Source organism: Bombina bombina, chromosome 5, assembly GCF_027579735.1.
Source record: "Bombina bombina isolate aBomBom1 chromosome 5, aBomBom1.pri, whole genome shotgun sequence".
NCBI lineage: Eukaryota > Metazoa > Chordata > Amphibia > Anura > Bombinatoridae > Bombina > Bombina bombina.
Genome location: NC_069503.1, coordinates 337,616,681 through 337,760,859, shown reverse-complemented (window position 1 = coordinate 337,760,859; position 144,179 = coordinate 337,616,681). Strand labels below are relative to the sequence as shown.

The 144,179-nt window shown below is 38.1% G+C and overlaps 1 protein-coding gene across 2 annotated transcripts; it reads left to right on the top strand.

Annotated features, from left to right (window-relative positions):
• Positions 1–27,620: 27,620 nt before the first annotated feature.
• Positions 27,621–132,453, top strand: MACC1 (MET transcriptional regulator MACC1). 2 transcript variants are annotated; one of them, XM_053714131.1, is made up of 5 exons: positions 27,621–27,729; positions 81,627–81,737; positions 115,588–117,632; positions 117,899–118,087; positions 131,116–132,453. In XM_053714131.1, the coding sequence occupies exons 2-5, from the start codon at positions 81,632–81,634 to the stop codon at positions 131,323–131,325; spliced, it is 2,550 nt and encodes an 849-aa protein (XP_053570106.1). In that variant the 5' UTR covers positions 27,621–27,729; positions 81,627–81,631; the 3' UTR covers positions 131,326–132,453. The 2 variants fall into 2 exon arrangements, with proteins under 2 accessions (XP_053570106.1, XP_053570107.1); XM_053714132.1 differs by lacking the exon at positions 27,621–27,729 and adding an exon at positions 54,554–54,679.
• The last annotated feature ends 11,726 nt before the right edge of the window (positions 132,454–144,179 follow it).

Here is a 144,179-nt window from a genome sequence, read left to right as displayed (position 1 = left end):
TGCTTGAAACTGTAGTGAGAGTGATCAAGGGCATGAGTTTGGCAAGTCAGATCAAATCTCAGTGTGGCTTCCGAACTGGGCGAAGAGCTAGGTACAGTGGTGCAATTCTGCCTGCTGAGATTTGATCTGACTTGCCAAACTCATGCCCTTGATCACTCTCACTACAGTTTCAAGCACTTTCCTCTCTACGCATCTGCTCACAGCACTGCGTTAAACACATCAAAAAGAACTGTGAGCAGAAGCACATAGATGAAAGTGCTTGAAACTGTAGTGAGAGTGATCAAGGGCATGAGTTTGGCAAGTCAGATCAAATCTCAGCAGGCAGAATTGCACCACTGTACCTAGCTCTTCGCCCAGTTCGGAAGCCACACTGAGTTAATCACCTGCATTTATGTGCTTGTAATCTGGCCAACCATCATTTTAGAGAAAGAGGGAGTTGGAGCAGTGGTCACATGATCAGTAGCCTTAAAGGGACAATGAACCCAAATATTTTCTATTGTGATTCAGATAGTTGTTTAAAATTGCATGCTTTATCTGAATCACAAAAGAAAAAAATTGGGTTCAGTGTCCCTTTAAATCAACTAAGATTTTCCAGCCAAAACTATGTCGAAAGTTCTGGAGATACATTTTGTTTAAATGTATTAAAGGGACAGTCTAGGCCAAAAAAAACTTTCATGATTCAGATAGAGCATGTAATTTTAAACAATTTTTACTTTTATCACCAATTTTGCTTTGTTCTCTTGGTATTCTTAGTTGAAAGCTTAACCTAGGAGGTTCATATGCTAATTTCATAGACCTTGAAGGCCACCTCTTTTCAGAATGCATTTTAACAGTTTTTCACCACTAGAGGGTGTTAGTTCATGTATGTCATATAGATAACACTGTGCTCGTGCACGTGAAGTTATCTGGGAGCAGGCACTGATTGGCTAAACTGCAAGTCTGTCAAAAGAACTGAAATAAAGGGGCAGTTTGCAGAGGCTTAGATACAAGATAATCACAGAGGTTAAAAGTATATTAATATAACTGTGTTGGTTATGAAAAACTGGGGAATGGGTAATAAAGGGATTATCTATCTTTTAAAACAATAAAAATTCTGGTGTAGACTGTCCCTTTAAAGTTTTTCCTTTATATCTTTTTTAATTATTTATTTATTCATTTTTTTTTTTTTTGCAAGCAGCCAATAGAATCTGTTATGTTTGGAAGTGTTTAACATGTTTTGAAATGTAGTGTGATTATATTGTTTTGTGGATAAGTATGTTTTAGAGAACGTTTCACCCGAAAGGGTGAGCTGTATTTTATTGAGAACATGAGGCCCATTTATCAAGCTCTGAATGGAGCTTGAGGGCCCGAGTTTCTAGCGAGTCTTCAGACTCGCCAGAAACGCAAGTTATGGAGCATCGGTCTAAAGACCGCTGCTCCATAACCTGTCCGCCTGCTCTGATGATGCCGACAGAGATCACAACAATTCAACCCGATCGAGTACGATCGGGTTGATTGACACCCCCTGCTGGTGGCCAATTAGCTGCGAATCTGCAGGGGGCGGCGTTGCACCAGCAGCTCACAAAAGCTGCTGGTGCAATGCTGAATACGGAGAGCGTATTGCTCTCCGCCGCATTCAGTGAGGTCTGTCGGACCTGATCCGCACTGTCGGATCAGTTCCGACAGACCTTTGATAAATAGGCCTCCGTGGCTTTATTGGCATATGTATCTGTTGATAGTGTAAAAAGAAACAGTATGAGACTGTGAGACTGTGAGACTGTGTGAGAGAATGTGTGCATGATAGTGAGTGTGTGTCTATAGGTAAGATTAAAAAAGACTCATTTGAAAGGATATCACCCTCTCCATTTTGCTCTGCAATAACCACAAGGTGGCATTGGCGCTTCCTTTTCATTTCAGTGGGAAACACTAAGCAACCATTAACATGCAATTTACAAGTGGATGTTTAGTCATTGTGCAGGAGTGGAAAAGGATTCAAGGAAGTTTGTATTGAATGGTTTAACATTTAAACCACACAATAGAAACAATGTCCATTCTGAGAAATCAGCCAAAGAAAACAGGGCCCCTTAAGGGATAAACCTCCTATTACGTCTTTTCTTGTACCCACACATGACTTATAATAATAATAAACACACAACAACTGTTTTTGGGCTAAAGACCGGTCACGGTCATGTTTATTTATAACAATAAACCTTTGAAACTAGGCTATGTAAATATGCCAACCTAGGCAACTTTAAATACTAATATAAGAACTGTACTAGTTCTTAGCTGGTGGCGGCAATGAATTAGCTAAATGTAACCCCTACTAACAGACGGCCAGGGCCCTACACGGTGTTTGCAGCGTGGCAAGGATTGCCACTCCCAATAGGCAGAGAGAGCTGTAAGCTGTTAGAGGTATTTGCCTAAGATTCGTAGGGGGGAGTAACCCCTAGTTCGGCACCTAGTGGGCGTCACCTCCCCCATCCCATGACATCACTCATCTCTATCCCTACCCGCTCTCTGGGCCCTGACCGCCCACTAGCTAGGGCATATACGACCAGCCCAGTAAGGCGACCCCCCGAACAAGTCGTAAAAACACGTTCGAAGAGGTGGAAGACTAAACTACCCCCTGGGCTTAAAGGGCTAATTCAAATAAACCTACCCCCGCCAGGGTGAGCCCTAACCATTATACTAACAAGCCGCCACATCTTCCTCCAGGGCCGGGTGGGTGGGGAAATCTTGTTTGAAGTCTGGAACCAGGAACAAAAGAGGGCCGGATCCACTACAGTCAGGACCTATAAAGGTAAGCAGAAACACCCGCCCCTCCACTTGCAACAATGTAACACCTAGTACCTTCCAGACTTCAACTCAGTTATCCCTTAATTTTGTTACAGGCCCACTAGAGGGCCCTCCACTTCCATAAGGGATAAACCTCCTATTATGTCTTTTCTTGTACCCACACATGACTTATAATAATAATAAACACACAACAACTGTTTTTGGGCTAAAGACCGGTCACGGTCACATTTATTTATAACAATAAACCTTTAAAACTAGGCTATGTAAATATGCCAACCTAGGCAACTTTAAATACTAATATAAGAACTGTACTAGTTCTTAGCTGGTGGCGGCAATGAATTAGCTAAATGTAACCCCTACTAACAGACGGCCAGGGCCCTACACGGTATTTGCCGCGCGGCAAGGATTGCCACGCCCAATTGGCAGAGAGAGAGAGCTGTAAGCTGTTAGAGGTATTTGCCTAAGATTCGTAGGGGGGAGTAACCCCTAGGTTGGCACCTAGTGGGCGTCACCTCCCCCATCCCATGACATCACTCTTCTCTCTCCCTACCCGCTCTCTGGGCTCTGACCGCCCGCCACAAGAGTCAACCGCCTCTTGCCACCACAAACCAACTGGCTCCTTAAATATATATATAAACTCTAGTAATCATAAAAAAAAAATTTTTTTGAACTTTCAATTTTAAACAACTAATTGCAATGCTTTACAAAGATCCCCAATGAAAATGTCCAATCCCACATCCGTAAATTTGGACGCCATCAGGGCGATAGAGAGCCTTGTTGTCAGCCGTTATTGCATCGTGCCTAATGGCAAATCCGCCTAACGCCGTGACCGTTCTCCCCATCTCCCTATTCAGCTTCTTTCTAACATTATACGCTGCCCTCTGATTCACAATGTATCTCCAACGCAGTCGTGCAACCACATTAGACCAACCGATCTTGACATCCTTAAGCCAAGCGCATACCCAGCGTACATCAGAAGCCATCCTCCTAATAAGGTCCAAAACAGGAACGGACCCCATGTCGTTCCCACCCAAATGAAGTACAATAATGTGAGGCTGCCCCCACCTCCTGTGTGCATCATGAAGCAGGGCGGGCAACTCTTCCCATGTTAACCCCCTGCGCCCCAGCCACCGCACGCTAGCTCTGGATGTTGAAAGGCCCAATTGCTGCCCTTCCGGCCGCTGCGATGCCCTGATGGATGCCCAATGCACGAAGGAATGCCCCACTATCCATACACGCTTTGAGGGGGAATTCTTGCCTGAAATCACATGATACAAAGCTGAGCCAACATGACCTCAAGTAGCAGGTAATACACACCACCTACTCCCACAAAATGTCCAATCCCACATCCGTAAATTTGGACGCCATCAGGGCGATAGAGAGCCTTGTTGTCAGCCGTTATTGCATCGTGCCTAATGGCAAATCCGCCTAACGCCGTGACCGTTCTCCCCATCTCCCTATTCAGCTTCTTTCTAACATTATACGCTGCCCTCTGATTCACAATGTATCTCCAACGCAGTCGTGCAACCACATTAGACTAACCGATCTTGACATCCTTAAGCCAAGCGCATACCCAGCGTACATCAGAAGCCATCCTCCTAATAAGGTCCAAAACAGGAACGGACCCAATGTCATTCCCACCCAAATGAAGTACAATAATGTGAGGCTGCCCCCACCTCCTGTGTGCATCATGAATCAGGGCGGGCAACTCTTCCCATGTTAACCCCCTGCGCCCCAGCCACCGCACGCTAGCTCTGGATGTTGAAAGGCCTAATTGCTGCCCTTCCGGCCGCTGCGATGCCCTGATGGATGCCCAATGCACGAAGGAATGCCCCACTATCCATACACGCTTTGAGGGGGAATTCTTGCCTGAAATCACATGATACAAAGCTGAGCCAACACGACCTCAAGTAGCAGGTAATACACACCACCTACTCCCACAAAATACTTATAAACTGTGGCCCCCTTCTCCCGTGATTTGTGCGCACAGCCCTAAAAGAGGCTCGCCCCCCAAAGGACGTATATATGACTTGAATCTGCTTGACTTCCAACACCCTAGCCTCTTAATACCGGTTTCGGAGACCCCACTGGCAGCCGCGCTAGTAGCCGCCCCGATCCTGAATGAATGGGACGCAATTTTCGAAGGGTCCAGCCCCGCCGTAGCCGCAGCTTTGGCCAAAACCTTCTTAAATTGATATAAATATAGACCCGTCCTCGTGAATAAACAATTCTCGGAAACCCTGCGGCCTCACCCGACAATATTCCTCGAAACTCCTCACTGGGCAGCATTCCGGGAATTCGTGTTCCCGCAGTGGGAGCCATGCTCCCTTCCCTTCTGGATCTGATTTTGAGCTAGGGACTAAGAGCAACAGACCATTCTCGGATGGTCGAACGTGCTCCCATTGTATTCCACCATCTGCATCCGCCCTGGATGCAGCAACTAATTCCCCAACCCTCAACGCCCCAGCCACGGCAAATGAAAAAGCTGCCTTAAATAGCGCAGCCTCGAACTGTGACGAGCACACTGACTGCAGCGTACCTACCAGTTCCCTCAACCGTGACGGTGTGATAGGCTCTCTATGGTCCCTCTCACGTGGGGACATCCGCCCCCACCCCTTCATTACCTGCTTCACTAGGAATGACCGCATATAGTCCGCAATGCCAAATGTCTTGTTAAAGAATGAAACGGCCAACAACCGACTCTGCACAGACAACTTGGATACACCCTGCCTATGCAGCCCCACTAGCCAATTCAGCACCTGTACCTGCATAGCTGGTTGTATGGAGAACCCATGTTGTCCAGCGAAGCAGACCCACGATCTCCAGATCTCATATGCACACCACGTCTTGGGAGCCAAAGATGCCCCGCCATCTGCCGAAAGAAAAGGAGGGCAAGTTAGACCGATTTTATCAGCCAAGGGTGCTTCCCTCTTAAACTGATCCCATTGAAATCTGGAGAGAGCATCTGCCACAACATTACTAACCCCAGGCACATGCAGCGCCGTAAAACGCACGTTCAGCTGCAAGCAACGCAACACCAGGTACCTCAAGTATGTAACCACCCTTGGTGACGAAGCCGACAGCCAGTTTATGGCGTAGACAACACTCATGTTGTCCGACCAAAAAACCACCGCCCGATTGGCTAACTTCTGACCCCAGAGTTCAATCGCTACAATGATTGGGAAAAGTTCTAACAATGTTAGATTTCTGGTTAAGCCGGCTGAAACCCAATCCTCCGGCCATGGAGCCGCGCTCCACTCACCATTTAAATACGCCCCATACCCGAAACCCCCCGCTGCATCTGTAAAGAGATGAAGCGATTGATTGGAAATAGGGCTTTCCTGCCAAATACAGACACAGTTGAATTTCTTTAGAAATTCCTTCCATACCCCGAGGTCCTCCCTCATTTCAGAGGACACCTTGATCCTAGAGCCCTTTCCTCTTGGGCCTTGCAGCTGGCTCTCCAACCTCCTGTTGAATATCCTTCCCATAGGTATTGCCCTACCCTCGAAATTCAGCTACCCCAGCAAGGACTGCAATTCCCTAATGGAAATAGAGTCAACCCTGGTCACAAACAAAACCACCTTTGACAGGCGGTCGACTTTGTCCTGAGGCAACCTACAAACCGCAGCCCGAGTATCTATTTCGATACCTAGGAAAGTAAGACAGGTACAGGGGCCTTGCGTTTTGTCATCCGCCAACAGCACCCCGAATCTACCCATCATGTCCTGCATGATAACCATCATGCACGAGCACTCGTCCGATTCCGCCTCACCTACCAGCAGGAAGTCGTCCAGGTAACGGGCCACGGCCCCACCCCCGGACGCCTTCTGGACTACCCAATGTAGAAAGGAACTAAAACATTCGAACAGACACAGGATAGTGAGCATCACATGGGCAGACATTTATCCACGTAGAATGCCCCATCTGCCTTCATGCCCATAAGTCTGAAGGCAGACGGGTGTAGGGGCAGCAAGCGAAAAGCGGACTCAATGTCCAGTTTTGCCATTAACGCCCCCGCCCTTTTACCCCTGACGATCGCCAATGCATCGTCAAAGGACTGGTAGTGAACCGAGCTCATGTCCGGGTCAATGGCGTCGTTCACCGACCCCCCTTTTGGAAAGGAAAGGTGATGGATAAGGCGAAACTTGCCTGTATCCTTCTTAAGGACAACCCCAAGTGGGGATACCACCAACTCAGGCAGAGGCTTCTCCCAAAATGGGCCAGCCACCCTGCCCAGGGACAACTCCTTATTCAATTTGCCCCGTACTACTTCCGGAAATTCGTACGCCGATTTAAGGTTCCGGTGGACCACAGATCCAACCACTGGACCCTCCACCGTAATCCTAAACCCATCCCTTAACCCCGAACTGAGCAGCTGGACCGCCCCCTGGTCGGGGTAGTGAGCCAGCCATGGCAGATAATTTAAGTGGGGTTGAGGCCCTTGTACCTAGGGCCCCCTTTGGAAGCTGGCTTGTCTGCGCCAGGATCCTTTTGCCTGCTGCAGTCCGCCCCGGAATGTGGCCCACTGCAGAATTTACAGATGTGATGAAAGGAGCACCTTGCCCCCCGTCACAAAGTTTATCTTGGAATTTCCAACATACTCTTCCGCAACGTTTCTGCCTTGGTGCCGCCCTGTTGGCCCCTGGATGAGGTGTGGGGGCGCTAATTGCCCCCCCCCTTCCAAGCCCAATTTGGACCACAGGTGAATATCCTTTGTACCGAAATGCAGGAGAGGGTTACCCACAATCTTCCTGTGGAAGGCCATGTCATATTCACGCCATGCGCCTTCCTTAAACCTGGAGCGGATATCATCAATGGTATCCTCATATTTAAACAGGTTATGACCCTGGGAGGGCCACTTATCTACATAACATGTCGCCAGTACTCTAAAGCACCTCTGCCACTCCTCATAGGTCTCCGGCCACTGGACCTTCTTAGGCCCAGTGCCGTCCGCCGCGCGTTCCCTGGCCCTACACGCCTCAGGGGAGAGTTCAAAGATATTGACATAACGTCCATCTTGAATCTTTTTCACGACTTTAGATTTTAAATGTACTAAGGGTGTGTGTGGTGATACTGATATCAGACCCAACTGTGCTTCCCCAAATCTGATATGCTCCCAAAATCAGAAAAAGAGTCAACAAAGAGAGGTATGGGTGGGGAGCGCCCTCAAAGGAGCTGTGAGTTGGACTATCTAAATAGAGTGCAAAGTGAATAAATTCCGTTCACTAATAAAAAGTGTCCGTGACTAATGTTGTGTCTATATATTATAACGTTGAGAGTGAATCCTCAATGGTTTTATTATAACGTTGAGAATGAATCCTCAGTGATGATATTAATGTAAGATGATTACATGAAATAAATGTGCATATAAGAGAGAAAAGTATTCACTACTAAAATAGTGCTATAGATATGTGTCCCAAAGAGTGTCTTGTATCTGGTGTATCCCAAAGAGTGTCATGTATAAATTTGCGTATGTTACATCTGCAAGAGTTAATGTAATATCAAAAATCGTGTTCTTAAGTTAGTGAGCTCTTGATGGGTGTACTATATAGTACACGTGTATAGCATATATAGCTAATATACCTAATATGTTGCTGCAGTTAAACATAAACTGAGGCAATATAGTATTAAAAATACATTTTACTATCTAAAAATATCAATTCCCTGTTCAAGAAATGTACAATAAATTTACAATAAAAAATTGTTACGATATATATTGTGATATTCCAGCTGGTTACAATATTAGAGTTGTTACAATATAAGTGGTTAATACATATAAAGAAAGTAGCAACAAATAGCGGCTGTATGTATTATTAATGAAGCATATAGGTGTATCCCAATTGAAGCATACGGATGTAGCGTAAAAAGTTCTTGTGCAGGAATACAAGTTATATCAATATTAAAAAAGATCGATCTGTGACGATCTGGAAATAAAAGGTAGTAAGTTGTAGCCACAACTATAAAACACTGTATCCACAAGGATTGTAGAAAAGCTCTCTGTGTTTCAGAGCAAATAAAATATCAAGCTTGAAAGAAAGACTGTAGTGGTGCTCCCCCTACCCAGGCTATCTATATCCCTTACCTCCTCTGACGTGGTTTTGGGGTTATGGGAAGGTTGCCTCTGTGTTTAAAGATGTTTAAAAGTGGTGAGGTTTAAACTCAATCTCCAGTCGACGTCTTACCATTCAAACTTCCCGGCAAACACTTCCTACCCGAGCCTGTGTGTGGTCAGTGACACGTGGTTCACGGAGGTCCAATCGGATAGTCGGGTCGTGGGGGGAGTGTTCCTATCGCGGTCCTGTGATTCTTTGCTAGAGCCGATGTTGTTCACACTTGAAAGTCAATATCTATGCGTTTCAGCGCTGGATGTGCGCCTTTATCAAGACTGTATCTTGAAATTAAATGACCATACAAGGAGTGCACCAGGCACAGGTACGTGTCCCTGTGAGACGCCACTTTCCTAGACACTTGAACTGCCCCTAAACCCACCAAACCTGTGCTGAAATCATGCGATAAGGGAACCCCCTGGCTAACCCCCACTGAGGAGCCCTTCCCTTTCACCTGCGCAGCTACCAACTTCTTTATCATTTTAAACATCTCCTTCTGCCCTTTTCCCACTAGGCCTAGGTCACCCTCACTTTCAGATCCTGACCCACTAGAGGATGAACCTAACTCTATGTGTGCAGATGTGTGTAGTAGGAACTCACCACTGGGGGCCAAGGGTGGCGCAGCTCCTGATGCCAGATGTTGATGTCTGTCCTCCGTGACAGCTGGTGTTGATGCCGCCATAGGTGTTGCGACTTGACAGGATGTGGACGCCATAGCCGGTCCAGCTTGCTCCATTGGAAAGCCCTGGGGAAACAAGACATTTTGGGGAGTACTCCGTGCTGATGCTGAAACCCTTGAGGTGTTCCGGACCTGATCCCTAGGCAAACACACACCTAGCGCAGCTGCAACGGCCTTCCTTATCATTTCTTCAGTCACACTGGGAACCGGGTCCTGAGGCCCATTCACACTTTCTCTGATAGCATCGCGCCTTAGGCCTTGTGCCACATGCATATTAACATCCCTTGAAACTGTTCCCCCAGAAGCAGTGCCTGACACATCCAGAAACTCTGTATCAACAGTTATGTCCCCCTGTCTAGCCACAGTTATCCCCCTGTGGACCCCGGTATTTGTTCTGCCCTGATTAGCCAGGCCGGATATAGCACCTCTCCCCCTCTGCAAAGTAGATCTCCAGCCTCTAGCCGTTTTCCCCTGTGCCTTTCTAGCCAGCCCCACACCGTGCTCTCTCTCAACAACTCCCGCCACCCCAGGAGCCCGACCATCTGCACGGAGCCTCCCCAACTCACTAGTGTGTGCTCCGTGCGGCGACCTGCTCCTCTCAACTCCTCTGCCCACTCTGCCATGCCCGTGCTCCTCCCCGTCTGAAACGTCACTCGGGGAGGAGGCGCGTGACGCGACGCCGGAAGGGGCAGGGCTACGGCCCGATGCAGGCCCAGGAACATGAAGAGCCTGAACCTTGTGGGCGCCCTGCCCCCCGGCCTGACCCGCTCCCGTGCCCCCCAAGCCATCCGGGGATATGTTCCCCAAGAGGGGCTGAGCAAGCGACAGGACCAAGGACAAGGCCGCTGGTGGAAGGGCCTGAAGCTGCTGCCATGACGCCTGCCTGGCAGCAGCTTGGTCCGTTTGCAGCCTATCCCCCTGTGGGGACACGTGTAGGTTACTGGTGGGTTCCTGGTGCGGGTAAAGGGATGGGGATAAATCCAGTGCTGGCACATAGGAACTTCTAGGTGGCGTATGCGCCGTACTTACTGAGGGCCCCATAACCCCCACCTGGCCAGCCCCTCCAACTATCTCAGGCACAATAACCCCTAGAGCACTTGGGGCATCAGTATGCTGTGGGTGGTGGCCTGAAGGGGAGCCCTGTGATCCGGAGCCCACAGTAGTGGCCCTGTCTCCCAGCCTCCCCCTCGTGTTAGGCCTATTCTGAATCATGGGGGCTGCCATGGGCCTAGCTGCCGGGGAAGGGGGTACCACATCCTCTGAGCCTGATCCACAGCTTTCTCTTGCAGCTCCCCTCATGCCTGGAACCTCCTTCACCACTTCTCTATAACGCTTTGGCGGCACAGACTTTCTCTTGGCACGCTCCATCTCCACAGAAGAAATCTTGCTTGAAGTCTGGAACCAGGAACAAAAGAGGGCCAGATCCACTGCAGTCAGGACCTATAAAGGTAAGCAAAAACACCCGCCCCTCCACTTGCAACAATGTAACACCTAGTACCTTCCAGACTTCAACTCAGTTATACCTTAATTTTGTTACAGGCCCACTAGAGGGCCCTCCACTTCCAATATAAGAGGACCCCTCATTTATATGTACACTCCATCACAAAATGATAAAAACTTTACAAATAAATTGTCTTAAATAAATGTAATAAATGAAAGTGCCCCTGTTTTTAAGGCTAATTGTATATACTGTGGATTGCATTTAGAAACTTTACAATCACTTTTTAACACTTTAAAACATTTTAATTAAGATTAATATGATGTATGTTTATTAAAAAGTGTATATGTGTGTGTAATACTTTATTTTAATGTTTTACATGGGTTTGAGCAACTTTTTTTAACCCTTACAATTTACTTCAAGTCTGAAGTTGCGCTAAATATTCTAGAGCATTTTCGGCTTTTGCTCAATTGCAAACTATAACTCTCAATTTGTAATACCAGCGCAAATTAGAGTGATCGCTATATTCATTAAAAGTAATGGTTTTACTCAAGCAAAGTTGGCCGCGCTTTTGACCAAAACCACTCTCAATATTAAAATGAATTTACCCAGGGTGAGATAAGGCCCCCCTGGTGACAGGACCTGTGAAATGATCTCACTTGCACACATGCGTGTTTCTCCCTAGGGGCAAATGTGGCTGCTGGGGAGCATGCCATGAGATAGTTTATTTTCCTTTCCTCAGATAGTTATGTGCATAGTTGTGCTGAGCTGCCTGGAAGGGTCTCCTATTAACTCCTAGGCCTGCCTCAGTAAAGCAGATGCTCAGAGAGGGTTTGAAGGCAGAGCTGAGTGAGGAAAGTCCCATGTACAGAAAGAACAAAGGCCTGATATCACTGGTATTGTGATGTCATTGTCATCTTGCTGCCTCAAAGGTGAAACATTATTTGTTTACTTTCTGTACATAAACCATCTCCAAAGAAGTGCAGCTTTGCAAAAAAATAAAAAATAAAAAAACAATAAAAAATATGTAAGGGTTAAAAAAAGCTGCTCAAAACCCATGTAAAACATAAAAATAAAGTATTATACACACACATATACATTTTTTAATAAAAATACATCATATTAATCTTAATAAAAATGTTTTAAGGGGTTAAAGTGATTGCAAAGTTTCTAAATGCAATCCACAGTATATACAATTAGCCTTCAAAACAGGGGTACTTTCATTTATTACATTTTTTAAGACGATTGATCTCTGGGTTAGGGGCCCTGCACCTTTCCGCTGTGCCACTCTGCTTTGCTCACAGCCACTTACGTGTTGGATGCAGCAGTAAATATTGGTCCGCGGGATCCGTTCTAAGGTTAACTTAATGTTTGTCTGGCGTAGGGACACCTATGAACGTCCTTTAAGGCTTTTCTCTCATCAAAATCAGAGCTTTAACCCTAGCAAGTTATATACTGTCAGTTTGTTGGCAAAGCTGTTCTAACCAAAACCATTTCTATTATTAATATTAATTTACTCAGGGTGCATGTGGTAGTGCTTGGCTGTTGCAGTTAAGCAGTTGTAGCAAGGAATGGAAGGTCCCCAAGCTTGATTCATTGTGTTACTGACGGAAATATGGCTGACCTAGTAGCACTTGCGCATGTGAACATAGCTTCCTAAGGGCAAATGTGGCTTCTGGGAAGCATGCAATGAGAGAGTTTATTTCTGCAGGGTGCTTCCGTGTACGCATTTACAGCGCTGCTGCCAGCACTGAGCTAAGGCATTTTCCTCTCTCCGCATCTGCTCACAGCACTGCGTTAAACACATCAAAAAGAAGCACATAGATGAAAATGCTTGAAACTGGAGTAAGAACGATCAAGGGCATGAGTTTGGCAAGTTAGATCAAATCTCAGCAGGCAGAATTGCACCACTGTACCTAGCTCTTCCCCAGTTCAGAATCCACATTGAGCTTAGATGCCTTTTTTTTTTCTCAAATAAATAAAGAAAGAAAGAGAATGAAGAAAAATTGATAATAGGAGTAAATTAGAAAGTTGTTTAAAATTGCATGCTGTATCTGAATCACAAAAGAAAAAAATTGGGTTCAGTGTTAGGCTTACCATAATTTTTAGAGGTGAAACTGGGACCACCTGGCATGGTGCCAATCTGGGTGTGGTCAGGGGCATGGTCCAGGGGGCGTGGCAATTACCGGTCCTTTTAAAGTAGTAGCTTTTATGTGCATAATATTTTGTGGGTACTCTACCCTTCCTCAGTCACACAACAAGTGAATCACACAGTTTAAATAGACCATAACACCAACCCCTAGTGAAAAAAGCACCATTACGTTGTCATAGCAACCCATACACAACATGAGCAAATAAATCATTCATCTAAATCTCAGATTCTAAATAATGCCAAACATCAAGCATAATTATCAATTTCATAAAATAATGAAAAGCATATACATCACACAATTTAATATCTTCAGTGTAATATGTGTTTTATGTGTCTAATTAAGGAACAGAATTGGCATAATTGTATATACTGTGGATTGCATTTAGAAACTTTACAATCACTTTAACCCTTTAAAACATTTTTTTTTTTTTTTTATTTTTTTTATTTTTATTTATAACCAAAAGAGGGTACAAGGTTACAAGATGTATTTTCAGCCCAACACACAGGGTGAGCCAATAAGGCAGATAAAACAGTACAAACAGCATATTATAACAGACATATATCTTGGAGACCTTTCAATAAAGCATCCATTGTCCAGATAGAGAAGAGTTTGTACCACTCCATTGGGGTTTTTTACATTATTAACAAATGAACCAACAAACATAAAACAGGGGGGCAAGAGGGGAAGGGGGAAAAAACAGGGGAGAGGGAAGGGCAGAACGATAAGGGTAGGGGGGAGCACAACAAGTGTATGCAATCCTATGTTACTTTTCTGCTTGTCTCTCAGGATAATCCATGCTATGACACATCAACAGTAGTGCAATAATAGGTCAGTGAAGATCTTCTTGTGATATATCAATTTTTTGCATATGAAAAATGTTAAAAGAGAAGAGTATGAACTACAGGAGGGTAGACGCTGACAGAGATAGATAACATTCCCAGACACTTGAAAAAACAAACAGAAAACAGGGGGAGCATGAGGGGGAGGGGGGGGGGGACCGGGGAAGGGAAGGACAGAGCGATAAGGGTAGGGGGGAACACAGCGGGTATATGCAATCTTATGAGTTACTTTTCTGCTTGTCTCTCAGGGTGTTACATGCTATGACATATTAACACTAGTGTAACAGTAGATCAGTGATGGTGTTTGTATGATACATCAACTTTTTGCACATGATAGATGTAAAAAGAGAAGAGTATGTACTACAGGAGGGTAGATGATGACAGAATGAAATAAAATTCCCAAATTTTACATAAGCACACAACTTAAGGAAATATATCTCCTGCAATATAACATGTATTTGTGTCGTTCTCAGACGACGACATAGGATTCATTGATAAACTATGATAAACTATGATAAACTATGTGGGGTCTATGAGAGTAAGGGGGTCTGTAATAAAAACTACTGAGGAGACTGCCAGCACATAACAAAGAAACTGAATAAGTATGTCGATATTTTGGGCAGAGTATAGGCTTGGCTCTTATATTTAGTACAAGGGCAGGGGCTAAGCTCCTATTTGTGGCAGTAGCAGAATGAAGGTTAGGCCTGGTGCTTATCTTACAGGGGAGACATGAGCTGCATGTCGAGATATGTGAGCATATTGTGAGCTGAAAAATAACCCAGGCCGAGACAGGAATAAGGGTTCTAAGTAGGATGCGAGACATGTCACATCGCCATGCTGGGCTAGAAGTTATAAACGAACATTTGACCACACCTTAACACAAGTTATGCTCTTTTAGGGAGGGCTATATACAATTTGGTGTATTACACGAATACTGAATACCGCTGTTAATCAATGTCTTGCAGCCCGATACCACTCAAAGGTGTCTTTACAGTAAAGTGGCTCTCAGTATACAATCCCCTTCACAGCAAGATGACAAGGTAAATAAATTATTGAATTATAGCCCCCACCTAATCTTGAGTCTCCTAGTCAATGTAATCAGAACAGAGTTTGGGATAGCTACAACCCCCACAAGATTGTGGGGGAGATGTCAGAGAGCAAGCAAAGCCTGATGTTAATAATGAGAGGTAGCTTCAGTTCTAATGTGCTGGTATTTGCAGTGTTTTCTAGAAGGCATTCTCAGGCTTTGCTGAGTAAATAGCATGTTTATATTTTCAGAAACAAGCTGCTTATGTGACAGGCTGTAACGTCTTAGGTTACCTAAAATACCACCTAGCTAGATGCCAAGTATAAAATGTCAGGTTATGAATCTCTTACTATTGTACCTGCAGTGTCCCCAGGAGGTTAAAAAAAAACAAAAACAAAAAAAAACACAATAACAATAGGGATATTAAAAGTAAATATAACACTAATACACACACCTCTAACATAGTCAGGCTTAAAGACAAGTCATAGGAGCTGTTAATCAACAATTTAACATGTTTTGTGAAGTGGAGCGACTATATGTAAACGTTAAAAGTTGCTGGGTATATTACTATGGCATAGAGGCGAGAAAAAGCTTCCAAAGTTATTTTGGTATACAGTTAGTTAGGACAGATGGCTGTAGATAAAAGAGCAAATTACCCAACTCCAGCCCGAGCTGGAGCCTGATATCTCTGTCCCAGAAGAGAGCAGCTTTTTTGCAGCGGAAAGAGGGGCTGCTTCACATCGGCAGTCGAGGCCAGCAGCTCATTTAAAAGCCAATTGCCCCTTCTCGAGATCATCCTTGAAGTGTGCAGGGAGGCAGGTTCTTGCGGTGGGTCAAATGTAGATGCGGCTTGCTTGTGACACTGTGCAGCAATGTTCCCGATGTCGCCGCCTTTTCCGTGTAAATGTGATTCTTCGTCTTGAGTATAGGGAGTTCCACGAGATGCAGCACCTCTTATTTCAGATGCAAACTGCAGCTGGGCTTGATAGAATCGGATCTCCAATGGCTGGTAGGAAGAGTAATTGCTGAAGTCGCGCTGCGGCTCAGTATCAGGCCTTGCAGTGTACATTTCTCCCACTTTAAATACCGAGGGACTCGCTTCCCTGCTAATCTTGGGTGAGTGAGCTGCACCTGGTGACAGTAGTGGTTGTTCCTTCGCTCCCTCCTTGTGTCTCGGATGAGCCTCAGAAGACCTGCAGGCATGGTTACCAAAGGATTCTGTGGGGAGGCGGCGCCATTTTGGACCCGCATGCAGAAGATCCACAATCCGAGTGTCTGTTAGTAAGATTTGCAGAGTAGTTTCCAGCTTATTCAATGCAGGTAGAAGCAAGCCCTGTATGGCAGCTAAGATGTCTTTATTTTGAGAATCTGCTGTGGCAGGGTAGATTCCCATGCTTGTTCCTTCTCTTTCTGCTGTGCTATACACAATGCGTAGCACAGCTTTCTCCTCTTCAATGCTTTCCTGTCGTTCCGGGGGCCAAGAGTTGTAATGCTTGATCCTTATAAATGCCCAAACAGCTGAGACTGCTAAGGGCTAGCAGGATGGCAGAATGGCAAAGATTTACTCCTAGAATAGGAAGAAATAACTTGGTCTCAAGCGGAGCCTTTCCTACTTGCGACCATCTTGCTAAGCCTCCCACCGTAAGTCCCTCCCTTTTAAACATTTTTATTAAGATTAATATGATGTATTTTTATTAAAAAGTGTATATGTGTGTGTGTAATAATTTATTTTTATGTTTTACATGTGTTTTGAGCAACTTTTTTTAACCCTTACAATTTACTTCAGGTCTGAAGTTGCGCTAAATATTCTAGAGCATTTTCGGCTTTTGCTAAATTGCAAACTATATAACTCTCAATTTGTAATACCAGCGCAAATTAGAGTGATCGCTATATTCATTAAAAGTAATGGTTTTACTCAAGCAAAGTTGGCCGCGCTTTTGACCAAAACCACTCTCAATATTAAAATGAATTTACCCAGGGTGAGATAAGGCCCCCCTGGTGACAGGACCTGTGAAATGATCTCACTTGCACACATGCGTGTTTCTCCCTAGGGGCAAATGTGGCTGCTGGGGAGCATGCAATGAGATAGTTTATTTTCCTTTCCTCAGATAGTTATGTGCATAGTTGTGCTGAGCTGCCTGGAAGGGTCTCCTATTAACTCCTGGGCCTGCCTCAGTAAAGCAGATGCTCAGAGAGGGTTTGAAGGCAGAGCTGAGTGAGGAAAGTCCCATGTACAGAAAGAACAAAGGCCTGATATCACTGGTATGATGTCATTGTCATCATTGGTATAATGATGGTATAATCATTGGTATAATTATGATGGTATCATTGTCATCATTGGTATAATGATGGTATAATGTCATCACTGGTATAATGATGTCATTGTCATTGGCTGAAAAATTGTAATCAGCCAATAGGAATTAGGGCTGTTAAAATCCTATTGGCTGTTCAAATCAGTCAAAAGGATTTATGCAGCTCTCATTCCTATTGGCTGAGAATTTTAATTTTAATGTAAAGTTAGGGGTTGTTAGGTTTAGGGGTTAATAGTTTAATTTAGTGGCAGCGATGTTGGGGAGCGGCAGAATAGGGGTTAATATTGTTAATATAGTGTGGGCAATGTTGGGGTGTGGGGGAATAGGTGTTAATAACTTTAGCATAGTGGTGACGATGTCGGGGAGCGGCGGAATAGGGGTTAATAAATTTTATTAGTGGCGGCGATGTCGGGAGTGGCAGATTAGGGGTTAATAACTTTAAAATAGTGTTTGTGATGAAGGGGGTCTCAGTTTAGGGGTTAATAGGTAGTTTATGGGTGTTATTGTACTTTGTAACACTTTAGTTATAAGTTTTGTGTAACAGTTTTGTTACGTAAAACTCATAACTACTGGTCTCAGATGGCGGTACGGATCTTGTCATTATAGGAGGTAATGCAAGCTTTTTAGCCTCACCGCAAAACTCAGAATGGCAGCGCTATAAGAATCCCATGAAAAAACGTAATTTTTTCGAGTGCGGGACTGACACTGCGTTACAGGCTAAAAGGCTTGCGGTACAGCTATACCAACAAGACTCGTAATGGCTGCGCTGCTGTTTTAACGCTGAAATGGCCATTTTTTGAGCGTTAAAACACGAACGCACAACTCGTAATCTAACTGAGTGTGAGATTGTGAGACTGTGTGAGAGAATGTGTGCATAATAGTGAATGTGGGTCTATAGCCTAGATTCATAAAGACTCATTTGAAAGGATATCACCCTCTCCATTTTGCTCTGCAATAACCACAAGGTGGCATTGGCGCTTCCTATTAATTTCAGTGGGAAACACTAAGCAACCATTAACATGCATTTTACAAGTGGATGTTTAGTCATTGTGCAGGAGTGGAAAACGATTCAAGGAAGTTTGCGTTGAATGGTTTGAAATTTAAACCACACAATAGAAACAATGTCCATTCTGAGGAATCAGCCAAAGAAAAAAGGGCCCCTATATAAGAGGACCCCTCATTTATATGTACACTTTGGAGACCTTCCCAGTCACTTTGCCATTTACCATATCCTATTTAAAGCCATAGTAAAAATACAATTAGCCTTCAAAACAGGGGCATTTTAATTGATTACATTTTTATAAGATGCTTTATTTGTAAAATATTTACCATTTTGTGATGGTAAACATTCTGCCATTCCTCCGTCTGCATCTCATAGTTCATCCAGCTTCATCCCAATTGTTGCGTGCCCCACATGGCTTCCAGCTTGTGGGGCATGCAATGATTGGATGAAGCCAGATTCTTCATTGCTCAGCTAAATGAACTATGAGATGCAGAAGGAAGAATGGCGGTATGTTTACCATCACAAAATGGAAAATATTTTAAAAATACATCTTCTTAAAAAAATGTAATCAATTAAAGTACCCCTGTTTTGAAGGCTAATTGTATATACTGTGGATTGCATTTAGAAACTTTATAATCACTTTAACCCTTTAAAACATTTTCTAAAGATTAATATGATGTATTTTTATTAAAAAGTGTATATGTGTGTGTAATACTTTATTTTTATGTTTTACATGTGTTTTGAGCAACTTTTTTTAACCCTTACAATTTACTTCCGGTCTGAAGTTGCGCTAAATATTCTAGAACATTTTCGACTTTTGCTCATTTGTAAACTATAACTCTCAACTTTTAATACCAGCGCAAGTTAGAGTGATCGCTATATTTTCATTAAAATTTTCATTAAAAGTAATGGGTTTGCTCGACCGAAGTTGACCAAAATCACTCTCATTATTAAAATAACTCCTGGGCCTGCCTCAGTAAAGCAGATGCTCAGGGAGGGTCCGAAGGCAGAGCTGAGTGAGGAAAATCCCATGTACAGAAAGAACAAAGGACTGATATCACTGGTATTGTGATGTCATTGTCATCTTGCTGCCTCAAAGGTGAAGCAAGGCCTTGCTGCCTCAAAGGTGAAGCAAGGCCATTTATTACAGCCCTGCATTAGGAAGCCTGCATATTCCCAAAAACAAGTACCCTTATCAAAGCCGTTGCAGCCAGGATAAGCTATGTTTCCACTGCCAAGTCTGCAAAATGTTATTCCCATGTTATTCTTAAAGCTAGGCTACATAACTGTAGGCCCCGCATGCATGGGACATTATTTGTTTACTTTCTGTACATATACCATATCCAAAGAAGTGCTGCATTACAAAAAATAAAATATAAAAAAAACAATAAAAAATATATATATCTGCCTGCAAAAATAAAAAGTAAAAAAAAAATCGTTACCGAGGGCCATCAGCTCATTGCCATTCTTTTCCTGCTTGGCTGAGACAAGATGAGGCTTTCAAGGACTTAGCGCATTGAGCTCTGGGTTAGGGGCCCTGCACCTTTCCACTGTGCCACTCTGCTTTGCTCACAGCCACTTACGGGTTGGATGCAACAGTACGTATTGGTCTGCGGGATCCGTTCTAAGGTTAACTTAATGTTTGTCTGGCGTAGGGACACCTATGGACGTCCTTTAAGGCTTTTCTCTCATCAAAATCAGAGCTTTAACCCTAGCAAGTTATATACTGTCAGTTTGTTGGCAAAGCTGCTCTAACCAAAACCATTTCTATTATTAATATTAATTTACTCAGGGTGCATGCGGTACTGCTTGGCTGTTGCAGTAACAGTTGTAGCAAGGAATGGAAGGTCCCCAAGCTTGCGTCATTGCACTACTGACGGAGATATGGCTGGCCTAGTAGCACTTGCGCATGTGAACTTTGCTTACTAAGGGCAAATGTGGCTGCTGTGAAGCATGCAATGAGATAATGTATTTTTCTTTCCACAGATAGTTATGTGCATATCTGTGCTGGGGGGCCTGGAAGGGTATCCTATTAACTCCTGGGCCTGCCTCAGTAAAGCGGATACTCAGAAAGGGTCTGAAGGCAGAGCTAATTGAGGAAAGTCCCATGTACAGAAAGAACAAAGCGTTGATATTCCTGGCATTGTGATGTCATTGTCATCTTGCTGCCTCAAAGGTGAAGCAAGGCCATTCCATTGCCTTAGGAAGCCTGCATGTTCTCAAAGACAAGTGCCTTTACCAAAGCCTTTGCTGTCAGGAGGATATGTCATGTTTCCACTGCCAAGTCTGCAAAATGTTTTTTCTCACGTTATTTCTAAAGCTGTGCTACATAACTGTAGGCCTTGCATGCAAGGAAAATTAAAGCTATTTCTTTACTTTCTGTACATATACTATCTGCAATGAAGTGCTACATTGCAAAAACACAACAACAAAAACTAAATATCTGCCTACAAAAGAAATGTTTTGGAAACATTAAAATGCAGATTGCGTATAACAGCATTACGAAACGGTCATTACACAGTGGTGAGTATCCCCGCCTTTCACACAGGAGACTGGGGTTCGATTCCCTAACGGGGAAGTGTAGCTTTTACCCCCAGACATCCACCACATTAAAGGAAGTGTAAAAAAAAAATAGAATTGTGTAGCCATAGGCTTTGCATATAAATGGACAAAATAAAAAAACGTATCCAGTGCCACTCTTTTCCTGCTTGGCTGAATCAAAATGAGGCTTGTGAGGACTTGTGAGTGCCTGTGTATTGCAGACCTTGCTTGCTGCCGAGCTGTGAAAGTAATTGGGATTTTTAGATGCAGTCCATAAATAAATAAATTTCTTAGCACAAAAGGGATAAAGCATTAGGAGAGAATGGTTTAGATCCATTGACCTCTGGGTTCTGGGCCCAGAATGCTTCAGCTGCACCACTCCCCTTTGCTTACGGCTGCTCACCTGTTAAATACTGCAGTACGTATTGGTCCACTATCAGGTTAGCTTAAAGGGACAAGAAACCCCAAAATTTTCTTTCATGATTTGGATAGAACAAACTATTTTAAACAACTTTCCAATTTACTTCCATTGTCAAATTTGCTTCATTCTCTTGTTATTCTTTGCTGAAGGAACAACATTGCACTACTGGCAGCAAGAGGAACACATCTAGTTAGCCAATCACAAGAGACAAATGTGTGCATTCACAAATTAGCAGCTATCTTAGTGTAGGATATGTACGTACTCTTTTTCAACAAGGGATACCAAGGCCTAGATTTGGAGTTTGGCGGTAAAAGGGCTGTTAACGCTCCGCGGGCTTTTTTCTGGCCGCACCATAAATTTAACTCTGGTATCGAGAGTTTAAACAAATGCTGCGTTAGGCTCCAAAAAAGGAGCGTAGAGCATTTTTACCGCAAATGCAACTCTCGATACCAGAGTTGCTTACGGACGCGGCCGGCCTCAAAAACGTGCTCGTGCACGATTCTCCCATAGGAAACAATGGGGCTGTTTGAGCTGAAAAAAAACCTAACACCTGCAAAAAAGCAGCGTTCAGCTCCTAACGCAGCCCCATTGTTTCCTATGGGGAAACACTTCCTACGTCTGCACCTAACACCCTAACATGTACCCCGAGTCTAAACACCCCTAACCTTACACTTATTAACCCCTAATCTGCCGCCCCCGCTATCGCTGACACCTGCATATTTTTTTTAACCCCTAATCTGCCGCTCCGTAAACCGCCGCAACCTACGTTATCCCTATGTACCCCTAATCTGCTGCCCTAACATCGCCGACCCCTATATTATATTTATTAACCCCTAATCTGCCCCCCTCAACGTCGCCGACACCTGCCTACACTTATTAACCCCTAATCTGCCGAGCGGACCTGAGCGCTACTATAATAAAGTTATTAACCCCTAATCCGCATCACTAACCCTATCATAAATAGTATTAACCCCTAATCTGCCCTCCCTAACATCGCCGACACCTACCTTCAATTATTAACCCCTAATCTGCCGAGCGGACCTCACCGCTACTGTAATAAATGTATTAACCCCTAAAGCTAAGTCTAACCCTAATACTAACACCCCCCTAAGTTAAATATAATTTTTATCTAACGAAATAAATTAACTCTTATTAAATAACTTATTCCTATTTAAAGCTAAATACTTACCTGTAAAATAAATCCTAATATAGCTACAATATAAATTATAATTATATTATAGCTATTTTAGGATTAATATTTATTTTACAGGCAACTTTGTAATTATTTTAACCAGGTACAATAGCTATTAAATAGTTAAGAACTATTTAATAGTTACCTAGTTAAAATAATAACAAATTTACCTGTAAAATAAATCCTAACCTAAGATATAATTAAACCTAACACTACCCTATCAATAAATTAATTAAATAAACTACCTACAATTACCTACAATTAACCTAACACTACACTATCAATAAATTAATTAAACACAATTGCTACAAATAAATACAATTAAATAAACTAGCTAAAGTACAAAAAATAAAAAAGAACTAAGTTACAAAAAATAATAAAATATTTACAAACATAAGAAAAATATTACAACAATTTTAAACTAATTACACCTACTCTAAGCCCCCTAATAAAATAACAAAGCCCCCCAAAATAAAAAATTCCCTACCCTATTCTAAATTAAAAAAGTTACAAGCTCTTTTACCTTACCAGCCCTGAACAGGGCCCTTTGCGGGGCATGCCCCAAGAATTTCAGCTCTTTTGCCTGTAAAAAAAACACATACAATACCCCCCCCCAACATTACAACCCACCACCCACATACCCCTAATCTAACCCAAACCCCCCTTAAATAAACCTAACACTAAGCCCCTGAAGATCTTCCTACCTTGTCTTCACCATACCAGGTTCACCGATCCGTCCTGGCTCCAACATCTTCATCCAACCCAAGCGGGGGTTGGCGATCCATCATCCGGTGCTGAAGAGGTCCAGAAGAGGCTCCAAAGTCTTCCTCCTATCCGGCAAGAAGAGGACATCCGGACCGGCAAACATCTTCTCCAAGCGGCATCTTCAATCTTCTTCCATCCGGTGCGGAGCGGGTCCATCTTGAAGCAGGCGACGCAGATCCATCCTCTTCTTCCGTTGTCTCCCGACGAATGACGGTTCCTTTAAGGGACGTCATCCAAGATGGCGTCCCTCGAATTCCGATTGGCTGATAGGATTCTATCAGCCAATCGGAATTAAGGTAGGAATTTTCTGATTGGCTGATGGAATCAGCCAATCAGAATCAAGTTCAATCCGATTGGCTGATCCAATCAGCCAATCAGATTGAGCTCGCATTCTATTGGCTTTTCCGATCAGCCAATAGAATGCGAGCTCAATCTGATTGGCTGATTGGATCAGCCAATCGGATTGAACTTGATTCTGATTGGCTGATTCCATCAGCCAATCAGAAAATTCCTACCTTAATTCCGATTGGCTGATAGAATCCTATCAGCCAATCGGAATTCGAGGGACGCCATCTTGGATGACGTCCCTTAAAGGAACCGTCATTCGTCGGGAGACAACGGAAGAAGAGGATGGATCCGCGTCGCCTGCTTCAAGATGGACCCGCTCCGCACCGGATGGAAGAAGATTGAAGATGCCGCTTGGAGAAGATGTTTGCCGGTCCGGATGTCCTCTTCTTGCCGGATAGGAGGAAGACTTTGGAGCCTCTTCTGGACCTCTTCAGCACCGGATGATGGATCGCCAACCCCCGCTTGGGTTGGATGAAGATGTTGGAGCCAGGACGGATCGGTGAACCTGGTATGGTGAAGACAAGGTAGGAAGATCTTCAGGGGCTTAGTGTTAGGTTTATTTAAGGGGGGTTTGGGTTAGATTAGGGGTATGTGGGTGGTGGGTTGTAATGTTGGGGGGGGTATTGTATGTTTTTTTTTACAGGCAAAAGAGCTGAAATCCTTGGGGCATGCCCCGCAAAGGGCCCTGTTCAGGGCTGGTAAGGTAAAAGAGCTTGTAACTTTTTAAATTTAGAATAGGGTAGGGAATTTTTTATTTTGGGGGGCTTTGTTATTTTATTAGGGGGCTTAGAGTAGGTGTAATTAGTTTAAAATTGTTGTAATATTTTTCTTATGTTTGTAAATATTTTATTATTTTTTGTAACTTAGTTCTTTTTTATTTTTTGTACTTTAGCTAGTTTATTTAATTGTATTTATTTGTAGCAATTGTGTTTAATTAATTTATTGATAGTGTAGTGTTAGGTTAATTGTAGGTAATTGTAGGTAGTTTATTTAATTAATTTATTGATAGGGTAGTGTTAGGTTTAATTATATCTTAGGTTAGGATTTATTTTACAGGTAAATTTGTTATTATTTTAACTAGGTAACTATTAAATAGTTCTTAACTATTTAATAGCTATTGTACCTGGTTAAAATAATTAAAAAGTTGCCTGTAAAATAAATATTAATCCTAAAATAGCTATAATATAATTATAATTTATATTGTAGCTATATTAGGGTTTATTTTACAGGTAAGTATTTAGCTTTAAATAGGAATAAGTTATTTAATAAGAGTTAATTAATTTCGTTAGATGTAAATTATATTTAAGTTAGGGGGGTGTTAGTGTTAGGGTTAGACTTAGCTTTAGGGGTTAATACATTTATTAGAATAGCGGTGAGCTCCGGTCGTCAGATTAGGGGTTAATAATTGAAGGTAGGTGTCGGCGATGTTAGGGAGGGCAGATTAGGGGTTAATACTATTTATGATAGGGTTAGTGAGGCGGGTTAGGGGTTAATAACTTTATTATAGTAGCGCTCAGGTCCGCTCGGCAGATTAGGGGTTAATAAGTGTAGGCAGGTGTCGGCGACGTTGAGGGGGGCAGATTAGGGGTTAATAAATATAATATAGGTGTCGGCGGTGTTAGGGGTAGCAGATTAGGGGTACATAGGGATAACGTAGGTGGCGGCGCTTTGCGGTCGGAAGATTAGGGGTTAATTATTTTAAGTAGCTGGCGGCGACGTTGTGGGGGGCAGGTTAGGGGTTAATAAATGTAATACAGGGGTCGGCGGGGTTAGGGGCAGCAGATTAGGGGTACATAAGTATAACGTAGGTGGCGGTCGGCAGATTAGGGGTTAAAAATTTTAATCGAGTGGCGGCGATGTGGGGGGAGCTCGGTTTAGGGGTACATAGGTAGTTTATGGGTGTTAGTGTACTTTAGGGTACAGTAGTTAAGAGCTATATGAACCGGCGTTAGCCAGAAAGCTCTTAACTCCTGCTATTTTCAGGCGGCTGGAATTTTGTCGTTAGAGCTCTAACGCTCACTTCAGAAACGACTCTAAATACTGGCGTTAGAAAGATCCCATTGAAAAGATAGGATACGCAAATGGCGTAGGGGGATCTGCGGTATGGAAAAGTCGCGGCTGAAAAGTGAGCGTTAGACCCTTTAATCACTGACTCCAAATACCAGCGGGCGGCCAAAACCAGCGTTAGGAGCCTCTAACGCTGGTTTTGACGGCTACCGCCGAACTCCAAATCTAGGCCCAAGAAAACAAAGCACATTTGAAACTAGAAGTGAATTTAAAAGTGTCTTAAAATGACATGCTCTTATCAGAATCATGCAAGTTTAATTATGACTTTCCTATCCCTTTAATGTTTGCCTGACATAGGGACACCTTTGAACATCTTTTAAGGATTTTCTTTCATCAAAATCAAAGCTCTAACCCTAACAAAGCATTTACTGTCAGTCTGTTAGCAAAGCTGTTGTTACTAGGGATGGGCAAATGTTTTGTAACATTCGAAAAATGAAACAAATTTTAACACATTCGAATGTTTGTACAACATTCTAAGATTTGTTTAATGTAATCATATTTCTAATGCTATCTTTAAATCTAATTTTCTATTCAAATTTGACTAATTTGATTCTAATGATCCAGTATTTGCAATAGTATTTCTAATGCTCTGTTTAAATTTACTATTCCAAATATGTATATATTCGAAAAAGAAAAATTCAAATCATTATGTTTATATCTATTATGTATCAATTTACTAAATTCCCTACCACATGAACTATTAATCTACTGAGTAGTGTTTGTTAAATCGAATATTATATTTGAAATTTTGAATGTGGCTATTTGATATAATTATGAACATTCGAAAACAAAAGTAACCAATTTTTTATGGATTTTCCTTCTTATCAACATTTGATTGTCCAAAACAAATGTCCACAGGACTTTTTGTTCTACCAAACAAATTGCACTTTCAGCAGATTCGCCATCAATAATGCTAACCCTTACCATGAACTTGCAATATCAAAGTTGTGCTCTAATGTTAGCTTGGTCAAACAATATTTTTTATCAAACCCGCACTATCATTAGCACACCATGATCATTATGTATAATTCCTACAATGCCTGTCCTACACACACATATATTTAAAAATATGAACATACACAAACACACATACATACACATACACACACAGAACGCATAATAAACTGCTTCATAAATAGTTAAGAACTGGAAGGGTTAAAGGAATAACCCACTAGAAAATAAGACATTTACTGTACATGCTAATGGATAGGGTCAAACATATCAAGGTAACTACTATTAGAAGAGCCAAATTCCGTCAAGCTATATTTTTTGTTTTTCTTCAAAATACAATTGTTGTTATTACCATTTTAACTTCATAGCTCAAATTCCATTTATTGAAAAGATGAGTTAAACATTCATCAGGAAATGGAAAGGTTAATTATTAATAAACATCTTTTTGAACAATGCATTAAAAATAAATCTGAATTATATCTAAGCACATCAAGAATGTTAATGCACTTAAACCCTCTTTTAATTAAATTAGTTAAAAGTCACAGTTAACCACTAATGCACCACTCATTTAAATATATAAAAATAAGTTCTTTTTTATTGCTTGGCATTCATGAAAAGTGTGATTGTTGCTATTTTTAATTGACTACATTAGTAAAGTGTTTTTACCAATAACATTTAAATAGTGCATGATAAAAATAAAGAAAAAGTGTCCCTTTGCTTGATATAAAACGTGACACACTGCCTCTATGATTTTCACTTTACCTTGGAACCTCCTTCAACCGAAACTCAAAAAGCTTTCTTGGTTTCAATAGTAATCCTAAACTAAGCACAAAGATTTCTGGGTAATGTATTATGTATTACTATAAACAACAAAGTATTTTCAGAATGGAGAACTTCAACTCCCATGAGTCTTTGTTCAGAGGTATGTGAAGTAAAAAAAAAGAGCAGGTGGGATTGTAAGGTGTGTCTGAATTTGCCTTGTCTTGCTGGCCAAGGTAATCATTACCTGTGCACTTACTGCTGCATTAGGTAAACAAACAGGAGTAACTTGGCATGCGGAGGATGTCTGAAAAGATATCTCTGAGCTGAAGCTGCTTTTGAGCAAAACGTAAGTATTAATAAATGAAAAACAGCAAAATCATATATTTGTAATATCCCAATACCTCACAAGCTATCAATTTTATTTTAAATAATTGTATTGTTTGTGTAATGTTTTGAGTGTTAAGTCATTAAGTTTTCTGTTTAATATTATAGAGAAAATAATTGTATATTTTAGAGCACATAAAGTTTGCTTACTAGTTTGCAAAATGAGTAACCAGTTTTACCTTTTGGCAGAAATGTGTTTATAAACTAAACAAGTTTAATTTATTAACTAAACAAACTAATTAGCTAATACAAAATGTGTTCATTAATACTAAATGAGTTCATTATGTTTTCTATTAGATGAATAGAATAAATAAATGAACATATACATTTTGCATTACTTTGCTTAGTTTATAAACAGTTTCAAACAGTTATAATTATTACTATATTAATGTTTACACGTCTCATTTTCAGCACATACGGTATGTTTACCATCAGTGTCCAAAGCATTTTTAGGGTATTTCTACCTTGGCACAGTAGACCTTTACTTTCTGCATTCTTTATAAACATGGCATAATTATATTTATTAATTGAATGCCCAATAATGACAAACTGGTCTCAAGCTAAAATTTGCCTTTATAAAATTCGTGTAGGGTCCTCTATGTACTGAATAGATTTTCTAGATATATAAAACAATCTGCTGCACACTTGGGTGGTGTTATATTTTAAATAAATCCATTATTGAGAAATATGTTTTAAAAGTTAAAGTGTACAAGGAGATGGAGATTGTCTAATCATTTCAGAGAGCTTTAGATGATTGGGTCTATTATGATCTGATTCAAAAATGCTTCCATACTCTACAGTAAGAATTTATTGCATCCAAACAGACAATGAAAGTAAAAAAACAAAACAAAATAAAACAATTCCGATATAAGTAATGATATTTAATTTGCATGTACTTGAGTATGTGTGTGTCTATCTATCTACAGGGAGTAGAGAAATGTAACTATAGTTCACTGCTCAGGGACAATTTACTAGTCCAGTTAGTGTTAAAAATAGGGGACATTTTTTACTGATACTGTACACTACCATTTCTTACTCTTCTGGAACTAGTGAACTATTTGTATGTATGTGTATGTATATATATATATATATATATATATATATATATATATATATATATATATATATATATATATATATATATATATATACTATTTTGTATGAAAATAACAAAAGCCATTTACATATGATACCTATAATAGCTAACTTATTAACCTATAGTGGATACAATTGCATGCTTTCAGGACTTTCAGGATTTTTATGTTCACTTGTAATGACACTTATACTGTTTGGCACGTTAGTTGTTATTATATATTATGTTATTGATATTATCCAGTTTTTTTTTCTAAAAACAAAATGTAAACTTTGCCTATTGTGAATTATGGTGGACGTGATACTTTGACAGCTTTTCACTATCTGTGATGTCATTTTCATGTTTACTAAGATATTACGCAGACACCACACCTGCAGAGGAATCATTTGACTCACAAATATTTCTAAAGTCCCCATAACATAGAAACCAATCATGCCGTATGTTTCTTTGAACAAAATTGGTTATGGAAACCAGATATGTTGAAAGAATTTATTTCTAATTTTGGAAAGACCGTTTTGGCAAAATGCTTAAACACTTTGCAAAGCTGTTAATAGTTACCTGAAACTTTGCACTATAAAAATATCTTTCAAGCCAAAAATTGAATTACAGTAGCAAACTATTTTCTTTTAAAGAACTAAGATAATTTTGATTTGTAGAGGAATCCATAAAGATAATGTAGTGCTATCAATAATATAAAATATGGTCTGTTAGTTCTAATCTATATACTGCTGTTGGTATTATCTGATTTCATTCAGCTGCACAACTGAATTACTCAATCAACATAGGGTGTTTCTTGCATCAGTGACTAATAATATGGTATAAAACCTAGGAGCCATAAATACTTCATTAAACTTACAAAAGAAAAAAAAATGTCCATGAAGTGATTTTCTTGTATATACATTTTACTAGTGAAAATGTTTTAGGAGCCAGCTGTACAACTTGGAAGACCCTTCTGTTATTTGTGTCTACGGGCTCCATTTATCTAGTTGCTATAGCAGTTTCGGAGCCCCAGTATTTAAGGCTTGTGTGAGCAAGCCTGAAATGCTAGTTAAGTATCAGTGGTATTGAGACTAGTGCTACTTAACCTATCCGTAACCTAAAGTACAGGGGTGGCATTTACAAAAACAAACTCTCAGTGAGGCTGGGTGGACAAGATTCAGGTATAGGTGGGAGGGGCTTATTGGTAGCGTACGTGCCAATATCGGCATCTGGAGCTTGTTGTGGGTAGCTTAAAAACGAATATTATGGCTATGTGAAATAGCCTGTTAATACATATTTAACTCTCTGTGGAATATTTGTAACGATTAACAAATGATTACTAGCAAAATTATTGATTAATGTAGGATCGTTAACTCTAACTCTAATCCGTGTTTACTATAGAGTGGATGCCCAAAGACACTAGCATCTATTTCAATGGTTCTATAGTTTAAAAGCACATTATGCATAACGGATAGAGACTACTTGCCGCAAATATATATAATTTGATGTTCTCTGTTAAATCTCAGCATGTTAAACTGTTGATTACAGTATGAAAGGAATTAGCGTGTGTGTGTGAACAACATATAGAGTGGCAACTGAATTACTTTTCTTGCCTATAAAAACACAAACTGACCTTAATGCCTGGGCTTAGAACTCATGGCTGCCTGAAAAACATCGGCACCTTAGACAACCAATACAAAAGGCAACAGAGTGTCTGTTTGAATGATATATAGACCGGTAACTAAAAGATCCTGTGATACATTAAAATATTGCTATATGCATTGAGAGTCATATGGTATACATTAGATAAGATGTTCTTTTGAATCTTAGCTGCCCACTATAAAACAATATGCTCACACAATTTTATATTTGCAGTTAATTGTACCACTAATATTTAAGGAAGGTGGTTAATGATATAGGCTTAGAGTTACCATCCAGTGAGTGTCTTAAAGCTATAGACACTCACTATATAATGATGATAGTTAAACTATGAAATACTGTATGCAATTACCCTAAGCCCATGGCCCAATTTTAAATTTGTTCCTGTTTGTATCCTTGATGTCGGTCTGATTAGTGATGTTGCGAAAGGGTGAAACTGATAATTAACCCCCCTTTTTTCAGAAGACAAAAAGGAATTTTATGTGTGTAATAGTTCTTGTGTCTTAAGGACATTTTTAATATGGTTACAATAAAGTTTCCCTTTTTAATGTGTTTATTTCTTTATGAACTCCACAATTTATATACTGTTTATTGGACAAGATTCATGACAGCAAACTTTGTCTGCCTGCCATTTGATAAATGGAGCCCTAGGTGTATATGCTGCTCTTGATTGGCTTATTGGATGTATCCAACACAGGAAAGGTGTCATAAAGACCTCATGATTTTAGAATGTCTGGGGTTAATTTTTCTTTTCTGTTTGTCCTGTATTTCTATGTCTGCTATTTAAAACTTCTTATTAGAGCTATATAAAAAAAGGCAAGGTTTTTGGGAAGAATGTTTTTTATTACCTAGATCAGGAAAACCAGATATAAGGTGTCGCTATCAAGACACAAACCTGAGGTCGATCAAAGGTGACACTCTTAAAGACATATTTTAATCACTTTTATTTTACTAGATGACCACATATGACAGACATAATCTTCATGATGTCACAATGGGATTGCTTATAAGTGTATGTGTACTATATTTACATAACTAAAATTATCCTACAACTTCAGCCAGGACTGCAATATGGTTTTATGGTGTGCCATAAAAAATGGGTAGCTACCTTCGTTGCCCATTCTTGAGGGAGCCTGGTCAGAAGCTTGACCTCAGGAAGAAATGTATTTAATTGTGATTTCAGCAAAATAATATTGCCATTCAGTGGGGAGTCAACCTATGTTGTACTAGATGTCCATTTCTTTGCCAAAGCTCCCTTGGGGCAGGAAATATATTGTATCTTGCTAGTAGTGAGTAAATAGGATTTTCTGTAAAAAAAATTCACATTTAATTTGAAACTGTTTGGTGTTTTTTCAACATAATTTTTATATATGCACTGTGAAGAGCTAGATTACAAGTGGCACCTTAACTGTTGTGCGCAATAACGTTTTTTTGTGCACGTTGGAAATAGCGCATGTATTATAAGTTGAAAGTAAACGTGAGAGATCAATCGAATTTTATGCTCATCAGGTTAGCGTGACTGAAACCTTTGTGTAACGGGTAGAGTGTTAAAAAAGGTGCATAACTACAAAATAAACACGTTTCAAATTAGTTACACTCATATATACACTATTTGATAAAATAATTCATAAAATTTTAAAACCTCATTCCCAAAGGTTCACTTGGGGTGGATGCCAGAGGATCAGCGGGGCTCCCCCCCTTGAACCCCCTGGCAGTGGCAAAAAAAATAGTGAGGATGGGGGAATTACAGTGCACCATATATATGTGTGGTTAGAGAATAGGTTCTGTAGCTGTTATAAGCTCTGTAATCAGATGAGTGCTGTTATAACTTTAAGCCAGCAAGTAGCTTTATCCAAAAGCATTTTAGGATTACCCGGGTAAAGCCTGTTGTATGATCTTAAATTGGAATTTACTCACAGCCGCTGGGGTAATGTCAGTTTTACCCGGGTAATCCTAGGATTTCCCGGATATCTGAATTTACCCATAACATATATATATATATATATATATATATATATATATATATATATATATATATATATATATATATATATATTATATAATATATAATATATATATAATATATATATTCAAAAAATCCTAAAACTAAGCCCCAAATAGGTACTCACCATTCCTGAAGTCCGGTGGAGAAGGTCTTCTTCCAGGCGGCTCCATCATCTTCTATCTTCACCTGGAGCAAAGGTGGCGTGGAGCAAAGGTGCGGAGCTGACTTCCCTGATGCACAGATCCTCAGCGGTGGTCTTCAGCGGCAGCGGTACTTCCAGGCGGCTCCATCATCTTCTATCTTCACCTGGAGCAAAGGCGGCGTGGAGCAAAGGTGCGGAGCTGACTTCCCTGATGCACAGATCCTCAGCGGCAGTCTTCAGTGGCAGCGGTACTTCCAGGCGGCTCCATCATCTTCTATCTTCACCTGGAGCAAAGGCGGCGTGGAGCAAAGGCGCGGAGCTGACTTCCCTGATGCACAGATCCTCAGCGGCGGTCTTCAGCGGCAGCGGTACTCTGCTGTTTGGAGGCTCCTCTTCATTCAATCGTCCGTCGCACACTGAAGATTGAATGCAAGGTACCCCATATTTATTGGCTGAAATTTTGAAATCAGCCAATAGGATGAGAGCTACTGAGATCTTATTGGCTGGTTTGATTTCAAACTTTCAGCTAATAGGAATGCAAGGTACCCCAAATTGAATGCGGTACCTTGCATTCAATTTTCAGTGTGCAATGGACATCGATTGAAGAGGAGCCTCCACGCTGCTGAGGACCGCCGCTAAGGACTGCTGCTCTGGATCCGGGCATCGAGAAAGACTGCTCCACGCCACCTTCGCACAGAATGAAGATAGAAGATGATGAAGCCGCCTGGAAGAAGACCTTCTCTGGCGGACTTCAGGAATGGTGAGTACCTATTTGGGGCTTAGTCTAAGGATTTTTTTTATTTTTAATATAAGGGATTTATCGGGCTGTAATAGAGCTGATTGCCCTTTTTAAGGGCAGTAAAAGAGCTGAATGCCCTTTTAAGGGCAATGCCCATACAAATGCACCTTTAGGGGCAATGGATAGTTTTTGTTTTTTTTAGTGTTAGGTTTTTTATTTTGGGGGTTGGTTGGGTAGGGGGTTTTACTGTTAGGGGGTAATTTTTGTAAGTAAAAGAGATGTTTAACTTAGGGCAATGCCCTAAAAAGGCCATTTTAAGGGCTATTGGTAGTTTAGTATTAGATTGGGGGGGGTTTATTTTGGGGGGGATTTTTTTATTTTTTATAAGGGTATTAGTTTAGGTTTAAATTTTTTATTCAATTTGCTCAATTTTCTTGGTATTCTTTTTTGAAGGAAAAGCTATGCACTACTGGAGCTATCTGAAGACATTTGGTGAACCAATGAAAAGAGGTATTTTTGTACAGCCACCAATCAGCAGCTAGCTCCCATTAATATTAATATAATTTATAACATTTAAACCTCTAAATTTCTTCTGTTTGTAAGCCGCAATAGACAGCCTCTTAATCACATGTTTTTTTTATTTGCTTTTCACAACAGGAGACTGCTAATTCATGTGGGCCATATAGATAACATTGTATTCACACCCGGGGAGTTAAGATTTAGCACAACACAGTACTACATGAAAGTCAATAAATAATAAATAAAATGTAATGTCATCAGTGGGCTGACAAAAGGTGCTTAGATACAAGGTAATCACAGACGTAAAAAGTATAATAATATAACTGTCTTCCTTCTGCAAAACTGGGGAATGGGTAATAAAGGGATTATCTATCTTTTAAAACAATACAAATTATATTGTATATTGTCCTTTTAACAACAGATTTAAAGAGCCACTAGGACACAACACTTTTTTGCTTATTACCAAATACCCCATAACGTTTTTCGATGTAACATTGGTTTTGCATGTAAAAGAAACTGAAATTACCCACTGCTATACTGACATCATATAATGACATCAAAATTAAAGGGACAGTCTAAACCAGAATTTTTATTGTTTAAAAGATAGATAATCCCTTTATTACCCATTACCCATAATATAACCAACACAGTTATATTAATATATGTTTTACCTCTGTGATTACATTGTATCTAAGCCTCTGCAGACTGCCCCCTTATCTCAGTGCTTTTGACAGATGTGTAGTTTAGCCAATCAGTGCAGACTCCTGAATAACTCCACGGGAGTGAGCACAATGTTATCTATATGACACACATGAACTAGTACTATCTAACTGTGAAAAAAATTCAAAATGCTCTGAGCTAAAAGGCGGTTTTCAACAGTTTAGAAATCAGTCTGAGCCTACCTAGGTTTAGCTTTTGAAAAATACAACCAAGGGAACAAAGCAAATTTAATGATGTCATTTTGAAAAATGTTATGTCCTATCTGAATCATGTAAGTTTAATTTTGTCTAGACTGTCCCTTTAACAATAAGCAAGTTTACTATACCGATAATTCCCTTTTTCAAATACTTTAAAAAGTCATACACCCCTATTTCTATGGCTTTGGAGCTCCTCATAATGCATTGCTGCTTCTTCAACAAAGTATACCATGAGAATGAAGTAAATTACATTATAGAAGTAAATTGGAAAGTGTTTAAAACTGTACTGTCTGTTTGATCATGAAAGAAATCTTTTGGGTCTCATATCCCTTTAATTGCACATTGTTAGTTATAAATCATTTATGATTGTGATCACTGAAAATAAAACACGCTGACAATACCAGCCAACAATCAGAAATTGTCTGCCAAAAATATGCACAAGAATGAGGAGCGGCGTTACAATTATAAATTCTTGCACACAAAAGCTTTTCTTTTCTATGAGATATACCTAAATTACCTCTATCCCGATAAGCACTGTAGTCAGCATGTGCTTAGGCCTTTGTGGATCAAATAGTACAAAACGATGTAAATTTCCCAGGTTTTTTTTGTTTGTTTTAAAGAATTTATCAGAGTTTTACGTTTTTAAACAATCGTGTCTTTGAAACTATATGTAGCCTTTCATTATTTGAAGTAAACAGCACTAAACTAAACATTCCAACTTGTGAGCTGCAGAAGTTTTTTTTTTTCTTTTGACAAGAATATTTATAGCTACAGAAGCCACTTGAAGTACAATGTAGAATATATCGTACACCTGCTGTTTTACAAGAACATATGTTAAAAAAAAAAAAAAAATAGGCTGCAAACATAACAAAAGCTCTGGACACTGTATAAAATGCATACTTTTTTCTTGTGAACTATTGTAAGAGGACTTAGGGCTGTGACTCAAGTGGATTTCTTATGGTGTTATTGTGAGACTTTTGGGAGTGACAGTTCATTTCTTTTCTTATTGCAAGCAGTAATATGGGGGGGGGGAGTGTTTGTCTCTAAAGCTTTTAAAAAGCATCCCTCACATATCTATGCTATTCATGTACAATTCTCTAGTAAAGCCAAATTTTAAAGGACGGACTACTTGAAAATGTATATGTTTAAAAAAAATAGATAATTCATTGTTTACCCATTCCCCAGTTTTGCATTACCAACACTGTTATATTAATATACTTGCCTTGTATCTAAGCCTCTGCAAACTGCTCCCATATCTCAGTGCTTTTTACAAACTTGCATTTTAGCCAATTAGTGCTGGTTCCTGCATAACTCCACGGGAGAGAGCAAAATGTTCTCCATATGGCACATATGAACTAGTACTGTATGGCTGTGAAAAGCTATGCACTGACATAAGAGGCGGCCTGCAGGGACTTAGAAATAGCCAGAGGTTCAGAGGTTATAAAGTATATTAATATAACAATGTGGGTTATGCAAAGTGGGGAATGGGTAATAAAGGCAGTATCAATCTTTTTAAACCAGAAAAATAAAATCAAGTTTCTGTCGCTTTAAACAGTTATTAAGCTCAAACTACCCCCCCCCCCCAATAAAATATTTACATTGTCATTAAACCATGTATGTATTTGTGTTCTTGTTCTATTGATTGAAGCTCTCAGTCCACCCATTAGCTCTGGGTATTTTTTTAACCTAATCAGTTTGTGTGGCACACAGGAACACTTTCACAATCTAGGCCATCTAATTTGTTACGTAGTGCCTTTAGCTAGACCACATACTGTACACAAAAGTTTGGACTGTATATAGACTCTCTGCATGTAGGAACGCTTGCTATAGACAGGAGTCAGTGGGAATATTAAGCAGCCACTAACACAATTTGTACAAGTCTTGGAAGGAGGATGTTATATACTCACATATACACACATATATCTTCCTGGCTTCTGGAGTTAATCAAACCCTGTCATATGTTGTGATCAGTAATATATATGATATGTAAGGATTTATGTGCTAAAAGGAGATGGCAGAATTGAAGCCAGTAGTGGGCAATTGGTGACCTGGGGTTTACAAAAAGCCATTAAAAGCTTTCCATGAAGTCCTTATTTGCTCCAAAGCAAGAAGGTGTATTGCAAATGTTATGTTTATTAACTGAAACACTGAAACACATTATATACACACAGAGATGACTGATTTATCATGTGGTATGAAGGCCTGCAGCCCTGCATATACAACCTTTTAAACAAACTGAGTTGTATTTTTGTTTGTGAGGCAAATGTAAGATGGTGGATGTTTTGTGTGTGGGGGGAGGCTCTAGCAAATTCCTTAGTGATTGTAATAAATAAAAATAAATGTTCAACCTGATTCCTAGATATTGAGCAAATTAGTCAATCCTTGGAACAACATATGGACAAATATATATAGCATAGAAAAAGCAGTTGAATGCCTTGAAGAGATTTCTAATTTCAATAGCAGGTGACATTTCCTGTCATGCATTTTTATACTTTCTCATGATGACAACAAGATATCAGTGTAGTTGCACAATAACTAAACATGATCACATTAGTTAAACGTTATGGCAGAGTAGAGAAATAATCCCTAACAAGTAAAAACAAACAAAAAAAATAAACAGGTTATGCAAAAGGTTGCAGTGTTTAAGACGTAAAGAGGATAGCTGACTCGATACAGTAATATGTAAAACTATCTAATTCCTGGGGTACTTTTTAGGAAATAAAACATAAGACCATTTTCCCCACAGTGAATCTATCTAAGTGTTTAGACAGGTTGAAAATAAAGTTTATAAATAATAAATAAATAAATATTAAAAAGGAAGGTGGATCAATTTGTTTGGATTTTTAGAAAGAATAATAGCATTATGTCAGGTCACATGTGCAGAAGAAAGACATAAGTTGCAGGCAGCAATTATAGGATTATAGCAGTGAAGTTAATGAGTAAAAATAGATCAGGTGAAACCTTTATAGTAATATATACACTTTGAAAAGGTAGTTGAACTCATTTTAACCCTTTAGCTGTTCGCAATTGCTGTACCAGTTTGCTAATCATTGCTTAGTAATTCTCTCTGGCAGCCATGTCATTGTTCAATGTTGTAATAAAAGAAAAGAAATCTTTGCATTTTGTGATACTGTAAAATCTATAGGCTTATCATGTAGCTCCAGAGTGCATATGTGTTTGTGTGTGTGTGTGTGTGTATGTGTGTATGTATGTATGTGTCTATGTGTGTATGTGTGTATGTATGTATGTATGTATGTGTGTATGTATGAAGAAGGGGAGCAGTATCTTTGAAACATTAATACATTTTGACATTGGTTTAAAGGGACACTATACCCAAACATTTTCTTTCATGATTAAGGTAGAGAATATAATTTTAAACAACATTCCAATTTACTTCTATTACCTAATTTGCTTCATTCTTTAGATATACTTTAATGAAGAAATAGCGATGCACACGATGAACCAATCAGAGGAGGCATCTATGTGCAGCTACCAATCAGCAGCTACTAAGCATATCTAGATATGCTTTTCAGCAAAGAATATCAAGAGAATGAAGCAAAATAGATAATAGAAGTAAATTAGAAAGTTGTTTATAATTGTATGCTCTGGCTAAATCATGAAAGAAAAAAATTGGGTTTCATGTCCCTTTAAGAAATCATGGGACTTCACTGTTTTCTGTTCAGTGTTTATTCAGAGTAGAATCTCAGGTGGATGATCCTGGAGGGCGGATTCATAAAATGTGTTTGGTTTTTATATATATACTAGTCCTAAAGCCCGTTCACACGGGCCATTTTTCGCAGTACAGCAGTCCTAACCCTTGCGCTCTCTCCCTCCCCCTCTCTTTTTGCTCTCTCTCCCCCCTCTCTTTTGAGCTCTCTCTCTCTCTCCCCCTCTCTTTTGCGCTCTCTCTCTCTCCCTCTCTTTTGTTCTCTCTTTTCCCTTTTTCCACGTTTGGCCATGCCCCTTCATGTCGCTCACGCCCCCGGCCACGCCCACTTCTGCCGCAGGAGCGCAGATCAGCTAGTGACTCAAAGGCCAGGTATGTTTGTCCTTGTGCTGTCTCTACTGCGCATGACAGCTTCGGACAAACACACTTGGCCTTTTATTATATAGGATATTATGTGTTAACTATTATCCTGAAAAATAAGTCCACTGTTCATGCTGAAGTGGAGGAAGTAAAACTGTTTGTAAATGATTATAAACCATTACTCAGTCATAGTTACATTTCTTGTATAACAAGTAGTATTTGAAAACTTGTTCTTGACATTTCTTTTGCAGAAAGAGTATTGCGTGTTTAGGCTTATGGTTTGTACTGATTAGGACAGTGGTGACGTGAAATAGGAAGTATAGTAGAGTGTTTGTTGAAGTACAATACAAAAACATTATTCATTCATTAAATATTCTAACAATGAGTCTGTTTGCCATAAGATATATTTTCAGGTGAAAAATACATGTGTTGAACCTGTGTTGTTTGTCAAGTCTGCATTGAATAAAGCAATTAGTTCCACATGAAGAGAACTGTTAGGATACTGTTATCATTTATTTTAACAACAAATTATATGTATACACAGAGAGTTGGTAATGTGGTACACACAAATACATACATAGCCACACATACATGCACACAAATACACACACCCACACACTCACACACCCACACACATACATACATAGACACACAAATACATACATAGCTACACATAAATGCACACAAATACACACACACACACCCACACACCCACACACATACATACATAGACACACAAATACATACATAGCTACACATAAATGCACACAAATACACACACACACACACACACACAGACACACCCACACAAATACATACATAGACACACACATACATATACACATACACGTACATACATCGCACACACATACACACAGGGAAAAAGAACACTTGTAGCAGCTTGCTACAAGTGTTCTTTTTACTTGTGTGTTTTTTCATTATAAATCCTATGCTTTTACTTGTCTGAAATAAATTTTTGAAGTTTTATACATACCAGCAATTGGTAAGATATGGTTCTTAAGTACAGATTATTTTGATCCCTGTTTGAATTTACCACCGTAACGGAGGCGATCCCCTAGCACCGGTCACATGACCATTCCCTCTGAACGGGTTGACGCTCAAGAACGCTACAGGCAGGAGCCTGAGTCCGAGCGCTGAAGGTTTGGAAACTTTCTACATACATAAATACATACATATACACACTTATATACATATATACATACACACATACCTACATACACTCACTCACCTTTTAAAGTGACTTTATTTATATTAATACAGTTAAAGATATGTTAAATGAACACTGTAGTTTACCCTGATTTTGTTTTCCCCCTTGAATATTTATAATTTCACCAAACCCATTATAAGACTTTTTATGTGGGCCCTATAACAATGTTCTACCTAGTTAGAAACATCATGGCGGCCAATATGCACATTAAAACTGCTTACTGACTGACGCATGCACATATTTAACCCCTCCTCCTCTCTTCTGTTTTTTGCCAGCATATAAATTGTTCATTAGCTTTTTAGTTTGAATTTACTTATATATTAAAATAAATGGTTAATTTATTACAATATATTATTCACTGGAAGATTATAAGCAATAGTAAATTCAGATGTTAATAATTAACTGTAGTCACATCCCATTTATTATTTACTATAAATAAAAACACGCACATATACATACACACACACTCACCTTTTAAAGTGGCGAAGGGCAAATTTTCCTGTTTGCAGGCGTTCGATAAATAACCAGCCATTACAAGTGGCGGGTTTATTGCTACCGCAATCTTGAGATCTGTCCACCAAATGCCCCCAAAATTAAGTGTGATATATTTTATTGAAAAGTAACAATAGTAGCTTCTGTTATTTCTTAATAAAATAACTGCAAAAAGCAGTTATATGAAGTTAAAAGTGAAAGATGTGGGGAGTTATAAAAAAAAGGCACTGAAAAGTGCCTTTACATTGCAGTCTATGGGAACTGTGTGTTCCCTGTAAATATATATTTTTATGAATATATACATATATATTTAGGTGTTAATATGTGTATATACACATATTAACACATACATATATAAATGTATATATACATATATATACATATATATATATATATATATATATATATATATATATATATATATATATATATATTGTAAAATGATGTCCATTGCTGCGCTTCTTACCCCCTTCGCTGCACTAGTTCTCATGCAGTGTCTGACGGCATGAGAATAAGTCTCCCATTAGAGCCTATGGAAGCACGCTCTCTTGAGCGCAATGTTTCCTAGCAATGTGAATGTAAGCTTGTGTTCGCATTGAGCTCAACTTGTAATACCAGCGCACATTAGTGTGCGCTGGTAGTACTCAGTGGAGCGCTAATATCGCTTTTGTGAAAGCGATATTTAGCCCCCCCTTTTGTAATCTGGCCCTAAATAAGCTACCTTGAATATGTTCCCAGTTATACATTGTACCTGCTGGAGTGTTTTAAATGATTTAGAAATTGATACATTACCTTTAATTTGTCATTTGAAATAGGTATTTTTGCCTGTTGTATGCCAACTATATTATAAATGTCAGTAAGGGAAATGTACCAGGATTCAAAGCCTGCTAATAAACCAACACACCCCTAAAACACTCCTGTGCCAAACGGAGTGTAAAAAAGATACAGTTAAAAACACAAATAAGGGAAGTCCCTTATAAATAAGGGTAAATGGTATATCCTGTCAGATAAAGGTTTATTACATTTTTAATACATAAACATTTGCATAAAACACATATAAAATACAATGAAATGATCTAGGGTACCTCTGGTATACCAGGAAATGAAATAGTATTGTGCCGGCACTAAAAGTTCAAAGAATAGTCCTAGTAACACAGAAAAAAAATTCATGGAGAAAAGTTGATATCCCAAAAATTCATAGATGGTAAAATTCAGTGATGATATGTCAAAAAAATATTCTATGTAAATGGGTACCTAAATGGAAAAAAGCAACAAAACACAAAATAGTGCAACCCTGTAGGTATATACATATAGTACTGGGAAAAAAAGTACTCACCAGATAGTTCAAACAGCCTACGCGTTTCAACCGATATTTCTCAAGGCTCTGTTTGACCATCGGGTGGGGCACTTAAATAGCCCGTCTCCTAATCTGTGTCTCTTTTTTTGTGTTTTAATTATAAATTTCAGTACTATAAGGACCAGTCAACACAGTAGATTTGCATAATCAATAAATGCAAGATAACAAGACAATGCAATAGCACTTAGTCTGAACTTCCAATGAGTAGTAGATTTTTTTTCTGACAATTGTATGTTATGTTTTTTTCCACTCCCCCTGTACCATGTGACAGCCATCAGCTATTCACAAATGCATACACGTACCATGTGACAGCCATCAGCCATTCACAAACGCATACACACTTATTCTTGCAAATGCTCAGTAGGAGCTGGTGACACAAAAAGTTTAAATATAAAAAGACTGTTCACATTTTGTTAATGAAATTAATTGGAAAGTTGTTTAAAATGGCATGCTCTATCTGAACAATGAAAGTTTAATTTTGATTGAGTGTCCCTTTAAGTACTGGCAATAGAAAAGCAATGTATGCAAGGACCTTTAGTAGAAACAAGCACTGTGGAGGGTAGGATGGAGAAATACTAAAATGTCCATTGTTCTCTCTAAGGCCTGGTCTTACTATATATGCAGTGAGAGATAAATATAAGGAGGATTTTGTGTAAATATAGCTCGATAAGCTAATGAGGTCTGTTCCCCTTGCAAGTACTTGAGAAACAACACACTACATGCTGGGGAACCCAAAGCAACAGACTGCAACTGGGGAGTGTGATGAGAGGGGGGTGACGTCACTGGATAGGGGCGTGACTTCTAGCCGTTATTGTCTATGTCGCAGTTACTAAGTTAGATGTGTTGTACAAGCTGTATACTTCTATGCTCTGCAATAAAATAGTGTTGTACCTTCTATGCTGTGTCCTGCATTTCTTGACATGGTGTCAGAAGTACTTGCCTGCATTTGTGCGCAGCCTGTATGAAGGAGCTGAATTCTGCGAGTTTGGTGTTGCTAAAGAAGAACAAATCAGAGACAGAATAGTTATAGGAATTCCAGATGCTGAGGTCTCACTGAAGCTACAGTTGGAGGCTAAATTAACATTAGATGGGGCTATTAGGATGGCCCGCCAGAGTGAACTGGTGAAAAAGCAATGTGCTGGTCTGAGAGTATTGTGGATGTAGTGCAGCAGTTCAGGAGAGCTGCAGGTGAAAGGCACAGTGTGAGCGGTAGACCAATGGCAACAGGCCTAGAAATGGATGGGCGCAGCAGGATCGCTGCACGCGATGTAACCGTACCCATGATTAGAATGTCATATGCCCCGCTAAAGATAAACGATGTAGAAAGTGTAACCGAATGGGTCATTTTAGAAGTGGTGTGTAAAACTGAATACATTAAGGAGATGCAGGTGGATAGTGACCAGGAGGGTCAAGAAGTGTCCTTTGTAGGGTTTGTTGTTGAACGGTCTGGTTCAGATGAAGATTGGCGGGTTACCATTACTGTAATGGGACCAAGGTTGCCTTCAAGATTGACACAGGAGCAGACATCACTGTTATGTCCCTTGCAGCATTCATAAAACTGCCTCGACAGCCTCAGCTGGCGAAAGTTACAACGAAAGTTCATAGTCCTGGTGGCCGTATTGATTGTGCGGAGAAATTTCTTGCCAGTTGTGAGTACAAGCAGAGGATATTCACTATGTGGGAACATGTAATTAGAGGTCAGTGTGTTAACAACCTATTGAGCAGGAAAGCAGCCTGTGGTTTGGGCCTTGTCGCCAGAGTGAATGAGATTTCGGAAGACATGCTTGGTGAATTGAGTCTACTGAATTGCAACCCAGTCCGTATCACTTAAAAGTGATGCAGTCCTATACAGCATTACCACTCCTCGTAAAATTCCATTCCCGCTCATGCCTCAAGTGGAGAAACAACTTCTGCGTATGAAGAATATGGGAGTTATTGTAGAGTTTGTTGAAGCAACTGACTGGTGTGCCCCCATTGTGCCTTTTGCGAATAAAAATGGGAAGGTACTCATCTGCTTAACTTGAAAAGGCTTAATGAGGGGTTGAAGAGAAAGAGAGATGTGCTGCTGATGCTTGACATAGCTCATAAGACATAACTCTGAAACTGGTTGGGGAGAAGTTTTTCTCTACACTGGATGCTTGCAGCGGCTTCTGGCAGATTCCTCTAGATCCACAGTGCCGCAAACTGACTACCTTCATTAAACCAGTAGGTCGGTTTTGCTTCTGCAGACTCCCCTTCGGGATATCCTCTGCTCCTGAAATCTTTCAAAGAGAAATTAGTTCCCTCCTAAGGAACCACGAGGGCACAGCAGTCGTCATGGATGACATTTTAGTGTATGGGTCTACATTGGAAGAACATGATCAGATTGAGCTGTGTGCTGCAGACCATTAGAGAGTCCGGGCTGAAATTAAATAAAGAGAAATGCCATTTTAGAAAATCTGAGTTATGTTACTTTGGGCATATCATCAATAGAGATGGCATCAAGCTGGACCCTGATAAAATCCTTGCTATTGAACAGATGAAAAGTCCTTCTGATGTACACAGATATTGGGCCTTGTGAATTATGTGGGCAGGTTACTTCCAGATTTATCCACAGTACTACACCCTATCACAGAGTTGTTGACAAAAGATGTTGCCTGGGTCTGGGGTCCTTCACAGGAAGAAGCTTTTGTACAGGTCAAGTCCTTGATGGGGTCTGCCCCAGTGTTAGGGTTCTACGACCCTTCTAATAAAGACTGTGGTTAGCGCTGATGCGAGCAGTTATGGGCTAGGGGCCGCCCTCCTGCAGCTGAATGAGAACAAACTACAGACCATCACCTACTGTTGCCATACACTGATGGCTGCTGAGTTGAAATACGCCCAAATTGAAAAAGAGTGTCTGGCTGCAGTTTGGGCCTGTGTGTGCTTCCAGCATTAACTGCTAGTCCCTCTAATCAACTCCTTTGATATTGACAAAACACCTCTAAGATGCCAGAGACTTCTGATGAGGCTGCTCAGGTTCAACATTCAGGAAGTGCATGTTCAACTTGTAGGGGCAGATACACTTTCCAGGCTCCCGCTGGCTTCTACTGAATAATCTTCAATGGAATCAGATGTGAAAGTGTATGTGGATTCAGTTCTGGCATCCAAATCTATTTTGTCAGGGAAGCTAGAGCAAATAAGAAAGGAGACATGTTTAGATACAGATCTTCAAGAAGCAGCCTGGATATCTTTAAGTTCTTACCAGTCAGAGAAGTCGCAGCTCACGGAGCTGGACACGGAGCTGGATGGGTTGATGCTGTTCCGGGACTGCATTGTTATTCCTGTTGGCATGCGGCAGGAGATGTTAAGCAGGATTTGCCTTTGCCGGGAATGCCGGCCTACTCAGAGAAGGGAGCCCTTGATTTCTACTCTGCTGCCTGCAGGCCCATGGAAGAAAATAGCTGCTGATTTCTGCGAATTGCATGCAAAAAAGTACCTAGTCGTGATTGACTACTATTCCAAGTATTTGGAGATTGCACCCTTGAATGAGATCACCAGTCAAGCCATTATCTCTAGTCTCAAGAGCTTGTTCGCCCAGTGGGGCATACCAATGGAGTTAGTGAGTGATAACGGAATGCAGTTTGCTTCCATGGAGTTCAGTTATTTCAGCAGTAAATATGATTTTGTCCATTCTATGTCAAGTCCACATTACCCGCAGGCCACGGGAATGGCTGAAAGGGCAATTCAAACAACAAAGATCATTTTGAAGCAATCTGAGCCATTCCTAGCTCTCTTGGCCTATAGGGCAACTCCCATCCAAACCACAGGTTTTAGCCCAGCACAGCTGATGCTAGGATGTCAGATTTGCACCACTTTACCCTCTGTGGGTGTCTTCCAGCCAACTAGCTCTGTTCCTTAGGGCAAGGTCCTTAGGAGGAATGAAGAGGCTAAGAGGGGTTATTGATTCTTCTACGACAGAAAACACTCTGTGAGGCCCTTGCAGGAGCTGAATGTGGGGCAAAGTGTCAGAGTTAAACTGGATGATAAGAAAAAATGGAAGACGCCTACTCCGGTAATTGGACGCTCTCCAGAACCAAGGTCTTATCTAGTCCTTACTGATGGAGGGACAGTCAAACGTCAAAATAGAAGACATCTTCAGCCAGTACCTGAGAGTTTGGGACCGGATGCCTCAGAGCCACCGCCCGAGGGATCCCGTTTAAAGAGGGGTCCCTTCCGCTTAGCAAGATCACAGCGGGGATACTTCTTTGCTTCAAGCAGACTCTCAATCATCTTCTTCTGTATCAGAGGACAGTTCATGTAAAATGATGTCAAGTGGAAGAGTGGTGAAACTTTCAAGTCAGGATTGTATTTCTTGTTGTTCATATATATATATTTTCTTTAACTTGTTATTTGTTATACACTAAACAAAATTATTTTTGTATGCTTCTTGTATACCTTGATGTATGCTTTGTCCTTTGAAAAAAGGGAAGATGTGATGAGAGTGGGAGGTAATGTCACCGGATGGGGGCGTGGCTTATAGCTGTTATTGTCTATGTCGCTGTTACTAAGTTAGATGTGTTGTACAAGCTGTGTAAATCTATGCTCTGTAATAAAATAGTGTTGTACCTTCTATGCTGTGTCCTGCATCTCATGACAGGGAGGTATTCTGAAAATTAAGGTTGGAGGTTGACAAAGGAATTTTAGGCTAGGTGAATAAGACTTGGGTTCGATACGGCTGGAGGGTGACTGAGGGGCTGTAGGGCCATGGGTCTGATCTATATGGATATGTGACTAACATAATGGCTGCAGAGCTGGGAGTCCAATATAACGTTCAGTCTTTATTAATATTATTTTTCTTATAATTATTGTATATGTATTCTTTATTTTCAAACTTTACACAAAAAATAATGCTGGCACACATGGGCACAGAGTATTACTTTGCCACATCAATCATAAAAGTTGCCAGAACCTGATCTAAAATGTCATTTGGTTTTTATGTCCCTGTCTGTTTTTATCCCATATATTTCATTAGACAACCAATAAAAATACTGGTCACTTGGCATTCCTGTTCATAGAGCTGTTCCAGGTCTACACTCTGGGACACTTCTCCTTCAAGCTGACCCTCCAATGCTTTATACCTTTTTTACATATTGATGTGTGTGTATATATAAATACATTTATTTTTAAAAACTGTTACTGGGCAGGTCCCTGTTAAACAAATGGCAGAAAATCTTTATAAGAGCAAACCTACATTTTTTTTCTTTGTTCAGAGGGAATATTACATTATAAATCCTGAACTATTTGTGCATTTTCATAAAAAAAAAAAAAAAAAATACCAGTTAAGCCGTTTCTACTATTAGTCCCACTGTTGTCATGGCACAGTTACAAGATGTTTCCTCTGAAGATGCAATATATTTCTAAGTAAGGTTAATTAATTATTTAAATCCTGTTGACAAAGGTAATCCACTCTGCTAAATGCTTTGATAAACGTCATAAGCCTCAGGGCTAACTGACATTTAGACTAAATGCTTCACTTTAAGGAAGCCATGTTGTAAAGATTCCTGCACCACACAATTCCATACCAGTGTTAAAATAGCAATTAACATTTCACACATGATCTATTCTTTAACTTCTTTTTTGTGTGAACTCCTGGCCCATGTTTTTATTTACATTCTTTTTGAAAAAAAGTTTGTATATATTATGATCAGTGGCATCTCCAGAAAACAGTTATAAAGGGGACGCTTCCCAGATGCCCACTATTGTTGTGGATGGTGCAATGAAGAGAGGAAGAGACTCAGGGAAATAAACACAAAGTAGAAGTACCACTCGGGACCTGCAGCTCCAGTCACATGACCCAGATGCGTAACTAGTGCTACTTATTGGATCAGCAGCAGTTTTTGCATGAGACTGCGTGTCCTGAGTGGGGCTTCTACTATGTGTTTAAACCCTTTGTTTGGGTTAAACACCTGGAGGTGCAGGGTTGCTAGTTTTAAAATGATATGCTCTGCTTCTACTATGATGGCCCTTTAATGTATTCATAACATTTCAAACTAATTTTGTGTGTTAATTCAGTGCAAGATTGCAAAACATCTTGCAATTAGATGTTTACTGTCCCTTTTAAAGTCAGGTGTGGAGCAACAATACACTGTAAATCATGAGCTAGATTGATAGCTACTAACAGCACACACATGCCGCCACTGATTGGCTCAGCCACCATGTGCAGCTGTTAAGTAGTAATGCACTGCCAGTTTGGAGTTGACTTTAACTATGTGTTTATCCCCATTTGTTGGTGTTAAACATGTGGTTCTGTTCAAGCATTAGTACAACCATAAAAGCTTTATCACGTTAGAGGCTTTGATTATCTATGCTTTTTTTCCTTTTAAACTCTACTTGAATTCTACACATTATACCCCAATTTGCATTAGCATGCTACCTTCAGTTAAGACTAGTCTGAGTGCTATACATAACTATTAGAGATTATAGCAGGCTATCTATCTATCTTCCTGTTTGTCTGTGATCTGTCTGTCTTTCAATCGAGCAATTATTTTCCATCTCTGTCTATTTATTTATTACTTACTTATTGGTTTATATATATTTTATATATGTATTCATGTATACAAAAGCCATGAAATTCCTCACTTAAACTCTCCACCAAAAGACTTTGATTATATCATCAATGACATCATTAAAGGGACAGTCAAGTCCAAAATAAACTTTCATGATTCAGATAGGGCATTTCATTTTAAACAACTTTCCAATTTACTTTTATCACCAATTTTGCTTTGTTCTCTTTTTATTCTTAGCTGAAAGCTAAACCTAAGAGGTTCATATGCTAATTTCTTAGACCTTGAAGGCCGCCTCTGCAGTTTTTCACCACTAGAGGGTGTTAGTTCATGTATTTCATGTAGATAACATTGAGCTCATGCACGTGAATTTACCTAGGAGTAAGCACTGATTGGCTAAAATGCAAGTCTGTCAAATGAACTGAAATAAGGGGGCAGACTGCAGAGGCTTAGATACAAGGTAATCACAAAGGTAAAACGTGTACTATTATAACTGTGTTGGTTATGCAAAACTGGGCAATGGGTAATTAAGAGATTATCTATATTTTAAAACAAAAAATGTTTTGGTGTTGACTGCCCCTTTAAAGGGACAGTCAACACCAGAAGTTTTGTTGTTTAAATAAATGTATACTAACCAATTTTGTTAGTATTTATTCATTTTCTTTGTTAGTGCATTTGTTTGAATGTTGAAAGAAAAAAAAAACTAACGCCCCCGCTATTGAGCAAACAACATAATATATTCACAATGGCGCTAACCCAACATGAAAATATGAATATTTTATTGTCCAATTTTATTTACGTAACGAAATATGTTCTACATATATCTGATGGTTTTTTTAAACAAATATATAGATAGAGATATTTATATTATATATATATATATATATATATATATATATATATATATATATATATACATACATACATACATACATACATACATACATACATACATACATACATACATACATACATACATACATACATACATACAGAAGTATATAGGGTTATCTATTTAGAAAATGTAAAACATATTCTGCTATGTACAGAACATTGGAATGTGAAATATTTTCAGTAAACACATGTATTAAATATAAATATGCTTTTACATGTTTTCATCTACTTAACGGAAAAAAAGACTCCAATGCATATATATATATACTGTATGTTTATATACAGTTTTGCTGATAAGTTTACATACCCTGGCAGAATTTATGATTTCTTGGCCATTTTTCAGAGAATATGAATGATAACACAAAAACTTGTCTTTCACTCATGGTTAGTCTTTGGCTGAAGCCATTTATTATCAATCAACTGTGTTTTCTCTTTTTCAATCATAATGACTACAGAAACTACCCAAATGACCCTGATCAAAAGTTTACATACCCTGGTGATTTTGGCCTGATAGCATGCACACAAGTTGACACAAAGGGATTTGAATGGCTATCAAAGGTAACCATCCTCACCTGTGATCTGTTTGCTTGTAATTAGTGTGTGTGTATTAAAAGGTCAATGAGTTTCTGGACTCCTGACAGACCCTTGCATCTTTCATCCAGTGCTGCACTGATGATTCTGGATTCTGAGTCATGGGTAAAACAAAAGAATTGTCAAAGGATCTGCAGGAAAATGTAGTTGAACTGTATAAAACAGGAAAGAGATATAAAAAGATATCCAAGGAATTGAGAATGCCAATCAGCAGTGTTCAAACACTAATCAAGAAGTGGAAAATGATGGGTTCTGTTGAAAACAAACCACGGTCAGGTAGACCAACTAAAATTGCCAGGAAAATTGTTTCGGATGCAAAGACAAACCCACAAAGAATTTCAGGTGAAATACAGGACTCTCTCTGTGGTGTGGCTGTTTCAAGATGCACAATAAGGAGGCACTTGAAGAAAGATGGGCTGCATGGTCAAGACGCCAGAAGAAAGCCATTACTACACAAATGCCACAAAGTATCCTGCTTACAATACGCCAAACAGCACAGAGAGAAGCCTCAAACCTTCTGGCACAAAGTCATTTGGAGTGATGAGACCAAAATTGAGCTTTTTGGCCACAACCATAAATGCTACATTTGGAGAGGAGTCAACAATGCCTATGATGAAAGGTACACCATTCCTACTGTGAAACACGGAGGTTGATGTTTTAGGAATGTGTGAGCTACAAAGACACAGGACATTTGGTCAGAATTGATGGCAAGATGAATGCAGCATGTTATCAAACAGAACCCCTCATTTTCCACTTCTTGATTAGAGTTTGAACACTGCTGATTTGCATTCTCAATTCCTTGGATATCTTTTTATATCCCTTTCCTGTTTTATACAGTTCAACTACCTTTTCCCGCAGATCCTTTGACAATTCTTTTGCTTTCCCCACGACTCAGAATCCAAAAACGTCAGTGCAGCACTGGTTGAAAGATGCAAGGGTCTGTCAGGAGTCCAGAAACTCATTGACCTTTTATACACACACTAATTACAAGCAAACAGATCACAGGTGAGGATGGTTACCTTTAATAGCCATTCAAACCCCTTTGTGTCAACTTGTGTGCATGTTATCCGACCAAAATCACCAGGGTATGTAAACTTTTGATCAGGGTCATTTGGGTAGTTGCTGTTGTCATTATGATTTAGAAAGAGTAAACACAGTTGATTGATAATAAATGGCTTCAGCCAAACACTGACCATGAGTGAAAGAAAAGTTTTTGTGTTATCATTCATATTCTCTAAAAAATGGCCAAGAAATCATAAATTCTGCCAGGGTATGTAAACTTATGAGCACAACTGTATGTGTACATATTAATGTTTTTATATGTTTATATACTGTATGTCTGTAAATAGATATATACACATATAAATACATATTTATACATATATACACACATAACTATACATACAGTACATATAAATGTTCAGATATGTATCTCAATGTTAAAATCATTTGGCAGGGTTTTTTTCCCTATCTGAGCTGTTGTAACTTATGTGTGCATTATTTTTTTAATTATCCTTTTTATTAGATTGTATTATTATGAGTGTAACTGTACTCTGTAATCTATTTTTGATGTGTTTTGTGACACTTTTTATTTTCGGAAAACCGTTAACCACAGCTCTGAGCATTCTAGCGTAAATTCCAATTGTGCTAGCGCAATAGCGATTTTGCTCAACTTGTAATATGAGCGCAATTGAAATGGAGTGCAAACGATAGGGAAAACCCTCACAAAATTGTTTGTGCTCCACTTGTAATCTAGCCCTGTGTGTTTTAAAAAAAAAAATCTGCCCTGGAAATACCACACTGTAACAAAACAAACAGAAACAGAAAGAATGCATTTCCCTAGTTACCACATTTATTTTGCTTTAGATGGAACAAGATTTACATCCACAACTCAGAGGATGCCACAATTAAAACATTTTCCTCCAACCTGTTTTTCTGGCATTCAGGCAACAACCGAACCAAAAACAAAAGCTACTTCATAGAAAGCCGGCCCCAATTAACAAAAACATTTAATAAAATTAGGTGTTGCAATGAAATATATTCTAAATTGTGTCATTATAAACAGTATGTTACTTAAAGGGACAGCAAAACCCTTGTTATTTCAATATATAAGGTTTAGTTATGTGTAGTAAAACAACTTTAAAAATATACTTTCATTATTATTGTTCCCCTCTCTTTATGGAATTTAGTTCTGAAAATTGTGGCTTTCCTAATTCTCAGAACAGAAAAAGTACACTGTAGTTTTCTCAAGTATATTCCTGCTATGTCTTTTCCCTCACTGGCTTTAAAGGGACGTAAACACCTTGAGAGTTTTCTTTTAAATATTTAGTTATGTATAAAAAGACAACTTTGCAATATATTTTAATTAGTCATTTTGCAAAATTGAGCAATTTCTAATATGCAGGCCATGAAAAGTACCCTGCTGACTTTTCAAGCCTAACTCTGTTGTAAATCTGTTTATAATTGACTTTAGCAGATAACAACTTTATACTAACTTTATGACTGCAGCTAGTCTTGTTGTCTGCAGAATAAAGCCCTGATTGGCTCCTCCAAATACGGAAATGGTGGGTAGAGTTTTAATATTGAAAAATAATTGCAGTAAAAAGGTTGTTACTTTGTTTTTAAAAATGTTAAGGCTGATATGTTGATTTATAGCAACAGAACAAAAATCCCTTGCAATTTCAATAGCAATAGTTACTATAGCAATAGCCCTTAAAATTGCTTTTTGTAGGGCATTGCGCTAAAGTAATTTAGCTCTTTTAAAAAAAAAAAAAATGCTACACCTTTCTATAAGTAAGCCCCCAACTTTGGTGAGTAGCATCTTTGGGGTATAGTGATAAAAAAAATTGGGTGTTTTTATTTTTATTTTTAGGGCAATTTTTAGATTAGGACTTTTTTTGAGTCATTTTTTCAGGGGAATGGTGTAGTGTTTTGTTGTTTTTTTGTCTGAAAAAGCGCTAAATCAGTTTAGGGCAATGCCCTACGGAAAGCCATTTAAAGGGCTATTTCTATAGTTTAGTGTTAGTATAGTTTTTTTTATTTAGGGGTGTTTTTTAACTGGGTTTTTTTTTCTGTAATGGTAGTTTTTGTGTGTGTGATAGTTTAGTTTTTTGGGGGGATAACTTAGAGGGTGTTAGGTTAGGGGGTTAGCTGGTTAGGGTGTTTCGATGTTAGTGGGTATTTATCAATAGGGTTTTGGCTGTTTAAGGGTTATTAGGATAGTGAGGTAGTTTGCGATATGGGGTGTTGTGGTTTAGGGGTTAATAGTGTAGTTGGGTAGTTTGTCATATGTGGTGTGGCGGTTTAGGGGTTAATAGAGTAGTGGGGACTTTGCGGTGGGCTATGTGGCAGTTTAGGGGTTAATGGTGTAGTGGAGACTTTGTAGTTGGCTATGTAGTGGGTTAGGGGTTAATAGAGTAGGGGACTTATGACTATCTTAGCTCGAGAATATGGGTGTCTATGGGGAGTACTTTAACACGGTCATGATATTCTAACTTCTGCTCTTTGCGCATGTCGGGTTATCAGACAAGCAAAAAGCATTTACTTTCAACTTGTAATACCTGCGCTACCTGAGGCACGCAAAGACCAGAAGTTGAGCGGAGTTAGCATGCGAGCGGGAGTGGTAATTACCGCTCAATTTGTAATCAAGCCCTTAGTGTTTAATGTCCCTTTGCATTGTTAATCTCTTGATTTTTTTTTAATCCAAAAAAATAAGCATGATTAAAGGCAAACACATTTTTTTTCAATGGTTTACATCACAGGTTGTTTACATCAATTACATCACAGGTTGAAGGTCTATATGTTGACTGATTCCTTTTACTAGTGTATAGATATGCTAATAGATGGCATATGTGCAATTAACCATAGAGATAAGTGTGATGCCAATAAACAACCAGCATTACATCAGCATTGAAAAGGGTTAATCAAACAACTTTTACTTGTGTGCTGCAAGTATGCAGCTACCATTGTGGAAACCAGTGATTAACAGCAACAGTTTCAACTCCTGATTGGCTGACTCTGAAGCAGCAATGCTTTTGGGGCCAGACTTTAAAATGTTTTAACCCCTTTTCAGGTGTTAAACACATAGGTGTAGATTACAAGTGGGGCGCAAAAATATTAGCTCTATTTTTTTTTACCAATAGCTCTTCTAATTTGTGCTCATATTACAAGTCCAAAGTCCAAACTAACACCTGGATGTTGAATAGAGTGGTTGCGCTAAATCCCATGTTGAATATAATTTGATTTCTAAGCCAATGGCATGAAAGTTATTGCCTTCTTAATTTAGTTCTGTGCTATACTAAACAATAAAATACTTTCCATGTATGTAATACATACATATACACATAAACATTCACACACACAGCTATGACACCTTAAAAGTCCCTATATACCACAAAACCTTTTTTACATGATAAGCCTTGTTTTTCTAAGTGTTGTCTAAATATAACTTAAATCTTTTATTTCCATAGCATGTTCATGTGTGTTATGCAAACTAGTAAAGGGATAAATATTAACATCAGTTTTAAAAAAGAACTACATTTTACAGCAGTATTTTGGATTGGGCTCAATCGCAACGCATAACACAACAATACAAGTTAATGGAACTCTTTTGTAGACATGTGCATTCGAATCATGTATGATGATCCTAATGTGGGAGAAGGCGGACACTCACAGCATTTGTCTCTTTTGGGCAGGGCAAAAGGTGAATCCACAAAGGGCCGCTCTTTGGGGCCCCGCAATATAAAGGTGAGGTTATGAGATGGTTCAGTGTATATGTTTTATTTAGCTTATGAGAAGTGTTTATGGTATCAGGAGGTCTAATATTTTGTGTTATTCTTTATATAGGTATCACTAAATATAGGCACTGGTGTACTGTATACCTATATACAGGGAAGGGGTACAATGGCACTGTGAGCTGAGAGGGCCCCCACAAATTTATCTTGCCCAGGGCCCCACAAATGCTAAGGTTGGCCCTGCTTTCCAAGGCTAGGTTTCTTCTTGTGAAAGTGCAACACACTAAGATCTGTGTAAATCCAGATGTTAGTGTATTGCACTTTCACAAGAAGAAATCTGGCTCTGAAAAGAGACGTAACGTTTTAAATGGCCACCTTCTTCATCATGCCTACTCTTTTGGATATCCATTAAAAGTATAATGCTAAAAAAGTTCCAGATGCTTTAAATGGACATTGTACCCTAGTTTTTTCTTTGCATAAATGTTTTGTAGATGATCCATTTATATAGCCCATTTGGGAGTGTTTTTGTAACAATGTATAGTTTAGCTTATTTTTGAATAACATTGTACTGATTTTCAGACTTCTATCCAAGCACCAAAGTTTTAGACATATACTAATGTCTACAGATTCCTGCAGCTCCTGTTTGTATAATCTGACTTTTCAAATGCGGGGGAGGGGGAGTGTCTGCTGTCATGTTTTCCCAGCCCATTTCACTGGGTGTTCTAGCTAATCTCCTCAACAGTGCTAAACTGGGAGCTTCTTAGTAAGTTTTTAAAAGCTTTTATATTGGATTTTTAGATCAGTATCTGTGCATATTCTTTTTTTATAGTAGTTACATTACAGTATTTACAGTCTTACATGCAGTTAAAATTTGAATATATATATATATATATATATATATATATATATATATATATATATATATATATATATATATATATATATATATATATATATATATATATATATATATATACACATACACCTCAATTCAATCTTCAGATCAACCCACCGGAAGCCATTTGCCTGGATGCAATATATACTTTCACAAAATAAACTCAATTTATTGAACGTTTTCGGAAATCAACTCTCCTTCATCAGAATAACAACAGTGTGTGCAATACTCAAGTATATAGTGCTCCTTATCACTTCAAAACATAATTACCTACAGGATGATGTGCAGCACAGCACCTGCAATTACTTATTTTTAAGTGTAGATGATTTTAGGAATCTAGGGTAACATTGTACATAGGTTGCTTGCTATATACATATTTTCTGGCATGATTATACAATGCCTGCGTATAACACAGTGGGGGTGAAATAACATGAGTAAATTTGGAAGAGCTTTTTTTGATAGGTCACATTTGGGCTAAAAATTGCACATAACGATGGGGCTTATGTCCGATGATGCACCATCAGTATGAAGTTAGACAGCCAAAAGTAGTCACAATGACAGGTACACTATAGCCAAGCTTGTGAACAATACTAAGGCAGTGATGTGTTTTGTGTACTGACCGGCCAAATAAATAGCCATGGTTAAACCGTATTAAACCCTAATCTTAATTGTGTGAGGGCATATTACTAGGAAGATTAGTGTATTATTATGCTTGTTTTAGCTGTGAAAGAAACAGCTACACTTTATCTAATATGACAGTGAAACCGAACAAGCTAAGCGTGCTGTGTATTTACGTCTCAAATGGTAAACATTATTTGCACCACATTTCAGCACCATGCATTATGTTTTCTTATATTCTCATCTCTTTAAAGTAGGCAGTACAGGGAGGGATGTCTATGTAACTTTCTACACATATTATGCAAATTTATAAAATTTTAGTACGATGTTAAAGATTTTCCATAAATTTTGTATACCCGGAAGTGACATAGGTGTATGTGACAGACCCTGTGGTCAGAACTAAAAGAATTGACCTTATGTAGCTTTGAGAAGCTGTTTTCTAAAAGACAGGTTTGCTGGCCTCAGCTATTGTGTGCTATAATTACGTTTAAGTAATAAACATTCCATTGTTTAATCACATCTAGAGAGCAGACGCCTCAGTGATAAGAAAAGCCAAGTGTGTGTCTTGTGTTTAAGTTGTTATCAGCTTGAGCAAGGTATTCTATTGTATCATGTCAAAGGGCGTGTTCCCTCCATCTAATGTACAACATTCTTTCAACCCCCCATCTGGGGATAGACCTGCATATATACTGGGCATATGGCCCTTAATAAAGGACATTCTGTTTTAAACCTGATGTGGAGCCTGGTCTCATGTTGAGTGGGAAACTGATTAGGGTTGTTAATTGCTGATTCCCTATGCAGGACATTGTTCATCTGGTGTTAACCCTTGGTATCCTGTTGGTACCGTAACAATTGGTGGCAAGCGACGGAATGAACCTTATCGCCCAGAAGAGCAACTACACAAGCCAGTAACCTCAGGAAGAGGGGGATTATTACAATACTGACTAAGATGGAAAGCGTACCAGGGACAGAAGGAACCAATGGGCCCAGCATATCAGACAGAACCCCCGAAGAAGCAAGCTTTGATCGGGCGGTTAAAATAAGACTGGCACATTATGGCCCCAACCCATCTGCGGAAATTATCGACCGGGTCATAGCCGCTGTGGAGGCCAACCTACTTCGCCAAAGCAGCGCTGCAGCAGCCCAAGTCACAGCAACCCCAGTGGAAAAGGGAAAAGTACATTTTGCAGCTTTTAAAAACTTCCTGGAAACAGAAGGAGAGATTGATGGGTACCTTGCGGATTTTGAGAGGCAATGTGCACTACACAAGGTACCCGCAGAGCACTGGGTCACGATATTATCTGGAAAATTATCCGGCCAGGCCAGTGAGGCTTTTCGGGCCATTCCAGATGAGGAAGTCGGGGATTATAATACTGTAAAAAAGGCTATGCTCTCCAGGTATGCGGTTACACCGGAGGCATACCGGAGGTGGTTCAGAGACACTGATAAAGTAGCTGGAGATTCCTACCTTGAGTGGGCATGTAAGGTGCACCGCACAGCAGCTCGCTGGATAGCGGGGTACCAAGCCGTATCTGGGGAAGAGGTGCTGCAGCTATTCCTGTTGGAACATTGCTTCGACAAGTTACCCGCAGGAGTTCGAGAGTGGGTTTGGGACCGTAAACCCTCCACCCTGCATGAAGCGGCTCGCTTGGCAGATGAGTATACGGATGCCCGCAAACTGGACACTGCTACCACTAAGCCCCCTGCTAGAGTGGAGTACAGACCCCCAGTCACCCCAGCAGCTGCCAGTTACCAAACCCTGGCGCACCGCTATACCACACGGCCTCTGGCCACGAACTACCCTCAGAGAGCCCGGTTCAATTCGCGGGGCTACTCACAACCTATTCGGTGCTTTGGATGTAAGCAACTAGGGCACAAAAGACCAGAGTGTCCCCTAAACGCAGCGAACCAAGCACAGTCCTGGAGAAGACCCGCCGGCAGAATCCCACGTAATCCTCAGCCTGCGGCCCGCTACGTAGAGGTGGAAGAATGCTGGGGCATCCTACATGAGGCAGACCTTGTGCAAGCTGCCGACCGGAATAACCGGTTAATGGGAAGGAGGTCAGTGGTCTACAGGATACTGGTGCTACCATGACCTTGCTTCAAAAGAACTTGGTGTCTGAGAAACGGCACACTGGAGACACTGTGGCTGTGAGGGTAGCAGGGGGCACTGTGTTCCGCCTACCTGTTACCAGGGTACATTTTGATTGGGGAGGGGGCGCTAGACCTGTGAATGTGGGGGTCATGAAGGATTTACCCGCTGATGTTCTCCTTGGAAATAACTTGGCCCCCCTTGGTTCTGCCTACGCTCCTATGGGTCCCGCCGATGTTAACCCTGTGACTACCCGTGCCCAGATCCGTGCAGAGACTGACCCACCTGCTGCTAAGCCCCAGGACGCTGAGCTCAGTAAATCTCTATCCACTATTGATACGTGGAAGTCCCGTTACAATGTGCTGATGAAGGAGAAGAGGAGCGCAGAGGAAAAAGCACGTTTAGAACGTGAATCTCTGCTAGACAAGCTGCACCGACAGACAGCAGAAAACACCAGCTTGAGAGTGGAACATGAAACCTTAAAGACAAACTTAATGACACTTGAGGAGAAGCTGACGCTGGCTCATAGTGAGGTGCAGCAATTCAAGGGCACCCTATGTCAGTATGAGGGGATTGTGGATGCCTATAAAGAGCAGGTACAGAAAACTCGTAAAGAAGCTGATGGGATTTTGAAGGACTGTTTAGCCCTAGTCTGGGCACTGAGGAAGTTGAACCCTTGTTTGTATGGACAGGAATTCTCTCTCATAACGGGAATACAGATGGATTGTCCTGGCAAACTGACATGCCTACCACCTCCTAGTCTGGTCATCCCCAGGTTGACCCGCCAAAAGGTCAAGCCGGGTCTGCCGGAGTGTTCCACAAGGGGGGAGCTACCCAATTGTTACGGTACCAACAAGATACCAAGTGTTAACACCAGATGAACAATGTCCTGCATAGGGAATCAGCAATTCACAACCCCAATCAGTTTCCCCCTCAACATGAGACCAGGCTCCACATCAGGTTTAAAACAGAATGTCCTTTATTAAGGGCCATATGCCCAGTATATATGCAGGTCTAACCCCAGATGGGGGGTTGAAAGAATGTTGTACATTAGATGGAGGGAACACGCCCTTTGACATGATACAATAGAATACCTTGCTCAAGCTGATAACAACTTAAACACAAGACACACACTTTTCTTTTCTTATCACTGAGGCGTCTGCTCTCTAGATGTGATTAAACAATGGAATGTTTATTACTTAAACGTAATTATAGCACACAATAGCTGAGGCCAGCAAACCTGTCCTTTAGAAAACAGCTTCTCAAAGCTGCACAAGGTCAATTCTTTTAGTTCTGACCACAGGGTCTGTCACAGTGTACTTCTGGTTTCACGGAACAGTGGAACGCAGGCCTGCGTTTGCGCCACAATGACTGGAGGGGGGAAGGTAATGTATGTTTTGAAGTGATTATGTATTACACTCTCTCTCTCTCTCTCTCTCTCTCTCTCTCTCTTTCTCTCTCTCTCTCTCTCTCTCTCTCTCTCTCTCTCTCTCTCTCTCTCTCTCTCTCTCTCTCTCTCTCTCTCTCTCGCTCGCGCTCTCTCACGCTCTCTCGCTCTATATATATATATTATACACACATATATATATATATATATATATATATATATATATATACATACACACATACATACATTATTATAATTTATTTGTATAGCACCACAAATTTCTGTAGCGCTGTGTACACTGATAGGGGTATACAATGACAAGGATTTGTGATAAAATAACAAAACTAAACAAATCTATTACAGGAGGAAGAGGGCCCTGCTCTGGAGAGCTCACAGTCTACAGGTTTAGGGTGCAGAGACATAAGGTTGAGGTAGCTTGTCACATCGGTTGTAGTTGCAAAAGTGAGTCAGGCAGTTCAAGAATTATTTTGGTTAGGATGAGAGGAGAGATGGTAAGCCTCTCTGAATAGGTGAGTTTTTAAGGAGCGTCTGAAGCTAAACAAGGTTGAAGACAGTCTTATGGAGCGGGGTAGAGAGTTCCAGAGTACAGGAACAGCACATGAGAAGTCTTGGAAACAGAAGTGGGACGTAGAGATAACAACAGGAGTGGAGAGACGTAGGTCAGAGGTTGATCAAAGAGGACAGGATGGGGAATATTTCAAGATGAGAGAGGAAATATAGTTGGCAGTTAGACTGTTGAGTTATTTGTAAGTTAGGGTTAATACTTTAAATTGTATTCTGGAGTGTATGGGGAGCGGCAAAGCGGAGCAGCTGACGTACATCGGCGACTTAGTTGGATGAGTCTAGCAGAAGCATTTATAATAGATTGGAGGGAGGAGAGGCAGTGTCTTGGAAGGCCATTTAGATGTAGATTACAATAATCAATGAGTGACAACATGAGGAAATTAATTAGTATCTTTGTAGTTTTTTGAGTAAGGAAGGGAAGAATTCTGAAAATGTTGTGTAGGTGTGAACGGCAGGATTTAGTAAGCGCTTGTATATGTGGGTTTAATGTGAGTTCTGAGTAGGGATGGGCGAATGTGTAAATTTTCGAATGATAGAACGAGTGTTATTACCGAAATTCGAATTATAAATCCGAATGTTGATAAGAACGAATATTCTTAAAAATTCTATAATCGAATGCTAGTTACAGGTTTCAAATGTCACTTTCGAATTCGAATGTTTATAATTATATTGAATGTCCACATTCGAAATGTCGAATTTAACATTCTATTTAACAAATACTATTCAGAAGTTCAATAGTTCATGTGGTAGGGAGGGAATCTAGTAAATTGATACAAAATAGATACAAATATATGATTTGGAATGTTTCTATATAGAATATTGCATAATTTGAATATTACATTTAAAGAAAGCATTAGAAATACTATTACAAATATAAATTAAAATTTTTATAAATGAATATTTTCGAATGTAATCGTAAAATTCGAAACCCAACATTCGAAAATTGAATGTTATGTAAACATTCGAAATTCGAACAAACAAATGTGTTAAAATTCGTTTCATTTTTTGAATGTTGCGAAACATTTGCCCATCTTTAGTTCTGAGTCAAGTGTGATCCCAAGACAGTGGAGCTGGGGTGAGGTGTTGAGAACAGAGTCTCCAACCATCAGAGAAATGCCAGGTGTTGGATGTCTCGAAGAAGGGAGAATAAGAAGCAGCTCAGTTTTGGTGTCCTTTCAAGTCAAACACTTTGCCATATACCTTATCCTTTTTTAACCCTTTTAAAACCTCCATTCATTTTAAAATAATATTTTTTATGAAAAAAAGTGTATATATGAGTTTAATAGTTTATTTTAACATGTTTTGATGTGTTTGACAAGTTTTCTTCAGCCATTACACTTTACTTGAGATCTCGAATCACACTAAATAATCCAGCACAGTTTTGGCTTTGACTCCAGCATGACCTATACATTTTAATTTATAATCTGAGTGATAGAGCGATGTTGGCTGCACTAACCATTCTCTGGTAAACGAGATTTACCATGCACTTGTATTATCAGGTTGCACACTAATGTTTGCAAGGTGTAATATATTGCTTATCGGAACCTGCGCTATCATTAGTGTGACCCTTGGGGAGCTTTCTCTTATTATATAAAATGAATAAATAAAAATGTTATATTGCATAAGAAATAAGCAGCTTTGTTTTGCATACCTAGTAAGTGTGTTTTACTTACACTAAGATTATGCTTCAGATGCAACTCATTTTTTACATGTATTTAGGTATAAGTTTTATAACCCTCTTGGTGTATATATATAAAACAACATTCACCTTCCTCATTATAATGATACATATGTAAATTATAAGTACAGAGTATATATACATCACCTCTTACAAGCTTGTATTTATTTTAGCATATTTGTAGCTTTGTTTGAAAAAGCAGGATTTAAGAAACATTTACTTTCACTACACTTACTAATGTAACATACTGATTGTGAAAACCAAATTTTTTGTTTCCTGAACTAGTTTAGTATCTGACACATAGAGAATTACTTCAAAACACTTCAAGAAAGCATTACTTCAATTTCATTTAGAAAGCTGTTTCTCTTAATGCGTTTCCCTAATTCTTCCATATGCTCTGTAAAATGTTCAGTCCAGTTAAATGGAGCATTTAGGCATAAAGACAAAAAAATGCGTTAATGGTCATGACTAAATATTTTTTACACACCACACTTTGCATTCACAAGACACATATGTTTTGCTTTATCCTCAAAACCAGAATGAGTCCCCTGTGCATTTCAGCCAGAAAATGGAATGTTAGCTGTGATGTATTGATACATTGATCAAAATGCTGGTGTTGCAAAACTGGTGATAATGCATGGTGTGAAATACAACACATACAACACAGTGCTTCTAAAAGAAGCTAAGGGACAATGATAAATAGCCTTTTGTTTGGAGCTTGAGTTGTGGATTTTCCTTCTCTCTCAAACCATTTTTTCAGCATCACAACAAAATACACCAACAAATGTAAAGCAAAGTGCTATTCCAGACACATTAATAGATATATCTAAGGAATACATTTGAATAATCAATGTATAGCTTCTGTTTAACAAACATTTTTTAGGATATGGATGTCATGTATCTATATCATACAAACACATATAAGCATGCATAAATATAGCACCCATTATTCTTACCAATAAGATTTATTTTTATACACATAGGACCACACTGCAAGTGGCACACTAACTTTTTCTTTTGCTCACACAAAACTTTGAATACAGAGTGGTTAGTGAGTGTATTACAAGTTGAAAGTAAAAAGTTAGAGAGCGGGTGACAGAGCAATGCACTCTAAATTCAGGACTTCTCCCAATACGCAACTATGTGAGTATTACTGACTATGTGAGTATTACCGACTATGTGAGTATTACCAACTATGTGAGTATTACTGACAATCTAACAATCTGACCCCTGTTCAATCAGGTTTTCGCCCAAATTACTCCACTACAACTGCCCTCCTAAAAGTTTGCAATGACATCCAAACTGGCATGGAACAAGGAGACCTAACTGGAGCAATTTTCCTTGATTTTGCAAAGGCCTTTGACACAGTAGACCACAACATACTACTGCACAAACTCAAGTATTGGTGATCGTTCGCTAACCTGGTTTAGATCATATGTATTGGATCGATCACAGTATGTCTCTATTTTTGACAGCGACTCCCTCCCTCTCCCAGTCACATGTAGTGTTCCCCAAGGTTCCATTCTCAGCCCCCTACTATTCACATTATTCATAAATGATCTGCCAAATGTCTGCAAATCCTCAACTGCACACATGTACACAGACGGCACGGTAATCTATGCAAACAAATCCGATCTGCTGCAGCTTGAAGCAGTGCTCCAAGACCAGTTCACAGAGGTAGAAAAGTGGATCTCAAAAAACAAACTCTTCCTAAACACTAACAAAACTGTCACAATGATCTTTGGAACAGGACCTAAATTACACAAATTACAAAATTCCCATCTACGCATCAAAACAAAATCCATTGGCACACTGACCGCAGTCAACTCTTTCAAACACTTGGGTATGTTGTTAGACCCCAATCTATCTTTTGGCCTCCACATAGAAATAATTGCATCTAAACTCTATCCAAAACTAGGTGCCCTGTACAGAAACAAATCCTGCCTAAGCCCTAAAGTAAAATAATAGATTGTACAGCAAATACTGATGCCAATCATGGATTATGGGGACGTAGTATATGCACCTGCACCGCAAACTTACCTTAATAAACTTAATACACTGTATACCTCATTCTGCCGCTTTGTGCTACAATGTAACTACAGTACCCACCATTGTGACATGCTAAAAGAACTAAACTGGCTGTCGCTGGAATCCAGATGCACCCTCCATCTTTCCAGCCTTGTGTTTAAGAGCTTTTCTGGGAAGCTCCCACCCTACCTGAGCAGAATGCTCTCCTCAGCTGTTCCTACCTCCCATAACCTCTGATCCAGTACCAGCACATTATTTAGTTTGCCTCCATACAAAAAGAAAGCAGCTCGATCCTCCTTTTCCTACAGAGCACCACAATTATGGAACGACCTCCCGCACACTTTAAAACCATCCCCAAGCCTAAAATCCTTTAAGAGATCCCTCTCTGCATATCTCAAAACACCTGTCATGGTTGATTATATATTTCCTACCTGTTCTATGTTAAATTTTGCATATATTCTGTTTTAATATTGTTTTTGTATTTTATTGTACCCTATTGTATCAATGCAATATTTTGTGGACCCAGGATATACTTGAAAACAAGAGAAATCTCAATGTATCCATCCTGGTAAAATATTTTATAAATAAATAAAAGACTTTAATGGGGCGCTTATTATAATAAAATTTTTAGTGTTATATTATTATAACACATCGCTTTTCCACTAACCCAACACCTCATTAGACCAACTGCTACAAACCCGAAGGAATTTATGAATATTTTACATTCCAATGTTTTTCATATAAAAGGAAATTTTATCTATCTATCATCTATCAAAAGATATATATGTGTGTGTGTGTATGTGTGTATATATATATATATATATATATATATATATATATATATATATATATACACAATGTATGTATGTGTGTGTATATGTATATGTATGTATGTATATATATATATATATATATATATATATATATTCTCTTTGTAATGTATATATTTATTTAGATATATAGGAATAGATATAGGTATGTGTGTGTTTATATGTATGTATATATATATATTTATTTGTCTCCCTATGGGAAAAAGGGGCAATCAGACGTGGACTCCTTGCTCAGTGTGCTTAGAGGAATATGGTTACACCTCACTGACGAGACCCAATGAAGGCCGAAACGATCGTCTGGGCATGCTGTGTTCTGTGTTCAGAGAGGAATTGCCTGGTATTTCGGCACTGGACTGACCGTAATAGGCGGGATCAGACTGATATACTACAGGAAAGTTCTTCTCTGTGAAAAGCATTACTGGGCTAAAAAGCTGCACCCAGGTGGTAAATCGCCATAGAACAGGCTAACAATGGTATTGAGACAGTTGTTCGTTCCTGTGAGTGCACTTCTCTCTGTATGTATTTAGTCTCCCTATGGGAAAAAGGGGCAACCAGAAGTTGACTCCTTGCTCAGTGTGCTTAGAGGAATATGGCTACACCTCACTGACGAGGCCCAATGAAGGCCGAAACGATCATCTGGGGATGCTGTGTTCCTTGTTCAGAGAGGAATTGCCTGGTATTTTGGTGCTGGACTGACCGTAATAGGCAGAAATCAGACTGATATACTACAGGAAAGTTCTTCTCTGTGAAAAGCATTACTGGGCTAAAAAGCTGCATCCAGGTGGTAAATCGCCATAGAACAGGCTAACAATGGTATTGAGCCAGTTGTTCGTTCCTGTGAGTGCACTTCTCTCTGTGTGTATGTGTGTGTGTATATATATATATATATATATATATATATATATATATATATATATATATATATATATATATATATATATATATATATATATATATAATTTATATATAATAAGTGAAGAACATTGTAAGGTAAAATATTTTCACAGTAAACACAGTAAAACATATTTAAATATATATATGATTTTTTGCACAAACATATATTGGTACTTAAATATATGTATAAATACACATATAATTACATCATACATTTGTACATATATATATATATATATATATATATAAAACACACAGAAAGCCTGGCACTTGCTATAGTTTTACTATTGACTTCAGTGAGAATCAGAAATGATCTTTGACTGCTGATGTGGCTATTGCAAGACGGTATTCCCAATAGTACATAGTCAACAATCATTATTTTTTTCAAAACCTATTTAAATGGTTAAAACAATTCAATGCTTCAATACAAATGCCCCCAAAGGGATGAATATTGGTGTACACTGTCTTTTTAATATCACAAATACAAAATCTTTTTCCTAAAAAAAAAAACTTCAAAAGCAAAATACATGATTTTTGAAAACACAACAAGACTTTAAATACATGATATAGCATTATACAATAAAATACATATAAATAAAACATTACATATGTATACATAATATACTCACATCCCCACAGCTGTGAGATAGGTTTAATAGTAAGTTGTTTTTTTTGTTGCTGTTTTTTTTTTTACTTTATTAACAATGGAGATCACACATAACGAATATATAGGCGTTTCATGGACGTTTATTGGGGAATCCGCTGTGAGTTTCTAATTTTAAAAGTTATGCCCTCCATGTTATTTAAACCTTTTCATACAAAGAGAGAAGCGCTCTACCAGGAACGAACAACAGCTCAGTGGCTTGTTCTATGGCGATTTACCACCCGGAAGCAGCCTCTTTTAGACCAGTGTGCTTTTCACAGAAGAAAACTTTCCTGAAGTATATCAGTCTGATCCCGCCAAGTAAGGTCAGTCCAGACCCAAAATACCAGGCAATTCTCCTCTGAACAAGGAACATGACAACCCCAGATGATCGTTTCGGCCTCCTATGGGCCTCGTCAGTGAGGTGCAGCCACATTCCTCTAAGCACACTGAGCAAGGAGTCCACGTCTGTTTAAACCTTTTCAGCCATATCAGTCTTGCTAGCTTTTTAGTAGCAAGAATTTCCGTTGTGAGAAGTTTAGTGAATATAGAGTACAACTTAACTTGCATATCCATTATTTGAAGTGTTACTACACAGAAACCTTTATTTGTGTAAAAGCTGGAGCGGCAATCCCAATTATTTCTTATAGAAGATACAAATTTGCAACTCATCGGAACAGAGAGGGTCAGCCCACTTTCTCTTAAAATATCACTGGACCCAAAGATTGCTAGACCGGCAAGGCCAATAAGGCAATTTCTCATGGGTCTGAACATGCTTTAATTATCAGGGCCATAGAGAGAACCTGTCCACGTGCATTCAGGGCCTCCAGAGCAGTATTGTCTGCCAGAATTTAAAATTTCACACACAGCCAATTGTGCAAGTGCAGGGCTTGTCCATCATCCTTGATTAACAAATGGATCGTAAATAATATTTTCCTGCTAGTGCCAACATTGTTGCTAATAAGATGGAACTAATAAGAAGTGAAGGAGCTGTAGAGGCATGATGATAGATCTAGTTAAAGGGATACGAAACCCATATTTTTTATTTCATGATTCAGATAGAGTGTGCAATTTTTAGGAACATTCTAATTTACTCCTAGTATTTTTTCTTTTTGTCTCTTGGTATCTTTATTTGAAAAAGCAGGGATCTAAGCTAAGGAGCCGGCCCATTTTTTGGTTCAGAACCTTGGATAGTGCTTGCTGATTGGTTTAACTGATTTAAGCCACCAATCAGCAAGCGCAACCCAGGTGCTGAACCAAAAATGGGCTCCTTAGCTTACATTCTTGCTTTTCAAATAACGATAGCAAGAGAACAAAGAAAATTTAATAGGAGTAAATCACAAAGTTGCTTAAAATTGCATGCTCTATCTGAATCATGAAATAAAAAAATTGGGTTTAGTATCCCTTTAAAGTTAGCTTAAAATTTGCATGATAAAATGTCCAAAATTTAGTGACAACCCCACATGACACCAGGACATCTGACTTTTTACATACCATTTGAAGATGTGAGTGAAAAAACATTTAGTTGGATAGGAACCAAAATTTATATTGATACATTTATTGTTTTGAATTGGAAACACTATGGAAATCTTTTAGGGACAACAAAACAAAATATTTTCAGTTGTTCTCAGGGAAAGGTCACAACACTGCTATTTTGCACTTTTAAATAGGATGCAATTAAATTATGTGCTAGCTACCTAAGTGAGAAGCTTATGAAGTGTTCAATTTGGTATATCTGCATGTGAACAAGCAGATTCTTAAACTTAGTATTTAAAACCTCAATGGTAATTTATGTGAAGAATGCAAAAGTACACAGTACCTCAAATGGATGAATGATTCAACAAAAGGAAGTAAGAATGTTGTTGGTAGATCCTCGTAAAGAACTATGGTGCTCACAAAGTATTATGAGATTATTCTCTGATCCAGTAAAAAACACACACAAAAAATCCCCCAAGAAAACAGTATGGGTGAGGGATAAAAAAAGATATGAGCAAGGGATGGAAAAAAAGTTATGGGTGAGGAATGTGTATGCTTCAGGTTGACTTAAATTGACATTAAACACTAAATAAATGCTAGATAGAATGATGCATTCAAAGAAAAGATTAGTCTGAGAATAACATGTAGAAGTATTTTTATATTTTCATTAGTTTTTTAAATATTGAGAAAATAAGTGTAAAGTTTTAGTGTCTATAAAACAATGGGAGCTGCCATTTTGTAACTTAGGTTACCTTCTCTGCTGTGGCCAATTAGGGACAGCTATGCATAGGTCTAGAGTCTGCAGCCAATGACTGTGTGGAATATAACAGAGTTCTGCACTTTCATTTCTAACAGGAACTGAAAAGCTCACAATTTCAGAATGGATTTACAGGAAAAGGGGACAAAATAAATAATGAAAGTATATTGCAGAATTATTTTTAATATGCCATTTATCATTTTATATTACCATCTCAAAGTGTATAATGTCCCTTTAATTGTAAGCATACCTGGCTTCATAAAGTATCAAACAGGAAAGACTAGTAAATGTTTAACAATTGTCTCTTGACTCTCTCAACACATGTCATATGATAAAATGGAAACAAATGAGTGATCTGTTTTTACTTCTATAGCTTGTCAATTATTTGGCATATCACCTATGTAGCAATTTGAGGTTTATCGGGGTGAGTGGTTAGGAAACTCTGTTTGAGGTCAGCCATAAATAGGTTTGCATATAGTGATTTGTAAGTAGATGTTGTTGTTGAAACTGAAATAATTGTGGGAGAGGATGAATTCTATGGGGCCGATTTATCACGGCCTGTATTGAGGGAAATTTAACTGTTTCCGCGTGAGCCTTCAGGCTCGCCGGAAACAGGCGTTAAGAAGCAGCGGTCTTAAGACCGCTGCTCCTTAACTCGTACGCCACCTCTGAGGCGGTGTACAGCAATCAGCACGATCGAATACGATTGGCCACAAATCTGCAGGGATGGCATTGCACAAGCAGTTCACTTGTGCAATGATAAATGCAGACAGCGTATGCTGTCTGTATTACCGATGTCTGGCAGACATGACCAGCTACAGCAGATCATGTCCACCAGACATTGATAAATCTGCCCCTATAAGTTTAGTGACTATTTCAGAATTGTATTTTTGGCTGTGTCTTTGGGATGTGAGGAATTTGGAACAGGCTACTCATGTATGTCTGCAAATGTGGTATTCATGATATAGTGCACAGCATGTGACTGGGGAAGCTCAATTGGAGACACTGGACAAAAATTGCCCTTAGGAGGAATCTGGACACTATATTAAAAATCACAAACGGCTAGATTTAGAGTTTTGTCTGTAAAGACCCGCGTATCTAACGCTGCTTTTTTTCCCAATGCACCTCTCTAACAACGCTGGTATTTAGAGTTGTCTGAGGGGCTGTGTTAGGCTCAAAAAAGGGTGCGTTGAGCCTAACTTAGCTCCACTTCAACTCTCAATACCAGTGTTGCTTACGGTAGCGGTAAGCTGGGAAAACATGCTCGTGCACGATATCCCCATAGGAAACAATGGGGCTGAGCTGGCTGAAAAAAACCCTAACACCTGCAAAAAAGCAGGGTTCAGCTCCTAACGCAGCCCCATTGTTTCCTATGGGGAAACACTCTCTAAGTCTGCACCTAACACCCTAACATGAACCCCCGAGTCTAAACACCTCTAACCTTACACTTATTAACCCCTAATCTGCCGCCCCCGCTATCGCTGACCCCTGCATTTTATTATTAACCCCTAATCTTCCGCTCCGGACACCGCCGCCACCTACATTATCCCGCCCCCCAAAGTCGCCGCTACCTTACCTACACTTATTAACTCCTAATCTGCCGACCGGACCTCGCCGCCACTATAATAAATGTATTAACCCCTAAACCGCTGCACTCCCGCCTCACAAACACTATAATAAATAGTATTAACCAAGAGGATAGATCCGCGTCGGCTGGAAAGAAGATGGCTCCGCTCCACTACGGATGGATGAAGATAGAAGATGCCGCTTGGATGAAGATGTCTGCCGGTACGGATGTCCTCTTCTGCCCGGATAGGATGAAGACTTCTGCTGGTCTGGATGTCCTCTTCTGCCCCATTGAATGAAGACTTCGGCCCGGCTGGGTGTAGACGACTCAAGGTAGGGAGATCTTCAGGGGGGTAGTGTTCGGTTTATTTAAGGGGGGTTTGGGTGGGTTAGAGTAGGGGTATGTGGGTGGCGGATTTTAATGTTTTACAGGCAAAAGAGCTGATTACTTTGGGGCATGCCCCGCAAAAAGCCCTTTTAAGGGCTGGTAAAAGAGCTGATTACTTTTGTATTTTAAAATAGGGTAGGGAATTTTTTTATTTTGGGGGGCTTTTTTTATTTTATTAGGGGGCTTAGATTAGGTGTAATTAGTTTAAACTGCTTGTAATTCTTTTTTATTTTTTTGTAATTTAGTGGAGGTTTTTTTGTATTATAGAATAGTTTATTTTATTGTATTTAATTGTAGGTAATTTATTTAATTAATTTAATGATAGTGTAGTGTTAGCGACGGTGCGGGCGGGAGATTAGAGGTTAATAATTGTAGGTAGGTGGCGGCGATGTTAGGGAGGGCAGATTAGGGGTTAATACTATTTATTCTAGTGTTTGCGAGGCAGGAGTGCGGCGGTTTAGGGGTTAATAAATTTATTATAGTGGCGGCGAGGTCTGGTCGGCAGATTAGGGGTTAATAAGTGTAGTTAGGTAGCGGTAACGTTGGGGGGGGGCAGATTAGGGGTTAATAAATATAATATAGGGGTCGGCGATGTTAGGGGCAGCAGATTAGGGGTTCATAAGTATAACGTAGGTGGCGGCAATGTCCGGTCGGCAGATTAGGGGTTAAAAAAATGTATTAGAGTAGCAGCGATGTGGGGGGGGGGCTCAGTTTAGGGGTACATAGGTAGTTTATGGGTGTTAGTGTACTTTAGAGCACAGTAGTTAAGAGCTTTATATTCCGGCGTTAGCCCATAAAGCTCTTAACTACTGACTTTTTTCTGCGGCTGGAGTCTTGTCGGTAGAGGGTCTACCGCTCACTTCTCCCAAGACACCAAATACCAGCGTTAGGCAGATCCCATTGAAAAGATAGGATACTCAATTGGCGTAAGGGGATCTGCGGTAGCCTGGAATCGCGGTAGGGTAGTGAGCGTTAGACCCTTTCCTGCCTGACTCTAAATATAAATCCTAAAATAGCTACAATGTAATTATTAATTATATTGTAGCTATAAAACCAGCGTTAGGACCCCTTAACGCTGCTTTTGACGGCTAACACAGAACTCTAAATCTAGGCGAAAGAAAGTAAATACTGTACTCCAGTTGGACACCATTTTACACAGACTGGCCACTCCATCACTCCATTGAAAACCTTACAATTAAAATATTTAAAGGAATTGTAAAAGTAAACAGGAATGTAAAACATGTTAAATGAAAACCGAGACATATTTTGACATAAGCACAGGACTGAATGTAGATTCCAGGTTTTTGTCTCATTATCAAAACTTTATATAATAACCTAACATCTGTCATTGTCCTGTACAAATATGTACATGTTAACGACTGCCTGTGCATTATATGTGAATTTGTTATATACATACAGTATAACAAAGCATCAAATTCTCTGTTTTATGATTATCCAGCACTTACCCTGCCAGAATGTTCCCCCCACCCCCAGCATTTTTCAGCATCAGCCTGATCTGCTATTTACGACCCTCTTCTAATTCTCTCAGCTATTTCTCCCACCTCCTGTCCTGTCCCCTTCTTTACAAGATATATGATCAAATTCTACCATATTAATCAGTATTGCCAGAGGAAGAGAGGTAACTCTTGAAAGCTTGTCTTTTACTATGCAATGTTAGTCCATAAAAAAGGTATTACTGCATACTGAAATACTCTTGTTATTTTTATATTTAATTACTGGACTAATACGGCTACAACAATATATATTACAAAAATTATAACCCAGGGGGGCTTTTAAAAATATTACCTAGGAAGTTGTCCAAACAGATTCAAAAGTAGGATTTATTATTTAATAATTTATGGGCCCAATTGATGTCCCTGTCCTAATTCTAGAAAGTCAGTTTCTACCTTTTAGAACAGTGTGCTTAGCAAAGGATTGTTCCCTGCTTTTGTGAACGTGATGCATACATTACAAAAGGGTTAACAAAAAACCTTATTAAAAAAATATATACAACAAATAAATGAAATATTGAAATAAAAATATGCAGTATTTTATTATTTAATCTCATTAAAAACTGTAGTGGGATATGAAAACCAAAACTTGTCTTTCATGATTCAGATAGAGCATTTGATTTTAAACAACTTTTAAATTTATTTCTGTTATTAAATTGTCTTTATTCTTTTGGTACCTTTTTATTGAAAAATAGGGACGTATGCTTAAAGGGACACTGTACCCAATTTTTTTCTTTTGTGATTCAGATAGAGCATGCAATTTGAAGCAACTTTCTAATGTACTCCTATTATCAAATTTTCTTCATTCTCTTGGTATGTTTATTTGAAAAGCAAGAATTTAAGTTTAGATGCCGGCCCATTTTTGGTAAACAACCTGGGTTTTCCTTGCTGATTGGGCAGCACCAAAAAACAATTGCTGTCCGTGGTTCTGAACCACAAATTTGCTGGCTCCTCAGCTTAGATGCCTTCTTTTTCAAATAAAGCCATCAAGAGAACAAAGAAAAATTGATAATAGAAGTAAATTAGAAAGTTGCTTAAAATTGTATGCTCTATCTGAATCACAAAAGAAAAAATTTGGGTACAGTGTCCCTTTAAGAGCAGGCCTATTTCTGGATGACTATGTGGCAGCAGTTTTGCAAGAATGCTATCATTTGCAAGAGCACTAGATGGTAGCTTTATTTCCTGAGATATATTGCTCTAAATGCCTACTTAGTTATCTCCAACACATAATATCATGGGAACGAAGCAAATTTGCTAAAAAAATAAATAAATTGGAAACTTTTTTTTAAAGTGGTTTGTTCTGTCTGAATCAGAAAATATTTTTTTGGGGCTATCATATCCCTTAGGGAAATTGCTATGCTAAAATTGTAGTTTATGGATAAATTTAAAATTGTATTGAAATTACAAAGGATTTTTTTTTTTCTTTCCAAAGCATGCATTTGGAATTGCATTAAAACTAAAGTAAAAATCGGTGAAGTTTCCTCACCTCTGCTAGTGGGCAAAAGAGCGTCATTACTTGGATTTAGCTGAAATTTCTCTATTGTCAAAACATTTTGCTCCTGCAGATCTCACAGTATTTTCTTGCAAACTAAAAGGTGGCAAAATTGTCTCAAAATACCCAAAACACATATTATCCTAATAGAAAAACAAATGTATATAAAAATAGATGTGATTGTAAAGTACTATTCCCTGAAAACAGAGTAATCTGCTTGGAATTGGCTGCAGGATTTAATTTGTAAAATTCACCCCATACTAACTTCTCTCACCACATCATATTTTCCCTCTTCAGTGAGCTCCATTACTTTATATATAAGACAGTCACAGGGATAGCCTCCTGCAAGTGCTAACATGTTGGGGGGTTTTCACATTAAGGCAAGCACATTTTTGACCATCAAGCCCAATATATTTTTAAAATCAAAAGTTAATGCATGAAATATGGTGTGTGGCAAAAATGTCCTTGTATTTATATAACCAATTTACATACAAGTAGAGAAACTGATGTAAAACACAAGACTCATATTTTAGGTGGGCTTAAAGGGACAGTCTACACCAGAATTTATATTGTTTAAAAAGATAGATAATCCCTTTATTACCCATTCCACAGTTTTCGCATACCCAACACTGTTATATTAATATACGTTTTACCTCTGTGATTACCTTGTATATAAGCATCTTCTGACAGCCCCCTGATCACATGACATTTTATTTATTATCTATTCACTTGCATTTTAGCCAATTAGTGCAGTGTTTGCCACAAGTCACGTGCATGATCATAATGTTATCTATATGGCTCACATGAACTAGCACTCCCATGTTGTGAAAGGCAAATAAAAAAGCATGTGATAAGAGGCGGCCTTCAAGGGCTTAGAAATTATCATATGAGCCTACCTAGGTTTAGTTTTCAACTAAGAATACCAAAAGAACAAAGCACATTTGATGATAAAAGTAAATTGGAAAGTTGTTTAAAATTACATGGCATATCTGAATCATGAAAGTTCATTTTTGACTAGACTGTCCCTTTAAGAAGAACATAACAATACAGAGAATTTAAGGATAGAGTTTAGGCAGATCAGTGAGAATGCCATATATCTTGGCAGGGATGAAAGTAGATGATGTTACTAACCATTTGGGGGGGGGGGTATGAGCTTTGAATATGAGGGGTATTGGAAATGGATTGCGGGGAAGAAGTTGGTACACTTTTGAGAAACTTCTGCAAGATTTTAATGGAATTTTGAATAGGCATCACCCTCTATGATCAATGCTTTAGCTTCTTCTCTGAATTCCAATTTCTTAACCCTCTAAACTAATTTTTTTGTACTCATTTTTACTCACCAACTTTTTTTTATTTTTTTTTAAGGGGCCAAATGATTATTATGAATATTATTATTATTATTATTTTTATTATTATTTATTTATAAAGCATCAACATTTTATGCAGCACTGTAACATTAAGTGTACAGTTAAGAAATACATTTACATAAATTAATGTAGTGCAGTAATTAGAACATATTTACATTAATTATAGCGGTAGAAGGCCCTGTCCTGGAGTCACTCTAAGCTCTAAACCATCTTAACATAAAGTGATCAACAGGACATTTGGGTAACAATTGTGACTTTATTCTTAAAGCTAATGAAAGCCAGTGTAGGTGCAAAGAGGTGCAGCAGATGTAGAGTGATGCTTAGGGAAAATGAGCCTGGCCGAGGCATTTAAGATGGATTGTGGTGGGAACAGGTGGTAGCTTGGGAGACCAGAGAAGACAGCATTGCAATAATCAAGGCAGGAAATAAGGGAGTGGATAAGAATAGGCTTACCAGAAGTCCCAGTTTGACTGGGATTGTCCCAGTTTGGAGGCACTGTCCCAGTGTCCCACCGGTTGTTCATTCTGTCCCAGTAGTGTTGCCACCTCCGGGTTCGATTCATGTGTCCAGGTTTCAGACAGCCTGAAACCCGGACACATTATTCAAAATGACTGTGAGTCTGTGGCTGTCGCTCTCCAGAATAGTTGGATGCTAATACATTGTTACATACAGCCCTGCTTAGCTTAACGTTCATGCCCTTTTAAAGTTCACATTTAGTAATACCGGCTGAGTGAGCAGCATAGGGTTTTTTAATTTTGTAGTACTACTATTTTTCTAGGAATTTAAAGTGAGGTTCATTTTGATAAATTAGTGCCCGGTTTTTAATAAACCTATTAAAAACAAGGGCACTTTAATTCATCAAAATTGACATTTCACTATTTTCTTCAAAAACTTACCTTTTAATCCTGGCAGCCGCTCCCGCACTTCCTCCGCACGTCCCAAGCCGTCTTCCAGTGGCGTCACTAGGGTTGGTGTCACCCGGTGCGGTAAGTCATGGTGTCACCCCCCCCCCAGAAAGCAGACACACACAAAAACACAGGCAAACACACATACAAACACTCAGACACACTTAAAAACATACTCAGATGCACACACAAACACTCGGAAACACACTCAGACACACACACAAAAACACACACACAAAAACACTGAGACACACAAAAACTCAGACACACACTTACAAAATATGTAAACTGCACTGCATTAATTATGAAGCTCATGCCTAGAGCTGCTCCCTGGCTCAGCAGAACGTCAAATGAATGATAAACAGAGCACTCTAAAATAAATCACTGAATAAAAGGTTTAGGCGCACAAACTATGAAAATTCTGCTCTCTGACTCTGTTCCAAGTCTGTCAGTGCACAGCCCTGGGCCGCATGTCACTGAGCAGTGAGCACAGATAGCCAGGCAGGTTTAGGCTAGCAGCGCAACTTTGCAAGCCCCACGGCACACCCACAACATTCATATTGAAATTGGGCAGGGGAGGAGCAAAGTACAAACAAGCAAAAGCAGCCGGGAAAACTATTTGTTGAAATTGCAGCACTGGCTCAAGGGGCAAAAAATTGTGTGTCTACAACTTCCCCAGTCCCACTAATGTTCACAAATGCCAGCCTCTAATAAAATAATCTATGCATCTCAACATTGTATTTCTTTGAATTTCAATAAAAAATTAAAAAAAAAAAATGTTTTTTTTTTTTTTTGGTGTCACCCCCTGGAGGGTGTCACCCGGGTGAGGCCCGCCCCCCCCGCCCCCCCTAGTGACGCCACTGCCGTCTTCGCGGGTTTAAAATGACGAATCCGGCTTTCTCTGATCACAGCGTTACATCAGGCCAAGATTCTCCCGGGGGGGAAGCTGTGATTGGTGGAAGCCTGATTCGTCATTTCTGACATCTGCAGAATCGCTGGAGCGGCATTCTGGATTAAAAGGTATTTTTTTGAAGAAAACGGTGAAATGTCAATTTTGATGAATTAAGCTGCCCTTGTTTTTAATAGATTTATTAAAAACCGGGCACTAATTCATCAAAATGGACCTTCACTTTAACACCCCCCTGACCTATGATGACATCACCGGTGATACACGTTTAGGGGAATCATGTGGGTATGACCAGGAAGTGCAGACAGGTAGGTTTTTTGGTGTAGAGCTTGCTTTACTTCATGAAGGAAAGCATTTTGGCTGTAATCTTCCTGCATTATGGTATAGCGTAGCCTCTTAAACAGCTTTAGCAGGTATGTGTTTCCTTTTGACTTATTTCATTCAATGTTGTATTTATGCCTTATCAGTATCCAATTCTGTTCCTTAATTAGACACATAAAACACATATTACACTGAAGATATTAAATTGTGTGATGGATATGCTTTTCATTATTTTATGAAATTGATAATTATGCTTGATGTTTGGCATTATTTAGAATCTGAGATTTAGATGAATGATTTATTTGCTCATGTTGTGTATGGGTTGCTATGACAACGTAATGGTGCTTTTTTCACTAGGGGTTGGTGTTATGGTCTATTTAAACTGTGTGATTCACTTGTTGTGTGACTGAGGAAGGGTAGAGTACCCACAAAATATTATGCACATAAAAGCTACTACTTTAAAAGGACCGGTAATTGCCACGCCCCCTGGACCATGCCCCTGACCACACCCAGATTGGCACCATGCCAGGTGGTCCCAGTTTCACCTCTAAAAATTATGGTAAGCCTAGATAAGAATCTTAGATGTGTTTTGAGTGAGGAAGTCACAAATTTTAGAGATATTGTTAAGGTGAAAGTAGCAGGAGTTAGCTAATGACTTAATGTAGGAAGAAATATATAAATATATAACTGTCCAACACTGTTTATAGACAGCTACTAGGTAAACAGCACCCACCAAAGTCTTTACATGAATAAATATTTATAATAAGTGTGTATAGGTGTATGTATGTATATACTGTATGTAGGGTTGCCACTCATCCCTTAAAATACAGAACACTTATAAGTTACACATGCTGCAGGGTGTGCAGGGAAGAATATGATTAGTGCTGTCCAGAAACACAATACATGTTACTCCCTGCACACCCTGCAGCATGTGTAACTCATAAGTGTCCAGGAAAACATGGCTGAGGTGGCAACCCTAACTGTATGTATATCTGTGTGTATATATATATATATAGGGTGTATTATGTGTGTGTGGGGGGGATGTATCCTGTCTTTAGGGGGTACTGGCTCCTTTGGAGCCGCTAATCCCCAATAAAGTAAATTCATTAGGTAGATAACTGACAAACACCTATGAATTATTTTGGAAAGAAAATGTGTCCACTCTTTCCAATAAGGGGGTCTTATACCCCTTATTTGAAAGAGTGGACACATCCCCTTTCCAAAATAATGTATTTGTGGCTTATACCTAGTAAAATCACCATTACAACAGTTATCATCTGTAAAGTGAGGAGATTTTGTCCTTTTAATAGAGTGATAATTTTCCATGTAAGCAAAACAAAGTAGGAGACAGGAACACTGTTAGTGCCTTTCTTCCCTCAGAAAAAAATACTTGCTTTTCTTTTTAAGGCGATCGCCATTTTTGTCATTTTTCATCGGTCACCTGCAATAAAAAGGGACACGTAACCCATTTTTTAAAATGAGGGTTCACATGTCCCTCTTTGTAGTGAAGGAGCTAAGGTATTGGCTAAAAGGGACAGTCTAGTCCAAAGTAAACTTTCATGATTCAGATAGGGTATGCTATTTTAAACAACTTTCCAATTTACTTTTATCACCAATTTTGCTTTGTTCTCTTGGTATTCTTAGTTGAAAGCTAAACCTAGGTAGGCTCATATGCTAATTTCTTAGACCTTGAAGGCTGCCTCTTATCTGAATGCATCACAGAGGAAAAAAAGTGTATTATTTAACTGTGTTGGTTATGCAAACTAGGGAATGGGTAATAAAGGGATTATCTATCTTTTAAAACAATACAAATTCTGGTGAAGACTGTCCCTTTAAGACCATGTCACACCATCCACAATAGAAGAAATAAGGAAGTGACTTTAACTCTGGGTACTTTTCTATTGCTTGAGATATCATCACACAATGCAGGATAAGATGACATGGCAGATCATCACTACGTCCCTTTAATTTTTTATCAATACTAATGAGAATCCTTAACATTCAAGGAGTTAAGTTTATAAAATTGGTAAATAAAGCGCCTATGATTCATTTAACATGCAAAGTACCATACATAGTTTTGTGTTTCATATTGGGAAGTTCATGTTGATGATTTAATTCTCATATTATGCCTAATTCAGAATAATATTGTGACTTGACTGTGTATTAATCTATTTCCCTGTATAATAGCTGTCTCACGTGTCCTCCAACCAAGTTACATATTTTTTGTCATAGTAAAAGGAAACCTCTGTGTTCATGTTTTATGCCACTTGAGTTCAGACAAATGACAAGATAGGTGCGGTTTAACATTTAAATAATCACATGAAATGCAAACTGGAATAACATGATTTTGTTTTTCTAGTCTCAAAAGCTGGAGGAAGTATTTTCTGAAATATTGTAAGGCTGAATGTGAATATTGTTATTAAATATAAAGCATATATAATGCCATGTTGTCACTGATTAGTAGGAATAGTATATGCTAAGTTACATTTCTATATGCAATTCTTTAAAGGGACACTGAACCCAAATTTTTTCTTTTATGATTCAGATAGAGCATGAAATTTTAAGCAACTTTCTAATTTACTCCTATTATCAATTTTTCTTCGTTCTCTTGCTATCTTTATTTTAAAAGCAGGAATGTAAATCGTAGCAGCCAGCCCATAATAATAAGCAAGCATAACCCAGGTTCTTAAAAAAAAATTGGCCGGCTCCTATGCATCACAACCCTGCTTTTTAAATAAAGATAGCAAGAGTACAAAGAAAAATTGATAATAGGAGGCCCATTTATCAAGCTCCGAATGGAGCTTGAGGGCCCGTGTTTCTGGTGAGCCTGCAGGCTCGCCAGAAACAGCAGTTATGAAACAGCGGTCTAAAGACCGCTGCTCCATAACCCTGTCCGCCTGCTCTGATGAGGCGGACAGAGATTATCACAATTCAACCCGATCGAGTACCATCGGGTTGATTGACACCCCCTGCTGGCAGCTGATTGGCCGTGAGTCTGCAGGTGGCGGAGTTGCACCAGCAGCTCACAAGAGCTGCTGCTGCAATGCTGAATACAGAGAGCGTATTGCTCTCCGCATTCAGCGAGGTCTGTCAGTCCTTTGATAAATAGGCCTCTAGGAGTAAATTAGAAAGTTGCTTAAAATGGCATACTCTATCTGATTCATGAAATAAAAAATTTGGGTTTAGGGTCCCTTTAAAACCTAAATATATAATGAGTGCATGCTAGGATCAGGCAAACTGAGTTAAATTTGTACATTATAAGTGAATATCATGTTACTAAATGGTTGATATTTAGTTGACTATTATTTTAAATTACTATTGCATTTTGACCATACATTATTATTACTGTTTTTTAACTTGATTCTGTATATATAATATAACATATAACATCAGTGAAGATTTGATTTATATATATTTTTAAGCGCTGCGGAATCTGTTGGCGCTCTACAAATAACCGATAATAATAATAAAATACGTGGTTTGACAAATCTTCAGAGCCAAGGAGCTATGGCTTTTAGAATTATATTCTGGCTTTATATTTTGTGGATTATTTTTAACATCTATCTATCTGTCTGTCTGTCTATCATCTATCTATCTACAAATCTAATCCTATCTATCAAATCTATTTATGGTACATATCTGAAAGGCTAATACTCTTTTAAGGAGATTAGTGTATGCATGCCTTCAGACCCTAACTAGGCAAAACAACAAGAGTTATTCTATATTTTTGAACCTCCTTTATAAGAGTATTTGTTCAGAAAGGTTTCTCATTTTTTGATTTGTGTAAATGATGTAAATGTAAATCATGTCACAAAGCTACGCTGCATTTAATAAAAGAATGAATGAAAGCTTTTTTGTAAATATTGTATTAGCCAAAAGGGATTAAACAAGCATAAAATGATTAGGTAGATCCCTTAATATGATATCTTAAAATGTTTAAAGACTGAAGTAAATATTGAAGGGACATGAAACTCAAAATTCAAAATGTTAATGGTTCAGAAAGAGTATGCAATTGTAAGAGACTTTTCAATTTATTTATCTTATTAAATTGCGTTTATTCTCTTGGTGTTCTTTGTAGAAAATTATATTTAGGTAGGCTCAGGAGCATTAATACAGTACTGGGAGCTTGATGTAAGGGCTGCACTATTATTCCTCTTGTAATTAGCTCAACAGAAGTGTTCAGCAAGGTCTAGGCAGTGCTCTGCTGCTCTGGGGCTGATTTTAACTATGTATTTAATCAATTTGCAGTGGTTTAATACATAATTATATGCCAGCAAATTGCAAAATTTCAATAAGAATTTTTGTGTCCTTTTAAGGAGGCTTATCATGTTCCTACCTATTTTTGTATTGTTTTGCATTTTATTATTGCTTTGTCTCCCCAGCACAGCTAAAAACTCTAAGAAGCCCCACAACAATTGGCATTTCCAAAGTGATAAATTATTTAAAATAATAGACAGAGAATATAAAAGCAAATACTTTAATAAAACTCAAAATAAAGGTTATGCTAAACTATAAATGTATATATAGACAGGATAATATTTATTTAAACTTGTCACTGCAGCATTGTGGTTGCTCTGTGTGATCTGATAATGTTTAATCATTATACTTCTTCATTTGAAGGGAAAATGTCAAATCGTCTACATTCTCTTCGTTCTGGTGGAATTTCAAGGAGTAAATCAGAAGGGACGTTAATTGACTTTGATGACCATAAGCCAACAAATAATAATACAGGTAACCTATAAACTATTTAACTACTATATATTTAACAGCTTTATTTTGTTAATTGATATCAGATTGTAATGTTTACTAATAGTTTCAGCTTACTAAAAATTACTAATAGCTCCATTATATCTAAATCTAAAACTAGAATGTAGGTTTAACTTGGTTTTTAGGAACACATCAAATTTCACTAAAGATGCACAGTAAAATGGGTGCTCTAATAAAGTTTAAGGCCAAAATCTGAAAATAATAAAAAAATTGACAAATCTTAAAAAAATAAATGAAATATATTCTGTATCATTCTTACGAGCGGGTCGATGACAATCAACATTTTTTGAAATCCATAACTCTGAGCATTAGCATCACCCGCCCATAAATTATTTACTTGGTGGTAAATACATTATTGCCAGTTGTTTTCCCGGCTGAATACTGTAAAGATAAAAGAAAAACAAGACTATGAATAATGTAAAATTAAATCTTACAGAAATGCTTAGAAATGTAAATTATTAATATATTATCTTTTTATTTATATATTTTAGAAAGTTCTGTGATTCTTTGTAAGACATACATAACATTAACATATGTTATTTTGTATATATATATATATATATATATATATATATATATATATATATATATATATACATACATACATACATACATACATACATACATACATACATACATACAATATTATTTCCATGTTAATAAAGCTTATAATCTGTAAATTTCCACCTTCTTTATATTTAGTTATTAAAAAAATCCACATACTTAATACATTGGGTATTCTGATAGCAGAATACATATTATTTTTTTTATTTTAATATATTTTTTTATTAGAATTTTGAAAAAAGTTATACAGGCATGAAATGACAGTTTCCATAATATTATAATATCATATGTATACCAACTACATCAAAATACTCTGATACAGACTTATTTAAGGATAACATAGAGAAACCCTTGGTATCATAACGGAGGTAAGAAAGATGTTCTTAGAGATCTTAAAGACCTCTTCATGGTTTCATCTATAGACCTCCAGTGTGAGCTGTTATATATTGGGTGAAGAAGCGTGAGCGTTGCGTGAAGGCGTGAAAAGGGCATTATGCCCTTGTGAAATCACATATTCTTATGTAAGTGGGGGGTAAAGGGACAATGGGGCTGGGCCAGGAATAGCGGGGGGGGGGGCGAGGATGGGGAGAATGAGGGGATGGCTAGGGCTCAGGTGGTGTCCCAATATATGGACAGTAAATGTGTGTAAGGGCGCAGCCAATTAATTAGGCGTCGTGGGTAGCTGTGTTGGGTTTCCAGTCAGTGCTGTATTGCTCTTTCCAACCTGCCCAGACAAGCTCAAACAGATCAGATTTATTTAATTTATAAAAAATGTCCTTCTCCATGGTATATATGTACGCCATAATGTTACAGACTACAGGCCAACTAGGGGGTAACTCCCTTTTCTTTTGCATGATGTACCGAGTCCACGGATTCATCCTAACTTGTGGGATATTGTCCTCCCTGACAGGAAGTAGCAAAGAGAGCACCACAGCAGAGCTGTCTATATAGCTCCCCCCTTAACTCCACCCCCCAGTCATTCTCTTTGCTGGCTCTAAGCAGGAAGAGTAAAGAGAAGAGGTGTTAAACTGTTAGTTTTATTTTTATCTTCAATCAAGTGTTTGTTATTTTTAAATGGTACCGGTGTTGTACTATTTACTCTCAGGCAGGACATAGATGAAGATTTCTGCCTGGAGGATGATGATCTTAGCATTTGTAACTAAGGTCCACTGCTGTTCCCACATGAGCTGAGGAGTACAGGAAAACTTCAGTGTGAGGAACGGTTTCTTGCTATACAGCAAAGAGGTATGTTCAGTCATATTTTCTGCAGAGATTGTGTTAACTCAGAAAGGCTGACAGTGTCCCCATTAGGGGAAGGGTAAGCAGTAATCCTAGTGTTATCAGAGGTTTTTACTAGCTTGCATAAAGGGTTAATTTGTTTGTGGGCACTCAGTTTGTTATGTGAATTTGGGACACACGTTTTTGTGTCTGGGAGTAACGTTTTCTGTTTTATGGGACATTTGCTTGAGGGTTCTTTGGGGTTGTTTATAACCCACATGGCTTTCAGGCAGGGTTTGTTAGTTTTGTGTAGGCCCCAGCAACATCGAGTGAGTTGGGCGGGGCCTACATTTACAAGCAGCAAGCAACTTCTCCTGAGGTCCTGAGAGTCTTCTGAGGGACTAATTGAAGCTTTAAACCCCATATTATCACTTCCTAAGGGCAGGTAGGGCCACAGCAGAGCTGTGGCAAGGTGCTTATAGGGGTGTTTAACCGGTTTTAGACATTTTTCAATCCGTTTTTTTCATTTGGCGGTTTATTGCTTATTAACTTGTGGTGCAATCCTTCTAAAGCTTAGTGGGTACACTGTTAAAATTTCAGAAAAATTGAAGCAATTTTAACCTGTTTTGGAGTTTGTGTATGCCTTTTTTTCTCTTTTTTAAAGGCACAGTACCGTTTTTGCAAATTGTGTTTTTTTCATTAAATATAGTGTTTTCCAAGCTTGCTTGCTTTATTACTAGTCTGTTAAACATGTCTGACACTGAGGAAACTCATTGTTCAATTTGTTTAGAAGCCATTGTGGAACCCCCTCTTAGAATGTGTCCCACTGGTACTGAGCTGATAAGGTGGTTTTGCGTACCAAGTCTGGGTTCCTACCTAAGGTTGTTACTAACAGGAATATCAATCAAGAAATTATTGTTCCTTTTCTGTGTTCTAATCCTTCTTGTGCTTTGAAATTTTATTTGCAGGCAACCAAAGATTTTCATCAAACATCTTCTTTGTTGTCTATTCTGGAAAGCGTAGGGGTCAAAAGGCTACGGCGAATTCTCTTTCCTTTTGGCTGAAAAGGTTAATCCCCAATTGCGCCCATCTATTAGGATGGGAGTCTTGCAGTCCCGAGAGGAGACCTACCATGAAAATGATAGGGGACGGATGCGGGGCAATATGCGGGTGGTGTCGAATTCTGTCCTAGAAGTCAAGGCACTCACATACAAATGGGTTGATCAGCTCCAATTCTCTACGGCAGTGCGGTGGGGTCCAGATTAGATCTCGCAAGCTAATTTGATGGGGTAGTGAGGCCTGCTCAATCAATTTCCATTTAGAGTTGGAAGTTTTAACTCCCCATTGGGACACATGGGTGAGCATTGCACCTTCATAGTACTGGGAAACCGATGGGGAGGCTACGCCACCCGAGGTTTTAGGAAGTTGAAGCAATTTATGCGCAATTCTAGGGGGCTTGTCCTGCCAGATGAATTTCGTAAACCCGCTCTGGAATTGGAGTAATAAGTATTTAGGAATTTTAATGGGTAGGCAGCGAAATAAATAGGTGAGTCTTGGGAGAAAAGACATTTTCAGTGCCGAGATCCTGCCGAGCCAGGATACATGTTGTAGATTCCAATAGCTCTTTAGAGAGTGAAGTGAGGTTAGGAGGGGAAGATAATTATCTTTAATTATTTGAGGGAGGCTACTAGAGAGTCAAACACCGAAACTTTTTGTAAGGGGTGCCAACTGCGCACTTGTAAAGCCTTGTGTGTACACTTGCGTTTTTGATAGATTCAATTTATAGTAAGAATGGGCACCAAAGGAAGTACGCATATCTAGAAGGCTGGGGATATTTTGCATGGGGTGCGACGAAAAGAGGGTGACATCGTCAGCAAAGAGCATGATTTTGTGCCAAGTGCCAAACAGTGTGACACTCTGGATTTGGGGGTCAGCTCTTATTTGTTCTGCCAGAGGTTCGATTGAGAGAGTGAACAGCAGTGGCGAGAGGAGACACCCCTGTCTGGTGCCATTTGTGATAATGAAGGGAGGGGAGTGAAAGCCCAAGCTGCTCACGAAAGCAGTGGGAGTCAAAAAGAGGGCCTTTATGGCCACTATAAAGTCATTAGGGAGACGAAAGTGCTCAAGGACCACCCAGAGATAGTGCCATCTGACTCGGTCAAAAGCCTTCTCGGCATCAAGAGAGATGACCGAGAGCGGCTTCCGGAGCCGCGCAACAGAATACATATTATATAATACTATTATGTAATATATAACATTTTAGAATTCCAATTTTTCACTACAGTAAATGGCTAGAGACAATAAGGGCCTGATGCTCAAAAACTTGCCGGAATGGAAAGAAATCACACAGAATTTTAGGGATTTTTTTTTAACCTTGTATTGTAATTTAAGAGTTGCTCCTCTACACCCGTAACATTGCATAGTGAGGTAATAATATCTCAAGCTAAAATTTGCATTTCTAAAATTCTTTTTGGGACCTTGAAACACTGCTGAGGCATTTTAGATCATCTCACCTGAGCAGAATCCTTTAAATCATGGGGCCCTGAAGGCCTAAATGTCTAATACTTGCCAGATCAGATGTGATAAAATACACGGGCAAGATTACAAGTCAGTTGCAAAAACACTGCACGTGTTATGGATTTTTCCCTTTTGGGGTAGCACAGGTATTACAAGTTGCAAAATAAGTTTGCGCGTCTTAAGCCGTGTAATTCAAACAGCCAAATTGAGTGCGCGTTCACGTATTCCATATAGAAGTCATTGGAGAAGACAAATAGAAAAAAAAAAAACACTTACAACCTAATCTGTTGCGCAAAGCCCATTATGTATTCTCCTCGAAAAGTGTATATCAAAATGTGAATATTTCATATTGCAAAAATATTTTTGTAACAGCATATGTTCTATTTATTTATAAATAAATATTTCTCTATATATGTGATGATTTGGACTCATAAATCTATTTATAGTGAGATATGTGTATGAATACATATTTTTACATATCTCGAGATCTATATGCGAATATCTCTTTGAAACAGCCGAGATCACCTACCTTTGAGCCCTTATAACGTTTGTGCAGGGCCGATGCTAGGATTTTTGGCCACACAGGCGAAGATAAATTTTGCGCCCCCCCAATCAAAAATTTAGGGGCAGCCACAAATATGTACATATATATATATATATATATATATATATATATTTATATATATATATATATATATATATATATATATATATATACACACACACCAATGCATACGTGTATGTGTGTGTGTGTGTATATATATATATATATATATATATATATATACATAGGGTATATTCTGTATCGGCTAGATTTAGAGTTTGGCGGCTAAAGGGGTGCGTTAGCTACGCATGCTTTTTTCCCCCCGCACCTTTTAAATACCGCTGGTATTTAGAGTTCACAGAATGGCTGGGTTTTCAGTGCTCCAAAAAGGGAGCGTAGAGAATAATTTAACGCCACTGCAACTCTAGATACCAGCGGTGCTTACGGACGCGGCCAGCTTCAAAAACGTGCTCGTGCACGATTCCCCCATAGAAAACAATGGGGCCATTTGATCTGAAAAAAAAACTAACACCTGCAAAAAAGCAGCGTTCAGCTCCTAACGCAGCCCAATTGTTTTCTATGGGGAAACACTTCCTACGTCTGCACATAACACCCTAACATGAACCCCGAGTCTAAACACCCCTAACCTTACACTTATTAACCCCTAATCTGCCGCCCCCACTATCGCTGACACCTGCATATTTTTTTTTTTTTTTTCCCAAAATATTTTTTTTATTGAGGTGAAAGTAAAAGTTAACAAACAGTGAACAAACAGCACAGGTTAAATATAGAATACATAGTAGTGTTACAGCTTGATACAGTAGACATAGATTAGGCAATCCAAGTACTTGAGGTGAGTATTGGGAAAAAGGTAAGGAGATTTACAGTGACAAACCTGTGCAGGGGTAGGAATGACCTCTAATTTTTTTTTTTTTTTTACCATAAACCAACCACTGCCTGATATAAGAAAGTGCAATATAGCATGAGTATATATATTTGTGAGTCCTTATAGGAAGGCGAATAATATGTGAGAGAATAGGGGAGTATTAAGAGTCAAAGTACTCTAGATAGAGGGAACCCATAGATTCAGTTATTTAATTAAGGGACTCAGCACTATTCACTGGTGGTGGTATGGTTTAAGGGGGGAGGGGGAGATCAGTGGACAAGAGCCACTTTTAGTTTGGGGGGGATTTTAGGGGGGGGGCGGGCCATAGTGAATGTGAGGAGAGTATAGATAACTTAAGGACTAGACACCTTATAGGGGTCTAACAGTAAGGCTGCTTAATCATAAGCTCCAATGTTTACACTAGTATATATAATATAGAAGGAGACATCATAGAGATAATCTATATAGGGGTAGAAGACCCTGATACCTAAGTCTAGAAGCTAAACAGTGATAAGTTCAGGAGTGTATAGATGAGGGGGTGAAAAGGGTGAATCATGTAGCACATATATTCTGAGTTAATTTCTCATGTAACCTATATTACAATAGATGTCAGCTCCCTGCCGAAAAAGCCTGCAAGTTTAAATAAGCAAGAAATAAAAATTTATATGCCGGACCGTGCCTTCCCAGTTAGCACCGCCCAGCAGTAACTAGCAGTACTTGTATGGAGACACTGTAATGGCTAGACAGCGTATCTCTAAATTTAAGGGAGCTGTTTGGAGATGCAAAATGGTATACATCTCATTAAAAAAAAAAATAGATCACCTCTCCATCTAACTGAGGGTTGCAACATAATATGTTTCCCATCAAGCTATATATATCTTATTTATAATAAACCTCATGAGATAGTTTCTAGTGTAATGATACTGTTATTAGGTTGGGCAAAGCTAGTAGGTAGATCAGAAGATAACTAACGTAATATGCTGGTAGTAGGTAAAGTAACAATGATGCTGTTTTGAGCCTTAAGCGTAGGGGAGACAGATTGCAATCAGGTAGCTGGTAAAGGATAATAATATCTGCATCTAACCAGATACGTCATACTAGAGCTAGAATCAATAACATTCATTTCTCAACATATACAAATACTTGAGTAAAGTTTATAAGATAACAGTAACTAGTTAAGCGTATGGTTATTGTAAACACTTCAAACAAGGGGTGACATGAGGACAAAGTAGAAGTAAGACCATGAACAGCTAATAGATCACCACATCAGACATGGTAAGCATATCGTCATTAGTGTTACTCAGTAGGGCTGAGGGGTAGCTTGAGAGACCTTTTGAAATGTATGTGTGACTACATTAACAAATATAGATCTGTAATACTAAGCAGGAAAGGGGTTTCAGTTAGGGACTATGAACATGCAATATTGATATTGATAAGGTATAATAGAAGCTCATGGGGTTAACAGTATTAGCATATGAACAAGCTGGGGTTTACAAAACTCAGATAATAGTATGGTTGATTTGAACCCCTATCAACTCTGATGGTGCCAAATGGGACAGAGCTAATAATCAAACAGACCAATATTGGGACTATCCTCCTGGGTCGAAAGAGTTAATTAACTTTCCATCATGAAATAGTTCAGTTGCTTTCTTGCAGATCCCAAGCTTCTGAAAGCCTTGCAAAAGTGTTATATCAAAGTTACTGAGTGCCTTTGAAGGGATGCGGCTTAATGAGGGAGCGCGAATATGTATAGGATTGCGCTGTTTATTGGGTCTCCTTATGGCAGTGTAAAGATCCTCAAGTCGTCTCCAGGCGGGTGTGGGGATTTGTGCCTGCGGCCCAGCACTTAGCCGGGTGGACTGGCGAGATGAGAGCAAAGCCGCGGCAGATGTCCGAGGCATAGGGACATGGTCTGGTTTACTTACAGACCACTCAGGAGAGGCATCGGGTGGTGAGTAGGTGGAGGGTCTGGTCGTATATGGAGGGGTATGCGGGAGCGCGGTGTTACAGATCTCCGTGAGCGCCTGAGGGTCTGCGCATAGTACCGCTCGGGGCCGCTCCTCCAATGTCTCATCAGGTATAGCATGAAGACCAGGACGGCCCTCATCCGAGCCCATAGAGCGGATGTCGAGAGTCAGCAGGCTATAGTGCAGGTCCATCTGCTTTCCCAGACCCTCAAGGAGGGCTGCAACTATCTCCGGGTCTATCTCCATGATGCGCTGTAAACAGATAGCGATATAGTAGCTGGGAGTTAGAGGTGTTATGGAGTAGTCCAATGTTATGTCTTCTGTAATGCTTCCTTTACTTTAGCTCTCGTGGCTGGGTCTGTATGAAAGGAGAGTCCGCGTGGTAGGCCTCTGTCTCACACGATGTGCTCATTCCAGCAAACTTCAGTGGTAAAGTGGCGATAAAAGCATGTATTTTGAGAGCGGAGTATTTCAGCAAGCTAGAGATATAGTTAGTCTATTCAGACTGTGAATGGCTCCCAAAGGAATCATAAGTTTAGGTTATCAAGCTGCAGAGCTGCAGAATTTTGTGTCCGCCATAGTTGCCTCCTGGCCACGCCCCCCCCATATTTTTTTTAACCCCTAATCTGCCGCTTCGTAAACCGCCGCTACCTACATTATCCCTATGTACCCCTAATCTGCTGCCCCTAACACCGCCGACCCCTATATTATATTTATTAACCCCTAATCTGCCCCCCTCAATTTCGCCTCCACCTGCCTACACTTATTAACCCCTAATCTGCCGAGCGGACTGCACCGCTACTATAATAAAGTTATTAACCCCTGATCCGCCTCACTCCCGCCTCAATAACCCTATAATAAATAGTATTAACCCCTAATCTGCCCTCCCTAACATCGCCGACACCTAACTTCAATTATTAACTCCTAATCTGCCGACCGAATCTTGCCGCTACTGTAATAAATGGATTAACCCCTAAAGCTAAGTCTAACCCTAACCTTAACACCCCCCTAAGTTAAAAATAAATTAACTCTTATTAAATAAATTATTCCTATTTAAAGCTAAATACTTACCTGTAAAATAAACCCTAATATAGCTACAATATAAATTATAATTATAATATAGCTATTTTAGAATTTATATTTATTTTACAGGTAACTTTGTATTTATTTTAACCAGGTACAATAGCTATTAAATAGTTAAGAACTATTTAATAGCTAAAATAGTTAAAATAATTACAAAATTACCTGTAAAATAAATCCTAACCTAAGTTACAATTAAACCTAACACTACACTATCAATAAATTAATTAAATACAATATCTACAAATAAATACAATTAAATAAACTAACTAAAGTACAAAAAATAAAAAAGAACTAAGTTACAAAAAATAAAAAATATTTACAAACATTAGAAAAATATTACAACAATTTTAAACTAATTACACCTACTCTAAGCCCCCTAATAAAATAACAAAGACCCCCAAAATAAAAAAAATGCCCTACCCTATTCTAAATTACAAAAGTTCAAAGCTCTTTTACCTTACCAGCCCTTAAAAGGGCCCTTTGCGGGGCATGCCCCAAAGAATTCAGCTCTTTTGCCTGTAAAAAAAAAAAAAAAAAATACAATACCCCCCCCCAACATTACAACCCACCACCCACATACCCCTAATCTAACCCAAACCCCCCTTAAATAAACCTAACACTAAGCCCCTGAAGATCTTCCTACCTTGTCTTCACCATGCCAGGTATCACCGATCGTTCCAGGCTCCAAAATCCTCATCCAAGCCCAAGCGGGGGCTAGACATCCATCATCCGACGGCTGAAGAAGTCCAGAAGAGGGTCCAAAGTCTTCATCCTATCCGTGAAGAAGAGTAGATCCGGACCGGCAACCATCTTCTTCCAAGCGGCATCTTCTATCTTAATCCGATGAGGACCAGCTCCATCTTGAAGACCTCCAACGCGGACCCATCTTCTTCTTCCGACGACTTCCCGACGAATGACGGTTCCTTTAAGGGACGTCATCCAAGATGGCGTCCCTCGAATTCCGATTGGCTGATAGGATTCTATCAGCCAATTGGAATTAAGGTAGGAAAATTCTGATTGGCTGATGGAATCAGCAAATCAGAATCAAGTTCAATCCGATTGGCTGATTCAATCAGCCAATCAGATTGAGCTCGCATTCTATTGGCTGTTCCGATCAGCCAATAGAATGCGAGCTCAATCTGATTGGCTGATCGGATCAGCCAATCGGATTGAACTTGATTCTGATAATTACAAAGTTGCCTGTAAAATAAATATTAATCCTAAAATAGCTAAGATATAATTATAATTTATATTGTAGCTATATTAGGATTTATTTTACAGGTAAGTATTTAGATTTAAATAGGAATAATTTATTTAATAAGACTTAATTTATTTAGTTAGATAAAAATTATATTTAACTTAGGGGGTGTTAGTGTTAGGGTTAGAATTAGCTTAAGGGGTTAAACAATTTATTAGAGTAACGGTGAGCTCCGATCGGCAGATTAGGGGTTAATACTTGAAGTTAGCTGTCGGCGATGTTAGGGAGGGCAGATTAGGGGTTAATACTATTTATTATAGGGTTATTGAGGCGGGAGTGAGGCGGATTAGGGGTTAATACATTTATTATACTAGCGGTGAGCTCCGGTCGGCAGATTAGGGGTTAATAATTGTAGGTAGCTGGCGGCGACATTGTGGGGGGCAGATTAGGGGTTAATAAATATAATATAGGGGTCGGCGGTGTTAGGGGCAGCAGATAAGGGGTACATAGGGATAACGTAGTTGGCGGCAGTATACGGAGTGGCAGATTAGGGGTTAAAAAAATTAAATATAGTGGCGGCGATGTGGGGGGACCTCGGTTTAGGGGTACATAGGTAGTTTATGGGTGTTAGTGTACTTTAGAGCACAGTAGTTAAGAGCTTTATGAACCGGCGTTAGCCCAGAAAGCTCTTAACTACTGACTTTTTTCTGTGGCTGGAGTTTTGTCGTTAGAGTTCTAACGCTCACTTCAGACACGACTCCAAATACCAGCGTTAGAAAGATCCCATTGAAAAGATAGGATAAGCAATTGACGTAAGGGGATCTGCGGTATGGAAAAGTCGCGGCTGAAAAGTGAGCGTTAGACCCTTTAAATCTAGGCCTATATTAGGATATCCTGATACCTTGTTACTGGTACTGTAATTGCAGTGATATGGGACAATATATATATATATATATATATATATATATATATATATATATATATATATATATAAACACACTATATTATATATAATATTTACTATATACTGTGTGTGTATGTGTGTATGTATATATATCTATATATATATATATATATATATATATATATATATATATATATATATATATATATATATATATATATATATATATACACACACTATATATATATATATATATATATATACACTCACACTATATTTATATATATATACTCACACTATATATTTATATACACACACAAAATATATATATATATATATATATATATATATATATATATATATACATATATATATATATACACACACACTATATATATATATATATATATATATATATATATCTACATATGCACAAACACACACTATACATAATATATATATATATATATATATATATATATATATATATATATATACACACACACACACACTATATACATACTATATACACTTAATTCCAGGGATATGGTACACCTTACAACCCCACAGTGCTGCAGCTAACACAAAAGGGTATATTATATACATATATAAGGACAGTCACCTTGCCATGTGTGTGTGCATGTCTGTGTTTATGATCAAACAGCAAATAAGTAAATCTAACTATACAGACCAAAAACCAATATATAGGCATCATATAGATACGAGACGTGTTAGATGCAGTAAAGGGGGGACTCTGTATGCTGCAACCTAGGCAGCTATGATATACACTCATATATGTTCTCTGTACATTACAAAGTATACCCTGAGGCTGTGTCAGTCACTCACACAACACTGTCATGTCGTGGGTAACGTGCACAGCCCAGGGCCGTGCGGCTAGCACTTCTTATGGCCATTTGCTGCAGGGTGTATATAACAATAAGTTGGGTCTTTAATGACGGGTCTTTAAAGACTTTTACTCACAGGCAGACAGCATAGAACAAAATGCATTAACCACCCTGAGCATAAAGCTCACTATCGTTACTCATGTCTGCAAATACAATTGTTCTAGAATTGGCAAATCTGCAGTTCTTGGAGAGTCCATGGTCCGTCACATGGTTTGATTACGTTGGTATGAATAATATTCCTGCCAATCTGAAATAGCAGCTTTGGCCTCCTCTGCACCCCCCAGACATGCACCCTCCTACCTCTTTAATGTACACTTGAACTTCTTCGGTACCATCGCCGCGGTCTGGGGACCGGGTCACGGGTGGGCGTCAGCTGCGACCTTGTCACTAACTTGGCTCCTTCACTGTTGAGACCAGTCCTGTCCCACTCAGTAACACAGAGCCAGCCGTATCTCCCTCATGTTTCCCGTGCGGCCGCTGCTCAGTCACAGTTGAGTCAAACATCACAGCACGCAGCCAGCGAGTACGTCACTAAGCATAGATTGATAGGCAGGTTTAGCGCGAGAGCCCCACAGCACCAGCACACAAAAATAGTTAACTTACATTAGAAGTTGCAGCAGGTTTCAGGCTGGTTCAGCCAGGGTACAGATTAATTCTGTGTGCCGTGCGCATTACACTACAGGCAGCCACTGTAGAGCATTACCGCACTGGATATATTTTCACTCACACGTCACACGCATCATGGAATTGAAGGCAGATTTAACTAGCGCTCTTGGCGCCCCCTGCGGAAGACGCCCTAAGGCAGCTGCCTCTATTGCCTTGCACAAACGCCGGCCCTGCTTTTGTGTGCAATATCTTTTATAAATAATTTTTATTAGACAGTGTTAATAAGTGTAAGTTTACTTTGTAATGTATTTTTTAAGTGTTTCGTGAAACTTTTATTATACGTAAAACTGTTAACTACAGCTCTTTGAGCGCGAAAAGGATTATTGCGTAAAAGGCTATTGAATGTGTGCAATTATGATTTTTCAAGACTTGCAATAGCTGCGCCATGGAAATCAATTGTGAAAAGACCATATTGCGCATGGAAAACCCATACCATGCAACTTGTAATCTTGCCTACTGACTCTTGCAGGTGTTGACCTTAGAGTTCTCTAAAAACTGGGTCTATCCCAGTAAGTAGTGAGATGCCTCCCATAGAAAGTAATGGAGCTCAATTGAAAGGGAAATTTCACTGTGGAGAGCAAAGTTAGTAGGGATCTAGGGGCAATTAAAAATTAAATATCACAGATAGTGGAAGTCAGATTTCCTTTACAATTTTCATATGCAGGTGTTTTGCTAATAAAGGTTTTTGTGTGCTTTGTCACATATAATCTCCCCACCTTTCAATTTGCAATATCTGAATCATGAAAGTTTAATTTTGACTAGACTGTCCCTTTAACTTTAAGTTGAATATCACTGAATGCCCATTTTTCAACTCTTAAAGCAATGGTTTATATTGAGAGTTACTCAATAAAAGACGTTGAGGAAGCCTTTAAAGTAATAAACGACACTATAGGTCAGATTACAAGTGGTGCACTAATGATAGCGTGGATCTTCACACACAATATTGCTGGACTGGGCTAACAGCATAAAACTTGATATTACAAGTACAGGGAAATGCATGTTTCCTAGCAAAGGTTTAGCGTGCCTGACATTCTTCTTGCACAACCTATATTTTCTTTCTTTTTTTTTTAAATAATCTTTTATTGAGATTCTTGGCAGATAAACAACAATGAGATAATGAAACTAGCAATATACATATACAGTTGACGTTACCTCCTTCCCATGTTACAGATGAAAACAATTACGTTGAACACATTGACATACAAAGGTTGTACATTGCATAGCTATCAAAAATTTGAGAATCTATTTTTGTAACATATAAATAATAGCGTTTAACAGTGGCTGCTTATGAACCAACTGATATAGGAAAAAGGTGCTCTAAATATAACCACAGAAATAATATATTTATATTTAGTAGATTTAAGCAGCGGATAAACACAGCTTGGAAATCAATACATAAAAATAAGATGATTAGTTAGCTTTAAGTAATATATGCCACATAAGTATAACAAATGTACCCATATTGGCTAAGATAGGATGCTGATGGAACCATAGGTATCTCTTTATCAAGGATTATATGTTATGGAATAGGCAAAGCATGTGAATCTGGGTATTATTGCTTCAAACTATTAATTAGAATCCCTCCCACCCTCGCCGGCTGAGGGAAGGGAATTTGGACCTTCTAAATGCTATTGAGACATTTAAGTTATGAAAACACATATAAACAAAATTGTCATCAGCCATAATGATAGTGGTGGATTGTGGGTAACATGAGATTAAATTATAACAGTAGTTTCTACATGACTAATAAATAAGATATAGGAGATAGATACGGTGTATCAGTGGGTAACCAGCACTTGAAATGATATTGAATAACAAAGATTAGCCAATCTATATTATCGTATAGAGTATATTTTTATGGAAAGGCCAGAGCACATACGCTGAAATCCCAGAAAATAGGTCACCCAATGTAATAATTGATAATAAGATAATATGAGTGTATTTGGTCGCTCTAGGGCTCCTAAGAGAATAGATAAGTTTACACGAGAAACTCTATAATGAGATAAAGGAGTTCCTCATTTTAAATAGTAGTGGGAATTCCTCTAGAATTATCTAGGGCCACTCTTGGACCCCCAAAAGCATAATAGACCTGGAGGAGGAGATATAGCATCCAAGATGGCCACTCTTGGGCCTTAGCATAGTATGGGTATTATGTTGGATATGTATTAGCGTGCAATGTGACAAGGTGAAGGTACAGCTATGTAGTAGACTGGGGAGAACGATTGAGTAATAATAGGGAATATCATAGTAAAATATTAGTATCTGATAATACGGATATAAAATGTACTAGATAATGTAAGATAAGTATAAATATAAGGCACTCTGGACATAGGAGAAGCTTTATAAGGATGACAACTAGCATCTGAGATGCCCACACGTGGGCCTTAGGTTGTTACAATTAGGCTTAAAAGAGTTATGTCGCATAGATATAGGACCTCCAATTAATAGGTTTCCATTACAGTACATTTCCTTCTGAAGTTAAACTGGTTAAACCAGCTTATTTACTAATCTCTTGCTGGTTAAATGTATAATAACTAAGGGAGATCGCTCATGAAAAAGGTTAGGTAGGCTGACATCTTTTAGTAGATGTTGTATGATAAAAATGATTATGGTAGCTAATGCAATTAGTAAACCTCCCAAGAAAGTAGCATACATTCCTCACCATTTAATAAGCAACTGATAGCTGGGACTATGAGAGGAGTAAATTGCAAGAAAGATTCTCTTATTGGGTTAAACTGGAGTTTCACAGTCCACAAATACAATAATTATATAAAGTGCTAGAAAACAGAGTATACATGTAGAGAAACTGGTTTGTAACAGATAAGCTATTACAACACTGTGTAAACTGCATTGAACATATCAGCTATAGCCAAATAATCTTGAAATATGTGTGCGCCACACAAATGTTTAGAAGTATATTCTAACTCTGTGGAGTGGTGGTTATCTGGAAATTTCTATAAAGAAAGCTATCAAGTTTTGACGCTTACACTAGATTAGCTCCCAAGCAGAGACCTACGCTATAGTATTACAGTCAGATTAGTTATATGTATAACATACAGCAGATATAACATGCATTTTGTACAGTTACCAAATCTTAAATATTCAGAGGAGTCACTCATATAAAAAGGATAGCTAGGGTGAGAGAAATATTTTAGTAAATTGGTGTCTGAAACAGAATGTGTATGATAGCTATTAACTTTAGTAATCCGTATAGGAAAGTAGTATACATTTCTCACCAGTTTAATGGCTGACTAATAGCTGGGGCTATAATAGGGATATGTTGCAGGAAATATTTTCCTATTGGAACTAGCATATATTGCTGGGGTTTAACTGGAGCTTCACAATCATCAAATACAATAATTATATAAAATGCTAGAAAACAGAGTGCACAAGCAAAATAAACTGGTTTGCAAAGTATATGCACAGGTAAACTATTGAACACTGTTTAAACTGAATTGAACATATCAGTGATAACCAAAAAAATCTTAAAATATGTGCACCACTCTCAGATGCTCAGAAGTAGAACCCAACTTAATAGAGCAGGGGTTTTCTGGAAATTTCTACAAGGAGAGCTATCAGGTTTTGGCACCTTCATTAAATTAGCTCACAAACAGACCCTTGTGCTATAGTATGACAGGCAGATTTAACCAATGCCATGTAGGTAGAATGGGGTATAAACAATCACTTCAACTTGATTCTCATTCGCTAATGGTACACCCTGTGGGAGAAGTGGAAAGTCTCCTATATAATCTCTTCTTTGCGGTAGACCACCAACAATCAGATGCAAGAGGGCTTCAATCACTGTTATAGCATGTGCAAGGTACTGAGAAACCATCCCTAGATCTCGTGCACTGCCAGCATAGTATACCTGAGAGCCGGCCGCATCTCCCTGTGGCATACTTATCTGACGTCACTCACTATCATGGTGCTGCAGATACTCAGTTGGTTGTTGTCCATCTGCTCCACTAAGTGGATCTTGGACTGCGTGGAACCTTCCCTCAGTTGTGATAGTTATTGCGGCTACTGGTAAAGCTGCCCTCACAGATATCGCAGATGCGACCCTGGATCTAAGCTTTTATGTATCACTCAACTCAAATGCCATATCGGTTTTGTATGGTGGTGTTCGCCGTATATGTGTTTGCGTGGGTTAAGCTGCTTTAGTATTGTGTGGATAAACCAGATTGCTTTTCTCCTCTCTTTCTGGTGAGAAGTGGTCTGTAAGCTCGCCCCCAGATCGTACAATATCCCTTAGGTTGTTCATTTTGTTGCAGAATATCTCCTCAAATCTCTTCAATAAAAACTGCGCCTTGTGATTAAACTCTGCCACATCCATGTTCTAGAGTAAAGGATATTCAGTAGTGAAATGAACTGAAGTGGTTATCAGACTCCTTCTACTTTACCCGGATTACCGGGAGGGGGGTGTGCTGTGTAATTTAGTTTGTAGCCTCCGCCAAATAACTTCCAGCAGTCTAGATTAGAGTCCCTGCCAAATATCATAAAAGTAGTATCATCTGAAACCTTAGGATCTCCTTTAGCAAACTATATTACTGATTATGTAGGATGGTGTTCCACAACCTTATTTTCAATAGATATCACAGATGCACTAATTTGCTCTCATATTACTATTATTAGGTGAAAGTTATATTTTGTGTTTGATTGAAAGCCAAACTGCACTGGAATATTTAGTGCAACTTGAAACCTGAAGTAAAGTGTAAGGGTTAAAAAAAATGCACAAAACACATCTAAAACACATTAAAATAAAGTATTACACTCATATATACACTTTGTAATAAAAATATAAAATTGAAATATTAATAAAAAGTTTAAAAATGGTTGAAAGGGATATGGTATATAGCAAGGTGTTGGACTGAAAAGGGCTCCAATGTGTATATATGTGTGTATGTATGTATATTATTATTATTATTATTATTATTATTATTATCAGTTATTTGTAGAGCACCAATATATTCTACAGTGCTGTAAACAGAGGTATGATATACAATGTAACATTTATAGGGAACAAGTGGGTAGAGGGCCTTGCAAAAGAGTTTAACAGTTGTAAATCAGCTCTCATGAAGGTGATACACTAACAGCTGGGCTTGTAGGCTTACATGTTAAGAGTTAACAGGTATAACAAAGGAGGGAGGACTGAGGTTAGAAAAAGTGTATATTGTATGCATCCCTGAACAGCAGAGTGCTTGACACTTTCAGAACTAAGGTAGAGTCTTGTGGAGTGAGACAGAGAGTTGCACAAAACAGGCGCCAGTCTGGAGAAGTCCTGTAGACATGAATGTGAGGAGCTAACGAGAGAGGAGGAGAGGAGTAGGTCATGTCTATATACTGTATGTGTATTTGTGTTTATATGTTTAAATATGTATGTGCACACATTTGTATATATATATATATATATATATATATATATATATATATATATATATATATATATATATATATATATATATATATATATATAAAATAACATATACTCACGTTTGAAGATCCTTCACAAAGCTGACAACTACTGGCAAAACACATGTAGGATCTTCTTTTGGGAAGTATGCATAAGGCTATAGTCTTTGATTGACCTGTTATTTGGAGTCCAGTAAAACTGTTTGGGGTATGTACAATGTTTAAGTACCCTTTTGTGTTTGGTTTATGCCATTTTAATTGTATTGTTTTTCTTGTTAAATTATGAAAAATTGTAAGTGATAATACAGTATCTGGGTTTGTTACGTAGTTAAAAGGGACAGTTTAGCCTACCATTTTCTCCCCTTTAATGTGTTCCCAATAATCCATTTTATCTGCTGGAGTATATTAAACTTTTTACAAATAGCTCCTTTACCTTCATATTAGCATTGCTGATTTGGCCTGTGGCACCCTTGCCTATACTGAAAGCTTCTAGGCTAAAGAAAAGCTGTGTAAACCTAGCCAGCAAAAAAAATTACACTCCCAAGGGGAGGTAGAAGAGATAAGCCATAAAATATTTGTCATACATTATATACCCTGCAGGTGGTATAACAAGTAATTTGAAATACATTAAGGGACAAAAACAATTTTACAGCACATTGTTCCTTTAACAATTGTTGTCTAACTTCAATATAAGTAATTTAAAAACTTGCTAACTACAAAATAAACACATCAGTCCAGCAAAATCTGTTGTTTTGGGGGGTTTTGCAACAGGTGTGTATAATGTTTATAGCATGGTGTTTGACTATAGTATTAAGCACCTCTTAAAAAATGTTTTAGTTTTGCGGTCAGGATGTTGTTTTTATCCCTCGAAGATAACAGACCCTTCATCTTTCATCTTCTCGGTTATTTGAGGATACTGTTTTAATATAACTTAAATTCAATGTTCAGTTGAACAAAAAAAAATATTATTTATTGAGTTTCTCATAAAGAAATGTTAGCTGAGGTTTAAAACCAACACATTTATATATAGAAGTCTCCAATGGGAAGTAATAAAAAAAGAAAACAATCACTGTTAATTTGGGAAAATTGCTGGAGAGGATAACACATCTTTGTGGTAAAAAATGTCCTTTTATACTCTTGGGATTCAACTAAAACCCATATATGAAAATCATAATTCTTTGAAACAAGTGAAAAGGTGTTTCATGGAAATGGAATTCAGTAGTATCCTTGGTCTGTACAGCCCTATCAAATTAATACAAGAAACTTTGCAATAAAAGTGTATTACATTTTTTTTTTTCCGCTTTTTGTAATATTTCGTTGGTGCCATGTATGTGTATGTTGGTATAAATGTATGTGATGTATATATGCATATACATAAATATATACACATTTATACATACACACACACTTCCATTTCTACTTAAATACCAATCATTTTTACTAAATAATATGGTTAATAGTAAATATTTTACATTCCAATGTACTTCAAATAAGGGAAAATGTTGTTAGTATTATTAAATAGATTCATAATATAATATAATATATATATATATACACTATCATTAAATTAACTAAATAAATTAACTAAATAAACTACCTACAAATAACTACAATTAAATACAATTACATAAACTAACTAAAGTACAAAAAATAAAAAAAGCTAAGTTACAAAAAATAAAAAAATAAGTTACAAACACGTTAAAAATATTACAACAATTTTAAGCTACTTACACCTAATCTAAGCCCCCTAATAAAATAACAAACCCCCCAAAATAAGAAAAATCCCTACCCTATTCTAAATTAAATAAATTTCAAAGATCTTTTACCTTACCAGCCCTTAAAAGGGCCATTTGTGGGGGCATGCCCCAAAAAGTTCAGCTCTTTTGCCTGTAAAAGAAAAATACAACCCCCCCCAACATTAAAACCCACCACCCACATACCCCTAATCTAACCCAAACCCCCCTTACAAAAACCTAACACTAATTCCCTGAAGATCATCCTACCTTGAGTCGTCTTCACTCAGCCGAGCCACCGATGGAACTGAAGAGGACATCCGGAGCGGAAGAAGTTAATCCTCCAAGCGGTGCTGAAGAAATTTTCCATCCGATGAAGTCATCATCCAGGCGGCGCTGAAGAAGTCTTTGATCCGGCCGATGTCATCTTCCAAGAGGCGCTGAAGATGTCTTCTATCCGGGTGAAGTCATCTTCCAAGCCGGGTCTTGAATCTTCCTTCCGCCGACGCGGAACCACCTTCTTCACCGACGGATTACGACGAATGACGGCTCCTTTAAGGGACGTCATCCAAGATGGCGTCCCCTCAATTCCGATTGGCTGATAGGATTCTATCAGCCAATCGGAATTAAGGTAGGAAAAATCTGATTGGCTGATGGAATCAGCCAATCAGATTGAGCTCGCATTCTATTGGCTGTTCCGATCAGCCAATAGAATGCGAGCTCAATCTGATTGGCTGATTGGATCAGCCAATCGGATTGAACTTGAATCTGATTGGCTGATTCCAACAGCCAATCAGATTTTCCTACCTTAATTCCGATTGGCTGATAGAATCCTATCAGCCAATCGGAATTGAGGGGACGCCATCTTGGATGACGTCCCTTAAAGGAGCCGTCATTCGTCGTAGTCCGTCGGTGAAGAAGGTGGTTCCGCGTCGAAGGAAGGAAGATTCAAGACCCGGCTTGGAAGATGACTTCACCCGGATAGAAGACATATTCAGCGCCTCTTGGAAGATGACATCGGCCGGATCAAAGACTTCTTCAGCGCCGCCTGGATGATGACTTCATCGGATGGAAGATTTCTTCAGCGCCGCTTGGAGGATTAACTTCTTCCGCTCCGGATGTCCTCTTCAGTTCCATCGGTGGCTCGGCTGAGTGAAGACGACTCAAGGTAGGATGATCTTCAGGGGATTAGTGTTAGGTTTTTGTAAGGGGGGTTTGGGTTAGATTATGTGGGTGGTGGGTTTTAATGTTGGGGGGTGTTGTATTTTTCTTTTACAGGCAAAAGAGCTGAACTTTTTGGGGCATGCCCCCACAAATGGCCCTTTTAAGGGCTGGTAAGGTAAAAGAGCTTTGAAATGTATTTAATTTAGAATAGGGTAGGGATTTTTCTTATTTTGGGGGGTTTGTTATTTTATTAGGGGGCTTAGATTAGGTGTAAGTAGCTTAAAATTGTTGTAATATTTTTAACGTGTTTGTAACTTATTTTTTTATTTTTTGTACTAGTTTATGTAATTGTATTTAATTGTAGTTATTTGTAGGTAGTTTATTTAGTTAATTTAATGATAGTGTAGTATTAGGTTTAATTGTAACTTAGGTTAGGATTTATTTTACAGGTAATTTTGTATTTCTTTTAGCTAGGTAGTTATTAAATAGTTAATAACTATTTAATAACTATTCTAACTAGCTAAAATAAATACAAAGTTACCTGTAAAATAAATATAAATCCTAAGATAGCTATAATATAATTATTAATTATATTGTAGCTATATTAGGGTTTATTTTAAAGGTAAGTATTTAGTTTTAAATAGGATTCATTTAGTTAATAAGAGTTAATTTATTTAGATTTATTTAATTAATTATTTAAGTTAGGGGGGTGTTAGGGTTAGACTTAGGTTTAGGGGTTAATAATTTTATTACAGTGGCGGCGGCGTAGTGGGGCGCAGGATAGGGGTTAATAAATTTATTATAGGTGGCGACGGTGTAGGGGGGGCAGGATAGGGGTTAATACATTTAATATAGGTTGCGGCGGGTTCATGGAGCGGCGGTTTAGGGGTTAATACATTTATTATAGTTGCGGTGGGCTCCGGGAGCGGCGGTTTAGGGGGTAATAACTTTATTTAGTTGCGGCGGTGTAGGGGGGGTCAGATTAGCGGTGTTTAGACTCGGGGTACATGTTAGGGTGTTAGGTGTAGACAGCTCCCATAGGAATCAATGGGATGTCTGTCAGCAGCGAACTTGTACTTTCGCTATGGTCAGACTCCCATTGATTCCTATGGGATCCGCCGCCTCCAGGCTGGCGCTTTGAAAACCAGGTACGCTGGGCCGTAAAAGTGCCGAGCGTACCTGCTAGTTTTTTGATAACTAGCAAAAGTAGTGAGAATGTGCCGCACTTGTGTGCGGAACATCTGGAGTGACGTAAGAATCGATTTGTGTCGGACTGAGTCCGGCGGATCGAAGTTTACGTCACAAAATTCTACTTTTGCCGGTCTCGAGCCTTTGATAACTAAGGCGAATCAGCCTCGCCACAAATACGCTGCGGAATTCCAGCGTATTTGAGGTTGACGGCTTGATAACTAGGCCCCATTGTATCAACATACCTAGAAATCGGCTAGATTACGAGTTTTGCATTATGAGGGGGGCAGTACTAACTTGCAAGTTATTGTCACTGCTAACTTCCCTACAGCGCTGGCATTACAGGTTTACAAAAACAGGCAAGAAGTGAGTGTAAAGCAAAATTGAGCTCCATATCGCACTCCAATACCAGCGCTGCTGAAAGCTGCGGTGAGCTGGTTTTACGTGCTCGTGCACAATTTCCCCATAGACATCAATGGGGAGAGCCAGCTGAAAAAAAAAGTCCAACACCTGCAAAAAAGCAGCGTAAAGCTCCATAACGCAGCCCCATTGATTCCTATGGGGAAAGAAAATGTATGTTTACACCTAACACCCTAACATAAACCCTGAGTCTAAACACCCCTAATCTTACACTTATTAACCCCTAATCTGCCGCCCCAGACATCGCCGCCACTATAATAAACATATTAACCCCTAAACCGTCGCACTCCCGCATCACAAACACTAGTTAAATATTATTAACCCCTAATCTGCTGCCCCAATGTCGCCCCCCACTATACTAAATTTATTAACCTCTAAACCTAAGTCTAACCCTAACCCTAAAACCCCCTAACTTAATATAATTAAAATAAATCTAAATAAAAATTACTATCATTACCTAAATAATTCCTATTTAAAACTAAATACTTACCTGTAAAATAAACTTTAAGCTAGCTACAATATAACTAATACCAGCAAAGACTCGTAATACCAGCGGTAGTGAAAAAGAGCCTTAACGCTACATTTTCACTCATATCGCAAAACTCATAATCTAGCCGATAGTTTTCATAGATACTGAATTAATATAATAGACACATTTTACCATTATAAGCTGTCCGTTTAAGTTCCTAAGACAGTCCATAATAATACATAATATAATAAGTTACTTAGTTTAACCCCTAGGTTATCATTGACAAGTGGTGTCTCCCCGTGTGCAATAATTGAATCAGATGCTGTACCGAATAAACCCTAATGCTTTTTTGCATAGTAGCTTGTCCAGTCATTGCTATTATACAGATAAACTGATTAAGAATTGGACCAGCAGCAATCAGCAAAGTACACACGCAACAGGTTGTATAAGTGCTGTGTAAACCAGTGTGGTGGGGCATTACTAGAGCCAGATTAGCTTACAATATATAATTTATGTTGGGCTATTCAACTGCTTAAGTTAGCATATATCTGCATGCTTTCAAGTATCTGAGAGTGTTTTTAATTTTAAAGTGAAGTTCAATTTTACCTCACTGCTCATCACCCCTTTAAACAGTAACCTCTCAATAGCACAGTCGCTAAGTTAGATTTTAAAAAAAATGTATGAATTACGTGAAAATTGAATATAAATAATACCGATGTTTCTGACTGATACTCCTCCCCCGGTCCACTTCCTTATTTGTCTGCAATGACGTATCTAGCGTAAGAAGAAGCTGAAATAGTCTCTTCAAAGCTCGTGCACAACAAGGGCTTCGATATGCGCATGCGCATTATATATTCATTTGCGCATGCGTTTAAAATTTCAGTCCGTCGCTTATTTCTTTCAGGAGCATTGTTATATTGTATTTGTATCAGATTCCGCAATCCTGGCTAATACGCATGCGCTAAGCATGAACGAGCATTGCGATTAGGATGACACGCAGTAATACGCATGCGCAATAGTGGGTGATAACGATGGTGAAAAGGGGCAGGACGCCACGGGGGAAGTAAAGTAATTGGTCATGAATGTGGGAAAAACTGTCAATCAAAAACGGATAAATGTCGGGCGGACAATTGCAGCAATACCGACGGTAAATATAGATTAAAAATTCAAACGACAAGCTTAGTTTTATGAAAAATGATGAATGAACATGATAATATTTTCGAAAGTAAATGTGTAAAATGTTAACTAGAGAGGCGGACTTGAACTTCACTTTAAATTCCTATTTGTGTATGTGTGTTCTAATAAAAGTTAAGTTTTAACTTTAAGTTGTTCCACATTTGTTTATTTTAGTAAGGTTTTTCACAACCAAGAGCTCTCTCCTAGAGCTGGTAATTTTAATCTTTAAACCTCTGAGTGCTATCAGTGTATTCTTTCATAAGAGACGATTGTTCTCTCTCTCCTCTCATACTTTTTGGTTGACCGATTAAAGATTTGGCTTTTAGAAGCTGTGCCGGCATATTACTTTTGTCTACGTACTTGGATTTTCCCCCTCAAGCCTGGCACATTTTTCTGTTTGGATTGTTTTCAAGTGGTTCTCTTGGGTCAGGTGGTGCATTGATGCTGGAAGATTGGCAGAGCGGTAACTGTGACGTCACAGACGTCTTGAGGCTTTTGCGGATACAGTCAGGCACCTGGAGGGCTGCAACTATTCGACTGCTAGAAACAGAGATGGACAAGAGTGGATAACCAGTCTCTACCTTCCCTAAAATAGCGGCGTTGTTGGCGCTGAAGTAGAAGTGATGACGGCAGCAGAAGGTCCCCTTGGCAAAGTCCGTGAGTGGTTGTGTCCTGTTTTTCTGTTTCCAGCATCCATAGCCTCCATGTTTGAGTTAACGAGCTACCGCACCCCACTGCATCACTACTGATTCTCTGTTTGTGAAGCCATGCTCTGTTCAAGGAAACTTTTCCAGTTTGTGACTTTTCCTTTTTTTTCTTGATAGTATTCCTATATATATAAATATATATATATATATATATATATATACTGCATATACTGTATATATATATATTTATATATATACTGTATATATACCTGTATCTGTATATATCTGTATATAAATATATAGGTATAGATATATATTTTTCAAAAAATCATATATATATAGTACTGTGAAAAAGTCTTAGGCCACCATTTGTTGTTTTAGCAATGGTATAATGACCATATATAATTAATTATCAGTCTCTTTATTAGAATACAACTAGAAAATACAGGATATTTGTATGCAGTATTAAAAAAATAATAATAAAAAAAGTCAGTAAAACAGCTCTATAGGCTAAAGTGGCAAATATTTAGTGTGGCCTCCCCTTACACTTGAGCAATAGCAGTAACCTGGCTCTCATAAACCTAAATGGAGTGGAACCCTAATTAATGACATTGCTAACACCTGCATTTGTCCTACTATTTCATGTCAAAATGACTGCTGTGAAAAAGGTATATTACACCAGGTTTATGCAAGACATGCTTGAGAATTACATACACATGTGGTATGAGTTTAATTCATTGGAAGCTTGCTAATAAGACAAACTTTCAATCACATCATTCCATTTATAATCATACTTTCACATCAGCAAGGCCACTCTCAAAGGGAAATAAGCAAACAAACTGGATACTCAAGATGTGGTATTCAACTTGAAGAATTAGGAGAGGTGAAGGACAAAAAAAGGACTAGAGGGCCAAGAAAACTTTCAAAATCTGATAAGAAATTTCTCAGAGTTTCTTCTTTTACGAGACCAGAAGAAGTCCAGCAAGAACCCGGCTCAGCATCTTGCAGCTTCATTGCAATGCCAAGGTGGCCCTTCTACAGTCTGAAGAAGCTTGATCAGGAATGTTCTTTGGGGAAGGGTAGCAGCCAAGAAAACACATTTTTGGGGAACAGGGTAAAAAGGCTAAGATATGCTAAAGCTCACAAAGATTGGATTAAAGATCAGTGGAAAAGAGTATTATGAAGTTACGAATCCCAGTTTGAAATTTTTGGGTCCAATCGTCGACAATATGTGAGAGTTGGAGAGAAATACAGGTGGCCCTCGGTTTACGACTGTTCAATTTGCGCCGTTTCAGAATAACGCCCTTTTATTTGCTATTGAAAAGCATTGACTGCTATTGAAAGCATTAGCACATGCATACATTAAAATAGCCAGTAGGTGGAGCTGTCCGCTTGTGTTGCAGCAAACACATGCAATGAAAAGCAAGCCAGACATGATCAATGGATCAGCTTTCAAAGGAACAAGATCTAGCAGCCACTTCCCTTAGCTGCAGATTCAATGCAGAGAACTGTTTGCAGAAAAAGGCAAGGAAAAAACGTTTTTGTTCATTAAACTTAGTTTGATGATGATACAGTCTATTGTGTGATTAAACACAGGCAGGCTGAAATCAGTGTATAACCAGACCTGAGCAATGGAGCCGTTTTTAAAGGAACATGATCTAGCAGCCACTTCCCTTAGCTGCAGAAAAATGCAAGTAAAAAAACGTTTTTCTTCATTAAACTTAGTTTGATAATGATACAGTCTGTTGTGAGATTATTTTGTTTTTGTTCATTAAACTTAGTTTGATAATGATACAGTCTGTGTGATAATTTTATTAGGTGCGGTTTAGCAAATGTTTTTGTTCATTAAACTTAGTTTGATGATGATACAATCTATTTTATTAGGTTTATAATGCTGTTTCGCATTTAAAGTCTTCATTTCAAAGCTTTAAAAATAATGTATTAGTTGTTACTTATGACAGTTTTGAGAGGGGCCTGGAACCTAACTCCCTCACTTCCCATTGACTTACATTATAAACTGGGTTTCAATTTACAACGGTTTCGATTTACAACCATTCCTTCTGGAACCTAAACCCGGCGTAAACTGAGGGATATCTGTATAAGAATGTGTGCTTGCGGCCTTCAATGAACATGGTAGAGGGTCTGTCCTGGTTTAGCGCTGCATTTCTGCCAGTGGTGTTGGGAATATTGTCCGAATTGATGTGATAATGAATGCTGAAAAATACAGACAGGTTTTAATTCATCATGCCTAGAAAATATTTTAATACTTGTCCTAATCAATATGGAATTTTGCTCACGTTTAAATAAACTAATCCCAAAGGTTTATGCAATTCGATGTATAAATTAAGGTGGCGCCAAAAGTTGGCCAATTCCTGTTTTATAGTTCCTTAGCAAAAAAAAAAAAAAAAACTTTACATCAAACATGGACTAGTTTTTTTTTGTTGTTTTTTTTTGGTCGTTTTAAATCTCTTATTTCCTATTTTTTATATTTTTTATGTATAACCCTTCTGATCTTTATATGTTTCGTTTTGATTTATATGTATGTAAACGTTGTGATTTTTGTTTTGATATATACCACTGTAAGCTTTTAAGAATAAAGAATTTTTCTTTTATTAAATCAATATAAATGACTTTGCTTAAAATTGTTAAATATAACACATCAATTGGTTAAAAAACAGTAAAATTCTCACAGACACCGGTGTCTAAATTCACTTCCTAAGTGACTTTATAAAATTGGGGTTTTGTAAAATAATCTTTGTGTATTATCTTATTGGGTTGCAATTTATACAGCAATACCTTCAATTTCAGCAAGATATGATATAAAATTAACAGTACTATTCTTATCAATATAAAAGGATAGTTATCTTCCAACACATTTATATAGATGAACCATCTCCATTGAAAGGTTTTAGAAGATGATGATTGTTATTTTAAAAGTTCGTCTTTAACTTGAAATGTCTTTTAGATGTGTATATCCCAAGTGTTTTTAATTAAAAACAGGCTTATTGGCTGTATATATACAATCTTTGTCTTTTGTAACAACTTCAGTAACAACTTTGTTGCCAGATATTAAGGCAAATTAACGGTCAGACTGTCAAATCTTAGCAATTGCTTATATTATTTATACATACGTTTTTTTAGGCTCTTTTATCCTCTTTATCCTTAGTTGAACAGTGCACTGTACCGATGTTTTTGGTGTTTAAAATCTCTGTGTGGTTCCGCCTTTTGCTGATCTGTATGTTGGCCTTTACCGATGTGGAATACTCCCGGACCTCTTGTCAACAGCCTTATTACTGTCTCCTGACGTGGCTGGCAAGGCAACCGGAGTTTGGTGGCTTCCGTTTCTCAGAAGATGGTGTTCCCGGACCTTTTGTCAGGCAAGGTGACCGGAGTGGTGGCTCTCGTTTCCCAAAAAATAGAGGTGCTCACGGACTTCTTTACAACAGCCCTATTTCAGTCTCCTGACTTGTCGTGGCTGACAAGGCAACTGGAGTGTTTCAGAATTTGTTCTTTGTTCTTTGTGACTTTTACTCGCCAGAACCTTTCCTTTTTTACAATCTCAGGGTCTTTAGCATGTGTTTGTCGGTCCTTTCAGGTTTCAGGTAAAAAAAAAAACAAAAAAAACTAGTCCATGTTTGATGTAAAGTTTTTTTTTTTTTGCTAAGGAACTATAAAACAGGAATTGGCCAACTTTTGGCGCCACCTTAATTTATACATTTAATTCATCCTGCCATTCCTTCTGGAAAGTGTCTCACCACGTTTGGTGAAGTTAGAGTGCTGCCCTGTTCCCCCTCCAAGTGGAAGACTTTGGGACTTATAAGTATATAACATCTTGTTGTATATTTAACTGTATATCTCATTGAGAGTTGATTTGTTGCCTTAGACCCGCCACCTTACTCAGTTATAACCCTAGTTCCAATAGCATTCGATCTGCTCTATACACATATGCAATAGTTTCTGCTTTAAATCTATTATGTACAGATATATATATATATATATATATATTAGATTTGTCAATTTTGTTGTAAAGTACATACAAATTATATTGCCTTTAGCGCCTCCTATAGGAGAGAGATATATATTTGTGTATTGGTACACATATATATTGTCTCCTGGATTTTTGTTTTCCTTCTGGAAAGCGTCTGATTGGGAATGGTTTTATTTTTCAGCATGATAATGACCCCAAGCACACTGCTAATGCAGTGAAAACATATTTGGAGAGAAAAACAGCTGATCAAGCACTGACAGTCATAGACTGGCCTCCACAGAGTCCAGACCTAAACATTATAGAGGCAGTTTGGGATCACCTGGACCGAGATAGAAATAAGACAACTTAAATCTAATGAAGAACTCTGGGAAGTGCTGAAAGAAGCCTGGTACAATAAACCATAAGATTACTTCAGAAAACTTCAGGACAGTCTCCCCAAAAGAGTTCAAGATGTGCTTAGTGCCAAGGGAGGTCGCACTAAATACTGACTTTTGCCTGAAGAAGCTATTTTGTTCTGGAAATTGTTTTTTTCTTTATATTTTGTGTAAATATTCCCTCACGTTGGGTTGAGCGCACTTGATTAAACACAGTCAGGTTAGCGCGCAACCAATAAGTGTTAGGTTTTTTTTAGCGCGCTCCATTGAATTCTATGAGGAGAAAAAGTTAACACGGCCACAGTATCTGAAGTCCTGAGGTTGCGCATCTGGTTTCGGTCACATGAAAACCATTTACTTATAACTTGTAATATGCACACAGCCCACATAATGTAAACATTTTACTTAAAGTAGTGTTTGCGTTCAAGCAAAAGCGATAAATAGTGCGCCACTTTCTTTCTAGCCTAAAATATTTAATTATGCATACTAAAAGAACTTCACAATTTACTTTAATTATTTGTTTTGCTCCATTTCATATACTTTAAAGGGACAGTAAACACTTTGCAATGAAATAAAAAGTTTACTTATACATAATGAAACAACTTTACAATGTATTTTCATGATTTATTTTGCCCCTTTTCCGACCTTGAAATGCACCTGCTTACTTCTCAAGGCTATAACCCTGCTACATATATGTCCTTAAAGAAACATTAAAAACTTGGGGATGGTAATATAAAATAATAAATTGTATGTGTAAAAAACCTCTGCAATATACTTTCATTATTTATTTTGTCCCCTTTGACCTATTTATAACTGTCCCTAATTGGCCACAGCATAGAAGGTAACATAAGTTACAACATGGCAGCTCTCATTGTTTTATAGACACTAAGGGGTCGATTTATGAAGCAGCAAATGCTGCTTCCAACTAGGGATGGGCGAATGTGTTTATATTCAAATTCTAATGTTAGAACGAATGTTATTGTAGAAATTCGATTTACATAATAGAATGTTGATAAGAATGAATATTCTTAAAAATTCGATGTTATTTACAGTTTTCAAATGTCACTTTCGAATTCAAATATTACATTTATAAAACACAATTGTAGACTAGAAACACTATTTCGAATTCGAATGTCACATTCAAATTGAATATATATATTGAATATATATATATTGAATATATATATATATATATATATATATATATATATATATATATATATATATATATATATATATACACTGCATAATGAACAGTGAAGACTCAGGATTTTTCAAAAGTAGACAAATTTATTTTAACGTTTCGGGGACATTCTTCCCCTTCTTCAGAAGGGGAAGTCTTTACTGTTCATTGTACAGTGTGTTTTTATAATTGGAGTAGAAGCTCAGGTTGTTGTCCCTGGAGGGCAGATTCTTATATGGTGATATATATATATATATATATATTTACATACATATACATTTATCTGTTAATATGTGTGTGTGTATATATATATATATATATATATATATATATATATATTAACACATAAATATACTGTATAAGTATATAATATATACATATATATTTATATTTGCTGCCATCGCTGCACTACTTACCCACTTCACTGTGCTTAGGTTCTCTGATGCCATCTCTGACAGCATCAGAATGAGGCTCATATTGAAGCCTATGGAAATGCGCTCTTGTGAGTGCCATGCGTCCCAGCAATGCGAGCGCAAGCTCGTGTTCTCATTACTGACAACTTGCAATACCAGCGTACATTAGCGTGTGCTGGTATTACACAGTGGAGTGCTAATATCACTTTAAGGAAAACAATATTTAGCAATCCAATTGTAATCTGACCCTTAGGGGTATATTTATTAATGTGCAATCGGACATGATACGATGTAGCGTAATGATAAATGCCGACAGCATACACTGTCTGCATGTATCATTGCACCAGAAGTTCTTGTGAACTGCTGGTGAACTGCCAACCCCTGCAGATTCACACTAGCAGGGGGTGTCAATCAGCCCAATCAAGCTTCATACGGAGCTTGATAAATCGGCCCCTTAGTGTTTAATGTCCCTTTAATTGGCTTTGACTGATAAGAACTTCGAAACAATGCATTTTGTTACTAACTTTACGACAGTGGCTATCTTTTCTGTCTGCAGTCTACAAATAAGGCAAACGGTGGGTGGAGTTTTGCTATTGAAAAATTATTTGTTTTTAAAACATTAAGACTTAGCTGATATTTTATTCTATAGCAACATGAAAGAATGTCTTGTAATTACAAGGTGCTAATGTTCTCTATAACTAAACATTGTGGCTTTTTATAGTTCTCAGAAATGATAAAGCACACTGCAGACGTCTCAAGGCTAACCCTGCTATCATTCCCTAATTGGCTTAACAAATTCAAATTTCATAATAAAATATGACTGTGCCCAGCCTTGTTGTCCAGCCATTATTGGCTCCTCCTAAGAAGGCAAGTGGGGAGGAGGTGGAATTTGTCTGTTGAAAAAAAATGCATCAAGGAAGATGTTTATTTGTTTCAAAATTTGGACTTCAAAGTGTTTGCTGTCCCTTTAAGTATCTTTAGTTTATTTTATAAGCTGCTTTCTTTTTAAACATTATCATTGTTATCAGATAGTATAAACCCAAAAGCAGGATATCTGTGTCATATGCACGTTTTCATTCCTTTATGACTTTTGTACTGTTGTGTGTAAATAAGTTGAGTTCAGTTGTGTATTTAGGTTTTAAAGGGACATGAAAGCTAAAAAAATGATTTCATGATTCAGATAGAGCCTGCAATTTTAAGCAACTTTGTAATTTACTTCTATTATCTAACTAGCTTCGTTCTCTTGGATTTTTTTTCATGGAAAAGGATACCTAGGTATGCACAGGATCTGGAGCCTAGCTGTTGATTGGTGGCAGCAAATATATACCTTTTGTCATGGGTTTACTGAGGTGCTCAGCTAGCTCCAGTAGTGCATTGATGTACCTTCAATTAAGGATATCAATAGAATAAGACTGAAAATGGCATTTCTATCCTCAAAACAGTTTTTGAACATGTATTCTCCTGCATGTGAAGTTTCTTTCACTTATCTGAGTTTTTACTAAAGTATGATTAAAATTGTGGATTAAAACGTTTTTCTCTTTCAATTTTTACATTTTCACACTTTGTAATTCTATTAATGTAGTAGGATACATGTGTGCAGTTTTCTGTACTCATCCAAATCTCTAATTTTTTTAAGTAAACCAGCTTAAAGGGTCAAGTCCAAAAAAAACTTTCATGTTTAAAATAGGGCATGTCATTTTAAACAACTTTCCAATTTACTTTTATCACCAATTTTGCTTTGTTCTCTTGGTATTCTTAGTTGAAAGCTAAACCTAGGAGGTTCATATACTATTTTCTGAGACCTTGAAGGCCGCCTCTAATCTAAATGCATTTTTTTTTTCACCACTAGAGGGCATTAGTTCACGTGTTTTATATAGATAACATTGAGCTCATGCACGTGAATTTACCATGGAGACAGCTCTGATTGGCTAAAATGCAAGTCTGTCAAAAGAACTGAAATAAGGGGGCAGTCTTCTGAGGCTTAGATACAAGGTAATTGCAGAGGTAAAACGTGTATAATTATAACTGTGTTGGTTATGCAAAACTGGGGAATTGGTAATTTAGGGATTATCTATCTTTTAAAACAACAACAATTCTGGTGTTGACTGTCCCTATATATATATATTTATTAATTATTCTGGTGCAAAAACATTTTAAAAAAAAAAAAAAGAAATAGGATATTTTTTAAACACAGCTGCAGATAAAACTATGGCACCAGTTTCCATGAGGATTATCAGGGAGATGTCTTTTTTGGACGCAGCATAACATGCTTGAAAAAGTGATCCATTGGCCTAGATATTTTAAGCTTTCAAGATGCATTTGTGTGAAAATATTTTCAGTACTGGATCATCCTAAATTTTATATTAATCTTAAAATTGTTTGTTGATCTGAACAGTACTATTTGCAGCCACATTTATATTTCGTATTTGTTTTAAGTATAATTTTATGGCTTGACCTTACCTGTTTACTTAACACAATGTTGAAAATAAGCCAAGTTGTATTTAATTTTCCGTAAAGTACATTTATTAAAGAGAGAATTTGTATATAGCTTTTACTTGTGATCACATTTAACCTGTGCTTGTGATGGACTGTCTACTTCTTTATGTGATATTCTTATTCAATCTAAAACTGCTAAAGGTCTTATCTAAAGTCATAGATAGCTCAATGGATATTGTAACTCACTTCTGCTTTAAAGCCCACAAGCTAAAACAAAACTGATTACAGTATTTGTTGAGTTAAATGTAAAAAAAAGATTAAATTTGAGTAAAATAATTTACTTGGTTGAAACAAATTATGGAACCCCAAAAAACATTAGGACATTCTCATGTTTAATTGACATGTAATGAAAAGTTCCCAGTTATAAGCATATTGATAAGTTTCAAAAATGACTTAAGTGAACTGAAACTAGGGATTTCCCTGATTTTTCACATTTGAGTAAGAATATGAACAAAACAGTGATTTAACCCATTAGTTTTTAAAATTCAAAATGCTAGAAAGAGGTTATATTACTACTGAGTGATACAGATTTTGTCATTCATTTGTAAGTTTTTCAGTCTTGGTGGGAAAGTATCAATTAAAAATATATTTAGCTAAAAAATAAGCATATATAACAATACACAGGAAAATATAATTGAAAAAATACATTTAATCTTTACATTATACATGCTAAAAATATTTGTATATTCTTATATTTTACAGATAACCCAGGGAAGGAACTGGAATTACTTATTGACTGGACCGATGTATTCCAAAGCCATTCTCAGAATTTTTCAAAATCTACAAATCCGTTTCACAATGGACTTTCCGAATCAAACCCATTCCTCTCTGATTTGGTTCATGCTAACACAGTTTCAAAGGACAGCAACCATATTTCCATCTTGAAAGAAGATCCTTATTTATTGTTTAGAGATTCTGAAAACAGAAAATCGTTTGCATCTTCAGGAGATGATTTTAATATTAATAGTTTATTAACAAAGTCTACTGCAAAGAAATATGCAAGATCTAAGAGTGTTTCCGACTTGGACATTTTAGATACAAATGAAGGTGACATTCAGGATAATTCTGGGCAAATTCTTGCTCCAGATTTGGAATGGCTTCAAAATGACCGTGAGGCATATAAAATGGCTTGGTTGAGCCACAGGCAGCTAACAAGATCTTGTCTTGATTTGGATATTGTTAGCCAAAGCCCTGGATGGGCACAAACACAAGCTGCCGATACACATATTTTTTGTAAACTAGATCACGATGGTGGTTCGGTACAACTACCTAATTCTGATATAACTCTTCATGTCCCTGAAGGTCATGTAGCTCCTGGGGAATTTCAAGACATCTCTTTAAAAGCTCTTCTCAATCCACCACCTTCACTTAATAATAACCTTTCAACAACTGTAAGTCCTCTTCTTGAAATAACATTAAGCAATATCAATACAGCTGAAGATCTTTTGTTGGAAATGAAACTTGCTGTTGAGATAAAGAAGGATCCTTATAGTCAGGTAATGATGGAAATTGTAACCTTTTACAGTTACAAAAAAGAAGGTCCTTTTGAAAGACTTCCAAATGGCTACATTTATGACAACACTTTACAAATTAAATTACCCATCCTGAGCCCAGTAACATATATTGTAACTGCTGCACAGGTAAAATCTGTTGAACATGCAGTAACTAGTGTATTTGACCACATTCATAAAATTGTAAGTGTGGCAATTTATGGACCTAGGCATATCCATCCTGCTTTCACAACTGTTTTGGCTGTCATAGGACACAACTATGCTCCAGCAAAGCTCACAGTTGATGACATTAAAAAGCGTGGAAAAAATATGCCACCAGTTGTATTTCAGCTCTGGGGGAAAAATCAACTCCTTCTTGACAATATTCCTGACCTATCAGTTTGTTTTATTTCAAGTGACTCCAACTTTGAAATGAAAGCTGTTGATAACAAAAATGGAATCAGCGTACAACAGCTAAAAACAGGGAATATAATCCGAACACAATTTCCATTTTCATTAAAAAGTAATGGAGATGTTCAGCCATTTGTTTTCATGGTCCAAATTATGGACACCAAGAATTCATCTTTAATTTCAGAATTCAGTGTGGAAACACCCAGTCCTGCCCCCAAAATACACTGTAAATCTAAAGATAAATCACAACTACAAAAAGGCAAACAAATGATGTCTGCTCCTATGCCACTAATAAATACTGTGAAATATCCTACATTTCAGGATAAGACTTTAAAGATATCTACCTTTGGTGTGACTTTAAAAACTGTTTTACGACAGCAAAAGATTGATTATCTTCTTGAATATTTTAAAGGAGACACTGTTGCACTTCTTGGTGAAGACAAAGTAAAAGCAATTGGACAGGCTAAAGTAAAGGAATGGTATGTGGGTGTTTTGAGAGGAAAGATTGGACTTGTACATTGCAAAAATGTAAAGATAATTTCCAAGGAGCAAGTCATTGATTTTCCAGATGCGCAATTTACAACCAAAATGCTTTTAGAACAAATTGCTTTGCCATTTAAAAAACTGACTTACATTTATTCTTCAGTGCTTTCACAAGTGTCTGAAAAAGTTTATGACTGGAAATGTCTAGCTAATGTGCTAGGATACTCACATTTATCACTAGATGATATCTGTCATGCAAACACAGAAAAGGAATCTGAAAGAGTGTCTTGTGTTGTGAAGAAACTAAAGGAGGACTGTCACGCTGATTCCAAAAAGAGGAGGTTTCATTATGAACTAATGATAGTAAGTAATTTTCACCTAACACTTTACAAAACATATTACTGGATCTGCTATTTTACACAACCAGCAATAGAGATCTATTTCTTGGATAACTAATATTTACATTTTTTCTCCAAAATATTTTAAAGAATTAACAACTTTTCCCACCCATATTTTAATGTTTGTTAGACAGCTGGGCTAATTGAAAAGTCTGTATATTTATATAAAATTACATTTTCTTTATTGCCTTTTCATTTTTTTTTTCTACTGTTTTGTGTAACCTTATACAGGGTCTATTGAAGATGGATTGTCAAGGACTAGTGGCTCGTCTTACACAAGATACCATCATTTTGACTGCTGCAGTACAGCTAGGTGTCCGTTGGAGGGAGTTGGCTGAGAAACTAACTAGGCTTACTAGACAACAAATTGAAGCATACGAAATTCCTCACCATGGAAAAACTGGAGAAGTCAGTTTGCAAGTGAGTTGATTGGAAAGTCAACTTAATTTAATACTTAAATGTATTTTTTTCTATGTTGCTCATGCATTCATGGTAGAAAAAAATGCAAAAACTGAACTCCATTTACAGTCTCTTAACTAAACCTCACTTGGCCCCAGAGCAAAGGTTATTTTGATCCAATAATGAAAACATTATCTGTGCATACTTATAGACAGAGGTGTAGCACACCTGGTCTCAACTGAGACCAGGCGTGCTTATTGTTCTTGTTACAACCCAAGAACAATGGCACTACTCAGGCTTTTTCTCTATAAATAATGTCTGTAAGCGAGTATTCAGTACTAGATCCCCCACATGTTAAAGAGAAAATGGTGCTAGTGCATCAATAAGTATTATGAACACAAAAAAGAGGGATGACACATAAGAGTAACGTGCCAGTCCTCACCAAGTATGCACATACAGCACTCTGGGCCCTGACTAAATGGCAGTGCAATTCCCGGCAGGATTTGTTAAAATTTAACATTTATTGATCACCAATTAAAACCCAAAAGAATAGATTCATAACATACAAATAAAAACGTCACAGATACTGGTTAAGACTATATATGTGTGATAGGGAATAGAGGGATAACAATATTAGTTTATCAGGCCTATAAATAATATGATTGAAAGTTATCCCTCAAAATGAGTAATAACGTTGCTCTCTAAAGAATAAATGAATCACCCAATCTGGGTATCTCAAATAACCACTATAGTATGCTGAATAGACACGTTGTGTGCCAACAATGTGTCACTCTAGGTGTCAATGCTTAATACATGCCACGCTCATCTGAAAATTGATCACTGACCAATTAGCTGCTTGTTACGCACTCTGTGTTAGGAAACCAAAAATGATAGAATAAGTAATTTGAATGTATTAATCCAAGGCGTATATATACACCCTTATCTAATATCATATGGATTTGTAAACTGGATAAGAACTTCAATATTAAAGGTTCCTGAAAACACCCTATGTGTTAGTTAGTTAATCGCTACTACTGATTCTCTGTTTATAGAGCTCCTAGTTGTGACCTATATTCAGTCAGGGTTAGTGCGTGAAGGATCTATATTCCATTAGTCCGACTTTATTTTATTTGGTCAATAGTATGGTATGAATAAAAAGTGAGAAGCTGGGGGGGGGCATCCGGGAGGGGGGGGCCATCTTGCAGGTCGCACTGAGCTTCAGCTCCTCAAGTTCTCTCCATTGTTCTTCAATTTAACATCATACTTTTGGAAATACCCTGCTTAAAATTAGTAGAGAAGCTTGTCTGACGAGGTCCGCAATCTAGAGGTTTTGGATGGTGACTGGGCTTCACTGCCCTCAGTACTGGACTTTTCATTTTTAGGTCTTCCCCTTTAATAGAAGCCTCAGCCTGTCCTCAAAACTAGCTGTGCCTTAAGTGTGTAGTCTTAACCCACGACTCTTACATCGCAACTCAAGACTAAAGGTGTTTTACACAACCTACAATGACGTTGCACCAATGTGCATCAGAGATCTTACAGCTCCTACAAGAACATTTCTGGTCCATCGAACAATGCATGTGTGAGGAATTTGAGACAGAACCTAAGAGCTAGCGAACACAGAGGCAAGTTGCAGAGGAACTTGTAAGTCCATATCCTGCAACAGAACTGCTAGATCTCCGGACTGGTGTAGCAAAGGGGAACATAATAGAGGGAGCCGACGTCTTACCTGAATGTGAACATATATCCCTAAAAGACATATATGCCCACCAGCAGACCCAAGTTCCAACTGCTTACGGAGCAGGGAGCAGGGAGGCCTCAACCACGGAGTTACCACACTACATGCACACATCTCTCTACCTTCCATGGCATAATGCAGCAAAGGAACTTACCAATGATTGTGTAGTGCAGCCACATGAGAGGAAGATGCTGCATAATGCAGATATTCTTTTGATCGAGATTGTGGCCCTCCCAGTTGCATTATGCCTTATGCCAGCGTGGAGTGAAAAGGAGCAGGGTGTTACAGCATTAACATATGGATCTGACCGGAACAATAAGGTCCTACTGTGACTAACACTTTCTACACAGAAGCCAGTCCACAACTACTTATGCAGGATGGCCCTTTCCCAGAATGTGACAGAGACTATCCATACATCGATCAACATAGCAGACTCCAGCTCTGTCAGGAAAACCAGAGTGAGTTACTGCAGACTGGGCATTGGCTAATAATTTATTTGAAAGACATTAATCCCCTGAGAAGCATAAAGGGTACTTAAGTAAAAGTTTGTGGGGGCCGCTGGACATTTTCTCCTAGACATAGTTGATCTGCACCTCCAGTAGCATTCTAGTTTACAGGGGAAATAAAAGGAAACAGTTTAATCTAATATAGCCTTATATTTGGTGCCAGTTAATATCAAGAGGGTATGCGGACATTGTTTTCCCACAGTTGTATCAATGTATGCCTTTGTATCTCTCATTATAGTTTTTACACTTCAGAACAGTTTATAGTGGGAAGGCAAACTCCTAGTAATACCCCAGTAATAGTTAAAGGTATCTTTCCGCATTATGTAAAGACTTAAGGTTCATATCTAGTGTGTAACTCCCCGGAGAGGGTAATATATCCTATTGTTCTTTGAATATACTCCATACTCCCTCCTACTGATATTTTAGCTTCATTGTTTTGCCAATATATACACTGTCTGCATTAATAAGCTCTCAGTTTGCTAAGAGATTAGGCTACTTTTACTTACAGCGCTTGCTTGTAGCATGTTTATCTACAGTATTTATAGACAGTGGCTGTAATCAAAACCTTATGTCCATGTTTTTGCTATATTACTTAGAAAATATTTTGTTTGTTTACATTTTAACAAGGGTCCAAGAGTGGCTCTATATATTCACTATATACAAAGTGACCCCTACCAGGCCTCTCTTTTAATACACACTAATGTTAAAGGTCCAAGAGTGGCCATTAATTTCCTTATGGGAATTTAATCTTCATAAGCATTGACAATAGCATTTAGGGGTTACATCTTACATCTATTAAACATCTATTAAATATCTATTAAACATAATTAAAAATGAGGATATTATAGTTAACGAGTGCTCATTTGCAATTACATCTAGACACTGTAAGTCTCACTCTAATACCCATACCTCTTGTTATTGCTTACTATTACTGTTCATATTGCAATATGAGAATAACTATGAATATGTGATCTGTTGTGTATGACATATACCTGTTTTGCACTCTCTCTGTGGAAATTTGTAAGTTTTATATCCTCAATAAAAATATTATTTTAAAAAAAAAAAAAGAGAGAGAGAAGCGCTCAACCTGGGAACAAACAATAGCATAATAGCTTGTTCTATGGCTAGTTAACACCCAAGATGCAGCATCTTTTTGCTCAACATGTGCCTTTCACAGAGAAGAACTTTCCTGAAGCATATCAGTCTGATCCTGACTTCACAGTACAGTCCAGCCCCAAAATACCAGGCAATCCCTCTCTGAACGAAAGAAACAGCAAAACCCCAGACGTACGTTCTCAGATTGAGCGCTTCTCTCTTTTTATTTATGCAAATTATGACACTTAATTCTTGTTGCTCTCTTTTATGCCACTATAGTTAATGTTGTTATATAGTCTGGGTTGTGCCAGACTTAGATAGTGTAAGCAGGGCCGTCTTTAATATTGATTGGACCCTGGGAAAAAATTTTCTTGGGCCCCCACCCCATGCAATTTTGCTCTCCACCCCAACATCCCAAAAAACAACTAAATCAATTTTTTTTATCATTATTAGCCCAGCGGTGGATCATCCACTGCTGGGCTAATCATTTAAAAAAAAAAAAAAATGCAATATGTGAAACTGGACCTAAGCAGTACTAATAAGTAAATAAATATATACATTCCTCCACTGTGGATTCATTTAATATTATTTTGAATGTGATTCTGGTGTGAGGTTAGCTGGTTAAAGAGATTTAGGGCAGCCAACAGGAGCAAAGCAAGATAAAGGAGGAAGCATGGAGGTGCAGACAAATATAAGTTTACTGACTGGAACAGCAGAACTACTATGGGAAGCTGTAAAATCTGAGACAGAGAGAAAATAAAAACTATAAAAATAAACCTTACATTAATGTGTGAAGTATCAGCATGACGCTATACATCAGCCACACCAGCACATGTCGCTTCTTTGCTAGAAACAAGTTCCCTCTCACCCTGAACTAGACAATGCTGCATGGGGAGGGGCGTGTGTGCACTCACTTATTCTTCCCACTGACACCTTTCTACAAAGCACTATTCCCCTAACAAACTTCAGTTAGTTGATCTTAGGGCCACAGCAGAAAGAGCAGGGCTAAGGGGACCAGTAGACTGGATGCTGTCTGTCCAAGGCTGCATGGATACAGTGTGAGATGAGTCACACAGCCTCAAGACTGAAGAGAGCAGTGTATGCAGCTGCACAGATGCTCAAATCCTCATGTGCCTGCCGCTCCAGCTTTCTGCTGCATGCGCCTACAGTCAGCCCTAACCAGAAACAATCCCCACCACCACAGCAGTTACCTGGTAACAGTGGTAACCCCAGTAGGACCTTTTCTGATGCAGTGGGAAATGGCTGGATGCCGAGTTAGGGCTTTGCATTCAGTGCTGCACAGTGCACATCTAAAACAGCACATGGCACTAGCTTGGCATGTCACATGACACCGGCACGGTCTGGCACAGTTTTAAAAAAATATATAAGCAGAGTACTTTTGACTGTGACAGTATTAGGACTGAATGTGTGTGTTCCCCATGTCACATCAGCAGTCTGGTATGAACCATAAAAAAAAAAAAAAAAAAAATTTTTTTTTTTTTTTTTTTTTTTTTTTTTAGGACCCTTGGGCCCCTCAACAGAGACTGGGCCCAGGGCAGCTGCCCCTTTTACCCTGTGTTAAAGACGGTCCTGAGTGTAAGGAGTTACTCCATATAGACCTGCACATGACTACAGTACAATTCCATGTAACGGTCACTCTAGTAGTCAATCCATAACTAGTTGCTCCTCTGGCTGGAGGTTCATAATAAGTTGGCCCCAATATAATCATATTAGTGCTGGTATATATAAGCATGTTGCATTACTTTGTATCTATCTGACTTATCCACTTCTGGGTCAGGGATCACTGGTATTTCCACACAGCAACAGCAGGGATTCCACCATTAGCAGGATTGGGCATTAAAACAGAGAGCGGATATACAGCGTATCCCTCTGCTACTAATAAGTCACTATATGTTACAGTGTATCATTATGTAGCTCGAGCTGCATATACTCATGTAGAATATTTAGACTGCAGTTGCAATATAATATAATTCTAAGTCTGATATAGCAACACAGGACTATATACTGATTGAACGAGTAAGGCTGTCAACAGTTATGAGTGCATACAATATGTAAATGGCCCAAATATAATTATATTATTGCTGATCTGTACTAGCACGTTGTATGACTTTGAATCTATTTGAGTAAATTCTGGGTCAGGGGTCATTGGCATTTTCATACAGTGTTAGCAGGGAATCTATTATAATAAGGAGTGGGGGGCAATATAGAGAACAGATATGTCTTGTATCCTTCTGCCGCATACAAGGCACTATTACAGTATATCTATATACGACTCATGCTGCACGCATTTACGTAGAATATTCAGACTCCAGTTGCAATATTATACATCCAATTACAAAAACTGATGTAGCAACATAGGACCACATATTGATTTAATGTTCAAGGCTGTTAACAATCTTTAGTGTCTTAAATGTAATATTTATGCAACAGTAGCCACATAGATTTACGCACAAATGTGAGACGTGCTGGGCATTGAAAAGACACTGAATCACAACTCAGGAGTGATTACTGAATATAGCCCTTTAGAGGTATTACTAAACATGACCTTTAGTAATCTTATGCGTTTCTATTATGACTAGTTACTGCGATCATTGCCAACCTGACAAACCATACTATTGACCAAATAAAATAAAGTCGGACTAACGGAATATAGATCCTTCACGACTGAATATAGGTCACAACTAGGAGCTCTATAAACAGAGAATCAGTAGTAGCGATTAACTAATCACCTTGTTATATAACACATAGGGTGTTTTCAGGAACCTTTAATATCCAGTTTACAAATCCATATGATATTAGATAAGGGTGTATATATACGCCAGTATTGATACAAAATGTACAAGATATACAAATAGAATCGTAGCAAATGCTTAGTGATAAATTGTCAAATGTTCAGTGATAAAATAATTTGTGTGTATTGTGATTATCGAAAAATTAGAAAAGCTAAAACTAAATAGTGACAAGTAAGTGTTATGCAGCAGAATTCTGCTTAAGAAATGATATTTAATGTAACATTCACAAATAAAAACACAATGTATAAAAACGGACGTCTCCGTATATTACTAAATAAGCCAATATACCAACAATATTGAAATGTATCTCCTTGTATTCATAGGTGGGGGATAAAAACAGTCCAAGTTAGGATAATAAGTGATTAGGTGATACAGTCTTACCCCCAAACAATTGCGGCTTTCGATAGAGGGAAAGTGAAAATTACCGCCGTGGCGGAAGTGACGTCACTTGTAGGGGCGCTGGCCTGATTGAGCACTCCGATTGGTTCCTATTGCGATCGCTACTAGGTAACGGCTTCTTGGTCCCACAGTAGTAAGGTATCCGCTCTTTATGTGCCAAAATGCACGCAGGATACTAATAACGGCTGTAATGTGTTTTAAAAGCAGCTGTTGGAGTAGAGGCAAAGTTCCGTTTATAACCTTCAGTAAGGCTTGTGATATCGGCACGCAGACAAGTTCCACAGCGATGCCAAGTTGAAAGTTCCACAGATGATAAGCAGCATCAATTTTTAGCAGCAAATGGTGACTGTGAGATACTCAAAGTTTCTAGACCTCAAGACTTTGAAAATCAGATTGGGATTCCAATGGAAAAATTCCTGATTTATGTGCAGCTCTGCAGTCTGGGGAGTTTTTCCTGTTTCTTTTGTTCACAACTGTGTCTCCGATTGGTTCGCAATAGGAACCAATCGGAGTGCTCAATCAGGCCAGCGCCCCTACAAGTGACGTCACTTCCGCCACGGCGGTAATTTTCACTTTCCCTCTATCGAAAGCCGCAATTGTTTGGGGGTAAGACTGTATCACCTAATCACTTCTTATCCTAACTTGGACTGTTTTTATCCCCCACCTATGAATACAAGGAGATACATTTCAATATTGTTGGTATATTGGCTTATTTAGTAATATACGGAGACGTCCGTTTTTATACATTGTGTTTTTATTTGTGAATGTTACATTAAATATCATTTCTTAAGCAGAATTCTGCTGCATAACACTTACTTGTCACTATTTATTTTTAGCTTTTCTAATTTTTCGATAATCACAATACACACAAATTATTTTATCACTGAACATTTGACAATTTATCACTAAGCATTTGCTACGATTCTATTTGTATATCTTGTACATTTTGTAGCAATACTGGAGTTTCACACGCTATTGTGTAGTTTTTATATTCACTAGTCTAAATATTTATCTTACACCTTTAGCTATAGTGCTCCTGTTTAAATATCACATTTTTTATCCTTTTTATCCTTTTTATACACCTAAATTAGGGACATTTTAGGTATATCAGGAGTTTGGTGCTTTTACCCTGCGCTTTTTAATCCACTCTTTTAGTATGTATATATACGCCTTGGATTAATACATTCTAATTACTTATTCTATCATTTTTTGTTTCCTAACACCGAGTGTGTAACAAGCAGCTAATTGGTCAGTGATCAATTTTCAGATGAGCGGGGCATGTATTGAGCATTGGCACCTAGGAGTGACACACTGTTGGCACATAACGTGTCTATTCAGCATACTATAGTGGTTATTTGAGATACCCAGATTGGGTGATTCATTTATTCTTTAGAGAGCAACGTTATTACGCATTTTGAGGGATAACGTTCAATCATATTATTTATAGGCCTGATAAACTAATATTGTTATCCCTCTATTCCCTATCACACATATATAGTCTTAACCAGTATCTGTGACATTTTTATTTGTATGTTATGAATCTATTCTTTTGGTTTTTAATTGGTGATCAATAAAAGTTAAATTTTAACAAGTCCTGCCGGGAATTTCACTGCCATTTAGTCAGGGCCCAGAGTGCTGTATGTGCATACTTGGTGAGGACTGGCACGTTACTCTTATGTGTCATCCCTCTTTTTTGTGTTCATAATACTTATTGATGCACTAGCACCATTTTCTCTTAAACATGTGGGGGATCTAGTACTGAATACTCCCTTACAGACATTATTTATAGAGAAAAAGGCAGAGGAGTGCCATTGTTCTTGGGTTGTAACAAGAACAATAAGCACGCCTGGTCTCAGTTGAGACCAGGTGTGCTACACCCCTGTTTATAAGTATGCACAGATAATGTTTTCATTATTGGATCAATATAACCTTTGCTCCGGGGCCAAGTGAGGTTTAGTTAAGCGACTGTAAATGGAGTTAATTTTTTGCATTTTTTTTCTACCATGAATGTTTTAACACATCTTGCCAGGAATTTCACTGCCCTTTAGTCAGGGCCCAGAGTGCTTTATGTGCATACTTGGTGAGGACTGGCACGTTACTCTTACGTGTCATCCCTCTTTTTTGTGTTCATAGTGTTTATTGTTCTTGTTGTTTACATTATCTAAATAAGCAGGTGGCATTTGTATTTGTTTGGTGACATTCGGCCAGATTACGAGTTTTGCGTTATAAGCGGCTTGGTAATAATTTGCAAGTTATTTCCACCGCTCACCTTTAATAGTGTTGCTATTACAGGTTTGCAAAAACCCGGCGTTAGCAGGCAATATGGCAGAGTTAAGCTCCATACCGCACACAAATACCAGCACTGCTTTGAGCTGGTTTTACGTGCTCGTGCACGATTTCCCCATAGACATCAATGGGGAGAGCCGGCTAAAAAAAAATCTTAACACCTGCAATAAAGGAGCGTAAAGCTCTGTAATGCAGCCCCGTTGATTCCTATGGGGAAAGAAAATTTATGTTTACACCTAACACCCTAACATAAACCCTGAGTCTAAACACCCCTAATCTGCCGCCCCCGACATTGCTGCCACCTACATTACACTTATAAAACCCTAATCTGCCGCCCCGACATTGCCGCCACCTAACTACACTTATTAATCCCTAATCTGCTGCCCCCAATGTCACCACCACCTACATAAATTTATTAACTCCTAATCTGCTGCCCCCAATGTCGCCGACACCTACCTACACTTATTAACCCCTAATCTGCCACCCCTATACTAAAGTTATTAACCCCTAAACCTCTGGCCTCCCACTAACACTAAATAAATATATTAACACCTAAACCTAACCCTAACCCCCCTAACTTTAATACAATTAAAATAAATCTAAATAAAAATGACTATTAACTAAATAATTCCTATTTAAAACTAAATACTTACCTATAAAATAAACTCTAAGCTTGCTACAATATAACTAATAGTTACGTTGTAGCTATCTTAGGTTTTATTTTTATTTCACAGCTAAGTTTGTATTACTAGGTAGACTAGTTAGTAAATAGTTATTAACTATTTATTAACTACCTAGTTAAAATAAATACAAAATTACCTGTAAAATAAAACCTAATCTGTCTTACACTACTACCTAGCAATAAACTACAATTAAATAAATTTCATTAATTAAATACAATTAACTAAATTACAAAAAAATAAACACTAAATTACACATAATAAAAAAGAAATAATCAAATATTTAAACTAATTACACCTAATCTTAATAGCCTTATTAAAATAACCCCCCCCCCCAAATAAAAAAACAAAAAACCCTAGCCTAAACTAAACTGCCAATAGCCCTTAAAAGGGCCTTTTGAGGGGCATTGCCCCAAAGAAATAAGCCCTTTTACCTGTAAAAAAAAAATTCAAACAACCCGCCAACAGTAAAGCCAACCCCCCAAATAAAATCCTATCTAAAAAACCTAAGCTCCCCATTGCCCTGAAAAGGGCATTTGGATGGACATTGCCCTTAAAAGGGTATTTAGCTCTTTTTCTGTGCCCAAACCCTAATCTAAAAATAAAACCCACCCAATAAACCCTTAATAAAACCTAACACTAACCCCCGAAGATCCACTCACAGTTTTTGAAGACCGGACATCCATCCTCATCAAGCCGGGAGAATTCTTCATCCAAGCGCCAAGAAGTCATCCTCCAGGCAGGCAGGAGTCTTCATCCAGATGGCATCTTCTATCTTCATCCTTCCGACGTGGAGTGACTCCATCTTCAAGACATCTGGCGTGGAGCATCCTCTTTCGATGGTTCTTGAAGAATGAAGGTTCCTTTAAATTACATCATCCAAGATTGCGTCCCTTGAATTCTGATTGGCTGATAGAATGCAATCAGCCAATAGAATGCAAGCTCAATTCTATTGGCTGATTGGATCAGCCAATAGGATTGAAGCTCTATCCTAATGGCTGATTGCATCAGCTAATAGGATTTTTTACCCTTTAATTCCGATTGGCTGATAGAATTCTATCAGCCAATCGGAATTCAAGGGACGCCATTTTGGATGATGTCATTTAAAGGAACCTTCATTCTTCAAGAACCATCGAAAGAAGAGGATGCTCTGCGCCAGTTGTCTTGAAGTTGGAGCCGCTCCGCGTTGGAAGGATGGCCATAGAAGATGCCGTCTGGATGAAGACTTCTTGCCACTTGGATGAAAACTTCTCCCGGCTTCGTTGAGGACTTCTTGCCACTTGGATGAAGACTTCTCCCATCTTAATGAGGATGGATGTCCTCAAAAACTGTAAGTGGATCTTCGGGGGTAAGTGTTAGGTTTTATTACGTGTTTATTGGGTGGGTTTTATTTTTAGATTAGGGTTTGGGCACAGAAAAAGAGCTAAAAGCCCTTTAAGGGCAATGCCCATCCAAATGCCCTTTTCAGGGCAATGGGGAGCTTAGGTTTTTTAGATAGGATTTTATTTGGGGGGTTGGTTGTGTGGGTGGTCGGTTTTACTGTTGGGGGGTTGCTTGCATTTTTTGGCCCCGCAAAAGGCCCTTTTAAGGGCTATTGGTAATTTAGTTTAGGCTAGGGTTTTTTTATTTTGGGGGGGCTTTTTTTGATAGGGCTATTAGATTAGGTGTAATTAGTTTAAATATTTGATCATTTCTTTTTTATTTTGTGTAATTTAGTGTTTATTTTTTTGTAATTTAGTTAATTGTATTTAATTAATGTAATTTATTTAATTGTAGTGTAATGTTAGGTGTTAGTGTAAGACAGGTTAGGTTTTATTTTACAGGTCATTTTTAATTTATTTTAACTAGGTAGTTAGTACATAGTTAATAACTATTTGCTAACTAGTCTACCTAGTTAAAATATATACAAACTTAGCTGTGAAATAAAAATAAAACCTAAGATAGATACAATGTAACTATTAGTTATATTGTAGCTAGCTTAGGGTTTATTTTATAGGTATTTAGTTTTAAATAGGAATTATTTAGGTAATGATAGTAATTTTTATTTTAATTATATTAAACTTAGGGTGTTAGGGTTAGACTTAGGGTTAGGTTTAGGGGTTAATAACTTTAGAATAGTGGTGACGGGCGGCAGACTAGGGGTTAATAATATTTAACTAGTGTTTGCGATGCAGGAGTGCGGCTGTAGGGGTTAATATGTTTATTATAGTGGCGGTGATGTCCGGAGTGGTAGATTTGGGGATAATACATTTATTGTAGTGTTTGCGATGCGGGAGGGCCTCGATTTAGGGGTTAGTAGGTAACTTATGGGTGTTAGTGTACTTTGCAACACTTTAGTTATGAGTTTTATGCTACAGCTTTGTAGCATAAAACTCATAACTACTGACTTTAGATGGCGGTACGAATCTTGTCAGTATAGGCTGTACCACTCACTTTTTGGCCTCCCAGGCAAAACTCATAATACCGACGCTATGGAATTCCCATTGAAAAAGGACTTTTTGAAAGGTGTGGTAGTCGCGTTGCGTTACGGCCAAAAAAAGTGTGCGGTACAGCTGTACCTACAAGACTCGTAATACCAGCGGTAGTGAAAAAGCAGCATTAATGAAGCTTTTTCACTAATATCGCAAAACTCATAATCTAGCCGATTGCTTGCATATGTCATCCAATATGGCAGTGGTAATTGTAATGTGTTTTGCCTATAAGTAAAACATTCTAAATCTTTTTGTTCTAATCTGCAATAATTTGAAAATGATTGTCCTATGTTTATCAAGTCCTTTTAGGAGTGGAATTAGAGAAGTGAAAAATGGTCTTGTAAATGTGTTGTTAAAGGGATGTGAAACCCAAAATATTTTCTTTCATGATTCAAAGCATGCAGTTTTAAACAGCTTTCCTATTTACTTCTATCATCTAATTTGCGTAGCTCTCTTGCTATTCTTTATTGAAAATCATATGTAGGTAGGCTCAGGAGCAGCAATGAAAAAATGAAAAAGTAGCATTTTTTCCATAAAAAACTTCTGCACAAGGCAGTTTTTAGGGGTTAAAAGTAGCGAGTGTAAGAAAAAAAATCTGCGGTCTATGGGAACTGTGTTTTCCCTGTGAATATATATGTATATGCTTATATACACATATATTTATGTGTTAATATGTGTATATATTCACATATTAGCACATAAATATATACTGCATATACATATATTCATATATATATATTTAAAAATTGATGGCCATCGCTGTGCGACATACCCCCTTCACTGCGCTAGTTCTCATGCCATGTCTGACAGCTCCTTATGGAAGCACGCACTGATGAGCATGAACACGAGGTTGCGTTTGCATTGCACCGAACTTGTAATACCAGTATGCTCTCTTTTTTGCAGAACTAATATTTTATGATAAACTTGTAATTTAGCACAATATTTGTATGTAATTATTTTGAATATGAGTTGGTTTGCTTTAGGATTTGGAAAATATGTTTTTTTGTAGAAAGTTAGGGGTGTTTACTATTTAATTATTTTTTTTCTTTTAATCTTTATTTCAGATGATGTGGAAACCTGCTTTTGACTTCCTATACAATTGGGGTGCTCACTATGGAGAAAGCTACAGAGATGTTTTACAAGACTTGCACTGTGCTTTGGATAGGATGAAATATCCGGTGACCAGGCAGTGGAGAGAATTGACAGGAGCTCTTATTCTTGTGAATTGCCTTGAGATCTTCAGAATTAATGCTTTTTCTATGTTTGAAGAATGAACAAATTTGATATGAATTTACTTATTTATCTGTAGATATAAAATATATTAATATTTTTTTAAAGTATTACTGTAATGTTTTGAGTTTGTTTTCATCTGAAAAAGAAACACTCAAATTTCTTTGTATAAAATAATGACTCTCAAACTCTAGTTTTATATAATATTAGTGTCATAAACATAATCCAAAAGTTTACTGCTATGTTTACTTTGGTTCATTCTGATTTATGTTTACAAAGCTAAAGCAACTGCAGAACTGTAAATGCTTAGCGTATATATAGTGTGAAATATTGTTTTCTGTTGGATGTATTCTATAGTTAACAAGGAAGTGAGCGGTGCGCTCTCTTTCTTACCCTCAGCGTGTCTGTGTCTGTGTATCCGATTAAGGCACATGGGAGTGTGGGGATGACGTGTACATCACGTGGTTCTGTGTAGGAGAAACGGCATATTTGTCCTCAATGCCAGAATAAGAGATCAAAGTACAAAAAGAGTCCCAACACAGGCAAATGTAGTTAAAAGTTCCAGGCTTTAATCAGTTTGCTAAAAACATATATGAGTAAAGTATAGCCAACTACTGCATAGCAATGACTGACAATGTCATATATAAGCATTCCTGTCAAGAAAGGAAAGCTGAGCTCCTCACACAGCAGACATGTTTCATGCTTGCAAAGCACTTGTACACTGCCATGTTCAAAAGTTGGATTAACGTTGGAACTTTTAACTACATTTGCCTGTGTTGGGACTCTTTTTGTACTTGGATGTACCCTATACTTGCTAATCTACATTATTGTGATTTGATGTTTTCTACAGATTGTTTTACAGATTGTATTGTTAAATTCATTCACATGTCTAAGTGTTTAACCCATGCAGAGGTGTTTAGCTTAATGAAAGGTGTGATATCAGGTGCAGTGCATTGCTGCTTCTGAGAAAGACATGATTAGAGAGACAATCAGAGGAAGTATATGCAGGTATCACCAATCAACAGCTTTAAAGTGCTTATGAATAGCAGGATACATATAGATATACACATACATACATACATAAACACACACACAAATTAATATACAGTATATATATATATATATATATATATATATATATATATATATATATATATATATGTACACAAACACAATAAAGCTCTGCATTTTGACAAGACCAGCGAGCGCCGCCTCCCTCTCAGCTACTACGGTGTGTGGGGTCTATTGGAGTGTGTGTGTGTGTGTGTGTATGTATATGTATGTATATATATATATATATATATATATATATATATATATATAAATGTGTGTATGTGTGTGTCTATGTGTGTGTTTATATATATATATATATATATATATATATATACACACATACAGTATATATACTTGTGTGTATATATACTTGTGTGTGTATGTATGTATGTATGTGTGTATATGCCAGATATTCCTCAAGTGATTTAAAAGCCTAATATCAGTATTGGTTAATGTGATAAAGTTAAACATGGCAATATGAGCTGTAAGAATCTGAAATATAACTTTGACCTGTATTTATTTTCTTAATTATCTATGTGTGAATTTTGTTACATCTAAACGCGGTATAATATATTTAAGTTGAACTTTTACTCCCAAAAAGTTTCTCTGTCCTTTAAAAGGAAGTTTGATTAATAATGTATCAGTCCTAACCAAAATATTGTCCTTCAGTTGGTCATAAAACCTTTTAATAGTCATATGAGAAATGTTTTTGTGAGATATACACATCTCAAGAAACATCTGATGTCTACTAAGCTTATACAATCCAACATCTTGCTCCTTTGAGTAAAATGATCCACTAAATGTTATAATACTAAGTGCAGCAATATTTTTAAACAAATAAAATAGTGATAGAGAAGACAGGTACATGGATAGAGTAATAATAATTTCTCTTTGATGCACTGTTTATCTTAAGAATTATATACAAGTCTTAAAGTGAATGTAGTATGTCATATAAACATGATCTAACCTGTTCAGTAACCTTGGGGTTTTTTTTGTCCATTGTGCAGGTTTATCTTTATCATTATCAGTGTTAATCAAAACAGTTTTTAACTTGATCCAATTCACATTCATAAAGTTTAGAACTTTCTACATATAATTTATGTACCCAAATTTCAACTTTTGTTTGTAATTTGTATTAAAGCAGCTCTAGAATGTAATATTGTAATCTAAGTAGAGTGAGGTCACACAAAGAAATTGGTTTTCTCAACATTTCTCGATGAAACAAAGGAGACAAAAGCAATGAGATATTATACTTGAAAAACAAGTGTTATTACGTTTTAGATTGTGTAGTTTTTTTATAATTAGAAATTTAGGTTTGTGAAATCTATAGTTAAATTTTTTGAGGTAATTTGATGTTTTCTCACAACTCTCGTTTTATGCATCAGCTGTTTATCTCTGCGATTTCTATCTGATCAATGTTGTCGTCTCAAATATGGGCCAGTATTGCTAATCTGGTGGCAAATCTATTAAAATGCAATGCTACTAACAATTTGTATTTGTATTCATGTAGGCTTCATACAGAGCTGTTAGTAGTGTCAATTATTACCATGTTTAACTTCACATTCCCTAAAGATATTAAATTCCATAGACACTTTTCTTATTCGTTCAGATGAGGAAAACTCCAATGAGTTTTTTTTTTTTAGCTGTTTGGTCTCAGATCCCGATTGCTTTATTGAATCTAGACCAGTGGCTGTTTATGAAGACACCTTAAAGGGACAGTCAACACCAAATAGTTATTGTTTAAAAAGATAGATGATTACATTACTACCTATTCCCCAGCTTTGCACAACCAGCATTGTTATATTATTATACTTTATACCTCATTTAAACCTCTAAATTTCTGCCTGTTTCTAAGCCACTACAAACAGCCTCTTATCACATGTGGGCCATATAGATAAAATTGTGCTCACGCCCATTGAGTTGTTGCTGACTTTGCACTAATTGGCTAAAATGCAAGTCAATAGATAATAAATAAATAGCCATGGGATCAGGGGGCTGTCAAAAGAGGCTTAGATACAAGGTAATCACAGAGGTTAAAAATATATTAGTATAACCATGTTGGTTGTGCAAAACTGGTGAATGGGTAGTAAAGGGATTATCTATCCTTTACTATATTTGTGTACTTTATAATTGAATTTACTATTTTCACATGCTGGTACAGACAAAGACACCAGATAGGTGTCCTCATGGGAAGCTCATTTCCCATTAAGTAAAGAAAAGAAGGGTACTGGAAGCTGCACCACTGGACAGGAAATGGTTTTAATGACTAGCTATTGACAATAGTAAGTAACTGAAATTGAACAGCTCCAGGATAGGTTTATCAAACACATGATACATTTGTTCCTTATAGCTTATTAAATTACTAGAAGTTAAACATTTATAAATAGCTAAACCAGCAGACAATTTGTAAAACACAGAATCACATTTTTGGATCTGTTATTAATTAGAAATGTGTTCATTGACTTACACTGTCGCTTTAAATATTTGAACATGCATAACTATATTATTAAAATATATCTGCCATGACTAATCAATATACAATACAGTGTTATTTATTATTTTTACTGTCTAAAATGTAAATGAATAAAAAAAAAAAATCTACTTTTTGTTAAAATTCTGACATACACCATAGTAGACAAAATATAAACTGATATACCAAGGAAGCATAAAATATATCAACATTATCATTCAAATTCACAAATGATTTTTTTAAAATAATTGATTGAATAAATCAGGAATATTCATCATCATTATATACCAGGGCATAGCTGAATTTCTAGATATTGTTTTCTACAACCTAGCTACAGAATGCACTACATTTATTATATGTGAAGAACTGGTATAGCTAATGTGTATCATACATTTCTTGTAAAATTGTATATACTGTTGTTATTTAAGTCAGAATTGATCACCTCCTTTGTTGTTACAACTATATATATGTAACATGCTTTTAATGAGCATATTATGTACACATGCAATACTTAATAAAACAACCTTGTGTTTTACTATTATCCTAATGACTGTGATCTGTGATTAGGCGTGTAAAGTGTAGTGAAGATATTGTATGATCACACCCTGTTGTCTCACATAAAGCATTTAGGGGTGAGGCAAACTTGCTTGAACCTGTCTAAGGAATGTAAATGAAAACTTTCCTGTTTTCCATTAGTTTGTAAATGTATAATTGTAAGAGGCACAAATAAACATGGTATAAAAAGTAAAAAGGAATGCATTTACATACAATGCTTAATATTTGAACATTTGATGATGAATGATATTTAAATGTAATCTACAGGCATATAAAGCTCTAATTGGTAGGACTTATACATAGTTGATTGGGCTTTTTTTCTATAATAATTTATTTTAAAGGGACACTCAAGTCAAAATTTTAAACAACTTTACAATACACTTCTGTCTGAATAATGACAGTTTAAAGTGAAAGTAAATCCTAGCGTTTTACAAACACTAGGATTGACTTTTGAAACAAATAAAGGGGACTTTCATTCATGAAGTATAAGATACTTCATGTAGAAAGCTCCTTTATTTGTTTTAACTGATCGCTGTTTTAGCTGCTACAGCAGCCCACGGCTAAAAAATAGTTTTGCTAAGAGGTGACATTTTCACCTCTTAGCCAATAGCCATGCGGTAAATCAGACTCCCATTGGCGCCAAGCCGGATTTACTGCACAGCAATTGGCTAAGAGGTGAAAACGTCACCTCTTAGCAAAGAATATTTTTAGCATTGGGCTGCTGTATCAGCTAAAACAGCGATCAGTTAAAACAAATAAAGGCGCTTTCTACATGAAGTATCTTATACTTCATGAATGAAAGTCCTCTTTATTTGTTTCAAAAGTCAATCCTAGTGTTTGTAAAACGCTAGGATTTACTTTCACTTTAAACTTTTATTTTTCAGACAGAAGTGTATTGGAAAGTTGTTTAAAATTGTGTGCTCTATTATCTAAATGTGCACAATCTTTTTACACGCTTTCTGGGGCACCTGCGCCTACTGAGCATGTAAACGAATCACAGAATATACAAATATGTATTTTGTGATTGGCTGATGTTTGTCACATAATGCAGTGAGAGGGAAAAATAACTAATACATTTTGTCAGAAAGAAATCTACTACTCATTTCAAATTTAAACTAAGTGCTTTTGCATTGATTTTTTATTATGCATGTAATAGTTATGCTATTTTACTGTGCTTAGTGGTCCTTTAAGCACAATTCATTTGTCCAGGTAAAGCTCCCTTTAGAGAACCCTCTGCCTCAGCCAAAACCGCAGGTTGATTTGTGTTATATTTTAGCAGGACATATAGGAGTAGATTTACTAAGGGTCGAACGCAATGATTTGATGTAGCAAATCGTGTCCGCTCGACCTTGCTAAATGCAGATAGCATACGCTGTCGGCATTTAACATTGCACAAGCATTTCTAGTGAAATACTTGTGCAATGCCGACCCTGCTCACAGAGGCCAATCAGCCGCTAGCAGTGGGTGTCAATCATCCTGATCATATCGGATGGGGATGATTTCAGTCCATTACCTAAATGGTGGAGGAGAAGTTAAGGAGTAGTGGTCTTACGACCGCTGCTTCTTAACTTACATTACAAACTAGCCTGAAATGATGGTGGTAGGAAGCAGCATCAGCTGCTTAATAAATGGACCCCATTTACTAAAGTTAGGGGTTGCATGTTCTTCTATGTGGAAAAATGAGGCGTCAAGAAATCTTCATTCAGGCGGCCTCTTCTAGCTTCATCCAGCCAGCGAGGTGCGGGGTCCATCCTGAAAACATCCAACGCGGAGCCCCTTTTCTTACGGTCGGTGCCATAAACTGAAGCTTCAATGCAAGCGACGCGATTCAAGATGGTGTCCCTTGCATTCCTATTGGCTGTTTTGAGTGTTAAATTCAAATCAGCCAATAGGAGGTGAGCTTCTGAAATCCTATTGGCTGTTCAAATCAACCAATGGATGAGAGCTACTGAAATTCTATTGGCTGATTTAAACAGCCAATAGGATTTCAGAAGCTCGTCTCCTATTGGCTGATTTGAATTTAACACTCAAATCAGTCAATAGGAATGCAAGGGACGCCATCTTGAATCACGTCCCTTGCATTGAAGCTTCAGGTTACAGCAGCGCCTATAAGAAGAGGAGATCCACGTCGGATGTGTTCAGGATGGACCCGCTCTGTGCCGGCTGGATGAAGTCTTCTTGCCACCTGGATACCAGGTAAAAGAGCTGATATCTTTGGGGCAATGCCCCACAAAAGGCCCTTTTAATGGCCATTGGTAGTTTATTGTAGTCTAGGTTTTTTTTTATTTTGGTCTAGGGTTTTTTTTTATTTTGGGGGGCTTTTAGATTAGGTGTAATTTTTTTTATTTTGGATCATTTGGTTTGTTATTTTTTGTAATTTAGTGGGGGTTTTTGTAACAGTTTTTTTTGTTGGTAATTTAGTACTTTTTAATAAGGTTTAATTTTATATTTGAATCATTTTAGTAGGGTTAGGTTTTTTAATATGTAATTTAGTTTATTTAATTGGTAGTTTAATTTAATTGTAGTATAATAGTTAGGGTGGGTTAGTTTATAGTTTAAAATTAGTTTATTTTAATTCTACAGGTAAGTTTTAATTTATATTAAGATAGGGATGTTGTAATTTTAATTCAAAGTTAAGGGGTTGTTTGGTTTAGGTGTTAATAGCTTAATTTAGTTTTTTGCAATGTGGGGAGCTGACGGTTTAGGGGTTATTAGGTTTAGTTAGTGTTGGCGATGTTGGAGGCCAGAGGTTTAGGGGTTAATAAGTTTATTTAGTGGAGGCGGTGTCGGGGAGCGATGGGATAGAGGTTAATACATTTTATTTGTGTCGGCGATGTCGGGGGTGGCAGATTAGGGGTGTTTAGACTTGGGGTATATGTTAGGGTGTTAGGTGTAAACGTAACCTATCATAGAAATCAATGGGGTATACTTCATTGTCTTGCAGCATCGAACATAAGCTTTCGGTGCTTTCAGGCTCTCAATGATTTTTATGGCATCTGCGGCCTCAGATTAAAAACCAGGTACGATGTGTCCGAATAGCTGCAAGCATACCTGTTAAATGTTTGATAAATGAGGGAAAATATCAAATAGAGCCAAATGTGTATTTGGAACACCTGTAATGACGTAAGCATTGATCTGCATCGGATTGAGATTGCGGGATTGTATGTTACGTCACAAATTTCAACATTAGCTGATCTTAAGGCTTTGATAACTAGGTTGGATCAATCTCACAACAATTACGATGCAGAATTCTGGCGAATTTGCGGTTGACACTTTGATAAATAGACCCCATAGTGTCAAAGGTGCAGGCTGCAGCAGTTGAACCACCCGCTTATGACATAAATCAGCAGGAAAAGTCGCACTCAAAAACGTTATAACATTTTTAAAAAATAATATTGAAAAAACTCAGTTGGAGCACAAAACACTGTAAGATGGCAATGCTTTGGTCTGCTTTTCCCTATTGGTTTGTTTTCTCTGTGGGTCCTATGATGCACATTCTTCTTCACACTAGTTCCCACAAAGCCAGCAATACTGAATGTTATGTGCTTCCTCCCTGAGCATTCTTATTTTCCTTTCCTCTTGCTTCACTCACAAAACCTACTCATGCCCCAGTGCACACCCAGAATCACTCTGAATAACTACCCCATTAACTCAAACTCATTCACTTACTGTACACTTTAGGCCGGTAAACTATTTAATGACTAATCCATTTTGTTTAATTAATTGGAAAACCTCTTGCTCTTTACCTCTACTTGCCCGTCTAAAAATTGACTGCTGAAATTGAGGCTGGGGCTTATAAGTTTATACAATGTATCTTTTGTAGTAGTGTTTCTTTTCTTCTTTAGTTATCTAAATAAAAAAAATATAATAGACAGGGAAAACAAATGTATTGGTCCATTAATACCTTTCAGAAACTGAAAGCAGGTTAGATGTGAAATGGGATTCAATGTGCAGCAATTGCACTAGAAATCTGTACTACTATCAGCCAGCTAGATTACGAGTTTTGCGTTATGAGTGAAAAAGTATCTATGCTTTTTCACTAACGCCGCTATTACAAGTCTTGTCAGAATAGGTGTACCGCATACCTTTTTGGCCATCACGCAACGTCAGTACCGCACTTTAAGAAAAGTCCTTTTTAAATGGGACTCCCATAGTGCCGGTATTACGAGTTTTGCAGTGATGCCAAAAAGTAAGCGGTACAGCCTAAAACGAGAAGATCTGTACCGCCATCTAAAGTCAGTAGTTATGAGTTTTATGCTACAAAGCTGTAACATAACATAACTAAACTGTCACAAAATGCACTAACACCCATAAACTACCTATTAACCCCTAAACCGAGGCCCTCCCACATCGCAAACACTATAATAAAGTTATTAACCCCTAATCTGCTGTCCGCCCACACCGCCTCTATAATAAACTTATTCACCACTAAGCCGCAAGCCCCCCACAATGAAATATACTATAATAAACTATTAATCCCTAAACATCTAAATAAAACAAGAGAAAAAGACTTTTATACTGCTAGACTTTGGGTCCAGATTGTTTATTCTGCAACATGGAGGATCACCCATCAGCCTTTTGTCACATTTGGTCTCTAACAACGACCGGGGTGTCAAGTTGCACAGAGGACATCCTCCCCACATCAGTGAAAATCCAGTCTGGAAATCTGGAAACTTTAAATGCTGTTTTTTATGCTTAATCCTGTAAGTATAATGTCGCATACCTGGGGATATTGAACACTGTGTGTGGTTACAAAAGTGACTTGCTGTTCCTTTCGTCCTCTTCTCTGCTGACTGCCCAAAAGTTTCTCCCTAGGGATGGTGTAAACTTGCTCCCTAGCCCTTCTTATTATCTTGGGGGGATAATCTCTGTCCTTGAGTCTCTTCTCGAGAACCCTTGATTCAGTCACAAAATCTGCGTGTGCTGTGCAATTTCTCCTAAGCCTAGCATATTCACCTTTTGCTACCGCAAAGGGAACATGCTTAGGATGGCAACTAGTGCCCAGAAGTAGAGAATTCCCCGAGATGGGCTTCCTGTAAATTATGGATTTTATGGTACCCTCTCTGGTACCCTCTAATGTGAGATCAAGATAGTTAATATATCTATCATTAAATTCGAAGGTAAACTTAAGGCCAATCTCATTGTTATTGAGATAATCCAAGAACAGAGGAATACTGACATAATCACCTGTCCACACAAATAAGAGGTCATCAATGTATCTCCTATAAAAGGAGATACAGTTTTTATATGGGTTACTATCTCCAAAGATGTGGTAAAACTCCCACCAACCAAGAAACAAATTGGCAAAAGATGGAGCAAACTTTGCTCCCATGGCGGTACCACATCTCTGGAGATAGTAAACCTCCTCAAACTTGAAAAAATTGTGTGTGAGTAATTCTGCATCCTTATAAGTGTATATTTACCCAGGTGCAGTACATATATTTATATTGTTTATTTTACTTTTCTTTGCACAAGCAGTAATACTGTTTTAGGGAGTAACTTAGTAATCAGGTGTGTTAGGTTAGGTCTGAGGGCGGGGTTTTTCCAATAGCAAATCACATTTGTTTTATCTTCTTTTTAAACAGGTGTGGGGCACAGCACTGTAGGCTATGACTACGGATCATTTCCGAAACATGTAAGCCAGACAGTGCTGCGCCCTCAGCACCTCTCACACCGCTTGCTGTGTTTCACATGTTTTAAACTTTAAAATAAAGGACTTTCGTTTTAACCTCAGCTGGAGCCGTCTTTCTTTGAATGAATTTGCCTTTCCAGTTATCCAGCTGTCGTTCTGTGGCCATTGGACTGTTTAGGAGCATGTGTGCTGGGCGTGTTTACTGAGCAGCACTTTCAACCAATAACCAGCATTGCTAGTCTCACGGAGGTACGTAGGAGAGGGGAGGAGTGTTCCACTAGCTGAGAGGATTGTAGCCGGGATAAGTTGAGGCGGGTGGCGTTTTCCTCCGCATCGTCCCAGGCTGGTTTCTTTCCCCAGAGTGGCAGCTTTCTTAATTGGAGCCAGTGAGACGGGCATACGCACCAACACTGATTAAAACCCCGCACGTACCTTCTACGGGTGAGTGAAGATTGCAACGTTTCATATGCTGACTGGTTTTGATTCTTTTGCTGCTTGTCTATCTGTGGCTATACGATATTACTTCACCTGCTTTGCTTTGCTTGCATTACACGCCACAGCACACATTATACCAATAAGGATTTTATACCTTGGATTGCATATACAGATATTGGGTTTCTCTTTGACTCATACATAATCCTGTAAGTAGCCATTTGTCTATGTGCACTTACCTTTAATAAAATTTGCTGCACTTGAATCGGGCTGCGCCTGTTTCTGCTTTCTTTCTACACCCTACAATAAACTACAATGGCCCTTAAAAGGGCCATTGCGGGGCATTGCCCCAAAGAAATCAGCTCTTTTACCTTTTACCACCCAACCAAACCCCCCAAATAAAAACTAAATAAACCTAAGCTAACCATTGCCCTGAAAAGGGCATTTGGATGGGCATTGCCCTTAAAAGGGCATTTAGCTCTTTTACATTGCCCAAACCCTAAGCTAAAAATAAAACCCACCCAATAAACCCTTAAAAAAACCTAACACTAACCCCCTACGATCCACTTACAGTTTTCGAAGACCGGACATCCATCCTCATCCAAGTGCCAGAAGTCCTCATGGAAGCTGGCAGAAGACTTCATCCAAGTGGGCCGAAGTCCTCATCGAAGCCGGCAGAAGTCTTCATCCAGACGGCTTCTATCTTCACCCATCCGGTGCTGAGCGAGTCCATCTTCAAGACATCCGGCGAGGAGCATACTCTTCTTCCGATGGTCAACGTAGAATGAAGTTTCCCTTTAAGGTATGTCATCCAAGATGGGGCTGATCCAATCAGCCAATAGGATTGAGCTTGCATTCTATTGGCTGATTGGATCAGCCAATAGGATGAAAGCTCAATCCTATTGGCTGATTGCAACAGCCAATAGGATTTTTCCCCCTTTAATTCCTATTGGCTGATAGAATTCTATCAGACAATTGGAATGTGAGGGACGCCGGCTTCGATGAGGACTTCGGCCGCTTGGATGAAGACTTCTGCCGCCTGGATGAGGATGGATGTCTGGTCTTAGAAAACTGTAAGTGGATTGTCAGGGGTTAGTGTTAGGTTTTTTAAGGGTTTATTGGGTGGGTTTTATTTTTAGCTTGGGCAGTAAAAGAGCTAAATGCCCTTTTAAGGGCAATGCCCATCCAAATTCCCTTTTCAGGGCAATGGTTAGCTTAGGTTTATTTAGGTTTTTATTTGGGGGGTTTGGTTGGCTGGTGGGTTTTACTGTTGGGAATATTCTGGTCCAATGTCTTTAAGGGTATTAATAAAACTTTAAAACACACACATATCCCCCAGTCCAGAAAAAGCAATGCTTATCCAACCTCCCATCATCACCTGCAAAATAAGAAAGCATCTATTTCAAATCATGCTCAACGCAGCTAACCAATTGCTTCCAAGAATGTGGAAATCAGCACAAGTACCTACTGTATTAGACTGGAAAGATCTAGTCAATAAAAATCTGCTTTTGGAAAGATTATACTATCTCAAACTAGGCCAACTCTCTCTATATCAAGACATGCAGTTCTTGTGGGAATCTTTCACTCATGGTGATATGCACATACTGGACAATTAGTCCAACCAACCACACACACTCAGTAGAGTGATACCTACACAATACTCTAACATATGAATAATACAGTAAATAACAGAGTACATAACTACAATGATTTTTCTTTTCCTTTACTTTCTTTTCTATTTTTAGTACAGTTTAGTTCAACCTTGTTTAAATGTTTTTCTTGCAAATATGAACACAGATGACAAATGTTTGACTAATTGCATTTTGGACATATATCCAAACCCAGAAGAGGATTAAACTCTAAATGCCCATTCGTCAAGTCATTTTGGGATTGCCCTTACATTACTTATCCACCTCATCAGACTCTGCTGGCTCCTCAAAGCCATAGCTTTTATGTGAAGAAACTGATAGCTTGGGGCACTGTGTGAGAGACATTTGGATAATCAGGTCTGAATAGTGATGTCATATAACTGTTTTTCTCAAGTTTTACATTTTGTCATTTTCTTTATCTTTGTATTTATATAAAATAAAAATAAAATATTTTTTAAAAAATAGCTGATTTCTTTTGGGGCAATGCCCTGCAAAAGGTCCTTTTAAGGGCCATTGGGCAATGCCCCGCAAAAGGTCCTTTTAAGGGCCATTGGCAGTTTAGTGTAGGCTAGGTTTTTTTTTATTTGGTGGGGGGGCTTTTTTATTTTGATAGGGTTATTTGATTAGGAGTTATTTGTTTTTATTTTTGATAATTTTGTTTTTATTTTGTGTAATTTAGTGTTTATTTTGTTTTTAATTTAGATAATTGTATTTTATTGTAATGTTAGCTTTTAGTGTAAGGCAGGTTAGGTTTTATTTTACAGGTAACTTTGTATTCATTTTAGCTAGGTAGTTATTAAATAGTTAATCACTATTTACTAACTAGTCTACCTAGTTAAAATAAATACAAACTTACCTGTGAAATAAAAATAAAACCTAAGCTAGCTACAATATAACTATTATTAGTTTTTGTACCTAGCTTAAGTTTTATTTTACAGGTAAGTTTGTATTTAGTTTTAAATAGGTATTATTTAGTTAATATTTGAAGTTTTATTTAGATTGATTTTAATTATATTTAAGTTAGGGGGTGTTAGGGTTACGTTAGAGTTAGAATTATGCTTAGGGTTAGGGTTACGTTAGGGTTTGGTTTAGGGGTTAATATATTTA

What these genes read in the sequence shown, in the direction of transcription:
- MACC1 (XM_053714131.1), top strand. Translation starts at nt 81,632, where the DNA reads ATGTCAAATCGTCTACATTCTCTTCGTTCTGGTGGAATTTCAAGGAGT. An exon ending in TTCATTATGAACTAATGATA is followed by an intron (nt 117,633 to 117,898) that starts GTAAGTAATTTT and finishes AACCTTATACAG; the next exon opens with GGTCTATTGAAGATGGATTG. An exon ending in CTGGAGAAGTCAGTTTGCAA is followed by an intron (nt 118,088 to 131,115) that starts GTGAGTTGATTG and finishes TCTTTATTTCAG; the next exon opens with ATGATGTGGAAACCTGCTTT.